The sequence below is a fragment of the Pholis gunnellus genome, assembly GCF_910591455.1.
Source record: "Pholis gunnellus genome assembly, chromosome: 5".
In the NCBI taxonomy this organism is placed as follows: domain Eukaryota; kingdom Metazoa; phylum Chordata; class Actinopteri; order Perciformes; family Pholidae; genus Pholis; species Pholis gunnellus.
In genome coordinates this window covers 26,999,889-27,113,903 of record NC_136531.1, presented here as the reverse complement: position 1 = coordinate 27,113,903, position 114,015 = coordinate 26,999,889, and the positions used below count along the sequence as shown (strand labels likewise).

The following is a 114,015-nucleotide window of genomic DNA, read 5'->3' as shown; positions in this document are numbered from 1 at the left end:
CCCTCCATGTACAGCTTCTTATCACCCTCTATGTATCAATGTACATTTATAACAAATACCACACAGACACGGCTCGTTTCTTGGGCACAGACTCTATTGGTGCATCTCCGGTCTGTCTATGTTCATCCTGCATCGCTCTGTTCTTTAATGTAACGTTACTGTAGTGACAGAGCCTCTTGTTGTTAACAGACTGTTGTGCTAGCGGGCTAACTAGTGAGCTGTACCCAGCATGCAGTTCGGCGGTGAAATTTTATAAATGTACAATTATTAGTGTTACAAATTGTTTATGTGTCACAAACTGTTGTGTCGTGGTGTTTAGCCCTGTTAAGAGTGTTAGCTGTTGGTTGTTAATTGTTGTGTTATAAAGTTATAACCATGATTAGGGGTACCTCTCAATACACTTAAGACAACTAGCTCTGAGTGTAGTGCTACTAGTGGCAGACAATATGTTTTGCTGCCTGTTGAAGACAGCAGTTGATCGGCTATGCACCGGTATTACGGTGTGTGAAAAAATCATATCAAAAGGGAAATTAAAACCGGTATACTGCCCAGCACTATTATGTGTTACAATATGTTTACTTGTAGAAGGTTAAAACTAAAAGGAGAGTTACTGAATGTATTGTGCACTGTGAGAGAAACCAGAGAATTTATGACACCAAAAGGTAATACAAATTTTCTGAGAGTTTCTGAGCACAGCCTTCAAGAAGGGGGGAGGAATTGGTCAAGGAAGTGGCCGACTGAAGTCCGAAGGGTTCAGCCAATCATTGAGCTGATCGATGGGCTAAGAAATGTGTAATATGAGACATTTCAGAGACATTGGAGGGACAAAGGAACTGTGAATCCCTGGAGATAATCAGACCTCCTCCGGACCATGGGGAAGATACACCAGTCTGTCGTGTGGTGTGGATTGGGCCTCTAGTTCATGAAATATATATATTTGTTTTGTAATTCATAGTGTGATTCAGTTTGTAACTGTATTTGCTTTTGCGTTTGTTAATATTAAATTCCTTTTGATTTCAACTCAAACCAGCTGATTCGGCCTTATCTTGCTGACGGATCAGGAGGAAAGAGGGGGGCTTTTTCCTTTGCCTTTCGTTTGAGAAATTGTGAACATAACAGAAGACATGTTTTCATCTGCTTGCGTGGCGTGAGAAGGAGATGGGACTGCAGACGCAGATGGACGGTTCACATGGAGTGGTGTTGGATGATACTTCTTTCATGTACCACAAATTGCTTTGTTTTTGCAGTCTCTTGAATTATGTCCTTTCCTAAGACAGCCAAAGCAGAGGTCGTTGTCAAATACAAACCTTCTCTTTTCTTCAACAGGCTTACTGGCGAATGTCCGGCATTTGTGGATGGAATGGCTCTCTCCACAACACAGGCATATGATAGGGTTTGAAGATGAGGAGTTTTAAATCTGCTTGACTCATTTGAGCTGTTCTCCACAGCATTGTAGGTTCTCTTCACAGTCTTATCAGGTGCTTTCACACTTGTAATGAACGCATTAGCCTTTGGGTGCTTTGTATCTTGCTTTTCTTCAGTAATCTTCAAGGCTTGAAAGGAAGTTACAGGATTTCATGCAATTTCTGCTTCTTCAACTGCTTTGTGACGTGATGATTCCAGCGAGAGGTCACCCAGTCAGGGAGTTTTTGCAGCATTTTCCGATTCTCTTCACAATTATTTAACACCTGGAGCTCTTTGATGTGTGGCTTGGCATTGCTGCAGGCTGTCAAAAAATCACTGAATTGTCTCAGTTTAACTGACTCTCTTGAGCCAATCTTTGGCCAGTTGTTCAGTTTCTCTCTCAATGCACGCTGGATGACAAAAGGGTGGCCATAGCGGGCATTTAGTGTATCCCATGCCTGGTCGTAGGCCTCATCATCCTTTCGATAAAAGCTTTCATCCAATACAGATCGTGCCTCACCACTGATGTACTTCTGCAGATAGAAAAACCTGTCTGCTGGATTTGTGCATTGCTGTTCTATTAATGTCTTAAAACTCATGCTCCACTCTAAGAACTTAAGTGGGTCCCCTGAGAAGACTGAAGGCTCAGGTGCAGGAAGTCTGGTAAGAACCATTGTGTCATGTAGGGCTTGTACTAATGATAGTTCGTTGTTAGTCCTGTTTGTATGTTCACTGTTATTGCTCTTACATGTTTGTTCCCCTTTAATCTCTGTAAGAGGAACTGGAGGACAATTGGCCATCTCACTACACACTACGCTTCTCTCATCCAAGGCTTCACCCGAGTCAGCTTCTGAATATACCCTAAGCTTAGCAGCTATTACTTCAAGATCTCTCTGATTTTCCAGTCTTTTAAGTTCTTGCCTTTTCACAGCAATTGTCTCTGCAGCCAACTGTGCAGCACATTCTGCTCTTTTTACTGTGATGCTTTGCCGTTCCGATGAAGAGTTGGAGTGCGACCACGAACAGTGGATTTAGAGATTATTGTTCCAAATATTGATTGGGCATACTCTTTGTCAGGAACCACACAAAGTCTTGCATTTTCTGCTTTAGCATCAAACTCCTCTTGCCCCACTTCGCTCATGCGTACATTTATGAGCCCCATCAAATCTCTTGTTACTGCAGTGCAAGAATCCATCTTTCTTTTAATTTCTGTAGAAGGCACAGACTGAGATCTTATAAATTCGTATGTGTCTTTCACTTGTGTCTCCAGACCTTCAGCCGCATCCATCATGTACACTAAGTCTTGGTCGGAGCACTCATCCTTAAGTTGAGCATGTGTTGCTTTCACCTTTTCTTTCCAGCTTTTGATATAGCCTGAAGAATTTACTCTCTCCATGAGAAGCCTCTAGTTGCTTCAGCGCCAACATTTTGGAGGTTAACTTTCTCTTTCGTTTGGATTTCCTGGGTTCAACTAGCTCAGTGGTAGAGGTAGGCTCTATTATTGCTACTCTGTGTATTTCTATTTTTGCATAAATATCACCTATGAGTAACTCTAACCTCTCCCTTTCAACATCATCAGTTTGTGATTTTAATTGTTCGTTCAACTTAGTCAGTTCTATCTGCAAAGACTCAATTTGTTCAGTGAGTTGACCAGCCTGTGATTCTTCACTGTGCACAGACATTGTACATTTCAGATATAACACTGTAACACTAAGTAACTGCTAACATGCATATAACCTTTACAACCATGTAATTTTGAGCAACCTCAGTGCTTATGTTATGTACGTCTGAGTAATTTTCTCAAATTAACCACTTAATATACTCATTACAAAGTGCATTTGAACTCTCAGATCACAACATTAAACCATTCATAACAATGCCACTAGTAAAGCAAGAACAACAATTGGGCTATAATAGATGAACACACTGTCATAAGTAGACCAATAACTTAACCACAATTTCTTCTCTCTTTCAAAATGTCCATAAAGTTGTGGTGTAACACAGTCAACCCTGATGCAGTCTGCGAGAAAGAAAGCCGAGTCTCATGAAGACCGCGATGAGATGAAACAGTCACCGCACGCTGAAGCCGGTGGACAGGTTATTTGCAGAGCTGTAGGTTGCGCTGGCGAATGCTGCCCTCTGCTGATGAAGTCGTGGTACTCTCACCCCGCCGATATCAGGAGCCAACACTCCTGTCTTCTCCCGTTAATTGGCAAGCATCCCCTCCAACGTCCTCTCTGTCAGTTACACGCTGCCCCGGTGGTCGTGCTTCAACCTCTCGGGACACGCGCTGATCCTCACAGTGGTCTACGGCGATGTCATAGCGGTCTTGACGTGCAAATCGGTCGTCCGACATGGGTACAGGAGCGAAAGACTAACCGAACCAGTGGTTTTCCCCACCACTGATTCACGTGAATATGGTGTATATAAAGTGTTGCATCATAATTCTCGCGGTGCCTACAGACAACGTGGTCGAGGAAGGTCCTCAGCCTTCTTTGTTATGCTGTCACTCATGATTACACGCCCCTTTCAGTTGATGCCACGCCCCCCACGCCAGATCAGGGCCAAAAGTCTGAACTGAAAAAAAACGATCTGAAAGTGAAAAGAAATGTGAAACAGAAAAAATAAGATTTTAATCTGAAAATATAAAATCCGAAAGTGAAAAATATATGATCTCAAATATCAAAATATATATGAAAGTGAAAAATGAAAATAAATATTTAATTAAAAAAATTCCAGAACCAAATAAAAATTATATTCAACCCCAAACAACGTTTCATTCACTTATTTTTATTTTGAATACATTGCTGTATTTTTCAATGTTCAAGACCACAACTTTAACTTTCAGGTTCACATTTTTTTTTTTTAAAGCTCAAAACTATTGACCTAGATTTGACTCCATAGTAATGCACTTTAGTAGCTCACTGCCGACCTGCAATACACGGAAAATAACGGCAGGCGGCAGCAAAGAGGCTCAACAGTGTCGAGTCTACCGTAGAGACAGAAGAAGAACACTGTTTTGGCTGCAGACCGAATGAAGAGAAAATACACTGAGCAGAGAGAAACGTCTGGAGTGCGTTTCTTCGTCTATTGAACGAGGTGAGTTCAATAGACTGAGCTGAGCGTGAAGTTGTGCGCGCTGAAACACGTTTACGTATTATTAGAACGTTACAGCGTATGCTGTAATGATTAATCATAGACTGCATATAAGAGGCTATAATGAAGCATTGTTTCCTGCAGCGTTCAGTGTCGATTACTCAACGTTAGACTCTTCTGGTGTAAATCCGTAAAGCCGTCTGGAAGGTAACCGAGTTACGTTGTTGATAGGTGGATGTAAAGTTGTAATAACTGGTTAATGCTGTCGTAACTCTCCACATCCTTCCAACTAAGTCCCTGTAAGCTTCTGTGGAGGTAGAAAGGAGTGGCAGTAGAGGCTACCGGGTCACAATGCAGTAATTCACAATCTCATTGGAATAGCTTGTATTAGTGTGAAGTTCCGAAGTTAAGAGGAAACCCAGATAGCAATCGCCAAGAGTCGTTAACATTATGATGCATTTTCACACCGGCATATATTACAGAGAAGCATGTCAACATATATCATATTGTTAAGTTTAATTTGATGTGACATGACATTTATAATCATTTACTTATACGAGCAGTTGTAAAATATAATATAATTGAGATGATAATTGCCGTCAGAGTTGTTTTAGTTTGAAAGTTAAAACCGGATGTAAGCCTAGTAAAGGCTTTTCCCAGACATGTTCAACTTCACATAAGAGATTAATGTGAATGTTTTGAAGCAGACAGTGAATGCTAACATGTTATCACTTAATTACAGCTTGATAGTGAGTTATTATTAAAGGTACACTGTGTAAGATTTGGCAGCATCTAGTGTTGTTGTTGCAGATTGCAACCCACTGATCCTTACCACAATAACACCACTTTAGGAGCAATGGGAGTCAACTGGCAGCTGGCGGCCACAAGGTTTTACACTGTGCCGCTCAGGTTAGCACAGTCAGAGACAGTTCTGAAGGAGACACCCCACTAAGAGTCAGTTTCCTGTATCTGTGTCATGTTGGTTTTGCCACTGCCCCGCCCCTTTTCTGAGTGTGTTGAATCCAAATACGAGAAATGAACATGAACACAGATTATGACACATTCTCTCGCTCCATAGATATAAATATTGGACCAATTTTTCACACGCCAGACAGACATATCAGGAGAAATGTAACTCGGTTCGAGACCCTTCTCAGTCTCAGCAACACACTCTTGAGAGATCCGTCAACTAACGTTCACGATCACACTAGCTAACTCATTTTTGTAACGCTAAATATTTAAAACAGCATTTTAGTTATAGAGTATCTTTGGTGCAGTTTGAAAAGCATGTAGAGAGCTATGGTGGCATTCAGGTAACGCTCTAGAGCCAGGGCTGGATTTGTCCATTCTGTCTACTGAAGAAACATGGCTGTGTAGATATAAGGGACTCATTCGAAGCTAATGGAAACACAACGATTCTTAGTTTCAGATGATTATACACTATGAAAACATAGTAATGCATACTGTATTACCTTTCTGCTAATAGATCCACTGAAATACTACACACTGGAACTTCTGAGTAGAGACTTCTAAGTAAATGTAAGTGAAAGCGTGAGTCTGCTATAACCTGTAGTGGTCTCTAACAGAAAGTGTGCTTACATGCTGATGACTTACTCATGTTCTTATCTGTGTGATACAAACTTAACTCAAAGGGGTCCAGACTCAATTCAATTACTTTGGTGTTCACGCTGATTCATTCAAATCTAATATTAGTCCCCTTCTCATTTGAAGCAGGTCTGCCGTGTCAGTGGAGTTAGGTAGTGACGCTGGGCCCCAGTGGACGCCTTATGACGGTTGTAGCTACTTACTTCTGCTTTCATGTTAGAAAGGTATGACTCCTCCCTCTGCTTACAATCCACCGTATATCGTATCGTCTCATTACATCAAATAGAGACGTGACATTAAACAACATCAACATACTAACTACCCAGCAGTCATTATTGTATATACCTGTACATGACAAAACATAAACAAAAATAAGAAATTATTAATTTCATTCAATTAATTTATAAATATTAATTATAGTTTCGTATATCGTATATGTCACGACCTGGCTCTGACAGCCATGACCTAACTCAGGGAGACACAGACAGTTGACCAAAGGTAAAGAGTTTATTAGCCCTGACAAGGTATCTAATTGGCAATGGTGGTCGCGAACGAGCCGTCCTCGTTCCTCCACAGGGTGATAGGAAGGCGGCACTGGTTGGCAAGAAGGCGGAGCCTTATAGTGGGAGCGCACCGGGCCCACCACCTCTGGTACCTGCTGGCTTAAAGGAACACACACAAGTAACCCAGACAGGGAACCGTCAAAGTGTCGTGGACTATTTTACCCCAAAAAGGAAAATCCTGACGGAGATGGGTTTGCCTCTCCAAGGGAATACATCGCTCATGACACCATATTTAAATAGAGTGGGTTCTTCTCTAACGCCTGCCTGTATCTGAGGGGAAATGTGAATCACTCACAAGGGCCTGCCCTCCTCCCAACACATTGCTGTGTTTAGGACAACATTCACCAAACTATAAACAGCAAAGAAGAGTAAAGTGTATGCCTTTTTGTGTGTTCTAGATCAGTCACCATGACAACCAAGCGTGGACTGATAACGGATTCATTCAAGGTGGTGAAGAAAGCAAGGAATGGGGTGAAACGAAAGAAGAGGCCCACTCCTCCGCCGCCGCAGGAAGGTGAAGAGCAGCAGTGCGTACAGAGCTCATGCTCATGTTTGGGCGAGCTATGGTCTGTGTGGTAGCTAAGTGAAACAGACATAAACTACAGATCTCAATCCCCATCTAAACAAGACTAAACAATATTTTACACATTTTCATAACTCTTCATATTTTGATTTGTGTTACCTTAAGTTCCAGGTAGCTTTTAAAATGTCTCTCCTTACTGACACACACCTTCTGTATGTCCCCTGTAAAGATCACAATGTCACAGTATAATATAAATATATCAAATTATATAATGTCTCTAATGTAAGTCTATGGGGAAAAGTACTTTTGGGCTCCGTGGCATCACGTGACGGATTGTAATTATAATTCCACCGTTTGGCCTCTATGTAAATTAGCTCCAAATGCTGGCGCTCCTCCTCGGGGCTTGCTCTGTTGGAAACAAAGCTGTGTTTACTTAATCTGGTGTTCAATGAAAATGATGGGTCATTGGAGTTTTTGGAGTTTTTGTTAAATAAAAAAAAAATGTTAAACATTAAAAAGATAATGAAATATTTATTTTCAAATGTAATTTACATTTCAGTTGAATATTACCAATGTTAGAGCAGTGTTGTGATACAGTAGCATTGACTTGAATTCTCTCTGGATCTTTTCATTGGAGCAGAGCCTGAAACTGAAACGGGCCGAGAGGAGGAGCTGCAGAGACTCACACACTTTGATCTGAACTGGAGATTTGGGCCGTGCACAGGTTGGTGACATACCTACACACACACTCACTGGGGAATACCTGGCTTTGGAAGAAGGTAAAGTGGTTTGAATATTATATAGAACAATATAATATAATATTGTATTTATATATATATATATATATATATATATATATATATATATATATATATATATATACATTATTTTAACATATAGTGCAGCTGACTCACCAAAGTTTCATATGGAAAGGAGGAGGAGCAGTTTTACTGTAACAATGCTGCATTCTAAATAGAATAAAGACGTGAAGAGTAGATCTTCATGATTCACAAAATGATTTAAAAGAAGAAATGTATAATTGTTTGACATTTCTTGCAGCTCAGAGTTAAATGAGATATATCAGATATTTGTTTATTCAGTGAAGGACCAGGATCTGGTTTGCCTAGCTTAGTTTAAAGATGGGAAGCGATATATCAATATTTATATTAACAATCATTACGTGTAAAATGAATGGAGTGACGGACCCACAGAGCGGGACCACGAACTCTGCACTTCCCCTCAATCCCCTGTGAGCTCTTTGCTTAGGCTCTACTGTTTGGTTCAGTCTTACTGCTGCGCTTTAGACTGTACAGTGTTCACAGACTTCCATGTTTCACTACAGTCTCTCGTCCACTGTCATCTCAATGCACAAAGCTGTATAGATGCTGTCTTTGTGCATTGTTATCGGGAACAGTAAAGATGTAGTAGTGCAAACACAGCTTTTAACCACAAGAATCATCTCTATCTCTCTCCAGGTATCAGCAGGCTGCAGAGATGGAAGAGAGCAAAGCTTCATGGTCTGAGCCCACCTGAGGAGATCAGAGACCTGCTGCTGCAAACACACACTGACCCCGAGTACAACCTGAGGTAACACACACACACACATACATCCCCATTGGTGGTATCCCCAGAGTATTTGAGATACCACACAATGCTTACTTTGTATTAACGCCTATACTCACTATGTCATCCACCACCTCCAGCAATATGGGTAGTCTGTGTTATCTGTCCTCTAATGGCAGATATATACTCAAATACTATGTAGAAGGTGGTTTGAACAAAATAATCATAACTACAAATAATGAGTTTAACTCTGGTATTAAGTGTGATCAATAATAGTGGCAATCCCATGATCCTCCATTCCTGTGAGGTAGCTAAAGAACTTCATGGATGTCTAGTTCTTCTGGCCCATCCCTCCCCTCATGTCCAATCTGGATGAACCGTGTTGGGGAGAAACCTATTGTCAACAGGTATGGCTGCAAATAGTTTTTTTATTATACTGAGCCAATTGATAGCTGATGGTTGTATAGTGACTAATAATGACTCTAGAATGATGTGACTACAAGCATTATCCTTAAGCCAGACAATTCTGTTGGCAGTCAATGCTAAAGGAATGATTTCTACAGTATATAACTTACTTTCTCATAACTGTTAAACTTAGGGCTGCAACTAACGATTATTTTAATAATCGATTAATCTGTCGATTATTTGTTCGATTAATCGATGAATCGGATAAAAAAACAAAAAACATAAAAGCATTCATTTCTAACCCTTTATTCAAAAACAGAACTGACAGTGCAAATTCACAGTGCAAAACATCTTCAGAAAGTGCTCAAACAGGTTGCTTGAACATCCCTGAGCTGTTAAAGTAATAATAAAAAAGAAAAGAAAAATGGACTAATATCAGGAGTGGGGTTCAGCGGGTTACCCACGCCTCTCAGTGAAGGGTAGACACACGCTGAGCCACTCAGTGTGGCGCGCGTGCAGCCCCGGACATCTAAGGGCATCACAGACCTGTTATTGCTCAATCTCGTGCGGCTGAACGCCATTTGTCCCTCTAAGAAGCTGGATGCCGACCGCACGGGGCCGCGTAACTAGTTAGCATGCCGGAGTCTCGTTCGTTTTCGGAATTAACCAGACAAATCGCTCCACCAACTAAGAACGGCCATGCACCACCACCCACAGCATGGAGAAAGAGCATCAATCTGTCAATCCTCTCCGTGTCCGGGCCGGGTGAGGTTTCCCCCGGCCGTCCCTCTTAATCATGGCCCCAGTTCAGAGAAAAACCCACAAAATAGAACCGGAGTCCTATTCCATTATTCCTAGCTGCGGTATTCAGGCGACCGGGCCTGCTGTGAACACTCAAACATCTCCGCGACTTATTGAGTGGTGTAATAATCGCGCGACACAACGAATCGATAATGAAATTCGTTTCGATAAAAAAAAAAACATTTAATAATCGATTTTTATCGATTTTATCGATTCGTTGTTGCAGCCCTAGTTAAACTATTAAGTCACGTAGAGAGAAGTTTGTCTTACCACAGATGAAAAGATTTAGCTGTCATTCAAATTACTTACCAAATTGTGAAAGGTAGAATTTGATCCTGTTCAAAACATTCTTTAGGTTTGTTATAGTGCACAAAGATTACAGATGAATCCAAAGTTTCAGATTGATGTAGTCATGGCTGTGATGGGACAGATACGCTAATGTAGTTCCCAACCTTTTCCTGAAGCACCCCTTTCTATCATTGAGCGAACAGACCAAGTGACATGTTTTATTAATATTTCATATTATATTTAATGCATAACAATAGCAGTTGTACAGAACAACGGACGCATTGTACAATATTACAATAAATAGTAAACACAGGGATTATTTCCTGTGAATGTTGCAGCTTTTATTTTTAGCAACTTTTAATACAATTATGTGTCTGTATTATTTATTTTGTAATGCTTAACAATCATACAGACCTAATAAGTCATTGTTCTATTAGCCCTTTTTTTAATCAAAGGAGGGGCTGAGCCAGAGCTTCATGTGGTGGACTGTTTATCACACAAACACAGGAATGATGATGCTGCTTCTTCTCCATCAGCAGATACTCACCTTTCCTACTACACAGCTGAATTCATTCCTTGGTTTCTATATACCTCGATAGAAACATGGTCTCAGTGCTCTTTTCTTTTTTTCCCCCTTACATCCTGGTTGCTCTCTAAAATATGTGCAATCTTTACTGAAACAACATGGAATTGATGCTGTGTGACTGGGAGGATTATACTCTCTGCCCTGGTGTATTTTCAGGATGCTGGGTCCTGACACGGTGGGGGGTCTCCAGGCTAGTACCCCTTCTAAATACCTAAAAACATAACCTGTTAGGTTTTTCCATCATGGAAGTCTGGTGAGCGGTATTCCAGCTTTAGTTCCCCGTCCCATCCACAGCCGCTTGTCCTCGCCATCAGGTGGCCCTTTCTGACAGGGAACTGAAGCTGTTATATCGCACTCTTCAAAGACACCAGACTCCATTGACAAAACAGTCATTTTACCTCTCAGAACAGAGCAGTATACATACAACTCCACTTTAAAAAATCCAAACTAACCCTTTCAGTTATTCTCAAACTTAGCACAGCTGACGCTGACTCAGCTAGTGCTGACGTTCACACTGTTCATAACCTTATTGAATAGCTTACTGTGGTAACCTTCGTCACTGCTTTTTGCTATCAGCTGAGTGTGCGTTTCCTTTTGAAAAGAGATGGACCTGCCCGTTAATTCAGATTTTTTATCTTCATGCCATGTAATAAATCATAATGTGTTATTACCATGAAATGTATAACAATTATAGTGTAAAATATGTATTATCAATATGGCAGCATATCAATGATGTCATTCATAAGCTAAGACATGAATATACATAAGCTGCCACACATGTTGTATCTCACTTACTAGTGGTGCAACGGATCATAAAACTCACAGTACGGATCGGATCAGAGTCACAGATCGGATCAGCACAAAAGAAAAAAGGGAGCAAATAGAACTTTTAGATCCCTGATCATGTTTTATTTTTGCCGCTGATACTAATTTTAGATCATTAAAGATAATTGTTTGATTATAGCAGCTGGACTACAAGGCTCCAAACTAAAAATAATTTCAACCACTCTGAAGTCAGTAAACATCAAAATAAATGTTATTCTTTTACTTTACTTATAGTGTTTTTTCCCCTCATAAAAACACACAATTCCAATTAGGAAATAAAAGATTGTATTTTTATGTATTAAAATAAATCTTGTCATTATTATTTTTAATGATGTATTATAATGAGCTTAGAGTTAGTGTTAGGAGGCTTAACAGGTCATAATTCATCTCTAATATCTATTTTATATTCATGTGAAACATCTCCTTCAAACTACTGGATTTATTCTAGTGAATCACCAAAACTACATTTTACAGATTACATGTGAACACATCATGATAACGTTATAACTTACTTTTGCCCAATCCTGATTTTCACTGAACAGAGCCTGAAGGCATCATAATGTAAGTGAACAGAACCGTAGCTCTCCTCCTGTCAATGAACTCGTTTTGGTTGTTTACAATGTAACATTATCAGAGATCGGTGACTAGAAAAGCATCACGGATCAACCGTTACACCACTATCTCTTACCGTCACTATGAAATGGAGAATGTATGCTATGAAATATATCCAACTCTCTCTGCCACCGGGGGGGAATCTTCTTATCAAGTGAAACCAGCTATATCTGTAAGGCCGAGTATTAAACCTCTGTACCCACAATGTGTCCATAAACCAAGACTATCAAACACTGTCAATACGCAAGGCCTGCTTGGATTCTTCTTCTTTAATTATTCTGTGATCCTACAGATTTACAGTAAATCATAATTATGATTCATTTTAGTCTCCATTTCATTTAGGCAAAGTTCGTGTACTGCTAAGAAAATAGGAATGCCATTCATCTCTACCTCTTAGAGACACAGATTCATATGAATAAAGTCGGCCTTCCTTTGTTGGTAATGATTGTGTTCTTTCTCTTTCAGTCTGTGGAGTGAATATCCTTTGTGAAGAAGAAAGAGAAAAGAATGCAAATTCCAACAAAAGTCAAGTTAATTATGTATCACCCCAAATCACAAATGTGTCTCTCAGAGGATTTACTTTGTATGGTACTAGGTTGTCTTCTCCATGAAAGTTGTTATTCACATTTTTGATTAAAAAAGAATTCTACTAAAAATACTGGCTTCTTCTATCTTGTGATGTATAATGGAGTGAGGGATTACCTCGCTGTGAAATGGTGAAAGAGACTTGAATGACAAAGTGTTACACACTCAGATCATTTCCTACCCTCTGGGATCTCCCATGGGATCTACACACTGACATATTGCCTCAGTCTTTTTATAACTGTCCTAGCTTAACACCGTCTCTCTCAACTCCAGGGGATACATGAGGTAGAGAATGAGTGAGCGCATGTGTTCTACAATGCTACCAAGAGATGGACACATTGGAAGAGTTCAGCATTCATGAAAAGTTATTCTATGTTAGTGGTTAAAATGATGAAATATGGTTATTGGAACATGAAATGATAATACACATACATGGCCCCGACTTCTTGTAATATAAAGGACTCTCTTCATGGAGCTAGTGTTTATCCATTGAGAATGCAGTTGAAAAACAGAGAATGTACTCTTCAAGTTTAACGGGAGACCTCATGAAACCTTTTTTTTGTATAATGGGTTTTCTGAAAATGTACAAAAATCTACGATTAAATATTCAAATGAGGTTATTATCTTATCAAATATGTGCTATGAATGATATATTAACAAACCCCTCTGTAAAAGCCTTCAGAGTACAGATAGGAATACAACTGGAAGGTTTGGTGGGTCTAAAAGAGTCTAAAAAGACTCATTTTGAGGAAAGGTTCTTTAAAGATATGTTTTGTAAAATTACATACATTTAGAAGAAACTACAGGGGAATAGGATAAACAATTACCTAATTAGATATCACCATGTAACTTCACCAGTTATTTACTTACATTAAGGCAATTTTTCTGAGATGTTATGTTTAAATATGCAAATGAGACATTATCTAATGGTAACTTTTGGTGAATTTAGGAGAAATCTACAGAAGCAAATAAACTAAGTAATAAAATAAACACCTGGATGTGTACTTTGGAGGTTTTCTTGCTTCTTGTTATGAAAGAAAAACAGACTAAAATCTCAAAATTGACCAGTGTATGAAAAACGTGTCAGACGCTGTGTTTTATAAATGTCATCTTTGAAACACTCATTTTGGAGGTTGGGCAGTGTTCTGCAGTGCCGCCAAACACGCAAAGCTGATTGGTTCGCATGTCGATCATTTGAGCGACCGCAGACGCACCGCCCGCTGATTGATCGAGAGCTGGGTGACTGGGATCAGAGGCGGGCGCTTCTGCTGTAAAGGATTATAGTGGGCGGGATTTAGGAGGATTCTACACGTTGGTGCGTTAATGTTTTGCGTCAGTCTGATTCCCGGGCCTCTCATTGGTTTGTGCTTCACTCCGTTGGTTTTTTGCACTGGCAAATGCCGTTAATCACGGTCATTACGGAGCAGCAGCGTCAAGGTAGACAGAGTTACCCGCGATAGTATGAGAAGTCAGACGATTTTTATTTAAAATAAAAGTAAAACATCTGTTGGTATTGGAACAAATACAGCTGTCAGTTCTCCTTTGGTCGATAATACCCTGAACCAAGCATTGTCCTGAAATTCGATGACACATTATATCACGGCATGTAGTATTTCTTAAGCAGAAATGTTTACTTTGAAGGTTAAGCCCGGAAGTTGTATTTTGTGACGGGGTAGCTTGATTTGTATTGGCTGCTGTTGCCTGTAGGCTGAGTATTAGTGACCCACAGACACTCCTGCAGCCAGGATAAGGAGTAATAATACGACGCTGTCTGTATAAAATAGTCTTGAACCACATTTGGAGAATAATTTGCCTTAAATAAGCCTTAATGTTTTTTAACAGACAATATTTTACCACTCGGGAATTAAATAACGTTATTGTTACAATAGAGATGTGAGCAGCTGTCACGGCATAACTAAGCTAGCCTGTTGTAAAAGCAATTTTTTTAGATATTTGTTGCTGCTTTATTCGTTGCTGTGGGGAATTCAATCCAAAACGCATGGTGCTGCGATATACCGTGTTTTACTAAAAGTGTAGTGACAGTGGACGGACGTTACACTCTGGTAAGCAACCTGTTCATCTCCTGAGGATTAACGTTAGAACATAGCGCTAGCTGCCTAGCTAGCTCAACTACAGGACGTCCATGTAAATTAGCTCACTAGCTAGCTACTAGCTTGTGGTGCGAAGGCTTTAGCCTGTAATGCTTATTTCACCTGTCATTTGACTTAAGGTTTACGCGTATAACCAGTTAATTGTGCAGCCATTTCATATTGCTGGCAAGCCTCACCAGCAGTGTCTTTGCACATTTTACCGTTATGTCATCCATATTACCCAGAATTCAGGCGAGGCTCCTCGTAATAACAGCTAGTAAGTGTGTAACGTTAACCCTTCCTATTTTATGCCTTACGTTAAGCAAATGACCGGAAGTGTCCTCATCATTCTTGTGTCGTTGCAATTGTTAGCATGATGTCTGGCACCTGTGCACAATGCAGGGGCGGCCGCTCAACGTTGTTCTTTGCAGATGCAGATATTGGCATAAGTGATTTTCGGAAGATCCTCTGGAGTTAATAATCTTATTGTCCACGTCGTACAACCTGATTTAGGCCCCTGACGAATGTTAACGAGTCTTGTGATACATTTGGCATAGACGATCTACCATGAAGCACGTACCGGTAACGTTAAATAATGTAAAAAGTTTTTTAATGACTCCAAGCCGCTCGCTTACACACGGTCACAGTGGTGGATGGAGATCATCAAAATAACGTGCACATGATTTATTACCGTTTGATAATCTCTAAATGTGTGAAAACTAGCCCACTGGGTGCATTAGATGTCAACCAAAGTTTACACATTTACTAACTACAACAGGCCTCTGGTCTTGGTCCAACTGGTACTTCTGATGTGTCAATGGGCAAGACAGTGTGATATTGTAAAAAAGAAGAAGAAATGGAGTCTGGAGTGACATAGGTCCGAGACCCAGTAGCCTTTCAGAGAAGTACATTCTAAAAAAACACATACATATTGTGTAATTGGATGCAACCCAGGGAGATGATGTTTTTTCAGAGCCAGCTCAGACCCTGTGGATAATGGTCCACGTCTCTCGGGCCGTTTGTCTCTGGTTGCTTGGCTATACAGTACGTGCGACTCCCCAGCCAGGTCATGCTGTAACAGTGAGTCGTTGCTACACATTGAAGAAGCAGGATACCTTTCATGAGTAACGGAAATACTGCCCTCTTATCAGTCACTTTGCTCTATATCTCGTATGAAAAATGGGACTAATGAGAACATTAGTCTGACATAATCACTGAATTAAAAAAAAATATTTTATATAATGATACTAATGAACTTAATTTATATAGCACTTTAATTACCAAGGTTACAACAGAAACAGCAGATAAAAACCAGAAACAGCAATACAATAACATCAGAATACAATAACATCAGAATAAAATACAAACAACAGAGGGATCATCAACAACAACAACAACAATACCAAAGCATAGAACACAGCTGAAAGCCATATAAAACCCAGCAACATATTCATAAATGCTTTCTGATAAAAGGTTTTAAAATGGGATTTGGAAGATGCTGCTGAAGTGGCGTGTCTGATTTGGTATCTTATCATGAAAATTGTAAAATGTTGAATACAGCAACAGATATTAGCTGTTTACATTTTCAACCTTAAATATAAGTGTCAGCCTTATTAAACCCATATTACCTTTCTGGATGATTCTAGACACAAACTGCTTTTCTAACAGTTTCAAACGGCCCCTGTAAGTTATTAAAATAAGGCTTTGACGGGTATTGAAGAAGCTTATTGCTGATATCGATATTGTCTTGTGTTCTGTCTCCTCCTGCCTCCATAGTGATGGATAATGCTCATACTAAGACGGTGGAGGAGGTTTTGGGCTTCTTCAGTGTCAATGAGTCTACAGGTCTGAGCTGTGAGCAGCTGAAGAAGACCAGGGAGAGATGGGGACCCAACGGTACTTTTCTTCGTCTTCTTCTCTCACTGAACACTTATTCAAAAGAAATGGACTATTGAATAAAGTATCTATCTATCTATCTATCTATCTATCTATCTATCTATCTACCATAGTCTCATGAGAGTTAAAGTGTGCAGTGGATTTCATCCATCTTTTGTTTATGTTGATGATGAAGTTACTACACTTTTTACTACTACTGCCACTAACACAATGATAACCATTATCATAATAAAACATATTCATACAACATTAGACTACATTCAGGTTAAAGGCTTCTCATTTGCTACCATTGTATTGATGACGTGTTCAGTTAATGTGTACATGGAAACACATTTACTGGACAGTGCTGTCATTCTGCAGTACATCCATTATATCTGGGGATTTAAACTACATTTAGTGAAAGTATCTCTGTCTCAACCGCTTGGCACAGAAACCAATCTTTTACCATTTATTTCTGTTCTGTTTGTTACATCTTAATGTTAAACAGATTTATGCCTTACATTCACATTTGCATCGTAATCTTGAAGTGGGCCCTCAAGCCTGTTTTAACTTTACTAATTTACAAATTTCTACAAAATAGCCTATATTTTAAATGAGCACCTAGACAATACACTGCATTACTGGTTAAAATATATTAGATTCATTTTAAACACATTTTAGAGCAGCAGATACAGAAATACTTTTTAAATATGTGTGTACACCAGTAAACTACTGTAATATCAAATGTTAAACACTTTAGTGTTGTGTAGTTATTTTCTAAAGCACACAAGGTTGTCTTGCAGTGTAATTAAAAACTACACATTCACTTTTTTGAACTCCCTCTATCTTTCTGTACATGATCCACTATTCAAAGTATTTCGCTGCCCCTGCATCATGTATTGTTTTCAGTAAAAGATGTCCTGTATATCTGCATCATGTTCAAGTATCAGCAAGCACATTATCAATCAAGTCCTGCTGCTGCTGCAAAAAATCATATGCTGCAAGTGCTTGAGGAAAGAAAAAGAACTGCTCACTACTCCGCACTGTCATTTATGAATCAAAGAAGCAGTGTTGATGATGTCATCTTTTCCTTTTCTCCATCCTTTCTATCTACCTTTAATTTTTCTTTACTCACAGAATTGCCAGCTGAAGAAGGTGAGCTATCAGTCTATCAGTTGTATTACATCCTCTTCTGTCTTTGTGTTTCTTCCATGGTCATCAGTATCTCATCTGGAGTAAAGATTCTTTCTTTGCTCATTGTGCTCCTTGGTGTCCTCATGCAGGGAAGTCACTTTGGGCGCTGGTCCTGGAACAGTTTGAGGATCTGTTGGTCCGAATCCTGCTGCTGGCTGCGTGCATCTCCTTTGTAAGGAAACACATACACCCTCACATATACAAGCACTGGTAATAGTGTGTCCAAGTTTGTATGGACTGTGTAGTTGTGTAAACAGATCCATTAGTTTAACCCGGCTATATACGCACACACACAAGTTTTAATAATAACGCAAATTCACCTATCTGTCCGTCTTGTCTTTCTCGTAGACCCTGGCTTGGTTTGAAGAAGGGGAGGGGACAATCACAGCCTTTGTTGAGCCCTTCGTCATCCTCCTCATCCTCATCGCCAATGCTATTGTGGGAGTGTGGCAGGTAAACAATGTGGTGCAAGTTTTGTATATTGACAATATTGAAGACCTTTTAAAATGTTACGAAATGTATTTAGTCTGCTTCAGGAGATTTTTCGCACATCAAATATTTTCTCAAACTGTTGTCTTGTCATGAGTTCTTTCACACAGAACGCAAATATTACATGGAGAAAAAAAAACAACGTTATTTGTTTTTGGAACAGGTCGATTTCTTTCTGAGCTTTCTCACTGTGAATAAAGGCATCAACCAATCACATTGTGAGGAACAGACATATTCTAAACTTATTTAGTGTCAAATTCCCTCAGAGCATTTGGCTCAAAGGAAAGTCAATACAATATCTTGCAGTAGTTTAGGCTATTCAACAGTTTAACAGACTGACAGACGCTGCTCTGAGTCAAAAGGATCCTGGTAGTTGGTCCTCTACCTGCACAAATTTATTAAACCTGTTTTTGAAAAAGTGCTGCAACTCTCTCAAATTTGCATAGTTGCTGGTATAAATAGTTACCATAATAATAATAATAATAATAATAATAATAATAATAATAATAATAATAATAATAATAAAATAGTTTTGAGGTGAGTATTTTGTGTTTCCATATTGTTTAGTTGTCATGCCTACAACAGACCGGCACTAGGTCCTCCCTTCATGACCGTTCTAATGTTTTGTTTCAACCTCTCCTTGCCTATTATTTTGTCCACCCCGTTTATATCAATGATAGAAGGCTGAATAAAAGAAACAGCTCTCAGAATTCCTTTCAGAGACACTGGCTACATGTGGGACCACAGCGTAGTTCCTCCTGTTGGTTTGTTTCTTACTTGGTCTGGCGTTTCCTGTTGACCTAGTTTGGGTTTTAACAGAGTGAGAGCAACCACAGGTTTTTAAAGCCTGTTGGATGGCCATTGAAATGCTCTCATGGATGGTGAGAATCAAACAGAAATAACTGGTCTGTGTACTTGTGTTTTCTCTACTGTTCATGAACCATTCCCCACTTTTGAACCACTGCTGAAAAATGTCCATGTCTCAAACAGAGAACTGTCTCTTGTGCAATAATAACTGTTGCTACCCGTCACTCCTTCCATGAGGACAACCATGCATTTGTTCCATTAATTCAAAGAAACTCATAGAAGCTTTCCATGTTGCCATGTCCCACAGGAGCGTAATGCAGAGAATGCCATTGAGGCTCTGAAGGAGTACGAGCCAGAGATGGGCAAGGTGTACCGACAGGACAGGAAGAGCGTCCAGAGAATCAGAGCCCGAGAAATCGTTCCTGGAGACATCGTGGAGGTCGCTGGTAAGTAGACAAATAACACCACAAGAAGTGGCATTCTCTTCACTTCTTACCTTAAATGTACTTGAAGTGTGCACTGTGCAGCTGTATTATCCAGAAAATTAGAAGGATTGGATCGGGGCTCGATATCAGCACATGCTCAGTATGAAAGGATTGGATCGGGTCGGGGGAAAAGAAACTTCTTCAAAAGAGAGAAGGTGGTCTGAAGGGAAAAATCAGGAATATGAACGGGAGCTATCAGTAATGGAAACATGTTTTTACACACACTTGATGTGCTGTCTAACAGTGTGTCTGTAGTGCTGCAATGAGCTTGGAAAGACAATGCATTTACACTGCGTTGTAGTTTATACGTGGTTGAAATAACACGGTGGATTCTTTGTTTAGTCATTTCTGCAAACATCTTAATCTCTGCCCTCTCCTCTGGCTGTTGTCGTCATGGAAACTCAGTGAGAGGCACACAAAGCCGTCATGGAAAATATTTGATTGGAGTTCATCTCAAAGCAGCAATCTGAGAAGGTTTTGTAGTATTGTTTCATTAAAGCTGAAATAAATCCGTTTTTAACAGTATGCTAATGACATTTGATTCAGTGTAGAGATCCACTGATTGCAATCTTCTTTCTTTCCAAGAACTATAATTGACAGCATACACAACTATTTTTTGTACATTTTCTTTCATTGAAAATCAATTGTATGATCCTAATGATCATAAAACATCGACTATTGATTATTTAGTTCCAAGAAAGCCTTGCTTTTGAAGGTTGTTCCTGCACGGCTTGTTGTGGATGTGCAGTTGTTACATATTGCGATCTCTATATCTTCTTCACTCAAGCTGAAGAACTTCCACACTCACTACATGATGTGTGTGTGTGTGGCTGTGATGTAAAACCATCATGCTATACTACTACAATGTGTAAATTTGACCAGCAAAAAAAAAAAGAAAAAAATATTCAGATATACGAGACTCATCGGCGATAACCACTCATGCTGCTGATCGATTGGTGCATCTCTAGTTCAGTGCTCTGGCTTTTTTGGGAGATTGTGAAGGTTGTAAAGCCACTGGTGTGTTTTGTATTTAAATCAGCACGTTGAGGTTGGTTGTATCGACAGATTACCTCAGTCCAGCTGGGTTGAATGAACACAGTCAGCTGTAGTAACAGAATGATTTTATCTTGACCCAGTCAGAAAAGTGTTGAATCCTCCAGATACCCATTGCTATTTCAGGCTGCTCAGAGAGAGGAAGCAGGGTTACAAGTGAGTGATCCAGTGTACTGTCTGCAGTAAAAGTATTCAGCTTCCAGAGCATGGGAACTCAGTGACACTAATCAGAGCTGGAAGCTCTGTTTAATGTGACTCACAGTTCTATTCTTTTTCCAATGTTTTTGGCCAAACATAATGTAGTGAACAATATAACTTACTGTGTAGAGACGCACATTTTTGGAATGAAGCTGCTAGTAGTTTGTGTTAGTAATTTGGGCTGATTTTACAATGTATTCTTGACAACTTAAAGGTTTCTCTACAGAACAGCACATCTAAACAGTATAACCTTTGTGTTTGTACCAGCTGTGATGTTTTATTTCTGAGTCACTTACCTGTTGAGGTAGTCTGTTTCCAGACCTCTGAGTCGCTGACCACATCTCTGATTTCCACAGCAAATCGGTCAGATTTTTTGCAAATTTAATTATTGAAAACTAACTACAAATGTTCGTCGACCTTGTTTTCCACGAGCACTTGTTTTCTCTCACTCTCACAAAGTGTTCTGATGGTGGATTAATGCAAATTTTGCATGTTGGGCACTGCACTGACCCAGGCATCACTAATGAGCAGTCAGGAGGACTGTATTCCTAATAATTCAACCTGTGTTCTTCATCAGATAATTTAGTTTGCACTAACTGAGATGTCCAACGATGACAAAAAAAATGGACACAGGACTAAGACTAAATTAAAAAGTAGCAGACAAATTAAGAGGGAATACATTTTCAATAAAATGTATGTCGACAAACTATAAAAATTACTACAATCTGACTAAACCATTAAGCTGTTTTGTTTAGAGAGTAAGGCACACTAAATCTAAAATAGCTGCCAACATATTAAGTGGCGTTGTACTTATTGATGGCATTTTAACATTTCACAATTAAAACAATTTTAGAGAAGCAGACAGAAGGGTCCAGGATGTCAAACTTATTCAGCAGCAACAGGTTAAAAGAACAAAGATAGAAATTGTGTAAAAGTGAACCACCACATCACCTGGCTTTGAGACAAAAGTGTTCCTGTAAAGCCGGATAGGTCTTTATTCACAAAAAAAAAGTAGCATAGAAGTGCTAACGTTAGTAAATAATGTGCTAAGCTACTATGCTATTGTTATCTCCACTGGTATTTACGTAGAAACATCAAGTTTTAGAAACATATCTTCCAACCAATAGTATCACTATTACACAATGTTTAACCATGACTAGCTCCAAATCCAAACATCTGCACTCAAAACAAGGCAGACCCTCACTACTGTTACTCTATCACACAGAAACCCGTTGGCAAACTCAGATTTGGCCAGCCGCGATTCTGAATGCTGACTGCTCTGCAGGGCCTGTATGCCCAATCCCTTTGTTCAGAGCACATGGCAAGAGCACATCCACATGGTCACAACTATTGATGCTGACAGAGCTAACAGTGTTTACCTGAGAGGGAACCGCAGGGTGGCTACGCCTCCACCATGATGCTGTCGGTCAGGACGGTGTTATCAGACGTAACCCTGTATGACCCGGAAGCAAAGAGAAGCTGATAACGCACACAGAGGGAGGTAGACATAATTCCTCTACATCAGGGGTCACCAACCTTTTTGAAACTGAGAGGTACTTCAAGGGCACCGAGCGGTACGAAGGGCTACTTGTTTGATACAAACTTCCTGAATAACAAAGTTGCACAGATCACCTTTTAATAATACATTAGTCATTTAGCAGACGCTTTTATCCAACGCGACTTACAATAACTGTATTCAACAGAACTACTAGTCACCAGAAGTCATAAGCACATCTCCTTTTTTAAACAATCATCTAAGACAGGGGTGGCCAACGAGCCAGAGCCCCACACACACACACACACACACACACACGCACACGCACACGCACACGGTTTGGATGGACTACCCTTTCCTGAGGTCCCACAGCTTTGGCAGTTAGGTTAAATCACTTCAAAAAATCTGAAAAAAATTCAGCTCACTTTAGATTTCAGATACAACCTACACAACTTCATACACAGCAACCTAATTCTATTGTGGTGTAGGCAGACATTTCTATTTTGACAAAAGTGTGACTTATAAGGACCAAAAAAACACTGTTGGGTCTTTAAAGGGACAATGATCCCGCCCTCCTCATTAACATAAATACACTAACCTGACAGGACACAGCATTACTGGAACAGTCAATTTAATATCAAAATTAATCTTAATAGATGACCAAATTGGAGGCATGCAAGCTGGCCCCTCCAGAGAGAGACAGTATCAGGGTTCCCACGCTTGCCTTGAAAAAAAATTCCATGCTACCTCCTGATTTTCCAGGTACCATATTAAGTGATGATCTATAGGCATATCAATGGATGAAATAATGCAACAAGCTGTAGATGAACAACAATTTATTGAACTGGAACTTTGAGACACATGAGCACTGGGATTGATATATGTTCTCTCTTCCACTCCTCTCCTATCTCATCCTGTCCTCTTCTCTCCACACCTCCCCTCTCGTGTCCGCTCCTGTCTTCTCTTCCTATTCTTCTCAACTCCTCTCCACTCTTCTCCCTTTTCCTCTGTCATCCTCTACTCTCTTATCCTCCTCTTTCATCTTCTCCCCTCTTCTCTTCCTCCTCCCTCTTTCCTTCTGTGCCCTCCTGGCTTCTCCCCTCCTCTTCCTCCTCCTCTCTACAGTCTGAAGATCTGAAACAGAATGTTATTTTGAGTTAAAATTGGTCATCTCCATAAGCTAAAATGGTGTTATATTTGTCTTTAGGAGGGTGACCAATAAATATTACAATCTTTCATACATCCATAAAGGCTATTGCACATACCTCATTGCTTTAACTTATTGACAGACTCTTGCAGCTCTTTCAGGGCTTTGTCTAGAGCTGCCACCTCTTCCTTTTTATCAGCAACCCCTTTCTGATAGGCATTTGATTTTGACAGCAGTGTAAAATCGTGCTTCTTCTCTGCCATGACTGCCATTTCATGTGCTTCTTTCTCCATTGTTTCAGCGCTTGTCATTACTTTTTGCCGCTTTGTTTTCACTTTCTGGATTTCCTGGCAGAGATCCTTTCTTTTGTTCTCTTTGGTGGTTTGCTCTCTCAACTTCTTCTGGTCTTCCAGATACATCTCATATCTTGTCCTTGCTCCTCTGCAGTGTTGCTTGAGGTCTTTTGGAAGAGCTTCATCTGTGTGCCCAGCCATTGCATCGTGGACCAAGCGCATTGCTATTAGCGTCTTCTCCTGTAGGTTTTCAACAAGCATATCCTTGTTAACTGAGTACCCCCTTTCTACTGCAGCTTGTCCATGAGACAGCGTGAAGAGACATTTCATGATGTTCCACAGTTCTGCATACTCTTCTTTGCCACTGAGATATCTTCCGAAGAATTCATCAAGTCTGCAGCTGTAAACAAATTCTTGGAACTCTGCTTTGTGGTTTGTGTTGACATCGAGTGAGAATGCTTTATACTGAGAAAGGACTTTGTCACACTCTGTGACAGGGCACCATCCAGCATTGAGGAGAACCTTAAGGAGTTTCTCAAACATTGCTGTTGCACCTTCGGTTTCTGTCACAATCATCACAGGGTCAAGGGACCTCATATGCCGCACAGCTGGATACATGAGAGGACTTCTCCCCATCATTTTCTTGCAGGTCATTGCAAGTAAGGAGACACATTCTTTTTTGAACTCCACGATTTTCACTGGATTTTCCTGGAGCTTCTCAGATGCCTTCTGCAAAGCCTGCTTGGTTGAAAATCCTATGTCCAGGTGTTTGAGTGGGACATGGATTTGCTTCTCTTGGGGGTCCAGTTTAGTGAGCTGGAGAGGTGTCTTGATCTTTGCCAGCTCTTCTCTCTTGATAAAGCATGACAGCAGGCCTGTCAGGGTGCTTTCGAGCTCCTTTGCCAAGAATGCCACCATTGGGGCATCTGTCTGAAATACCTCCAAAAAAGGCTTCAGCAGTCTTGCAACAAAAGCGAAAAACTCAAGTTTAGCCAGGAAAAGAGGGTCTTCGGTTGCCTTCTTGACTGTCAAGTAGGACGCAGATGTTGGCACTTTACTCTTCGGAAGTTTCTTGTGGCTGTGGCTGTACGCCGTCACAGCTGGCCACACTTCGATTGCCCGCTCAGCAACTTGCAAGTCTTCAACCCATCGAGTGGCACAGAACTTCAGAGGAAATCTTGCCGTTTTAGTCAGCTCACTGAAATCCTCTCACCTTGCTGGCGAGTCATGGAACACCTGCCAAAGTGCTCTCAGCGCATCTCCGATTTTCCAACCTGTTTCCCTCTCTCCGGTCTGGAAACTTCCATGCACAACATGCAGACCACAACTTCCCAGGTTGATGAGCTTTGGTGCATCTGGGTCCTCTTTGCTCTTGTCCTCTTGGAATATTCTTAAGAACTTCCAATTCACTGTAGGGCCGTCCATCGATCTTTGCAGGAGCTTCTTGGGGTCCAGAGGTGACAGGGATCTGTTGATACCCTCCAAGAGCTTCTCTGCCTGAGTGTGTCCTAGGAACTCTGAAGTGAAGTAACGCACAGCTACTTTCCCTTCGCATTCACTCCAGTAGCGCAGAATGATATCCATCTGTTCTGTTTGTGTCACTTTGTTAAGGCATTCGTCAAAAGACACTACATGACACTTTGCTTTTCTTACGTCTTCGATCAGCTGCTCTTTAAAATGAAGATACAAGCCAAAACATATAAGGTCAGCCGATTTTGTTGCGCCACATGTAAATTGTTTGACAATTTCGCTGTCTGGGAACATCTGAGCAAATGTGTTTGAAATGTCAGAGTTGGAGTTGAACGAGAAGTGTGACCTGACCATCTTCATGACCCAGCGAATCTCTGCTTCAAATACAGCTTAGCTTGAAAAAAATGTTTTCCCCTGAGCTCCAGAGCCTTTTTCCGTAGGCTGTTCACTGCTGGTACTGGGCGCCTGACTGTCACTTTCGTTATCCTGGCTTGTTGGGCCGCTTCTTCCCTCTCCTGTTTTTGTAGTCAAGAAATCTGTCATTCTTCTTTCATTATTTAGCTGTCCAGCTACCTTGGTGTGGGTTTGTCCTTTTGAATGGCTCTTGAGGGAAGCGACCCCCATATTGCTGATGTCAAATGACGTGCGGCAAAACTTGCAATAAGCCTTGTGAACATCTCCTGGTACCTCTCCAATCCAGTCCTTGTATTGGGAGTCATCTTTCCAATAGGATTTGAATCTGCAGCGTGTCATTGTCACTCACTCCTAATGCGTCACACATTTGAGATTATGATTCTTACGTAGAAGGGGTAGTATGCCTACTCTTACTCTGTAAAAGCTTTTGTAAATCAAACTAATGAACCTAAAAGGGAAAACATAAGGCTGATTCCCCTGTGGTTCCTCAGTACAGCAACCTCACTAGTAAGCTTAGCTTAACAGTATAGAATCAGTCTGATCATGATCAATGATTTTTCAAAAATGTCTCACCCCAAATGTTCCTATTTAGTAGTATTATTTTTTTAAAGAAAAAAACGAAAAATCACAAAATAGCTAAAAGTAGATATAAGAATGAATGTTACAAAATTGATCAAGACTAGACTGGTCATGTCAAATAGTATAGAAGTAATGTCACAGCCTAATGTGAAAATGTATTGGTAGTTAGCTAGCAATGAAAGCTAGCCAACACTAGCTAGTTAGTTAGCAAGCTGAATGTTGGCTAGCAAGATTGCACTGCATGTGCTTGCTAACCATCATTAATGAATCCAAATTCAAAACAAACTCCCCTAAATGTGGTGAATAACACGGTTTTAGGAAAAGTCAATGAGTGAAATACATATGGGGATCAAACATAGTTCTAGTATTTTAAAAGCAAGGTAAAAATTACCTCAACAATTCTAGTGTAAGCTGCTAGCTAGCAAGTTGCAGCACAGTTGCATACAGTTAAAACACAGCTACTTATATTTGAGGATAAACTTGAATAAGAAGTTTCACTGTAGATGTCAAGGCTCCCGTGTTGGCTGGGAAATGCATGTATTTGACCCTTCTATTGAGATCGCGAGTAACGTTTCTTGGTTATTATTCCCGAAGTCCACCAATCCAAAACTATACTTTTAAAGTCCATATCACCAGGTTGCCTGCATCAAATTCCAACATCCAATATACCAGATAGGATGCCTATCTGGTATGCTCTACAACATTGGATCATCCATTTCTATCTACAGTAAAAGCTGTTCACATGTAAAGGGTTTTTATAAACTCATCTTAATTCTGTGCTCAATAGTTTCATTTTATTACTATTTTACACATCATCCAATAAAATTTTCCAGGACAACCGTTTCAATTTCCATGTAAGTGTTCACTTTTGCTCAGTTTCCATGACTTTTCCAAACCTGGAAAATGAAAAAATAAATTCCATGGTTTCCAGGTACCGTGGGAACCCTGAGTATGCGTATAGATGGATCTATCCATCCATCTACACAGAATCAGCGAGTGCCTGAACAACCTGGCGTCAATCTCTGGCTTCATTTAAGATGAAAAAGAGAACGAACACGAACACACACACACACACACACACACACACACACACACACACACACACACACACACACACACACACACACACACACACACACACACACACCTTAGTGAGACTTCTGGCATTCCTTGCCTTGAACAATCCTCTTCAAATCTGGCTTGTATTCCGTTGTTGCCACTCGAAGCAATTCTTTCACATGGGTGTCAGTCAGAACAGATCGATGCTTTGATTTCACGTGTTTCAGGGTAGAAAACAGACTCTCAGATGTATGTTGACCCAAACATTGACAGTATCTTAAGCGCAGCCCGTTTGACATTGGGGTATTTTTTTCATTGGCACACTTTTCCAGAACTCAATGGTCCCGTCCCTTAAAGCAGGTTTGAGTTGGTCCTCCTCACAAAGATCGATCATCTCCAACTCAGCCGCATCCTCATCTGTGACTAGCGGGGCTTTCAAACAGTCCGTCTCAGCGTTAAATGGGTCGACGAGGAACGTAATCTGTGGCCGCACATGCGCGTTTGACGAAAATACCGTATTTAACTCAAGCGAAACGAACATTAAAAAAACACAAATACAAACTTCGATATGAACGTAAGAGCCGCATGAAACCGGGCAAAGAGCCGCATGCGTCTCGGGAGCCGCGGGTTGGCCACCCCTGATCTAAGAGCATAAACCAGAGCAAAAGTACAGTGCAGAAACAAACTAATACGAATACAATAAGTGCAACAAACTAATATGAATACAATAAGTGCTAAGTGGAAGGCTCGGGGGTAGTACATCTTGAAGAGGTGAGTTCTTAGCCTACAACGAAAGATGGGCAGCGACTCTGCTGTTCTGACGTCAGTGGGGAGTTCATTCCACCATTGTGGGGCCAGGACAGAAAACAGCCGTGACCGGGTCGATCGGCCGCAGGGACCTCTGAGCGACGAGGCAACCAATCGCCCAGAGGCAGCAGAGCAAAGTGGTCGGGCGGGGGTGTAGGGCTTGACCATGGCATGGAGATAGGAAGGAGCTGTTCCTTTCACTGCCCTGTAGGCTAGCACCAGAGTCTTAAACTGGATGCGAGCTCTTACAGGTAGCCAGTGTAGAGAACGGAGAAGGGAAGTTGTGTGGGAGAACTTGGGGCGATTGAACACCAGACGAGCTGTTCTGGACAAGCTCCAGAGGTCTGATGGCCGATGCTGGGGCTCAGGCAAGCAGTGAGTAGCAGTAGTCCAGGCGGGAGATGACAAGACCCTGGATGAGCACCTGCACCGTCTCATCAGTGAGGAAGGGGCGAATCCTCCTGATGTTGTAGAGCAGGAATCTGCAGGAGCGTGTAACCGATGAAATATTTGCTGAGAACGACAGTTGGTCGTCCATGGTCACACCCAGATTCCTCGCAGTCCGCATTGGCGTCACCACGGTATCATCAATGGTGATGGACAGGTCTCGGTGCAGGCAACCCTCCCCGGGAGGAACAGTAGCTTGGTTTTGTCCAGGTTGAGCTTGAGGTGGTGTGTCGCCATCCACTTTGAGATGTCAGCCAAGCACGCAGCAATGCGTGCCTCCACTTGAGTGTCACCGGGGGGAAATGACAAAACCAGCTGGGTGTCATCGGCATTACAATGGTAGGAGAAGTCATGCGAGCAAATAACAGAACCCAGAGATGTTGTGTAGAGCGAGAAGAAAAGGGGACCCAGATTTGAACCTTGTGGAACCCCCGTAGCCAGCATGCGTGGTTCTGACACGGTCCCCATATAATAATAATAATAATAATAATAAATGTGAAGAGATCACATGTCAATGTTAATTATTCCTCACAATAATTATTAACAATGATTGTGTATTTTGTTCAAAATCACACGTTATATTTTTGTACAAATTAACACGTCTCACATTTCTTAGGAAATTAACTGATACCTTCACATCATGTCTCATTTGTACTAACCACTACCTTTGTAACATTTTTGAACAAACTCTGTCCCATGTTTATACAAATTATCAGTTATGTAAGATAAAAAAAAAATCAACTCTTTCAAATGAATCCTATTACATTAGTACTAATCACCACATTTTGGGAAGTCTGGTTCACCTTTGCATTGCACAATGAAGCCTGCATGCCGGCGGCCCGTCATGACAGGAACCCCGTCTGTTGTCACTGACACCAGCTTTTCTAAATGGTACCTTTTTCTCGACGAAGAAACTAGTAAAAAGTCTCGTCTATAGCCATGTTCAAACCTCCTAGACTGTGCCTTTTCGGTCGGACTGCGTTGCCTCGCCTACCGCCACCCACGAGTTGTTCCCCCGTGGCCTGACAGGCCTGACGACTGGGTGAGCTTGCGGCGCGTGAGCCGACTGGGTGAGCAGGACGCGCCAACGGGAAGCGCCCACCATTTGGAACCTGAAAACCTAGTGTGGTGCGGCGGCCTCAACCTTTTAAAATCTACATTAATGCAAGCGTTTTTGATTAAAAAAAGAACAGCAACTAAACATTTTTTCCGGAGCTCCATGGTGACTAGTGCTATTTTTAGAACATGCCTTGCGGGCGACTCACGTGGTCCCTGCGGGCGACCAGGTGCACCGTGTTGGCTACCTCTATATCTTTACATAGCAGACAGATATTTGCTGCTATATTATTGCTCTGGATGTTAAATACCACTCCATTAAATGCGAAATCTGTGTCAAAATAACAATTTAAATTAAATGTAGTTGTGCCACAGAGATGTCGCGGCCCTCACGTCATATTCCACAGACTGAAAAAAACCCAGTTTTGCTTGGTACAGATACCTGCAACAATCACACCATAATCATTTGTACATTTTTTTTAATGAAAATGAGAAGAATGATGTCAAAAAATGATCAGAAGTGGATGTATTTTAGGTGACATCACCCATTGGTTTGTGGACTGCCGTTTTGAAGCCTCGTGTTCAGCATTTTGGCCGCTACCATCTTGGTTTTTGTAACCAGAAGTAACGAGAGGGTGGAACTCAGTACAACATTTTTAGATGACCAAAGAATAACAGTTTCATGAAGGGAAAACACTGAAGGAGTTAAAGTTATAAGATGAAAACACAAACAACTCCGATTCTGGACAACGCCGTGGTAGAGACCTGTCAGTCACAAGGTAGCCCCGCCCTAAATGGACCATAATTTACTAAATGAACATCATACTGTGTTGAAGAAGACTTGAAACTAGAGATTGAAACCATAAACTCATGTTTACTGAGGTAATAAATCAAGAGAGAAGTAGAGTCATTTTCTCTTAGACTTCTATACAACCAGACTTCTTTTTGCAACCGGAGGATGCAGGTCAGGGCTCACCATTAATGCTTGCCTGCTTACCCTGGACCAGTAAACTCTGTGGCGATTGGGCAAGTGAAAAATAAATATTTCTGTTCTGGTGAAAATGTTTCAGTGCTCTCTCTCTCTCCAACATCTACAAACGTTTCCTTGTAGTTCTTTGATAGATCTCGTAATAAGTTTCTTTCACTAGTCAATGTAGAAAGAAAGCAAAAGGCTCAGGTGTCTTTCTTCATTTCTCTCTGGCTTCCTCTGACTCACTCACATATGTAAACACTTGTAAACAGTTTATGAAAGGCTGGGCTCTTCCAAGAGAAAGAATGCTAACCTTTGATGTGTAGCAATCTGTCCTAATTTATGCGTGATGGAGACAGGTTTCTTCATATCATGAACACATGATGTCCACTTGAAATCTCTTTGGAAACAAGTGAAACATTTGTATTTCACTTCTGTTACACATAGGCCAGGTTTTGGCTCGTATCCTAGTGAAGATCTTATTAAGGAAAGACTATTTTCTGTCACCGGTTGTATATGGACCCAAATGCAACACACAAGATTGGCTTTTTCTTTCAAACTTCCAGAAACGGTAGGCAGAGTTAATCAGTGTCAGGATCAGAAGGCTGATGGGTTTACCGGGAGTCAGGCAAGGCAGGTAGAACAGGGACAGGCAGGGTTGGTAACAGGAGATCAGTCCGGGAGAGAGTGCTGGAGAGTCTGGCATGGAAAACCGAAGCACCAACTGGCAGTGTGTGTCTGGGAGGCAGGAGTCTAAATAGTGGCTTGATTAATGATCAGAGGCAGGTGAGTGAACAGGTGAAGGGAGTTTAGACTGTGGGAGCTGTGGGAGCTGAACTGTGACAATTTTCATGCTGTCACATGTCCATGTGCTCATGAATTAACAGAACATTTCTGTACCTGTAATGTGAATATATTTTAAGATGTTCCACCAAATCCAAAGCAAAAATGCCATGCTGTTTGTTAGAGAAGCTGCAGCACGTTGAGGAGCAAGTTCACAACCTGCAGCTTTGACGGGAAGGGGAGAAGTGAAGTGCTTTGCTTGTTTAAGCCACAGTGTCTGACATTTTGAGTGGTTTTAATGCTTGTCATCCAGAGAGAGTGCTATTTAACCATAGCTGATGGGTCTCATGATCTTCAGATTAGTATCTTGCTTGTTCTTTTATGGTGTGTAAGTAAGAGAGGGAGAGGGAAGGCAGCTCTAAGCTTCATTATCTACATCGTATAAAAGTATTAGATGATGTCTAACTGTAGAGTTTGTCATGCTACCATTTACATTTCTAGAGGCTCACCTCTTGCCAACTACTTGTGGCTTATTTAAGTGAGGGTAGCAAAGTTCATAGACAGGATTGAATACAAAGACCACATTTTTCCTTATGTGAACTAATTACAAAGTGAAATTAAGATTGTTTTTCTGTTTCTGTTCCCAACACCCTGCAGTTGGTGATAAGGTCCCAGCTGACATCAGGCTGACGTCCATCTGTTCCACCACTCTGAGGGTGGACCAGTCCATTCTGACGGGGGAGTCTGTGTCGGTGCTCAAACACACAGACCCTGTACCGGATCCCCGAGCCGTCAACCAGGACAAGAAGAACATGCTCTTCTCTGTGAGTCTCAACAGCCATATCTGTCTTTTCCTAATTCACATACAATCAACATAAAACCAGGAGAAAGACAGACATGGGACTACCAATTGTTTAAGTATTTATACTTGAAGGATAGAATTATTCTATATATTTTTTTATATATATATATATATATATTTTTTTTTTTCAATGAGCCACATTGTTGCTCTTGATGACATTTTCTTTCATTACCATGACAACACATACTGTAGGTTATTTGGACTCATATACACCGACCTGCTGCCACAAAAACTCACTAGAAGACCAAATTAATTAATCCACCGCTGAAAATAGTTCCAAACAAATGCACTATTTCATTGGTCTTTTAATAGGATTTGTTATCCTTAAAGTACAAATGTACCTGACCTCTCTACTTAAATAATTATCTCAGTGTTCATTAGAATATATTAATTGTTTACTTACTGAGGCAGCGGTCACTGAACACCTAAAAAATGAGCTCTGCAGCTCTGAGAAAAACGAGTTGCAGTGATGTAGAGCTTTAATCGGCTCAGAATCGGGATGCAAATTTAAAGCAATTTCTTGAACCGATAGTCGACTGCCTTAAAAATCAGTTATCTGTTAATAATTAATAACTTCTTCCAACCAGTAATGCCTTCAGAGCAGGACAGTGGCGCTTATTCAGTTCATCATTGTGTTGATTTTGTTGGAAGCATGTGTAATTAGAGTCCTGCTGTCTGCAGCTGCTTCTGTTCAAGATGCTAGTTTAGCATTAGCATGAGCCTCAGATAAATGGACTGCACAGTCACCAAACAACAACTTAATGCTTCAGAGTTCATCAACAGGACTGCCTGAGTGAGCAGAGCGAGGCACACTGCGACTCCCTTCTTCCTTGGAGGGCAGGAGGTGCGTTTGTTTTATGGTTTGTGCGGCCCTTTCGGGCGGTCATCAAACATCGCTGTAACTCAATCTCATTCAAAAATAAGAGGCTCCACCGAGTGGCGCAACTGCCACATTTTCTGACAGCTACACCACATGTCCCTCGTCTACGGAGTGCGGGAAAGGATATGGAAGAGTGGAACAAATTAAAAGTTAAAAAACAAACAAAAACGATGTCTGGTAAAAAGAAAAAGTACCTCTGTATCAGTTGGGCACCATGGAAACCACCACAACAATGGAGGGTACACACCCGTGGGAGAGGTTCAAAGAATGTTACTTTGAGATTTGTCTCAAATATAAAGACAAGTGCTACTAAAACCTTGCTGCAGATGTGCTGCAACAACAGATGAATTTATTTCAATTCAGTACTGTGGTTAAAGTAGAATAAAGGGAGTGATTCTTACAGCATCTGCTTTATAGGCTACTGTATGAAAAGGAAATCCCTACAGCAGCTGACGGCTGAAGGTCAGAGCACGGTCGTTCACTGTGTTCACCTTCATTAAATCGTATAACACCAGTATAACCATACAGACCTCCACACACATCGGACAGATGTTTATAGATTTCTCTGTATTCTGCTTTTGTACTAAGGAGAAGCCCGGTTATCAGAACGCATCAGAGCCTCTTTTTAAATTTGATTTCTTGGCAAAGGGAGTGTCTCATGTTATATCCTTGAAACCAGTGGTGGGCCGTGCATTTTATACCTGGGCCTTCACTGCTGTCCTGCAGCTGAAACACAGCTATGGTTATTATTTGTTTTGTGTAAAAATGAAGCCAACACCTCTAGATACACTAACTGCAGAGAATACGCCGAGACTGCGTCTCCTCTCTGCTCTGACTGCAGCTGGGACTGCTGCTGCACGAGGCTGCTGTGAGAATAACCGCCTGTGAGTGCTTTGGGGCGGCTCACGGCAGCACCCGCTGCTCGATCACGACAGTAACTGCAGAACGTACGTGCTTTCACGTCAGAGTCTAAACACCAGAAAAGTCTCCAACAACACCAGAAAAAGTCACTGGATTTGTCGCTAGTAGCTTTTGACAAGTCGCCATGAGGGTTTGGAAAGTCACCAGATTTAGCGAGAAAGTCGCCAAGTTGGCAAAACTGGCACCGGCTAAATATGTCCCCAGAGCAACATTGGACGTAACAATGATTCCTATCACATATTAAACCAAACAAAAATCCATATTCATAAAAACAAGTTGTACAAATAATAATATATAAACAACCATATTAAAGCTATTGCAGATGTAAAAACAAAAGCAGTTGACTGGGGCCTCTCTTCTTACCTAGAGACACAGAGGTGAAATCTGATTGGATAAAAGCTCTACTTAAAACAAGCTGCACTGAAGCAGAGCAACTGAGGAAGACAGTAGTTGTGCAATGAGAAAATAAGATAATGGGAAAAATATTTTTATAAATTATAATACATGTAGTGTAATTAAGAAAAATTATAAAATAGCTATAACTTTGTGATTCTGTTTAGGCCAGCAGAGAAGGCTTTGCAGGCCCTGACGGCCCACCACTGCTTGAAACACATAGCTGTGCAAACTGTTAAATTATGTGACGATGTACGAGGTGGTACATCAGAATTAGCATTATTATTTTAGGCGCTGGTTGGTTTACATGGTGCACAACTCACCCAGAAGTACATTAATCTTTTTTTTTTCATACAAAGGTTCATCCATATTTTATTTTTTTACCCTTAATAGGCTTAGTACTCGATAGGCTTAGTAACCGTAATCGATTAATAATGATGTCCCTTCCTGTTTTTTTATACTCAGAGCTCTTCTAAAACACTTCAGACCTGTTGGAATGAACTAGAAAAGTCACCAAAATGCTAATAATGTGTCCAGTATAGTCACCGCCTTGCTGATTAATTTTTGTCTTAAAATGTTGGAATAAACAACATAAATATATCAAAATATCAAATTGAAGTGTGTGTGTGTGTGTGTGTGTGTGTGTGTGTGTGTGTGTGTGTGTGTGTGTGTGTGTGTGTGTGTGTGTGTGTGTGTGTGTGTGTGTGTGTGTGTGTGTGTGTGTGTGTGTGTGTGTGTGTGTGTGTGTGTCTGAGTCACCAGGTGGTCTGTGGTCAAAGAACAGCAGCCAGTGATGTTTTATTTAGCAGCATCACTCTGACAGGCTGCAGATCTGCAGCTTGTCTTTGTTGCTGTGCTTCACTGAGTGCTGCTTCACACTGATGTGGAGGAAATCTGCTGTCATGGGAGGGAAAGAAATCAGCACACTTCACATCACATTTCCCTTTGTCTGCTTTGGCAGCATATAGAATAGACACATACAGATGACACTCACACTGCTGAACTACAGAAACGGTGTGTTACTATGTCTCAGTTTGTTATGATGGAAACGAGTTTCCCAGTAAAGTTCACAACTTTGTCCAGGGTACCAACATTGCAGCGGGCCGTGCCATCGGGGTTGCCGTGGCAACAGGGGTGCAGACAGAGATTGGGAAAATCCGAGATGAGATGGCCGCCACTGACCCTGAAAGGACCCCCCTACAACAGAAACTAGACCAGTTTGGAGAACAGCTTTCTAAGGCAAGGACCTGTGTGTGTTTTTATGGTGACTTTGGACTCAAACTTTATCATCTGTGTTACAACCTTACTTGTCTTGTTTTAACCTGCAGGTCATCAGTGTGATCTGTGTGGCAGTGTGGGCCATTAATGTGGGACACTTCAATGACCCGGTCCATGGAGGCAGCTGGCTGAGAGGAGCTGTTTACTATTTCAAGATCGCTGTTGCACTGGCTGTAGCTGCCATACCAGAAGGTCGAACATCTTATCTATCTATCCATGCAGAAAAGTCACTTCTTGAACATGTGTAATTCTTTTGTTACTACAAAAACTACAAGTGTCATTTTTAAAGACACTGAGGGGCAATTTCACAAAAGGATTGTGCAGCTTTTGCAGCTACTAAACCTGTGCAACTACGAGAAAAAGAAAGCGTGTAATTCTCAAAGCACCCACTAAGGTTGAAATGCACCCCTAACTGCACAGCTAATCAAACAGCATCAATATCTTTTATGAATGGAGAAGCTTTCTCATCACCATCGTCCACCTGTTGTGTTTCCTCTCAGGCCTCCCAGCAGTCATCACAACCTGCCTGGCTCTGGGCACCAGGAGGATGGCCAGGAAGAACGCCATCGTCCGCAGCCTGCCATCAGTGGAGACGCTGGGTTGCACATCTGTTATCTGCTCTGACAAGACAGGAACCCTTACAACCAACCAGATGTCAGTCTGCAGGGTAAGATGGAAGAAGGAATGTAACATCACACTGATATAGACACCGTGTGTCAAAATGACTTTGTGGGCCAGTCAGCCTCATTTAGCTCTCATACGAATGATAAGATACAGTGTTACTGATTACATCATACTGATAAGGGTGGGGGATAATCCAAAAGCAGGCAACTTGGAAATCCATTAAAAGTAGTTTGCTATTCCAAAAGAACATCTAATGGCTTGTCATACTAACATTGATTAACAAAGGAAAGCTCACTTACATCCTGTTTAACAAATAGATATACTGTAAAGGATTTTATAAAAGCCAGTATTATAGTTATGGCAGCGTTCAGCAGTCAAATAAATGCGGGTAGCTAATACAGGCCGGGTAAAAATAAACATTAAGGAGTATTGTATAACTGAAAGCCTACTAGAAAGTTTCACATTAAAAGCCTACAAACAACAGCTGGATTACTTTTAACATAAAACATTTACAGGAAGTGTTGAGTTTCATCGACAGCATCTTAACATCAAATGAAAAATCAGCCAATTAAAAGCAACAGGAAATAATTAGTCAAGTTAGTGTTAAAAAGAGAAGCTATGACAGACTCTGCTGTTACACCGATGAAGATGTCATCAACTCCCTTCAATATTTTCTACTCGGCCTTTATTTGCTGGCCACAGATGTCAATTGAAAGCAGGCTTCTATTTGAGAAATTTTCACTATTTAAAAAAACTTCCTTTGCATCAGTGGTGAAAAGTAGCATTGGTGTTAAACAATAAGATACACAGGGTTTGTGTGGGTCTTAACAAATCTTGAACTTAATTGGCCTAAAAAGGTGTAAGGGCCAGAGCGTAGGAGGGCAGCGTAAGAGGACAGAGCGTAGGAGGACAGCGCGTAAGAGGACAAAGCGTAGGAGGACAGAGCGTAGGAGGACAGCGTAAGAGGACAGAGCGTAGGAGGACAGAGCGTAAGAGGACAAAGCGTAAAAGGACAAAGCGTAGGAGGACAGAGCGTAAGAGGACAGAGCGTAGGAGGACAGAGCGTAAGAGGACAAAGCGTAAGAGGACAAAGCGTAGGAGGATAGAGCGTAGGAGGACAGAGCGTAGGAGGACAGTGTAGGAGGACAGAGCGTAGGAGGACAGAGCGCACCAGAAAAGATACTGAACCCTGCCTCTTTTTTCTGAGCTCTCCAAATTTTTTGTGTGGCCACTCCGAGTGCTTCAAGGTGAAAATCTCTGAACTTTTCAGAAAATTGATGGTGACATTACTGTAGTAAATGGAGCAACAGCGTGTTTTTCTGTCCTAAACTCTATATTTCCGACACACACTGTCCTAACAAATACTGACTCACTGTCTCCACGGTGATCATGCTACGCTACCAGCTTCAGATTTAGGGTTCACATTCAGATTTAGACCTAGATTCATTTCTGCTCCCCTTTGCTGCGATGGGGACCAGACCTGGATGGAGAATACTAGTGTAGGGCCTGTATGAAGCGAATGATGATGAAAATTCGGTCCATTAGGAATCAAAGCGCACATGAAATATGAAAACCATCGAGCCACAATGAAATGTTGCCAACAGACGCAGGCCATCTCTCAATAATGTTCTGCTGGTACATTAACTCCAAGCGACCTCTGGACAGCGATTGGTCTACGTCAACACTGAAAGCAGTCTAACCCAATCTAACACAAATGGGTATTACATTTCATGTGGTCATAACAAGTCTAAGATTGAACTTGTTGAAACCCTGGTACATACATTTTAGAATGTCCTGTTTGATCACAGTAAGCCTTCCTGGATGAAGTGTCGGTTTTGATTTAAAAACCTAAGGCTCATGAGGTGGAATGGCCTGTTGGAATGTGGACCTAACCTCACATGTGATCTTCTAATATGTTTGAACTAATCAACTACCGCATTGTCCGTGTGTGTGTGTTTAGATGTTTGTCGTAGACAGTGTGTCAGGGGAGCGCTGCAGCCTGAGCGAGTTCACAGTGACTGGATCTACTTACGCCCCTGAAGGGGAAGTGTGAGTGTCTTTAACCTTTAACACTTAACCCTTAACCCTGACAGTTTATGGATTATGAGAGCCCACAATTTATCTCTCCTTCCTTTTTCTTAAAATGTGTATACATTGCCTCGACATCCCTATGTCCTCTGTGGCATTTCCTTCTGTCTTTGCAGTTATAAGGACGGCTCAGTGGTGAAGCCCAGTCGGTATGAAGGCCTGGTGGAGATGGCCTCCATCTGTGCACTGTGCAATGACTCATCACTGGACTACAATGAGGTAAGACATGACTGCTCGATAGATTACCGTATATGGTGCCGGAACATTCCTAACTGAATGTGTGTTACCACAAATACCGTCAGCAGCATACTTTAACCTCTGTCCCTTCCGTGTGTGTGTGTTTGTGTGTTCCAGGCCAAGGGTGTGTATGAGAAGGTCGGGGAGGCAACAGAGACCGCTCTCTGCTGTCTGGTGGAGAAAATGAACGTGTTCGACACTGACCTGATAGGAATTAGCCCCGCTGAGAGAGCTACAGCGTGCTGCTCCGTAAGAGAGAGAGAGAGTGTGTGTGTGTGTGTGTGTGTGTGTGTGTGTGTGTGTGTGTGTGTGTGTGTGTGTGTGTGTGTGTGTGTGTGTGTGTGTGTGTGTGTGTGTGTGTGTCTTCTGTAAAGTTAAAGAAAGTGCTGGTGCTAATGACTCATTGATCCTTTCCTCTGACCTCTGCATCCTTTATGCTGCAACCTTTTCCATCGTCTTCTCTCTTACGTCCTGCTACCTAAGGGACCGAGTGATTGTACTGAGTGGTTTCACATTCTGTCTGAGTGTTTCAAAGTGACTACAGCAACTACTTTTTATTTCTGTATGTTCTGGCAAAAAAGCTCACTGAATTGTGCTATTTGTTTCTACTGCTTGTTTTCAGGTGATTAAGCAGCTGTTGAGGAAGGAGTTGACGTTGGAGTTTTCCAGAGACAGGAAGTCTATGTCTGTCTTCTGTTCATCTAATAAACTCGCCAGGTCTTCCTCTGGATCCAAGATGTTTGTCAAGGTGTGTTCCACGCCACTGGTTATCCAGTGCCTGCATTCAATTTCCACTCACATTTTAGTAATTTTTATATAGTTTTATTTGACCACAACTCAAACATTTTAGTCCTGTGTCAGATGTCCTCCTTCATTAGATTATATTGAATATTTCAGTCAATCTAGTCCAGCCTATACAATCATTTGTGTCAGCGTGGGTTCTCTCCGGGTTCTCGGCTTCCTCCCACAGCCCAAAGACATGCAGGTTAAGTGAAATTGCCAGTAGGTGTGAGCGTGTCTGGCTCGTCTTGTCTCAGTCATGAAAGAAAAAGTTGTCAACGAACATATTTAGTCATAGTTTAAGTTAACCCTATTAACACCTGTTCCACATTGACTAACATTCGGCTCGCCTGGAGCTTTAAGCAGCAGCCTCGTCATTATAAGCCACAGTGTGTCTCTAAAAAGAGAGGTCTTTATGTGCCAACATTGATTGTGCGTGCGACTTTCAACACGGTCTGTTTATGTTATGTTATCATCTGATACATCATCGATTATGTAATGGCCGAAGTATTTAGCCTCTTTACGGGCATTGCCAGACAGGAAGAACTACTAATATTCTGTCTTCTGACAATAATGTTATTATTTACATTATATTAGATGTTAAAATCTATACCAGGGGTATTCAATTAAAATTCCAAAAGGTCCAGATTGAGAAAATCTCCTTGTGCAAAGGTCCGGAACATTACAATAATATCTAACTTGCGCTATTTAATGCCATATATATATTCAGCCTAGTATTTAATTGGTCAGTGTATTTCCTGGACTGCTGACCGAGTGCCATAAAGGCTAGAAAAGCTGTGCAGGTTAAAATGAAGCGCTCCGCCAAAATGTATAATTGTCAATTATCCATCAGTTATACGTCCGGGTCCGGATAGGGCAGCGTCTGGGTCTGCCTATTAGTGACCCCTGATCTATACCATATTATGAACGTATCCCTATTACCTGCATACATGCATACAACAGGTGGTTAATGAGAGAGTTACCAGCCATGCACCCTGTTCCACATCCATAGCTGCATGATAGATAATCCATGTAAATGTAAAAAAGAAAAAGATATGAAATGTAAACTCCATTGTTCACATGGAGCGGAGCAGAGTTTCCCCATTGAACTGGCATCGTCTGGTGAGCATACCAGAAAACCCCATAGGAACCCCTCTTTGATATGATTTGATAAATCATTTTTCATGATTAATACAATCAAAAGTCTCAGAGACATCAATAAAACATGAAAAATGTGTGGATTATTCCTATTGTGTTTATCTAAATACTCCTTTAGGGCAAAGAGATGCACCGTGTTTACTTTAACACCAAGCTGGTGTTCAGGATGTATTGTTCCACCTCTTTAGAGCAGTAAAGAGACATGTCTTCTTCCTCCCCGTCTCTCTCAGGGTGCTCCAGAGAGCGTGTTGGAGCGTTGTAATTATATCCGGGTCAGCGGTTCTTCTCGCGTGCCTTTGAGCCCGGCGGTTCGAGAGCAGATCCTGTCCAATGTGAGGGAATGGGGATCGGGCCGAGACATGCTGCGTTGCCTCGCCATGGCAACCAGGGACACGCCCCCCCACATCGACAGCCTCAACCTGGAGAACTCAGCTGTCTTTGGTGACTATGAGGTGATGATGATGAGGATGATGAAATGTCTTAAGAAACTAAACACTGTATCCGTATCACTTTTAAAAGAATGAAGTTAAGAAACAGAATCATTATTTGTCTGCTGAATGGGAGCAAGCGACTGTCAGTGGCTCTAACTAAATGAGTGAACTGTTGTCCCCCACGCCTTCCCTCCATGTCTCCTCTGCCTAGTCCGACCTGACCTTTGTGGGCTGTGTGGGTATGTTGGACCCCCCCAGGAAAGAAGTGCTTAGCGCCGTCCGGATGTGTCGGCAGGCTGGCATAAGAGTCATCATGATCACAGGTATCACCACACATCTAGATGTACACGTTATGTGTGCAAAAACACAGCTTTTTACCTTTTGTGATGTCATTTCTTGGAGTATCTTCAAGTGCTTTGTATCCCTAAATAGATAAAAGTATTAAAATTGTGTCATGAATTTAAAAAATCAAATTTTTGAGCAATGTACATTTTTTATTTTTCAAAAAGTAACATCACTATGATTGTATATCAATCACATTGAAGCAAAAGTCACAAGCCTTACATTTCTGCTGCAAAAAGAATGATTGATCGTTATCAGCTGATATTAGTTCTAAATAGTTTGGTTGGTGGTCTCTACAGAAGCCAATAAGAACAGCCATTCAGATGACACATGGATTGAAATGTTTTCCATATCATTTGTCTGCTTTCTCACCGCTCTTTAGTTGGCTCTGAGAGTGACACAGCATGACACACAAACACACACACACACACACACACACACACACACACACACACACACACACACACACACACACACAGAGTGTCCTGTTTGAAAGGCTCAACTGGTTAACAAGCTTCCTTCTGGCGGCAATAATTTACCTATAGACTGACATGTGTAAAAATGTTCTCGGTATTAATGGTTAACTGTTGCTATCACTAGCCATGATACACAATAAACACCCTCACCATACAGATCAATCATGTTACGCACATTATAGACAAAAGATCAAGTCAGCCGCACTAACCGGGGCAGAGCACACACATTTAAAATGACTGATGACAGGACATTGTAGATTTGATGTGTTTCTTTTATCATTCATTGCAGCTTTAGAAATGCTGATGGTTATGTATCTGTTTTAGAGACACTCAACACTTTGTTACTTCTGGGCTTTCAGGGGAGCATTTACAGTTTTAAGAATGATCTATTACCTCTCATCCAACTTCCTGTTTTCATTGGATATACACCAAACTATATTTACAAGACTGAAATGTGATGTCTTTAAACTTTTGTAAACTTTGTCATAAATCACACCTCATGAGCGTCAATCAAACACTTTGTAACTTTCGGTTTTTCTCTCCAGGTGACAACAAAGGGACAGCCCTGTCTATCTGTCGGAGGGTGGGCATCATCACGGAGCAGGAAGAGGAGCAGGAGGGCGTTATCGGAGGCCTGACGGGGCGGGAGTTTGACGAGCTGCCGCCTCACCTGCAGCGTCAGGCCTGCAGGACGGCAAGATGCTTCGCCCGGGTGGAACCGGCACACAAGAGTCGTATTGTGGAGTACCTGCAGAGCCTCAATGACATCACTGCCATGGTGAGAGCACCTTCTCGTACCTGAAGTAGAATCACAGACTCGTTGATAACCAGTATAACTTCATCCCCCCCCCCCTCTCTCTCATGACTCAGACAGGTGACGGGGTGAACGACGCGCCTGCATTGAAGAAGGCGGAGATCGGCATCGCTATGGGCAGCGGCACAGCGGTGGCAAAGTCAGCCTCTGAGATGATCCTGGCTGATGACAACTTCTCCACCATCGTGGCAGCAGTGGAGGAGGGCAGGGCCATTTACAACAACATGAAACAGTTCATCAGATACCTGATCTCATCCAACATAGGAGAGGTGGTCTGGTTAGTATAAGTGGATGCAGAAAACGTGGTGTACTAACATTCAGTTTATGGATCATCTGGGCCTCTCACTGTTACCTTCTCTTCTTTCTGTCCTTCCCTCCTCCTCAGTATTTTCCTGACAGCTGCACTGGGCATGCCTGAAGCACTGATCCCAGTCCAGCTGCTATGGGTCAACCTCGTCACCGACGGTTTCCCAGCAACGGCTCTGGGCTTCAACCCTCCAGATCTGGACATCATGTCCCGCCCCCCACGCTCCCCCAAAGAGCCTCTGATCTCCACCTGGTTGTTCTGCCGCTACCTCATTGTCGGATGTGAGTCGTGAGCCTGGAACAGAATGGCCTCATCAATCACCACCACATAAACAAAAATCCATCTGCAGATATCATCATCACAGCATCTTACCTACAGGTTACAAACTAAACACCCTTCTGTGCAGGTTATGTGGGCGCTGCGACTGTCGGAGCTGCTGCCTGGTGGTTCATGGCAGCCCACGACGGACCGAAGCTTTCCTTCTATCAACTGGTAAACACACGCAGTAACTCCCCATCACTTCTTTCAGACGTAGTGTAGTTGAATGGGTCCACTGTGGTGATAACACGAAATGGGTGAGCAGTTGAAACCTTCTTGTGATTATGAACATGTTATTACATGGTAATCAAAAATAGTATTAAAAAACTTCATACCATCACATTACACGGTCAAAAAGAGTGAAGCTCCATGATCTCCAACTATCAACTGTAGGTAGAAGATATAAACAATTAAAAACAGCTTATATTTGTTATTGATAATATTGACAACTGCTTATTTAGAATAGGTTAATGGAAAAAACGACAGACCTAATGGAGCTGTATGAGGATGAGTTTCAGCTGCTCTGTGTATAATATTTTCAATTCCTGTGTAGCTTCAATACCTGAGTAGTCAGGCACGAGGAGAATATTAGTAAAGTAAAATGATTTAAAAAAACAGAATAAATTCCTATGAGTATAAAGTCTGCCCTCAGCTCTATGGTGCGTGTTAGTGTCTTTCAGTTCTTTGTTTGGCTGTCACCAATTCCAGCAGGCAGCTCTGATAACTGCCTACTCAGCACCACACACAGTTACAGACCAGCTGGTGAACATAGAGCAGCATTTAGCAGCTAAAGAGACCGAGAGATTTCTCTCAGAAGTTGGCGGAGACCATAACGGAGCTAAAAGGAGAATAAATACTGGACTGACATTCATCCGGAGGCCAGATGTGTGAATACATCATTGCTTTTCTAACATCTTCACCAAATCAACTTAACACGGTAATACTATGTCAAGAGGCCAACAAATTCGGGCTTAAAGAAGTATTTTATTCTTCGTTTACCGTGGAGGCATGAGAGAAAAGCTACGTTTTCTTCAAGAATTCAATGTAAAAGGGGTGAATCATTGATGTACAAAATTTTTTGGGGTTTGAATTATTCCTCTAAAGGCTACACAACAGTTGGGGGAGGCCTATGCTGAAATGTGGTTTGAAGAGAGTGTGACCAAGATAAGTGCTGAGCATTAAAGAAGTATCGCTCCGATGGAGAATCACCTCAAACATACTTTTGTAATTTCTTGTTACTATGCTGATTGTGATAGATCTGATCACATTGGCCATGTATCGGTCAGACTCTGTTTAGGAGATGTGCACCTGCAGGATAATCACTGAACAAAAAGGATGCCAGGTAAGTAGGAAGAATGTCATTTCCACGTTTGTTTCCTCTACAGTCCCACTACCTTCAGTGCAGGGACGGCCACGTTGAGTTTGCTGGTGTGCAGTGTTCAGTCTTTGAGTCTCCTTATCCAATGACTATGGCCCTGTCTGTCCTGGTTACCATAGAGATGTGCAACGCCTTGAACAGGTAAGAATAAACCCACATACTAAAGCTCATGTCCTGTAATGTAATGAAACAACCCTGTGTCATTGTGATATATTCCCCCTGTATGCTCTGGTTTGGTGTTTGAAGGCCGTAGATCCAGGATACAGATGAAGTTGTTTGTAATCTGAAAAGTCACAGAGCAAAATGAATGTCTTTCTTCTGTTCCTGTGCTGTCCAGTCTGTCAGAGAACCAGTCCCTGCTGAAAATGCCTCCCTGGTCAAACCCCTGGCTGGTGGGAGCCATCTGTCTGTCCATGGCTCTACACTTCCTCATTCTATATGTCGACCCACTGCCGGTAAGTGTGCATGCACGAGTCATACATCTGTTCGCTGACACTTCTTATCGACCCAGGGCTGAAATATCCTCCATTCTCTCCGTCTGCAGGTGGTTTTCCAGATACGCCCTCTGTCGTGGCCTCAATGGGTGGTGGTGTTGAAGATGTCACTTCCTGTCATCTTGATGGACGAGGCTCTGAAGTTCCTGGCCCGCAACTACATTGAGCCAGGAAGCCAAATCCAGGTCAGAAGACATGCCTGACAGTGCTTCAGTTAAAGGGGAACTTCGGTGGTATTTAACCTGGACCCTATTTTTCCATGTTTTTGTCTCTAACTGACTGATGACGACAAGAGTTTGTGTTACTGGTCCAGTATCGAGCGAGAGAGTTGTAACTTTGAGGGGTGACAATGTAACGCTACGTTTACTAAAAGTGCTTGTTGTTGCCGCTGACAGGCTCAGATCCCTAAGCTACGCTTTCTGTACTCAAACATATCAAACTCTGACAACACTGGCTCTCGTCTCTCCAGCTCTCACTGACATCTTCCGGCAACAAGTTACCTCTCACGAGCTTTCACAACGAGACTTCCCGTCTCCTCCTCTGTATGCTCTTTTCTATAATGTTGACACTTCTAATAACAAGCTGAGTCTGTCAGTGGCAAAGACAAGAACGTGTAGTAGACGTAATGTTACATTGACAGTATGTCAGTGCCGTTGCTATGTAAGTGACTGCAGCACTGTTGCTCAATACTGGAATAGTTTCAAGAACTGTTGTCGTCATCAGTCACTGAGACACAAAAACATAATAATTGTCCACGTGAACAATACCAAAGTTACCATTTAATGTGCAGCCGTGGTATTAGTATCTCAAAGTGGTCTGTGCCTAACCCTTCCCTTTGTTCCAATCCATCTCTCAAAAGACTCTGGAAGAGGAAGAGGAGCTGCGGAGGATGGGGGCTAGCACGGGATTGGCCGGGGCCATGATGAGGAGGCTGCGCCAGTCACTGAAGGGAGTGTCCTGGTCGTTCGTTCTGATCTTTGCTCCGCTAGTGATCTGGATCTTCAGCCTGGACTCTGACATCACCAACATCTTCTGGGAGTGATGGAGGAACGAGAGGATGGGTGGACTGTGGGGGGGGAGAAGAAAGAGACCATCTAAAGAAGGACTGTTGGAATAGGATGCAGAGGATTGGGTGTGTACGGGTGAGGTGAGGTGAGGGGAGAAAGAAACGAGCAGAGATGATAAATACTCTGCTGGGATACAACAGTGTAAGAGATAAAGAGTGAAATATTAAGCCAACAGACAATCAGATAACACCAAGAAGGAAAGACCACCTCCTCCTCAATGCTAAAAGGTGCTATGTGTAGCATTTCATCTGAATCCCATAGCTCACTTAGACTGTACTGCAATGAGTTAGGAAGGCCTAGGCCCTGTTTGTCTGTCCAACACCTGGGCCAAGAGGGAAATATGTCTCCGACATGAGATCGCTTCAGCTGTACTTTAATGCTAACCTTTGGATTCTAAAATACTACGGTTTACATGATAAACATTAGCATGTTAGCATGCTATAACCCATTTTTGTGTTAGGGACACTCAATGTAATCATTAATGGTTCCCAGCAGCACTGGCTTGTCACAGGTTGCATCTATTTCTATGGTTGCACCAGCTATTTATAAAACCTTTGTCAATTTTCACTAGCTAGCTTCCAACTAGTCCCTTCACTAAATCAGAATACACCAATAAAAGTTTTAAATGTCTATAGCCCCTTTCCCACTGGACACAAGACCAACATCTGGCTTTTGTCCTCAGTAGGAAAGGTTACAATCGGCCTTCAGTCCCAGGACAAAGGTCTCTGCAGTACTCAAAGATATTTATCGGCTCCAGCTCCAATCGGCAGTGATGGAAACATGACACCCGAGTGGACACGCTCGCTAATATACACTCCTTTCCGTCTTTGTCTTCTCAGCCACAAATTCTGCCAATTCTGTCCAAGCAGCACTCTAATATTGTTCCAAATGAATAACAAATCATGTTTGAAGAGAGACTGAATAAGTAACAGATATACAAAGAAACATTGTCACTGGTCTCTGTGCTGCTTTATAATTTGTGTTCATGACATTGAACTTGACTCACCAGAAAAAACAGAAAAGCAGCTTGACCACTGGCAGTGGGAAGGAGTCATCTATCTTTAGCTTGTTTTCCTGCGTTTAAGAAAACTGCAAATATATGCCCTCATTGTGGTGGACTAAAGTTTGTTATGGCCAAACCGGCCGAACCAATATTTGACTATTTCTGCCTGTTCTGTATGTTAATTCTTAATATTAGACTTACATTTGCGTTATAATATTTGAAGTGGACACTAAAGCCATGCACTGTTTAAATATATTGAATTCATTTAAATCAAATTGAAGAGCAGCAGATACAGAAACAACTTTTAGTAATATGTGTGCACACCAGTAAGCTACTGTCGTGTTAAGCGTGTCGAAGTGTAGTTTAGAAATGATTTTGATAGAAAATACATTTCCTATGACACATGTGGTTTTCTGGTGTCGACACACGGGCTTTAGGACGTATTAACTCCTTTTGGACCCGTGACTCCCAATATGTTTCTGTTTGAGGCCAGACACAGTAACAACTTCCATGTAGTGATGCACAGATGAGGCTAACATTGAAGTTTGGTGGAGCTGGTGCAACAACACACAACTTCAAGTTAAACAGCGATCAGATAGTCAGAAGAATCATGTAGCACAGATAGGTTTCCAGTTCTACTGTAGATGTTTAATGAGTCATTCTAACAGCATGTTGATGCTGTATCGCTGGTTGAATGCTACATGTTGCACCTTTTAGATGTCTGCTTGAAAAATGAGTGCATTCGATAGAAGAAGGAGAGCCGTGCTGATTGGTCTCAAATCAAACACACACACACACACACTCTCCAGCTTTACGGCCACACTGTAATTCACCAGTAATAATTTGTTGTTAGTAACAGGCGATCAGGCCAGATGACTAGAGGTACAATAGAATCCCCCAACCGGCCACTGCAACAGTCTTTATGCTGCGATGCAAAGATATCCAGCCACATTATTGTTGGACCTTCCTTGTAGATACTGTACATGAGACTAAAAGAAGCATTTACCTGAGAGGGAAGACTGTTAGCAGACCATTACAGGATGCATGTCAGCGCACGTCTCACATTTATAACACCAGTCCAAACTGTGACTGTTGCATTCTGCAGGAACACATCATTTCCTGCAGAATGTGGGCGTAAGAGGAGACACTACAGGTGAATAGGGTAAAACATTTAACGAATAAATACCACCATGAATCTTCCCCAGTTGATTACTCACATTAAGACAGACTTTTTACAGAAGTGCTAATTTACACACATAAATGTGAACACTGGATAAAGCCAGGTTCACAACGCTTGTTTCGTTTTGTTTTTACAGAGGGAATATTATATATCTTTTGTATCAATCATACATCTGAAGATACTGTCAATAGCCATAAATAAAACCTAATTTCACCATGTTTTTAGTTATAGAATTTTTAAAATATTAAAATGAGTCTCTGAATGAGATGTGAAGAAACCCCTCTGTGTTAACCTTCAGAGTATAGAGAGGAATGAAGGTGTACAGTTTGGTGTCTGTAAGAGCTGCTGAAGAGTCTGAGAACAAACTCATTTAGAGAAAACCTCCTTTAAACAGATGTTTAGCTCAATTACACACATGTTGAAGACACTACAGGTGGATTAACTAATAGATAGCACCATGAAACTTCAGCTGACTAATTACATTTAGACAATAATGTTTTGTATTACAAGTTCCCATTGGTGAGTTTAGGAACATTTAGACGCAACAATTTAGAGAAGACAGAAAAGAAGACATGGAAGAAAACTAGACCAGATTCTCTAAATTGAGTGCGCATGAAAACAATGTTGTTGCCTGTAGAGTCTCGCCTTAAAGTGTGTGTCCATGTACAGCTGGGTGTCTACAGGTTGTAAAAGGGTTTATGTCCACAAGTTCCTCATAGCATCATTCTGATAAACCTACAGTTCAGTTACTTTGTCTTTCTGTTGATTGTTACTGACACTGAAAAGCTGAGAAAGTCTTAAATGTAACTTGACATCCTGAGCTGACTTAAAGCCTTCGCACTCGTTGATTCTGTTATCTATATTCACGTTTACACTGCTCCATGTATGTAAACGTATTAATATGGTTCCTTGTTATACTCTGTTAGCTGCGTTGATGCTCCTGTGGACTACAGAGTGGAAATGATTCCACACGCAGTCATTCTGTAACGTCACAGAGAGTCTCACAGCAGCCCTGACACTGAGTCGTGCTCCATTTAAATGTGCTTATTGTGCGAATCAGCCATTTCCTCCAGTGATGCCATTGTGACATCTCACTCTGTTTGCCATTGAAGGGATTTTGTATTATTTGTGAACAATGGGTTTTTGATTCATGTTATTACAATAGCTTTTGTTGTATATCACATTTAGTGTTAGGGCCACTGTTAGAAAAATCGGAGATTTGAAGACTAAAGTCATTATTTTACAAGAAAAGAATTGTTTCGCATGATGTCATACTTTCATGAGAGACATGCGAGTAAAGTCACAATACTGTACTACTGCTAGCCTTCCTACAGCTGTAGAGCTCTGCCACAGATGTTTGTCAGACTGAGCTTAGGACAAAGAATTGTGACTTTATTCTTGTAATGTTGCGACCCTTTCTAAATTAAATGAAATTACTTCACTCGTAATATTGTGGCATATTCTTGTAAATTTGCAATTTTATTCTGGTAATTTTTTTACTTTTACTAGTAAAGTTGCCACTTTATTCTTGTAAAAAAACATTTCAGAATTATGGCTTTACTCATAATGTAATAACTTTTTCTCATAAAATTGTGACTTTTTTTGTAATTTAATTAGTTAGACCTCAGGCAGTTTTGTGTTTTCTTTTATTTTAAATAGTTCTTTTCACTACTTGCTAAGTATTCAAACCAATAGAGGATGTTCTTGCTTCTTTGTTGCCCAAAATTCTGCCTCTGTTTGTTTTGTTTGCTTATGCTGAATTGCTCATATGATCATTTGGGTTTTGGCACAGTTATGGCAGAAGAAAAGCATGTAGATGGACTTAATTAGCGAATATTTACTTTCTTTTTTCATTATTTATTCATATTTTATTTTTCTGCAAGGGTGTATTATACCATGACAAGTCCCCAATGTACTAACTTTGTTTACACCATTTGTTCTGTGTTATTATTATAATTATAATTATTATTATTGTTGAAGGGTGGGTTGATATGGTTCCAGACTGTCACAGTAAATGAATAGTTGACTGACTCAGCTGTTTAGAAAAAGGTTGAATCGATGAACTTCATAATTCAAGAGATTCCACACTCTGTCCCCTCGCCTCCAACAAACATTCCCACTGGAGCTAAACAAGGGAGCACCATTTAGTAGATTCTATTTGTAACGTTTTTTCTTATTCATTCCACTTCTGAAGGGTTTGTTGTCATGGAAATGATGTTGAAGGATGAAAACAAGAATAAATTAAATGGGTCAGAATTTGTGAAGTGTGTGGCGCTTGTTTGACACAATACAAAAACTCCATTGCCGTTTTCATTCACTTTGACATCTTAGATGTAATGTTCCTGACACGTTTGTAGTCGATGTCCTGTATACTGAGATCAGAACTTTGACCATTCTGTCATTCCAGGGATTGAAAACATCAGCAGTAGCCAGAGAATTACCAGCTTGGATGTCAATGATTGCAGGATATGTGAATGCTTGTTGCTGCAGTGATGTGATGACTCCAGCTGTTTGGGTCATGTGTCCTGGTGGAAGCAGGCCAGATCAGTGAATCTCAGAGGATGGGATGTCATTACAGCGAAGTGAAAGGCTCCATATTCGGCCTATTCTACTGTCCTTACATTTGCTTCCCCTGGGGTTTATTTTGAGAAAATACAATATCTCCTACCATTGTTATGCTGACGACACCCAGCTGTACCTCCTGCTGAAACCTGGGGTTCCAAGCAGTGTCAACACTCTATACAATCGCATGGAGGATATTAAATCCTGGATGGCAAAAAGCTTCCTTCAGCTCGACCAGAATAAACCCGAGGTCCTATCTTCAGCCAGCTGACTACTCTGCAACCACACATAATGCCCTCTGACATCTAACGGAAGTCCCACCCCAAAACTCTCTGTGTAGTCTTTGGTTCTGGTTTGAAATTTGATAAACAAATCAACCAAGCTGTCCACTATCCACCATTTTAGATCTCCTGCAAAATTATAATCATTCCTACCTGTTAAAGATTTACAAGTGAATTAGTTTTTCCCTCCCGCCTCGATTGCTGCCGTTCTCTCTGTATAGAGTTAGTCAGTGAGCCCTCCTCCTCTGGTTCCTGGTCGGCTGCCTCACCACGACCAGAAAGACCCACCACACCTCCCTGTACTGGCCTCTCTTCACCTGCTACCAGTGAAGTACAGAAATTATTCTAATATTCTTTTATTTGTTTTTAAAGCTTGGACTGATATATACAGTATATATATATTGATATACAGTATATTCAGTGTGCAACCACTGCTTAGAGACATACTGCAGCTGACCACATGATGGGGTTAGGGAGCAGGCGGACAGTGTATCACTGTCACTGGTGTCAGCTGAGAAACTTTCAGGAACCAAAGAGTTTTAATGGTTTAATGACGTGTACATCCTTCACTTCAGTGTTAACAATCACTGGAGATATCAACTCACAGCAAACTATGGATCTGTCCAGACTGTAAGACACATTAGGTGTAGACAAATTTAGCAAAGTGTGTGTGTATGTGTGTGTGTGTGTGTGTGTGTGTGTGTGTGTGTGTGTGTGTGTGTTAAGGTCAGTGGGCGGGCGAGTCTTGAGCTCCATTTATAGACATACTGTACTTAGAGAGAGAGAGTTAATGTGAGTGCACATGTGCCAGTCAATACAACTACCACTCAGTGGGAGAGATAGCACACTTTAAATACAAGAGAAAGAAAGAAAGATTAAACTCCACAACACAATCAAACTCTCCCGTCAGGAAACAGAAGGAGCAGCGAAGATAACGTGTTGAATCTTCACCGTATATTGAGATCATCTACTGTGGAGGAGCTCACCTCATAAAGTAAGTGACTTTCAACATGTTGCGTAGTTTGGATTGTAGACAAAGGGACGGGCGTCCCCTCATAACATAACTGCTCTGTTCTGCTGCTGTATGGCAATGTGCTCTGAAGGCACTTCTGAGGTAGCAGCATGTTGTCACAACTGCATTAGGATCCGTCAGTTCCCTCTTCTGTCAACCACCACCCGCTGGTCTTCATTGTTTTGACTCGGCTGAGTCTAATTGTCCAACATGAAAGGGAGCTCATAGCTTTTGTATAATTCAACTTTACATATTTGTTGATGTATGAGGGTCACTTTGACTTGGAAACGGTCATTTATGAACCCAACTGAGAAAAGGTATTACTGTAACATGTAATGTAGACAGATGTAGGCAGGACGTCTTTAACCTCACTGTGCTCATTAGAAGAGTCCATTCCACCTTGTTAGGGGACATTTCTAATATCTCTTTGGTCTGTGATAATAAGCATAAACAATATTTTTAGGAAGTACTTTTTGAAGTAATATTGATGGACATTTACACAGACTCTTAGACATTTACAGCCAACATGTCCGTGAGGGCCCCTCATACTGTATATGTTACATAATGGACAGGGATTTTAAAAAATCCCCTTTACAGTTTGTAAACAATGATGACGTACATAAGTGTGCACACGCAGCTCGGCAACGGATGTGTGGAGAGCTTGTCAAGCTATGCAAGGACATTAACCGCAAAGATGGTGAATGCAACCTAAACAAAGTGACTCTCCAGATCTGTGGCATTAGTGAGTGTGTAGAATACATTAGCACGTGGCCCAAGATGGAAACACCAACAGAACATGAGGGGCCCTCTTAAAAGCCTTCAATCATTTTTAAATGAATAATTATCTGTGTTGATTATCCTCAACAACCATAAGTAGTAAGTTATACTGAAAGTCACCAGTTAACACGGTCACTGGTTAAACTGCAACACCTTGCATCTTTATAGTGTGAGGGTCAATGATCTGCCTTTGGACATTGTGTGAATTTCCATCAGGTCCGACACATGTTCCTTGTTTTATTCACTTAAATTATAAAGGCTCATGATTTGGCCTATGTAACTTAAGCTGAATAGCAGCCATTGTTCACCCAAGTGACAAGTACAGGATAATGCTAAATGCTACAGTAAGTAGAACACTGACTCACTAGCATGAGCTACTGGTCTGTATTTATGAATTCAACTTTCATTTGTAGGAGGAAGAATATTTTGTGTGTTATTGGCTTTTTCAAAAGTTACACCGGCTCACTTTAGACAGGAAGAATAGGCAACATAGGCTACAAGTGTAACATTAGTTAGCACATGGATAATATAGGCGGCTATATATTATATATATTTATATATTTCTCTTTTTCTTTTCACACATTAGCTGATGACTCAATGATCACAATGATTTAACAAAGAAAGCAGAAACCTGTCTGGGATGATCTGCTGCTGCTGCAAACATATCCAGCCTATCAGACTGCTGGAAATTATATTAACTGCCAACTACACAGAAATCACAAAGTGAAGACCAAAGCTGTAACAGTTAGGGTTACCATGGTGACCATTAGCCAGTAGCTCCCATAAACTTTGATCCATCTATGACAGAAATACACTCATCAACATGGGAAAAGGAAGCAGACCTCGAGACGATCAACGCCCACAATATCTTCCAACCATCCACCCAGACCAAACGCCAGTGAAAGCTGATTGAGCGCCCTGGGAAGACAACTAAGAGAGCTGGGGTATGAGTTAAGCTAATGCAGCTAAGACCTAAGGCTCTGCCACTACCCAGCCTGCTCAAGTCTACAGTGGGGCTGAGGTGGAGCAGGTGAAGCGTTCGAGGTTCCTGGGACTCAAGATCACAGAGAGCTGGACATGTTCATCCAGCCACATCTCCACCCTGGTAACGAAAGGATGTATTTCTTTAAGAAACTTAAGAAGACAAAACTCATGTACCAAGTTCAGATTAACTTTTGCAAAGGAGCAAAAGAAAGCATCCTGACTGAAACATTATAAACTGGCATGGTATGTGAACGGCCAGGACAGGAGGGCTCTACAGCGGGTGATTAAAACCACCTCGAAGATAATTGGTACCCATCTACTGAGCATCAGTGACATCAGTAGTGAGGGCTGATGATCCCGTCAGTCAGAAGATCCCCGGCTCCTCCAGTCCATGTTGATGTGTCCTTGGACATGAATGGGTGTGTGACATGTAGCGTTAAAGCGCTTTGAGTTGTCGGAAGACTAGAAAGGTGCTATACAAGTACATTTACCATCAGTGATATTGGTGACAAGAGGTGCCTGCAAAAAGCTCAAATGATATTAAAAGACAATATCCACCCTGCTGCCGTCAGATACAGAAGTATCTGGGAAGAAAAGACAACACGCAAATCACAACAGCGTTTTCCCTACAATTCCTGATATATGTGTGTGTGTGTGCCAGGTATGTAATAAACATACTTATTTTACATGACAAACATAGTTATTTAGTTACCACAACCTTTTCCTAAACCTAACCAGGTAGTTTTGTTACCTAAACATGACCAAGTTAACCTAAAAACTAAGTAAACTTACGTTTGGAAAACACTCGGTACAAGTGGAAACTGACACGTCATGAAAAGGCACTAAAGGTGAACCTGGAGCATCGTAGTTTGTAGCATAGAGCCACTGACCAACTGTCAGTATTTGATGAGTTGGGAGTGAGAGTGTGTGTGTGTGATTTGGAGAGAGAGAGAGACATAGAGAGAGAGAGAGAGAGAGAGAGAGAGAGAGAGAGAGAGAGAGAGAGAGAGAGAGAGAGAGAGAGAGCAAGCGAGAGAGCGAGCGAGAGAGAGAGAGGGCTGCTATTTCCGTGGTCTACTGGACTTCCGGTGTGCAAACATGTGCCTTATTCAGGTTGAGTCACTGCTTTCTTCACACCCACACACACACTCACCAGAGTCAGTCTATCAAATATGTGCACACTCATAGCTGGGAAGAACACCGGGTCCACTGATTTGTAGTTCAACAGGAATATTTGTGTGTGTTTGATTAAGTGTGTGCACATGGATTACATCAGTGCAGGACACTTGATAGGTCCAGCTCATAGACTGTATCCAGCTACAGTAGAAGGTGAAGTGGGGTCAAACTCCTCCCTGTTTGGTTTCATCTTCCCCCTCCCCATGCTTCCTTTCAGGTTTCATGACAGCTCACAGCTGACACCATGTGCAGCTCCACAGAGTTTTACTGATGCAACAGTGATAGTGTTTAATGGTGACAGAATAAAGGGTAGGCCTACTCTGTAGGGTTCTCCTGAAAGTTTCCATTCAGTGTTCCTCAGCAAAACCAACCGTGTGGATCCTTATGGCCTAAAAGTAGCTCACAACATCAACATTCCTAACTGATGAAATCTTCCAGGTTTACAGCAGCAGAAAGATGTGCTATAAATGTTAACTAACTTTGATATACTAACTTGAAGGAACTATGATTTATTACAACTTGGGTTTCCATTTTGTAGCCCTAGCCATCAGTTCTAGTGCTTATGATAATATTGTACCCACCAGAAGGGCTACACACGGTATTGCTACAAATTAGTCTGACAGGACAACAAGCAACAGTCGTCCGCCAGGTGTGTCTCCCTCTTCCCCCCAAACAAAGAAGAATTGAATCTCACTCAGTTGTCCGCCCCTAACTTCAGTGGATCATTGCAATGTGCACTAAATATTAGGCTAATGGGTCCAGTAGTATGAGAGATGAGCGGTGGACAGTTAGATACGCACACCACCCGCTTGCCCGTGCCCATTTTAGGAGAACACAAGATAGAGAGAAAACAAGTGGCCAGAAAAGCCACAGAAAAGGTTCAATTGAAGAGAACTGCACCTCTGATATAAGGTTACTGTTTAGTTTTAGTGCCTTGCTTAGGGACACTTTGCTAGGACAGAACCTGTGAGCTGAGGTGAAATGCAGAATGTTATGTGACACTGATGCAGAAGATTATTTGTGTCCGATGTGGAAATAGGTGATGGGTGGCGCATGGGCAGAGCATGCAGGAGGCAGGACATGACGTAGATTACTCCGCGGTCACATAGCCAGTGCACAATTTGGTCACAAACAACAGAGTCCCTTGAAGTTAGACTTTTCGTTTCCGTCTTCATGTAAGTGACCCTTCTTCTTTACCCTGGATGTTTGTGTTGTTCTGGTTTAGTGCCAGCTGTATGACACAAACATCATAACCACAACCACTCTCTGAATTCTCTGGACAATGAGCAACTCTATTCACACATGGGCTCAACTGAACATTACTCAGACTTTGTACAAGGCAGCCGGCAGGGTAAAGTCTGTTTGATGTCAACTGATTCGGACATTTGCCTTCTGTTTGCTCCTCCGGGTAATGTCTACATAAGTAGGTAGTAATACAGGGTGGTGCAAAGTGAGGATTTGTTGTACTTGCTGGTTCCCAGGAGAACTTGTTTTCCGGCTATTTGGTGGTCTAATGTTTTCCTGTGTGTCTACAGCTGTCATGGCTCCCAGCTTGGCCCAAGCATACAGGAGGAGGTGGTGGATGGCTATCACAGCCATTATAGAGAACCTGCTCTTCTCTGCTGTTCTGCTGGGCTGGGGCTCACTGCTCATCATGCTGAAGAATGAAGGCTTCTATTCCCACCTTTGTATTGGTAAGACCACCCTCCAATCAGCTCCTCTGGTTGTCTGTAGTGCAGTAATCGTCCACAGTCAGATATACAGTATCAGACACATACCTCTCTCTTGAATAGTTTCAAAGCTGCAGTTTTACCAACATACAGATGTTTACGTTACAGTGCATTTTGACAGCTTTTCTGGTGAATAAATGTGCCACAGAGAGGATGCTGAATGCTGTGGTGCCTATGACTTGGTGAAGAAACACTCTGACCATGTTATGAGTGGTGTTTCTGGTTCTTTGAGGAGACCATGGGTGTGGTGGATTTATTCAAGTCTTTATTCAAGGACTGATTTCAATGACAGACCTGTCAACAACTTAACAATCACAAGGTACGCCCCCTAAAGCAAACCCTGCTTTATGGTCTATTTGACTCTAAATGGGAACATAATTTACAAATAAACGTCACGCCGGTTCCACAGAAGATGAGCTTGATAACTCAAGGCTCTGGCTCCCATTCTACTTTTTTAAACTCTAGGAACCACAAGTAACCCTGCATTTAGGGAGCGCAGCTCTCTAGTAGGGGATAAGCTCCTTAAGATATGATGGTGCCTGACCAATTAGAGCTTTGTAGATGAAGAGAAGAATTTTCAAATTAAATTTGTGATTTTACAGGGAGCCAGTGCAGAGAAGCTATTACAAAACGCTCTCTTTTCTTAGTTTTTGTTAGTACACGAGCTGCAGCATTCTGAATCAACTGGAGAGATTTAAGAGAGTTATTAGTGCAGCCTGGTAATAAGGAATTACTGTAATCTAGTCTAGAGGTAACAAATGCATAATATTTCTGCATCGCTTTGAGACAGGATGTGCCTGACTTTTGCAAAGTTACGTAGGTGAAAACATGCAGTCCTTGAAATGTGTTTTATGTGGGAGTTAAAGGACATAACGAAGTTATCCGAAGATAACTGAGATTCTTTACAGTTGTGCTGGATGCCAGGGAAAGGCCATCTACAATAACTATATCGTGAGATAATTGATTTCGGAGGTGTTCTCAGCCTAGTAGAATAACATTAAGAAGTTGCTGTTCATCCAGGTTTTATGTCCTTAAGACATGCTTGAAGTTTAGTGAGCTGGTTGGTTTGATCTGGTTTGATCGATAGATATAATTGAGTATCATCTGCATAACAATGAAGGTTTATGGAGTGTTTTCTGATTAAATGGCCTAAAGGAAGCATATATAAGGTGAATAGAATTGGTTCAACCACAGAACCTTGTGGAACTCCGCTACTAACTTTAGTGTGCATGGAGGTTTCATCATTTACATATACAAACTGAGATCAGTCAGAAGACGTGAAACTAGAGATTGAGACCATAAATGTTTCCAATGTTTACTGAGGTAATACATCAAGTGAGTAGTAGAGTCATTTTCTCATAGACTTCTATACAACCAGAGGAGTCGCCCCCTGATGGCTATTAAAGAGAATGCAGGTTTATTGCACCTCCGCATTGGCTTCATTTTTCAGACCCTGAGGTTGCCGCTTTGCCCCTGACTTCTAACACTGACTAAGTTATCAGGGCCTTTATCAGTGGTGTTTTGTGTTTATTTTGTTTCATCCATTGTCATGTCTAGTCTTGTGTTTGGTCCTCTACTTTCAACAGTTTATTCTCTCCTGACTTTCTCTCAACGACCCTATCCAGAAAATGAGACTGTCGACGCCAACGTGACTTCTATGGAGAATGGTGACTGGCGGAGTTGTGTGGAGCAGGAAGAGGTACTGAACCTCGGCTTCACCATTGGCTCGTTCCTCTTGAGTGCAGCCACTTTACCCCTGGGAATATTGATGGACAGATATGGACCTCGCCCACTGAGGCTCATTGGCAGGTGAGACAGACAGTCCGTTTATTGTCTGCTTTTCATCTAAAGATGAGAGTTTAATGTGTAAAATGAAAATGACATTGAAACCACACCCCGTGTGTGCTCTGACATCCTGTGTACATTTCAGTTCATGTTTCGCAGCCTCCTGTGCAATGATAGCTGCCGCTGCATATGACCCCGAAGGTAAGACAGTTCAACATGTCAAACCTCGAATCGTCATACACTTGCTTCCATTCAATCCTGCTACTGCAACAACACAATATTCCCACAGAGATACAGTACTTAAAGGAAAGAGTTGTAGTTTTGCAATCATCCGTTATGGTAAGACTTTACTCTGCAGCTTCGCTGTGAGGTCTGGAGACACTGCAGCATCTTTACAACAGACTCAAACAAGACAAGCAAAGTAAGCAGTCACATAAAGACAGACTATAAACAGTTTAAGTAACTTGGAAAAGAAAGAACAATTAATACCCAAACTGTGTGTTGCAAACAAAAAATACATTTTGTCACCTGCATAGTTTATCTATGCAATCAGTGATTATAAAGGACATGTTAAGTGGACTGACTTTCAGTTGGGGATGGTTAAAGGTACAACCATTGACACCCACATTGTAAATAATGCTGAATGTACCAGTAAAGTTTTTAACCTTCATTTCCATGTGTCCCCTTAGTGCTGTCTGGCCTCATCTTCCTCGCTGTGTCCTTCAATGGCTTCGGAGGAATTTGCCTGACCTTCACTTCACTCACAGTATGATTCCCACTCACACACAGGCGCCTGCACCCTCAATTTGAAAATCTAGCTGAGAAGTATCAAAATGTATTCAAAACGGAACTTAAGAAATGGTTCCTCACATGGAAAAATACTTCTATTATAAAATTCCTGTTTGTAGCCATGGCACCAGGCTAGGTAAAGTAGATGCCCCTATGCCTAGCTACTTCCTCCATATCCTCCTGAGGACTCCTGAGGTGTTCCCAGACCATCTGGGATTTATAATCCCTCCTCTCAGTTGGACATGCCTGGGAAGCATCCAGGAGACAGCCAGATCAGATGCTAAACCACCTTCTTGATGAAGGAGCAGCAGTCGTACCAAAGCACTTTTTGTAAAACGTAAAGGTCCCATATTGTAGAAAGTAAGATTTCCGTGCTTTAAAAAACAAAAAACAGGTCTAAGTGCTATATAAATAGGTATCAAAACGAGCAGTGACGTTATGAAGACAGCGACAGCGCAGACCAATCAGAGCAGAGAGAGGGACTTAAAGAGACAGGGGCTAAAACAGAGCGTTTCAGACTCAAGGCGAATACAGCTATGTACAGACAGACAGTATAAGAAAAATCATGTGTTTATTTTTTATATTAAAGCATGTAAACATGTTCCAGTAAATACCCAAAACACATGTTTGAACCTGAAAATAATACAATACCATAATACCTCTATATCTTTAATGCTGAGTTACGAGATAATAATTCCTACTGAAAATCAATTTACCATGACTAAAACTGACTCCAAACACAATGCATGAAGATGTCAACACGTTGTAAATGACTATACCATGTTTTGTAGCCTAACATACAAGAAGGTGTCTTGATAAATGCCAGAGAAAATGTTACAAATGCTGTGTATGTGTGTTGGCATTCCTCTCCTTTTTCATTGATATTGACAACAATTAATCAAATCAAAAGTTGATATATGGTACAAAGTTATGTTTGGCAATATAGCATACAACTAGTTTAACTACAATACGTTGTGTTGAAGCAGCTGTTTCTATGGTTTCTATTTTATGTTTTAAAAGCTCAGATGCTAAGTTATCAGTATGATAATGCCGATCATTAAGTTATTAACATTATTTGCATTCTTCACAATAATAGCCCATGCCCACTGGACTGAGTGGACCACAATGCACTGAATCTTAACGATGAAATATTGTAACACACGTTTTGAACGGCTGCTCAAAACTAATTCTGTTATGATATCATATTACTATAATACATGATAAAAAATCAAATAGCAACACATAGACACTAAAGACACTGATCACTTCATAAATTGAAAGCAGCACTAATCAATCATTTTAATCAAATGGTAAATAGACTGTACTTGTATATCTCTAGTCTTCTGACCACTCAAAGCTCTTTAACACTACATGTCATCATTCATTCACACACTGATGAGAGGGGCTACCATGCACGGTGCCAGCTGCCCACCAGGACTATCTAATGTTCATACAACATTCACACACTGTAGGCACAGCTACTGGAGCAGTTTGGGGTTAAGGGTCTTGCCCAAGGACACATTGACATGGACTAGTGAGCCGGGGATGGAACCGCCGCTCCTCTGATTGAAGGACGACCCTGCTCTACCACTGAGCCACAGTCGCCCCAAGTCACATCAAATGAATTGTGCATAATGGGAACGTTTTCTCTTGTAGTGACAAACCCACAGACAATCCTCACCTTGCTCTGCAGTTCCCCTCAGCTCTACAAAGCAGCTTAGCATTTTTCAGCTCACTGTTTTGGTTTTACGACCTGCAGCTGTTCCATCTCATGAAGTTAATTCCCACTGATTTCAGTTCATCCACTTTACACTACCCGCCCATCATCAAACAGCAACAATGTTATAGACTAGCCGGTGATCAAAGCGGAGCATTCAGCATCTAAAGTGACATTTTTCTTAGTAGTTGGTTGAGACAAAACAGAGCTAAAAGCCTTTATTTCATCAGGTGGACACCAATACAACTCCAATTGAATGCTGATGTTGCTCCGTGTCCGCTGGCTGTGTAAATAGACAACAGTTTGATAACATGCTCAACTTTATAAGGTAAATGTCGTGTTTACAGCCAAATAAATAGAAGTCAATGAATGGAGCATTAGCAACGTACACTGCTTCTTTGAGTTTTCCTATTTTGAATTGATGATGACTGCCAATCATTTTCAGTACTCTTTGACATTTTATAATTGTGCTGATGAAATTAAAGATAATTAGCATCTCAATGTCAAACTAAATGAGGCCTTCTCATCAGCCTGTGTACATCATCAGTGCAGCAGAAGCCAACCAGTGTGGCAGTCATGAAGTAGAAAAGGGGACAGGGACAACAATGGTCTCTGCTGTCTGGACTTGCACCTTGGACATCACATCACGGTACATTGCATAGACTAATGCTAGGTCACCAGGATGCCCCATATACGCACTTTCCAAAGCTCTCTCTCTGTCAACATCAAAACCTCTGCAGTGACGTCACAGACTGGGATGTGGCCAGAGAGTTGGATTTACTCTTTTGAGTCCCGAACAAATATCAACAAGCATAAAGTTCAATAGTCATGTTCCAAACAACGTGTGTGTGGTTGGACTGCTTATAGGCTTATAAACACATGTTCATCTGTGTGTGTGTGTGTGTGTGTTGTGTGTGTGTGTGTGTGTGTGTGTGTGTGTGTGTGTGTGTGTGTTGTGTGTGTGTGTTGTGTGCAGGGACGTGCGGTCAGAGGAGGCAGAGCCTCACCTGCCATCATGAAAAGTAAAAAATAAATAATGATAAAATAAAATAAATGATATTTATCTACTGATCTGTACTATAAATGTCATTTCTGTATGATTTCAATCATTTTAAGCATCTTTCTAGTCAAAATCGCAGAATTTGCTCATGTCCTGTTCTAACAGAGGAGACACGTGAGGTGAGGCATGCGACGAGCTGTGCCGCACCTCAGATTGCGCAATCCCTCAGAGACAGGTTGAGCGCGTGCCTTTTGCTTTCTCATTGTTTGTCACCACCGTAATATTTGTAGACACTTGTATTATATGTCCTTTCTTTCCATAGAATAAGTCATGTATTTCATGTATGTGTAGAACATATTTAGTCTTGCTGATCTGATAGAAACCGCAGTGAAGAAGGACAGAGGGGAGGCAAACAGTACCTCTGCCTCACTGAAGGGGGCGTGCGAGAGCCCACGGGTCGGGTTCATGCTTGTAGTTCCGTTACTCTTCTTCTACATTTCTCTTCTTCTTCTTATATTTTGCTTTGACCGCAAACATTGAAGATTAAATATCTAAGCTTTAACAATTCTCAAAAAACAGGGAAATATGACCAAATCAACAGCAATTCAACGTTGGACAGGTAAAGTAACATTGTATGTGTTTGTGGTTCTCTCTATAAATCCGTGGTTGTTACAGATTATCGAGGGATCTCGCGATTTTCGCGGGTGGTGCCCGCGAGCGCTCCACTTCTGAAACGCTCCCGGTGGGGCAGGTCGCAGATCGCGGAGCAGACGCTCCTGGTGGAATCAAATATATACCTTACCTATGTGTGTGTAAAGAATGCTGATATAAAATATGAAAAACAACCAGTAGTCAATGTGCAAGCTGCCAATTAAATGGTGATTTAAGATACTCTATATTGGCTTCATATATTTGTAAATCTGACTCTGAAAGAGTGTGCCTCACCAGCCACGAACTTCACCGCACGTTACTGTGTGTGTGTGTGTGTGTGTGTGTGTGTGTGTGTGTGTGCGCGTGTGCGTGCACATTTTGCCAAGCAGCACATGCTGTACCAGTTGTTCTAAATTCTGATGTGGCCTCTCAGCCAATCCAAAGCATGGGCGGACAACACACCCTCCGACAGCCCACTCCCTTTGTCAAGTCTCTCTCTCACCTAGACCATGTCCTGGACTTGACATGGTCATTCTGGCCTCACTGCTGTCATTTCTGGTCTGGTGTGTGTTTGTGTCTGCCGTGTATTATCTTGATGATAAGCTCTTACATAACTACTTGAGGTAAACAGTGTACATTCCCAGCTAACCTAACTAGCTGCAAGCACATGCCCTGTGAACTTTGCAAGGCAGTTTGTACTATAATAAACTGACTGGCCAGAGCCAGCAGTGCTGTTTTAAAGTGGCAAATGTCCTTTTAACTTCTCATTATGAAGTAAATGTTGATTGTAAAATGTAATGCCTATAGAATAATGAGGGGGACAAACAGACTGTGACCTGGGTGGGTTGGGTCCTTGCTGATAGCCTTCTTGTCTAGACGGCTAGCATACACCGTGTCCAGAGTCGGGAGCTCGGTTCCTACGATCCTCTGCGCTGTTTTAACTTCCAGGGCCAGGTCTCTCCGGCTCTCTGCCGTGCAGCAGGTGTACCACACGGTGGCGCAGTGGCAGATAATTGACTCTATGGTGCTCCTGTAGAAGTTGACTAGGAGCTGAGAGGGGAGTTTGGCTTTTTTGGAGTTTCCTCAAGAAGAAGAGCCTCTGTTGGGCTTTCTTCACCAGAGGTGTTAAGGGCCCATGTCAGATCCTTTGTGATGTGGATTTTAGGAATTTGATGTCACTTACACTCTCCACCTCCTCACCGTTTATGTGGAGGGGGAGGTGTGGTCTTCCTGGTTTTCCTGAAATCCACGATGATTCTCTTTGGTTTTTATAGTGTTAAGGACCAGGTTATTGTCAGTACACCACTCAACCAGATGTTGTACCTCCTCTCTGTAGTGCGCCTCCTCGTTGTTTGATATCAGTCCTACTATAGTGGTGTCATTAGCGAACTTCACAATAGTGGATGGGTGTGCAGTCATGGGTGTAAAGAGTGAAAAGGGCCAGACTGAGCACACAGCCCTGTAGTGCTCCTGTGTTCAGGATGAGGGTGGAGGATGTGCGGTTGCCCATTCTGACGGTTATTGGTCTGTTTGTATGAAGTCCATAATCCATGAGCAGAGTGTAGTGGATAATCCAAGGTTATTGAATTTGTTTACCAGTTTATGGGGGACTATTGTGTTAAAAGTGGAGCTGAAATCAACAAATAGCATCCTGGCGTAGGCTAGCTAACACTCTCAGCTAGAAAATGAACAAGGAGCTACAAGTGAGCAAGGACCAATTTATGTTAGCTAGCAGTAGCATTGTTGGTAATGCTAGCTAACATTAAAACTTGCAGTGAAAAACAACTTTGATTCATGATGGTGTTTAGCAAGTATACTGTGTCCACACTGTGCACCACCTTGTGTAGCTTGTTTGCATCCGTAATGCTGGTTCAAAATAAACACAATATAGCTCAAGGATTCAAGGATAATCTATTGTCATTATGCAAATCAGGTTTGCACATTGCCATTTGCTACAAAATGACAAAACAAAACAAAAACAATGGTGCTTTCCTGTAGTTTGAATTTGCATCTGGGCAGATAACATGGCCGGCAACTAAACATAAAAAATTCACCATCAGGGAAACGTTCATCAACTTTAAGTATGTTTGAGCACCAGGCATCATTGATGTTCACACAGAGTATGCCTCGTCCCACTGGAGTTCTGCTCTCTGTCCTGCGCTCCACCTGTCAATTGATGCTTGATGTGGGATGCCACGATGGAGCCTGGTCTCTGTTGGCACAATAGTCACCGACCTCCTGTTGCTGAGTTTGCCTGAATTTTCATTCAACTGGACATTAGCCAGGAGCAGACTGGGTGGAGGAATAGCCTTAGGTCCTAGCTGGGTTAGCTTAGCTTCCATCCCAGCGCTCCTTCCTGGGGGAGTTGACTCCACTTACCAGCAGGTCTTGGTGTGTGCGGTGATCGTCTCAAGGTCCAACGCCAGGAATTAGGTAAATTCCTGAGCGTCCTTCTCCGATATTGATGAGTGTGTTCTGTCCAGTGGTGGGCCGTCAGGGCTGCTGGTCTAGACAGAATCACAAAGTTATAGCTATTTTATAATGTAATTATTTTTCATAAATACACTACATGTATTCTAAAATGTTTTTCCCATTAGCTTATTATCTCATTGCAGAGCAACAGTCTTCCTCAGTTGCGCTTCCAGCACAGCTTGTTTTAAGTAGAGCTTTTATCCAATCAGATTTCACCCCAGTGCTGTCTCTAACTCAACAAATCTGCCCAGGCCTTCAGAATTGCAAGTGAAAACTTTTGCAATTTAAGTAAATGAGGACTTTTATTTTTGATTGTCATAGTCTTCAACTAATCAGATCTTTAGTTTGACATGTTGGGCATATTCTTTGACGTGCCAGAGCTGCTAGCTGGCCTACAAGTAGGTGAGCATCAGTGACGTGCGGTGAGGTTAGTGGCTAGTGAGGCACTGACTCTTTCAGAGTCAGATTTACAAATATATGAACCCAATAGAGTAGCTTAAATCACCATTCAATTGGCAGCTTGCACATTGACTACTGGTTGTTCTTCATATTTCATATCAGTATTCTTAGGTACACACACATAGGTAAGGTACATATTTGATTCCACCGGGAGCGCGTGCGCCACAAGCGTTTCAGAAGCGGACCGCTCGCGGGAGCCACCTGCAAATAATGCGAAATCCTGCGATAATCTGTGTAGCAACCACGGATGTATTGAGAGAACAACAAACACATAAAAGGTTACTTTACCAGTGCGACATTGAATTGCTGTTGATTTGGTCATATTTCCCTTTTGAGAAATGTTTAAGCTTAGATATAGAATCTTACATTTTTGCGGTCAAAGCTAAATATAAGAAGAAGAAGAGAAGTGTAGAAGAAGAGCAACGGAACTACAGGCAGAAACCCGACCCGTGGACTCTCGCACGCCCCCTTCAGTGAGGCAGAGGTACTGTTTGCCTCCCTTCTGTGCTTCTTCACTGCGGTTTCTGTCAGATCAGCAAGACTAAATAAGTTCTACACATACATGAAATACATGACTTATTCTATAGAAAGAAAGGACATATAATACAAGTGTCTGCAAATATTACAGTGGTGACAAACAATGAGAAAGCAAAAGGCACGCGCTCAACCTAGTTTGTTAGGGATTACGCAATCTGAGGTGAGGCACAGCTCGACGCTGCCTCACCTCACGTGTCTCCTCTGTTAGAACAGGACATGAGCAAATTCTGCGATTTTGATTATAAAAATGCTTAAAATTATTGAAATCATACAGAAATTACATTTATAGCACAGATCAGTAGAGAAATATTAATTTTTATTTTATTTTATCATTATTTGTTTTTTACTTTTCATGATGACAGGTGAGGCTCTGCCTGCCTGGGCTAGCGTGACTGTTGTGAAACTTGCTAGCGAGCGGACATTTTCAGCCCTCAAACGCATGAAAACATATTTAAGAAATACAACTGTGGAGGCTCGACTGTCTTCACTGGTGTCCATGAATCGAGAAGGACGTCTGGCTGGAACTGAACCGCAGCGATGTACTGAACAACCGCGTGATTAAACTCTTTATTAACAAAAATAAAGGAGGATGGACTTTGTCTTTAAGTGAACAGCAGCTTTGGTAAATGAACTGCTTTTGTTTTTTTACATCTGCAGTAGCGTTACTGTGTTCATTTTCTATTGTGTCGTTTTTAATGATATGGTTGGTATTGTTCCCTCTGATGAGAATAATATTTGAATGGTGCCCTTCAGTGTGTGGTGGAATGCGTGTTTTAGCGCCACTAGTGTTGCTGGAATGTGCAGAGGCCAGTTGAATCGTGTTATTTGGGTTTTATGTTATTCTATCTGCTTTGTTGTCATATAAATATATATGTGACTGGTTCTTGTGAGTTTGTTCTTGTCATTGTGTTAATTACATTGTTTTTGACTATATGCATTGTCCGGTAATGATGTAGCATCCCATCATGCTGGCATCTTAATGAGGTTATTAGGAGGTGGTTCAACTGTAGGATGCATTTAATGTTCGCCTTTTACTTAAGCCGTAACATTTATTCTGAACCTTAACAAAATATTCACATCTTAACCATAGTTTGCAATAACCATGATCTTTTCCTAACCGTACCATACTGTAGCTGCAATGGGCAGACAGAGAGAGAGAGTTTGAAACACCTTGACATGAACATAATTCAGTTTTTTGTAGAATTGTGCAATATCACCAATCTAGTCTGGGGTTTGGGCTGGACACTGCCATCGCTATGCACCGGCCACTGTGCAGTAAAACATGTATATGGCCCTTCAGTGTGATCCACCTCTGGAGTTGACAATGTATATTGGGGAATTGATCACCTGTGGAGATAACTTCATGTTGCTACGTTTTTTGCCTCATATTTGTTTGATCTCTTAACTACGTGTGCACTACAGCAGTGCAAAATAATGAAAGAGAGAAGAGGGAACTGAAGGCCAGAACAGATGGTAAAGTGAATGGAAAGACAGCGGGAGAACCATGGAAAAGAGGGAGGGCAGATAAGAATAGAAGAAACAGAGGTGGAAGCAAAGCAACAACATGGAACATCACTGAGCAGAGTTATGACATTAGTTGAGCTTGAGGACTGTAGACTGATGGAGAGACAAACAGCTAATATTTGGTCATCAACATCAATAAACAACATAAACTGTTTTACTGCTACTACTTTTGTTACCACCACTACAACTGTTCCCAAAGTTCTCAAAACTGGATTACCAACCACACAAAGCAGGCAATTGCTATGTGCCCAACAGCCCCGGTGACTTTGTGTCCAAGTGATTCATTGCAAAGTTCTTTGGGGCATTTGCACCACTAAAGTTAAACATTAACTAATGTGGGTTGTGCCTTGTTCTACATTGTTGTAGCCCTGTCTATTAGAGAGTCAAGCCACGTTTTAACATTCGTTATTTTAGTTTATTGTGCTCGCATACTTCCTCAATAAAGTTGAAGAGCACTGGACTTGATGGAAACCCCTTGAGGGCTACAGGGTCCATGCTGTTACTAGCACTACTACTAACGAATATCCTGGAAAAGCACTAATCAATTCCACAATGACTATGTAATTAATCATTACGGACTGGATAGATCCGATATGTTAATTGACATGAGCTAATGAAATAGGTACACAGAGCAACACATTAATAGGAAAGGAGGAGTTCATTTGTTGCCTTACGAGTAGAGAGGAATCACATAAATACATCTGCACCATCAGCTGAAAGCACATGGTCTTCAGATAATACAAATCATGGCTCAGTATTAGGTTTCTTGTCTCCTTGTTGAAGCAATATGCTTTTGAACAATCTGTTAGCAGGACCAGTACTGTCAATACATCACTTAGTCCAATGTTATACAGATGTATTAGAGCTATTTTTGTTCAGATTTTAAATAGAAATATGCTAGCATAGTGTGCCTATACACCAAACCACTTCATGAACAGTAGTTTTCATTTCATTTGGGAAAGCTTGTATGCAGAATAAGTTAGATTAGAGAGTTTGAGATAACACAGAGGTGAAAACACACAAGCAGAGTACACAACAAACTACTTGATTGTCAAAGAGCCAAGTCTGAACTTTTTTTGTTTGCTGCAGCCTAGAGAAGGGTATCAGTCGATAGTGTTGTCAGAGGTGGAACAGTCCTGTGTTTGGGCCCAGTGCCCCACATCGCAATGAAGCAGCTAGCAGGAATGAATATCAGAGTTAGGGACACTTCAGGGACACAAGTTTTTTTCAGTGTTTGTGTTTTTGACATGACCTCGGCTACGTACACCATAAAGTTGTGCAGGGATGACGTCATTTTGTAGGCTAACAGGAAGTTATCATTGCCCTGGTTCCCTCCAAAAAAAGCCAATTGGGCTTTCCAATCCATAAAATCTGATTTGAGCAATACGTTTAAACGGAACATGAAGGCCTGCAGTGTGAACAGCTGTGTGATTGGCAGCACTCCAGCTGTGTCTATAGTTAGAGTGAAAGTCTGTAGACACACACACACACACACACACGCCGAACTTACCATCTGCATGGCCAGAGAATGTTCACATGAGCACACACACAAGCCAGGTTTCCGTGACAAAAGGATGGATGACAATCACACAGGGCTAGTGTGTAGGGGGGGGGGTGGGGGGGGGGACACAAGTTCCTCGAACGCCTCACTAGCACCTGACGAGACCTCTGCCGTCTGACCGACTGCTGACATTACACCTTCATTTTCCACAGACGTCATGCACATGTTTCATTTGGTTGCATTAGTGCAGGGCTGAGTGAAGCTGATGCCAACAGGTTCGAATCAATATGTCACCATATTTATAGAGGCAGGTGTGTGTGTCTGTTTGTTATTAATAATTACAGGTAAATGTTGTTTTTATTGTGTAATATGTGTGAGAATACAGCTATAGTGCAGATCAATGTGTTTATAAGCAAGCTGCACAGCTTTCACAGGGAGCTTCTGTGCAAAAAGCTGTTATAGTAGTTTTCATATCAAATAGTGACTATATATATCATGAATTATACTACATTGGTTGTGTTTGTGTGTGTGTGTGTGTGTTTATGTTAATCAGCTCAATGTCCACCCTTCATGAAAAGCTTGTGTGAGAATGCGGTGGCACCGCCTAGTGGTGGAAAGTGCATCTGAATCACTGAGAACGTACATTAGTTTACTCATAACAGTGATGTAGTTAGTGATTTTTGTTCATTCATTTTAGTCTGTTTTACGTTGTATGTTGACTACAGAAATGCCTGAAAGAGATCAAAGGTCATACAGTAGCTGATTAATAGATGAAGCACACATTGAGCTCACATTTACTGCTGACTGGTAAGGATGGTTCATATCTTTGTCTGATATTATAGAAGTCTCCTTTGTCTTTCATCTCTCTCTCTGTCATCTAGCTGCCTAACATGTTTGGGAATGTACGATCCACCATCCTCTCCCTGATGATCGGCTCCTATGCTTCTTCAGCTGTCACCTTCCCTGGTGTCAAGGTACACACACACACACACACACACATATCCTTTTTATCCAACATAATCGTCACAAAAAAGACTTATTTAGGATTGTTGTCACGAACTTGCTTGTGCAGTTTTATCATAAAATATTTAGTCAGCAACATATTTGCCAATTGTGCCTATTACAATGTTCTATAGTGAAGAATATGATTTTTGAATACATGTGATTGCTGAAAGCTGTAGGAAAAGTACAAGAAGAGTTACGGGAACAGAAACAAAGACAGAAAGAAAAGAGAGAAGAAAGATGGAGAGAGAGAGAGAAGATGGAAGGAAGAATGAAAAAGATGAGAACTCAGGATGATGAATAGATTAGTGATGGATCACTAAAACACAGGCGGGCAAAGGATGTAGCGATAAGGCTCTGCAGAGGACTGTGGCTCCACACACACCTCCGTTGTCACTAAAAGTTGCAGATTGATTGATGATGGGATGTCATGATGTTTGTTTACTGGTTGAAATTGTTTGGTACTGGCTTACGTACGCACTCGGCTTATTTTGTTTTACAGGAAGAAAAGGTCATTGGATTGTGATGTAAAAATATGGAGAAATTGTTATTTTGTAAATTTGTTGAGCACATATTGTTGCTCTCCGTACACAATATGACCGGAGATGTGATCTATATACGTTCAACAAATCACATTTCATTTCATCTCGACTTCATCATATTTTCCTTCTCCCTCATTCCTCTTCTGCCTGTTTCTCTCTTTACCTGTCTTCCTCCCAAACCCTCCTCTTACCGCTCCAGTTGATTTATGACCTTGGCGTGTCGTTCCGTGTCATCATGTGGGTTTGGTCAGGTATGGCCTGCACAGTCTTCATAAACTGTTTCCTCAACTGGCCTGCTGAATCCTTCCCTGCACCTGAAGACATCAGATACACGTCAGTGCACATCCTGTAGTAACATTATTGTACCTGTGAAAACACACACAATCACAACCTTCACCGGAAAATCCAGTTACGAGTTTCACCGTGCCACTCCATAACCTCCGTTATTTTAGGTTCTTTATGGGAAGACACATTCAATTATGATTAAAACTAGATTTTGAAGCTGCATTATAACTATTATTTGTGTCCACTTGGGGGAAGCGTAGCAAACAGCTCAATATGTGAGCATGTGAAATCCATTCATATCCTATTATGCTGAGTGATCAGAGAAACGTGGCTGACGTGTTTCAAATGAATAGCTCTAGATATATATCTCAATTTCCCCCCAGGTACTACTTCGGCTTAGTTAATCTCCTTACTATATTATACAGTAATGAATTGGCTCCTTGCATAGTGACCAGTCTGGCAGATTGCAGAACAGAGACTGAAGACTTGAACAGATTCAGCTGGTCTGTCAGGCCAATGGGAAAACAGTCCAACACTAGAGCATGATAACTACTCAACTACTGGATAGATGGCCATGAAAATTGATATGACCATTCCCAGTCATCACAGGATCATTATTATCTACACCAGGAGATAATGAGATCCGTTGTGTGTGCGTGAGTGTGAGCTTTATCTGTCCACAGATAATCTTGCACACTGCTGCACCGAACTGCACATTATTTGGGGTGCTCATTTATGGCTGCGTGCTCAAGGACCTCTCTGGTGGTTGCAGAGACTCGCACGTTCTCAAAGCACCCTTTTTATTGCCTGTTTCATTCTGCCATTGACTGACTGCTGACTCCAAACTCACTAGTCTTAACTGGCCCCTGGCTGACTGCCTCACAGCCGGTTCACACATCTGTATAAATTAAAATGAGAGTGTATCTGTTGTTGTATGAGTTATGCGAGTGAAAGACATATCTGATAACCTTGTGATCTAGATGGGAGGTTAGCAAACTGTGGGTTGTATTAATGCAATCAAAGATTGCAGCAGTGGTCACTGCAGAGAAACCTGGTTCCTCATGAGTTAGGTAACCCCTTGCCTCCGACACCTTCAAGCAGATTTTCCACTTTCCACACATTTTCCATATAATAAGCAGACTGTATTTAAATGTACGGAACACTTAAATGCTGAGCCATCTACATGTTGGACACTCCACGACTTGAAAGCAGATGTCCAGTAAAAAATCCTGGATTTATCACTCAGCAGGTTCAAATGTTTTTGAGATGTAAATGACCTCTCATTGGATCACCATTAGGTAAGGGCTGGAGTTATTTTAGATTCTTTATCATACATTCAATCGCCTTCTCTTTTCTCAGCAGTAAAAAAGTGAAGCTGAGTGGAGTTGTGACGGAGGACAAGATGACTGGGGACAGGTACGTCACCCATGTGACTGTCATGGAAGACATGATGGGACCTAAGCAGCCAGAACCCGAGCAGACAGATGCTCAAAGCATAACCCAGGGTATGGAACATTATCATTGACTTTCAACTTTTGTTGTATTTATATTTATATATCCATCTTACCAGGATATGTTAATCCATACAGACAAAACAGCTTACAAGGCTCTGAATAAGGATTACACAAACAACATATAATGTGAGCCTTTCTTTATGCTAAGCTAAGCTAACTACCTTCACAGAAAGAACGTCATATAATGCTAAACATGTTTAAAGGCTTCAACCCGATCCCTTGGTCAGACCCCTTGGCGTCCCTTTCTAAAGCCCTGGGTAGCCCAACGGGTCAAACTAAGACGCTCCACTCCAGTCGCCGTAAACACAGGGTTCATGTTGTGAATTCAAACTAAAACATTTGCTTAGATTCAGGCAACGAAACCACTTAGTTGGGTTTAGGAAAAAAAGATTGTGGTTTGGATTAAAAAGACTACATTTGTAAAGTGAAAATTAAACTTTCCCCTATGAACACAAAGACAAAAAACACATTGTTGGTTTTACAGAAGACACAAACAGCAGTCTCCTGGGTGAAAGTCCTGTGTTTGTTTGACCCACCTACACTTCCCAGATTGGGTTACATTGTAGTTACTTTAAAGTCCGTTGTGTTTCATATAGATGCTAAAGGGAGCCTTGTGCGTCAGTATCAGACGCCGACAGACGTGGCAAAGCGTTGGTATTTGACGCCCTGAGTTTGAAAACGAGCTGGGAGCTTTCAGTTGGTTGGGAAACAGTCTCAATGTAAAACAATATAATACTGATGCCTCCATAAGTAAACGAGACCATCATAGAGAAGATCGGCTTTTTCTATAACTATTCTTAATGCTTGTCATCAGTAATCATGCAGGTTCACCAGTGACTCCTTCAGCTCAGACTCCAGTGGAGCCTCCAGCAGCAACCAGCCCACTGCGGACAGCCGCCTTTAACCTGCAGTCGGAGCCTTATATATATATATATTCAAGAAGCCTAGTAGTAGTAACAACGTCTCTGTGTAGTCAACAACTGTCAAATCAATATTGAGAAGGCCAGACGCACGATGCATTATGGAATACACATGTTCGATTGGCTGAGTAGCGTCACGTGAGATGAATTACAATGCATGTAATTGGTCGGTTTGTTTCCTGCTGAGTGAGTGCCGTAAAGACTAGAAAAGCTGCGCAGGTTGAAATAGAAACGCTCCGCCAAAATGTATAATTCTCAATTATCCATCAGTTATACGTCTGGGTCCGGATAGGACAGCGTCTGGGTATGGACCGGGTCTGGATACGGACTGTGGTCCGCCTATTAGTGACCCCTGTGCTAGTGGATTCAACTTTTGCCAACATGGATAGACAGTATACTTTGGAACTACTTTTGTTTCACAGTGAAACTGGTTCTTTTAATGTAGTGTCAAACTCCCTGAGGCTTCAACGTGCTCTATTAGTCTCATCCATTGCATGGGAGTGTTTCAAACTTGTTCCTTGCTCTGCTGGTAGTGAATTCAGTGAATTTGGATACTGATTCAATGAACATTAGGACACTGAACAGCATCAGTTATCTCCATTTCAATCAGGAGAGACTTCATTATAATTTAACAATAATTTATCATTTGAAATTTGAAATGTGCAACGTCTGTGGCGATTGGAATCCTGAAGTAGGATAACAGAGTGGTAGTGATGCTGAGGTCACATGAGGCAGAATCCCCCTGTAGTCCACTGGTGGTGGTGGTGATGAAGGGAGCTGCTACAACCCGATGATGAATGAGGAGCATGACTGTGATGCTGACTGGAGGGGACTGGGGTGGAGGAGGGTCGCATCCGATTGTGCTGAAATGACATCTGACAGCAGCAGAGAGCAGAACACTCCTAAAGTTTGAGAGCAACGATGTGATTGGCTTCAGAAAACTGTGCAGAATCTGGTTGGTTAACTTAAAGTGAACGCCCACAATCAGCTGATAGAGAGATTATGAATGAAAAGAAGAGTAAAGAGTCTTCCTGACTGAACATCCGCTTAGCTTCATTAACCTCTGAAGTTGAGCATGTTAATAATGTAACGCTAAATCCAGGGTCAGTGCCATGAGAATTGAAAGAGAAACAGTGTATTCTGGGAATTTTCCATGGAACTGAACAGTGAATAGTTATAATTTAACTGGACACTGAGTGACTCCATGAGTGGTCCTCTATACACATTATCTCTCTCTCTTCTTCTTCAGGCTCGGTGCCACTCTGTCATTCTATGTGCTCTCCCATCTTTCTGTGGAGTATCATCACCATGGCAATGACCCAGCTGAGGCTGATCTTCTTCATGGGTGCCATGAACAAGATGCTGGAGTTCCTGGTCACCCACGGCAACCCCAACCGTAAGAATGATAACCTACCTGAATATTTTTAAATAATTGGAATACTACTTTGTTATCATTGAACAAAACAATGACAAGAACATGGACATTGTCTGGTATCACTTGTCAACAATGAAGAACATTATAGGTGAAGAATCATAACACACTGACTTAATCATATCTTTATACCACATCACCTGACTTCCTTAGCGGCAGCCCTGCGTGCCCTGGCTCACTACTACATGGAGTATATACAAAATACAGTGATTTACAATTCATAGGTATGAGTATGAACAGTGATTGAGAAGAGCCTGAGTCAAACAAGCTGACCAGACGCTGTTGTTGTTTCAGCCTCAGAAGAGCTGCAGAAGGACATGGAGGAACAAGGTAAGAGTTAGAGGCTCAGTGGAGTTCCTACAATGTTTAGACTGATGTTTCTAGTTGTATTTTGTGTCTACTTGACGTCTTTAAATGTACAGAAATGTATTCACATCAGGCCTTTGAGGGAGCAGTTACAATATTGGAAAAAAGACATTATTATTGAAACACATTATTGAAAATACATTAGTATTAGAATTTACAATAAAGTATTTTAAGTTTACCAGTGTGGGATCCAATAAAAATATTACAACCTTATTGTTGTTATGATACTGTATTCATCAGGTGGATGATAACCAACATGTGACTGAGGTCATGCCCTCTGTGTACTTGGGCCTTGTGTTACACTGATCCCAGTATTTTTAGACCCAGTGCTTGTCCAGAAGAATCCAGTGTTTCACCATCTGAACGGTTGAATCATCATTTAGACCTTCGTATCGGGAAAAGAAACCTTAAAACATTTGTGTGTTATGACCTCAGAATTTCTAAAATAAGACAATAAGTAGCCTTCTGTGAGTCGCGGCTTCAATCTGTCTTCTCTCCACGTGTTCTTCTGGACTTCACTCTATCTCGGCGTGTCCTCCTCAGTGGGTTTCTACTCATCTATCTTCGGTACGCTGCAGCTGCTGTGTCTACTGACTTGTCCTTTGATTGGCTACATCATGGACTGGAGGTTGAAGGAGTGTGAAGAGGAAAAAGCCAACACACAAACAGAGAAGAGGTATGAAGAGGGTCCAGTGAGTTCTCTTTAGGTTTAGACATCGTGTTGCTATATTTATACATTGCTGTACAGCAGTCGGCAACACAGAGGATGTTTTTAATACATTAGTCTTAGAAGGTTTCTCTCAAATGTTGTATGTACATTGAAATAGCTTTGGGTTGCTGCCCATACTGGCCCTGAAGTGATCCTCTCCTTGGCCACACTGTAAAAGACCAAAGAAACAGTTTCATACTCTGCATCCACCCCTCCGCCTCTTTTGACGTTTGTCCCGTTCAGCCAATCAGATCCCCCAAAGAGAGACAGAAAGATCCAGAAACTGACCAATGCCATGAGAGCTTTCATCGTCACCAACCTCCTATTGGTCACCTTCGGAATAATTTCCATGTTTGACAACCTGCCTTTACAGGTTAGAAAAATACTGTTCAGGAATACAACCTGTTTGACATATTATACTAATACAGAAGCAATGCCTATGACTTTACAGACACACAGATAAACAAATACAAAGTGTCACTTTTGATGATCATGTATTAATCTGCTCTTTGTGTTTCCTCTATTAGGTGGTGTCGTTTGTTCTGCATACCATCGTGAGAGGATTTATCCACTCCTGCTGTGGAGGACTCTATGCTGCTGTGTGAGTACCACCACTGGAATCTTTATATTCAAAATGAAATGTGAAGAAACCCACAAAGAATTGCCACCTGGCTCTGCAATCCCCCTCAGCCATAAACACAGGTGTGGTGAAACAAAACCTACTCTGGACAGATGCAAACACAATGTTTGGTTCCCGTTAAACTGCCTAAGTCTGTATGTGCTGTCAGTTTGAGCAGCTATTTTTGCCAAATTTTACCGCGTTGTCCTGCTGCTTACATATTTCCTCTCAGAAAGATGCCAGAGATGCTGAAGGCATAGGCATAACACACACTTGAGGCAAAAAAACATCCTTTCTGACAAGTTAGCAATTAGCCATTTTTTCTGGAGAACCACTTAAATAAATCTGGTTATTTTTACCAGCGGTTTGGTTTCTAACAATATTCCGTGGTTAGTGCACACCAAGGTGTTTATTCTTACATTCTTCTTCAGAAGGCAGACTTTTAAATGTGTACTGTAAAGGATAATCCACATTGTTCATGGTGACCACAGTCAGTATCTTTTAAAAAAACGAACTTCAGCCAACTATAAGCAACTGACGACAGTATGGGTAAAAAGCCAGTAGGGCCAGGGGGCAACAGACAATCAGTCCCTCTTGGCATCACATTTTCATTGCTTAGGTTTTGGGTATGCATACTGTTTCTTTCCCACACTCGGATCATTTCACATTGTGAGTGTGGGATGTCCTAACATAGTGGCCTCCAGTAAATGCTTTCCAGCATTCACACCAACTATAAATGTATCGGAGCGAAACGTACAGTATTTCCCTCTCCCTGAGGTGTAGAGGAGTAGAAGTATGCAATAGCAAATAAATGGAAGTATGTTTGCTTGAATACAGTACTTGAGTAAATGTACTTAGTTACGTTCCACCACTCAGAATTGGTACTTGATCCTCCTATATTGCTAGGGTTAGACTGTTTTAACTGTAATGAAAAGACATTTCTCTTTGTTTTTAATCTGATGATTGTGATCATTTCTATCTCCCACCTTGCTTTAGGTACCCAGCCAACCACTTTGGAACACTGACAGGCATGCAGTCAATGATCAGTGCTGCTTTCGCCTTGCTTCAACAACCACTGTTCATTCTGATGGTGGGACACCTGAGTGGAGATCCTTACTGGGTAGGGAGCACACACACGCACACACAGACACACACACACACACACACACACACCATCAGGATGTGAATACATACAACAGGTTTTGTAACATGCACTGACATGTCTCTCCTTACAACAGATCAATTTGGTCCTTCTCATCTTCTCGCTGGCTGGCTTCCTGTTGCCAGGCTATCTGTTCTATCACCGTAGAAACCTGATCAGGGCAAAGGCTGAGCGGGATAGGTTGGCTGCCAGCCAATCAATCAAAGAGAATGCTCCTCTAACCCAATCAGATAGTGGGACTGCTAAAAGCCAAGCCAAAGGGCATGCGGCTAATGGATACTCACCAAATGGGCATACTGTTTAAGATGACTGACAGGAGTGAAACGATCGATTGATATGACAACGTTCAGTAGTTTAATATTGTGAGGATGTGACCTCTCTCTGGGCTGAAAACTATGACATCTAGCAAAATCAAAACAAGACAAAAAACATATTGAGCAAAGTCTTCTTTTATCTTTCTTTAAAACAAACAAAACACCAGATTATATCCAGCAGTGACACATTTTCATAAAGTTTACGATGGAACAGGAAGTTACATGTGTAACCCTACCGTCAGGCTTCTCATTTAGAAAATGCTCTTTGACTTTTCACTAGATGCCATCATATCATTTAAAAAGGATATGTAAAGGTGGCGCAGTGGTTAGCACTCAGTGGACATGTGATGGACTGGGGATTTGCATGCTGAGTAAGTTTCCAGTCCTCTAACCCTTGACCCAAGCATTAAGTGACAAAAGAACATGAAAATACAAGGACCATATCCTGCTTCTGCACATTTTATCCTGTTCACTTTTAATCACGCACAGTAGCTCTATTACGAGTGTTTCCAGTCATTTTTCAAAGTGTAACTTAACTTTTTTGATTATTAAATGTGCTTAAAACTTGCTTGCGTTAAAGGGGAACAACACCCAATTTTCATAATTTATACAAGTTATTTTCTAAGACGGTCTATAAATATTAGCAAATATGAGCAACTCTCTCCCAAAAGCTAGAATGCTAAAACTCAAATGTGTATAAAGAGTGAAACTGCTCCATGAATTGTGACAGTGAACTGAGAGACGTTTTAGATGACACTGAGAGCAATTCTTTATTTAGGTGGTGTTCCCCTTTAATAAACATTATTAATATAGAATTCAATAAAGCAGGCGTTCACATACTGTATGTTACAGTTATGCGCACTATCTGTCATCTTGACATAGCAAGATCATTTGGACATATTTTTAATGTCTACTTAAAGAATAGCTTCACAACTGATTCAAGTCTGTCTTCAAACAATAGTCCGGTGAACGTGTGTACACTGACTTAGCTTTAGCTTGCTGTAATCAATCTTCATGTTCATACTGGCTGTTGAAAGATCTCTTCCTAATACCTTTTCTATGGAAGTTATGAGGGACAAAATCCACATTCCTTGCTCTGAAGAAAACCGTTTATTTAGTAACAATGAGGCTTCAGCAGTCTGAGACAAATCAAGTGGATATTTGTACACTTGATTTATTATAAAATTCCCGCTGTGTTGTCCTGAGCTGTTTCCTGTTGAGCTGCAGTGGAGGGAGAGTAACAAACAGAGGGAGTCACTTACTAAACAGATTGTAAGAGGGCTGTGGACATACATTAAAGGTGCATCAGTAAGAGATCTCTTCATGACCAGTATGAACAGGAGGAATGGTTACAGTACTCAGTGTATGGGCACCTCACTATTAGCAGAATTGTGAACCTGCCCTTCAAGGTTAATTAGCTGTAAATGACAAAACGTCATTTGTAATCCTGAAAGAAACGAGACAATTATGGTCACTACAAAAAATGTTTATCTCAAGATAACGAGATGTTTAAAATGTGACGATGTAAGAAATACATAAATGGAAAGTTGAATTCATAAATATTGAAACACACTTTTGCTAAATTCTACACACTCAGGGGTTTTGTTTCTACCACGTTACTTGATCCAGTAAGAACAGTAGCTTTGCTCGCTCAATGTTCACAAAGCCACTTTGCTGACTGGATGACTCTTCTCTAAGTGACAATGATCCTGTAATTGGCGCTTCTTAAGTCCCACCCCTTTTCGCTTTGTGCTCTGGTAACAGTTGAGTGAGCTTTGAATCCGGCAGAACCTCCGTCAACTTTCCAATTATATTTCACGATGCTACAACTGTTCATTGGTGCCACATTCTTCACGGACACATTACATTGTACACAGTTACTACGAGGACATTTCATTTGGTGTTGAATTTGGTGAAGGACAAAAGCCGTAGTGTGTCCGAGCGGCCCTTTCGAAAACCTCTCTGTTCAACCTGCATGATTCTGTCTGGTTTGGTTTCTTTGTTTGTACTATACTCTGTGCCGCCCCAAAGTCATTTTTTGTTGTTATTTATTTGGATATACACGACGTCTTGCATCCCAACGGTAGAAGTCCCCCGTGTAAAATGTGTCATCCTGATAATAGATTTCATTGCATACTGTAGGTCTTGCTGTCGACTTCTATATTGCCTGGCGCCCAGAAATCGATTACACACTGCGGCACCCGGTCATACTGAACTAGCATCAAAGAACTGATATTGATGAGAAATGAAATCTAATTGTTTCATTGCAACATCAGCGCGCAGCAGCAAAGCTACGCCTCCACCATTTTGGACTGAAGGCGACTACCGTATATCGAAGAACAGTTAGACGTCCACCTACAGAGTATTCTTTGTCATATATTTAATGTATCTACTTAAACGGTCTGTGGTGAAAAGTATAAATATTAGAAATATGCATACTATTATAACTATTTATTTATTTATCTTTGCCCCGCCTCCCAGAGAAGCATAAAGGAAAAATCAAGCACTCTTGGGATTTTGAGAACAAGCTCAACCTTTTCATGTCAAGGACCTCCAACATACATGTACAACAGACCACAGACCGTGGCTGCACAGAACAGGTTGTGGCCTTGCTTTGGCCTGTGTGTTAATAAGTTACCCAAAACTAATACTGCGTTAAATTCAGTTCATGTTGTGCTACTCGGCTACTAGTTACATGGCTGACGTTCATACATCCACCACGGTACAGGCTTTACAATTCAGCCAATATATCCATTATTACAGCCACATACAGCTAGCAAGGAGCCGGCAGGCCCGGATAAGTCATATGAGCGTGCACGGAGGCCATTTAAGTGTCAGATGTACCTTAAAAAAAATGATCCCGGGATTTACAGACATATTTGTATACATTGATGACCGCAGACTCAATGGCGTGTTCAGACCAAAATGGCGGCGCCCTACCACAGTGTCATCTAGCGGCGGTTGTCAGAAAAGCTCTGCTGCTCCTGGACTCTTCGCCGTTTAAGCCTTTCTGACCTCGCAACAGTAACTAAGGGGGGTGAGACATAGGATCTCACATAGCATTTATATATGGCAATATATTCAACATTTGAAGAGGTAGTTTCTACTCTTAAAGTATGTGTGCTGAATGTAGCACACATAACATGCAGGTAGTATTGCAATTAATAACCCAGTGGGTAAGGAATAGTTGGAAAAGTTGAATAGTAGACTGATACCACTGTCATGTCTGTGTGTTCATTTGTAGTTTGCTGATCAACTTAGCTTAGCATAAAGAAGCAGACTGAAAGAATCGGGTTCTTTTAGTGAACAGTGATTCAAAAATGGAGAACGGTCTTGACGAATTGAAGTGAATGTAAAAAAACAACACAGTAAAATGAAAGTCTAATTTATCCAGACATGTGCTCACTACCTCACAAACACAAATATCAGCCCATGTTTATGAGGAACCATGGAGGCATGTGAGAAAAATTGTCATTTTGGGGGTCATGTATTTCTTTAATGAGTTGAGTCATTTCATTTTTTTTAAAGTTTTAAACCTCAGTATAAAATGACAGAGACTCAGAAAGCTAAAGGATTTTGGTCCCCCCTCCTCTCAACACCCACCTTCTCCTTGCCTGTGCAGGCACAGTTAAGGAGTTCATATAAGAAGAGTTAAGTGTGATAGAGAGAATAAATATACTGTTGCTTTAAAGAAGCACTTGAATGTTACAAAGCCAGCAAACCGTGAAGAAAGAGGATTTGAAACTGTTTTGCTGTGAATTCCTTCAGGCTGAGAGCACAACATGGCTTCCAGTCAAATCTGTGAATAGAAAGCTTGTACAGTGTTGATACAAGAAATGTGACAATTGTTTAATGATGAGCTTTAATGAGTGATTACATAACGATATGTAAAATAGTTAAAGTTTCTATGTGTGACATACTGCCCATGCTTTGCAGCGCCTTGTTGAAAAATGACATGCTGCTCATCTGAAAGCGGTCTGTAGCAGACTAGACAGAATATACAGCAGGTGCACCTTCAAATAGAATGCAATACAATACAGAAACATTGGCCTCTCAAATTATTCTGCAGGGAATTGACATTGTAGGCTTCAGAGAGGTAGTATTTGTTGTATTGCATCACAATGTACAGGTGCTGCTTGTACTGAGTGTTATTATTTCATTGTTTATCAGCGGTGACCAAGTTGATTCTGGTCACAGCAGAATCATTACCTATTTTAATGATAAAGAGGGAGCTTTATTATTTAAAAAAATCATCATATAATCAAAATCAAACGATGAAGTAAGAGATGTTTATCATCTTTAGACCAAGGCAGAATATAATTAAAAATAATTGTCCAGCGTAAATAACTTTTAAGTATTTTGTTCCATTTTTGGGGATTTCTGACTTGATATGCAATGTTGCTTTGTTTTGTTGTGGGGAAATGTAAAGAATTAAAAATCATTGAAAAGGTCATTCAATTGTCTTTCTGTTCTGAGCTTCCCAGAAACACGACTGCCATGGTGTAGTTTTACACATGCAAGTCACATCTACTCAGAAATACACTCTGGTTCACAGGAAGGAACACCAGGAGCAGACTTCACCTTTAGTCAAGGTAGGCAATGGGCCTGCTAGGTATCCATTATGAAGATTAGATATGACAAATATTGAATTATGTTACTGTTCTTAGTCACTGTATACCCCAAAATAACTTACAAAAGGCCCCATAATACTTGGAAAACATGCAACTCAGCTATATGCTACTTGTGTGTACACTGTAGTACTACATTTACCTGACAGATACATTTTAGTGATTATATTCAGATTTGAGTCTCAAAATATTATTTATTAAACTATCCAGCATCATATTATAACTGAAATTAAACAGACATGAAACACTTGTAAGTACATTGTGTAGATAAAGCCTCTCTTTCACTGACTACATGTTGTACTGCCAATACCAGCATTCCCAGACAGAGAAAGGGTGAAATTGTAAAGCTGTGATACCTAATTACTTAAAATGTTTTGCAGAACAGATTTAGAGTACACCCCAGATGATGTGAACACTGACAGAATACACAAGGGCCTTTATTGTGGCATCCCATCCAGGTCCAGCAGACCAGCAGAGACTTAGCATCCGGCAGCAGCGTGTTTGGTTATCAGCAAATATGAAAAATGTATTATTGACATCAATAAATTATTAATGTCAATAAGATTATTAACAAATATAATAAATAACTGGGCACCACCCTGAGATCAGGGACCAATAACCAAACTATAAACTAAGTCTCATAATTAGTATTCACTCAACATTAGTGACCTCTTTCATGCTCTTTCTTGTCAACCATAGATGGTTGCTAGGCGCTCGGTTCGGCCATCGAGGTCTTCATGGTCCTCCGAAGGATGCGGCTCCTGAATCGGGACACAGCTAATGTGTTTGTGTTTGTGTGTGTGGCCTCTGACCTCAGAATGAACAAGAGCTCCAGTTCTTTCTGTGGTTTTCCTCCGGCCTCTCTCCCTTCATCTCACCCTCCAAAGGTCTTTATGAAGCCGGTTCAAGACAAATCCTTTTCATTTGTTCACAAGATGTCATCATGCACAGCTACAGATCACCATCTGGATTCAAAAATGTTTACACATTCAAACATTAAAATTCATTTGTTCAGAACGTTGTTTACATATTCCAACATTTGAATGTATACATTCAAAATGTTTGCACCCAGTCAGATATGGAGACACACAGCTACACTACATTTGACCCATTTTTGATTCCATACTTGAATTGGCTAAACACTGAAGCACTACCAAATATCTCATCCTGCTATACATCAGCCTGATGAACACTACCGTGAGTGAGGATTAGAAGAGCTCTTTCTGGTCCACGTAGTTCAGCATCACAGTGAGTGAATGTATGGAAACTCCTGTGAGAAGAAAAATATGTCGTAAAAATGTAGACTAAAAGCTAACTTTAATGTATCAGCCATTCCTACACAGCTTTGTCTTTGCCTGTTATCTGAAAGGTAATATTTACGAGTGTATCTCTGGTTTCTGCTGTTCCACTGAGGTCTTGTCAATAGGACAGGATGCAGTGGTGTAGGTTGCAGGAAGACGCTGTAGGTGGAGCTGCAGCTGTCTGGAAGAATCTTTAAGCTGGAACACTTGCAACGAGCTCAGCTGCTGAGTCAGTCTAGGCTGCAAAACTGAGAGGGAATAACACCTTAAACGTTCTCGCTTAATGCGCGTGGTGTTTTATTCGCCAGGCTGTTAATGCTGCATCATGTTTCACATACTGTAGATGTCCATCCTGTCGGTCACCTAGCAGAGCATTTGATTTTCTCTCCTTAGATAAGATTATGTCTTTTTATTGTCATATACACATACACAAAATATGACCTCTGCATTTAACCCATCCCTAGTTTATAGGGACCAGTGGGCTGCTGAGAAGCACCAGGGAGCAGTTAAGGGTTCCGTGTCTTGCACAGGGACACTTTGACACACAACACGTCCCAGCCAAGGATCGAACCTTCAACATTGCGGTTACTGGACGACCCTCTTAACCCAGTGTGCCACAGCCGACCCTAAGAACTTCTTTGACTAAAAGGATGTCATCTATTTGGCTAATTTGATTGAAAATGGATGAAGGTGAATACATAGCTAACTACATTGCTCCACACAGCTATCTCCCAGCTATCTCCCAGCGGCTGTGCTAAGGGTTTCATTATCTCAGGTTCTATCCCTGACCAACGGGCTGCCCTGACACTAACAGTCAATTAAATGTCCGACCCCAACCATCTCCACTTTAGGGTCAATCTCACCCTAAATCGAATCCCCCTCAATAGTGGGTGACTTTCTGCTCCGTGCGCACAAGAGGACACCGGTGGCTCTGTTGTGGTGAAGCCAGCAGCGTGGCACAGATTACAGTCCAGTAAGCCCGGCCCAATGTATCGAGAAACACTGGAGTTACAGGATGAAATCCTTCAGGCAGCGACCAGTGTAAACTCTACTGCCTTCATGCACAGATAACAGGCATCGCTCTCACTGCAGGACGTTGTGCCATTTCTTTCCATATAGTCTATTATTTAGTTGGTTTTGGAATTGCTGGACTATTATTTTTCTATGGTCAGTTGCGTTGAGCAGATCTTCTAAACCATATAGAGACTGTGTCTGCCCCACAGCCTCTTAAATGTATTAAATCAAAAGTAAACAGTCGAGGAGTTAAACAAAATAACCTAATCCAAGTTAATACCAACGCAACAGTGCAACAAAATAGGATAATTAAATGTGGACTCTTAAATATCAGATCTCTGTCATCTAAAGCTGTATTAGTAAATTAGTTAATATCAGATAATCATATTGATTTATTTTGTCTGACTGAAACCGTCTGTATTTAACGCAATACCAGTGCTTCAATATAACAGAGGACTCCTGTGATAACTTCAGTCCGACCCAGGTTGATCATCTTCTCGATTGTGCTACAGGCTCACTGAGAATGACACTAGACTCTATCACTCCTCTAAAAAAGAAGTTAGTAAAACAAAGGAGGTTCGCTCCATGGTATAACCCTAAAATCTGCAAATTAAAGCAAACATCGCGAAAACTTGAAAGAACATGGCGTTCCACTAACTTGGAAGAATCTCGGTTAGTCTGGCAAGACAGTCTTCAGACATATAAGAAGGCCCTCTGTAATGCCAGAGCAGCTTATTACTCATCATTAATAGAGACAAATAAGAACAAGCCCAGGTTTCTCTTCAGCACTGTAGCCAGGCTGACAGAGTATTCCTGTAGACCTCAGTAGTAATGACTTCATGAACTTCTTTAATGATACGATTATAACTATTAGAGAACATTAATAATCTCCTGCACTCAACCAGCACCATCATATATTAAAGAGCTTATAGTACCATATTATCCTAGAGAGCTGCGCTTCCTAAACTCAGGGTTACTTGCATTTCCTAGAGTCTTAAAAAGTAGGATGGGAGCCAGAGCCTTCAGTTATCAAGCTCCTGTTTTGTGGAACCAGCTTCCCGTTTCAGTCCGGGGGGCAGACACACTCACCACATTTAAGAGAAGGCTTAAGACTTTCCTTTTTGATAGTGCTTCTAGTTAGGGCTGGCTCAGGTTTGCCTTGGACCAGCCCCTAGATAAGCTGCTATAGGCCTAGACTGCCGGGGGACTTCCTAGGATGCACTGAGCTCCTCTCTCCTCTTCTTCATCTCCTTCTGTATGAATTCATGTATTAATGCTCAGTACTGACTTTGCTTCTTCCCCGGAGTCTTTGTGGTATCTCCCCTTGCAGGTTTCCATGGATCCTGGTTATACCTGGACCCTGGTCTCTCCTCCTGCTGTGGTTCTGTCATATGCATTGAATGTGTTGTAACTCTGTTATGTGGTTCATTCTGTACACTTGACATCTGTCACACTTCTGTCCGTCCTGGGAGAGGATCCTCCTCTGTTGCTCTCCCTGAGGTCTCTTCCTCTTTTCTCCCCTCTAATTAAAGGGTTTTTTGGGGGAGTTCTTCCTGTTCCGATGTGAGGGTTCCGGGACAGAGGATGCCGTATGTGTACATATTGTAAAGCCCTCTGAGGCAAATTTGTAATTTGTGATTTTGGGCTATACAAAAATAAATTGAATTGAATAAACTTTTAGTTGAAGTGAAGGCAGACATTCATGTCAGGATACATTAATAGAGAACCAGATGTATTTTATACTAATAATTGTACCATATGTGTCATACTTGAACACACAGAATGATGCGTCCACAAGCACAGAAACTGTTTTTATGTCGAGATGAAAATATGAGATATCTCCATGTGTTTCACTCTGACCACCAGTGGGTGAATCTTCATAATGTTGAATAAAGTGTCTTCAAACAAGCCAAGAAAGTGTCAAGATAAAAAAGTAATGATGTATAGTTTAAGGTCAGTCATCTAGTGCAGGGAGTACAGACGGAAACTAGCCTTCTGGCTGACTGTCACATTGACAGCAAGGCTTCTGATGTGCACTGTTCCGGTTATCAATAAAGTTCAGAATGAAGCTCATTCCTGCTCAGCTCAGCGTTTTAAGGTCATACATCTGTAGACATTGTCTGTTCTTGTCAGATAGCACTTTTGTGGCCTGGCCGCTAACCAACACTACACAGACAACACTATGTAATCTGCAACCAATACATCATCTACAAGAAGACTTGTAATGAGCCCATAATAATCTGCAACAGGAGGACTGCTGCTGGCCTACTGGTTAAGACACACACTGTATAACAGTAATGCCCCTGGTTTGACTTTGACCTTTGTTGCATGTCAAACCCCTCCCTCCATCCCCGTGTTTCCATGATCTAATGAAGGCAGAAAGCCTTCAGTATTAGGTTATACCACAGTATAAGTTGCTACTCTTAAAACCCTGTCCAGTAGGAAGGTCCAGGAGCCAGGTCATTTCTGGTTGTCCTAACGCTCAAATTTTTCATAAACTCTCTGGAAAATGTCCAGAATGCACTGAAAGAAAAGGAGCAAGGCCTGATCTCAGGATCCACTTTAATGTCTCAGTCTGATTGAGCCTGTCGCACCAACCCGTTCTCACTCCCAACTCATCAGACAGAGTGGATGCTTGCAGTGCCCCTCTGTGTCTGATACCAACAAGCTTGTTTTTTTTATTTCCTTTCCGTCACCATATCTGTGCACACAGTTTGGTGTGCCTGTCTGTCATCATAGCTATAAAATGAAAGGATCAAATGTTTTACTGGAAGCTATGCACTGTTCTTAATAACAGGTCAATCATTTACCTTCTATTTGCCTCTTTATCTCCTCTTCCTTCAGCAGTCGGCCCTGCTTTTCCTGACAGTCCACACCCTTTAACTAACTATCATAAATCTGAATCTGAACCAGGAAACATTATATTGTACCTTTTTCTTTTATCTCACTATATATCTCTCTGATAACTCCACTTAACTGTTAAAAATGTAACTTGATGAAATACATTCCTCTTTTCCAAAAACTCCTGCACCAAACTTCCCTCAAAAACCTTGCAATTTTAAGTATGAGACATTTGCCCAAGCTCAAGCTGAGCACGGCTCTCTGAGAAAAGGCGACCCTCACACTCGTTAAAGACACCTGTTACACGCTCACAGAGCGAGTACGACTGTTCTTCATCCTCCTCGTCCTCACTAGAAGTCTTCTGATGCCTGTACATGCATTCTAGTTATTTTTCTCTTCTTTCAAAGTGTTCGCTTGTTGTTTTGTTTTTGTCTTAGAAGAGTACATTTATTTTTTGTTTAAATAGGGAACGTCTCTGAAAAACCTGCAGGCTTCCTTCCTCTCCCTTACTGAAATCACTGCACTTCCTATTGTATGTTTTTTGTATCCAAATAATTGTGCAAATAAACTAAACTAAGCTTTAAGATTTCGGAGCAAGTATAATTTTAAATATACACTTCTTTTTATTACTTCTTTTTTATCTTTCTTTTTATTACTGCTATTTATCTGTAAGTCGTGTGTGTGTGTGTGTGTGTGTGTGTGTGTGTGTGTGTGATTGTTAACGTGCTGTTTCAGGGGCTGCAAAGCAAATTATGTTGTACAATGTGCAATGATAAATGCATTCTATTCTACTTTAAATTGTTTAAAGGCTGGAAACTTTTTTTCTAAGCCGGCTTCTTACTATCAATGCTGTGTGCTGATGAGAGCTGGGCAGGGCTCCCCGTAGACACATTGAATGGATTAGAGAATTCATATCCATGTCCTCTGGAAACTGGTAAAGTGGGTACACATCAACCAAATATGTTCCATAAATCCGTGACGACTGTAATGCTACAGGTATTACCCAGGTATTACTCAGGTATTACTCAGGTATTACCCAGGTATTACCCAGGTATTACTCAGGTATTACCCAGGGATTACTCAGGTATTACTCAGGTATTACCCAGGTATTACCCAGGTATTACCCAAGGATTACTCAGGTATTACACAGGTATTACCCAAGGATTACTCAGGTATTACCCAAGGATTACTCAGGTATTACCCAGGTATTACCCAGGTATTACCCAAGGATTACTCAGGTATTACCCAGGTATTACCCAAGGATTACTCAGGTATTACCCAAGGATTACTCAGGTATTACCCAGGTATTACTCAGGTATTACTCAGGTATTACTCAGGTATTACCCAGGTATTACTCAGGTATTACTCAGGTATCACTCAGGTATTACCCAGGTATTACCCAGGTATTACCCAGGTATTACTCAGGTATTACTCAGGTATTACTCAGGTATTACCCAGGTATTACTCAGGTATTACTCAGGTATTACTCAGGTATTACCCAGGTATTACTCAGGTATTACCCAGGTATTACCCAGTCTTCCCTCCATTGCCTTCAATTGGTCCAACATGCTGAAACTAGGATCATCCCTGGTTCAAGAGAACATCATATAACTCAGATTTTGGCGTCCCTGCATTGGCTCCCAGTTCCCTTATGATTGAGAATATTGTTGTTGACCTTCAAGACTTTAAATAACCGGGCCCCTGGTAACATGAAAGACCTGCTTACCCCCTAAGAGCCTGTGTGCCCTCTTATATCAGCTGGTAGCGTTAGCAGAACCCAACTGGTGACGAAGGGCTAAAGGGCTTTTGCAGTCCGGGTACCCAAACTCTCAAACCATTTACCTGCTGAGAAAAAGCTGTGCTAAATCTATCACAAACTTTAAATCTCTTCTCAAACATTTTTCTTTTAAAATACTTTTATTCTTTATTTTATTGCAATAAATCTATATTGTATTTTATCATTATTGTTTTATTGTATTTTTTTTTCTTGCTGTGAAGGACCTTGTAACGTCTTTAAGATAGTGTTACACAAATTAAGTTTAATAATATTATTATGACAGAAAGCTAGGAACCAGTTTGTTCCTTATCACTGCAGGAACAGTAACATTCCCAGCAGTGTAGATTATGGCTCTGCCTTTATCACATGCAATTCTTAATCTTTGTATTCATAAATGTCTGTAAACTCTTGAGAAATAGACAATAAAACTTTGTGTTATTTCCTTGTAGGCGTCTTGTGTCCTTGATTTAGGCACGAATATAAAGGTAATAATAATCCACTGGAGATTTACAGGAACGCTAAACAAACTTTATCCCACTGTGATTCTTCCCATGTGGACACAGCCACATGTGTAGTAGCTGTTTATGGGAAGGAGGGGCGTGGCCTATAATGATGACCTTCATTTAAGACCTCAACATTATGAGGAAATAGTTTAAATTCTGCAAAGCTAATTTCAGTAACCGATCAATCACCCTATGTGACTGTTTCCATGCGTGAAGCTACTGTACACATCATTCAAAAGTGAACATTTATGAAAATGGAACGGGTCGTCTTATTGTGCTCGGTCATGTTCTCGGTTGTTCCATCGTGGTGGGGCTAACACAATTCTTGGTGTTGCTGTGTCCCAACCAAGCCATACCCCACAACAGAGGCTGCAGCTCTAAAATACATAGTTATACATTACACTGACCAGCAGAATGTACAATTGTTAAAAAAACAAAACACCACCACAATCAGCTGCAGGGTTAACATGTACGTGCATCAGTAAGAATAATGTAGTAATAGTAATAGTAATGTAACACTGACAGAAGCATTTTTTCCTGCATGGTGACTACCTCTACTTTTATACTTAAATACATTTTGCTCTACATACTTTTGTACTCTTACTTAATGTGTCATTCCTGGCTACCTGCACCAAACGTAACGGTCAGCATTTCACCTTTGCCACTGGGTCCATACAATCCACATTTACAGCCATCGGCTAGATGAAAAAAAGCCAACTAGCTTCATTTAATGTACGTTTACAGCTGGCTTAGCTCAGCTTTGGCATTACCATAGCAAGAACACAGCTACATCAAAACCATTTATTGATGTAATTTGGAATGTTTGTCGGTAAGTGTGTTATTTGTTTGTGTTATATTAGTTGCACTAAATTGGCATTTGCACTAGCTGAACTCAAGTTACTACGGCCGCTAACTGACGGTCCTTATGATGTAGTCTCTTTTAAAATACAAATGCATAGCACACAGCTGACACACACAGCAGTGGAATTAAAGGGAGCGGGTCGCGGAGAAGAAATACAATAAAACACAATTCAATACAATAGCTCTCATTTTGAATCCCCTCCCCACTGTAGCGTCCCCTCTGCCTGCACTTCATTCTGTCATAACACAATAACTGAGCTCTGACGTCTTACTGTAGCTTAAAATCCAGTCCAGTTTGACTTTTTTTTTAGCATTGACCTGATCAGAAAGAAACAATAAACTGTAAACTGTTTACTTATTATCAGGAAGAAAGATTAGAGTTCAGCTTCATATCTTTATGTGCAATCATCTTCCTGTAGACGGGGCTGAGTCATAGACAAACATCGACACACTCTGGCACGTTCTGACAAACCACGGCCCACGTGAACCTCACTCAGTGTGGTTCGAGAGTGTGTATATAAAGAGCAGGGAAACCTCCTCATCGTCACTGCATCACTCAGCTGATACCTGAATATCTTCGCCTCACATTAACCTGACAGGTAGGACACCTGCTGTGTTTCTCTTCATTCAGTGGAGCTCGTGGTTCTGCTCTCCTCTGTGTATTCATTGTCGTTTTTTTCTTCTCCACACAGAACATTCCGTTGTTCATCACCATGAAGACTCTCCTGGTCCTCTCCCTTCTCCTCTGTGCTTCATTTGCAGGTGACATTCAACACAAACACAGACCATTTAGACAGAACACACACACATCATCCGTGAGTCAATCAGCAAGCCTCTGTCACAGTGATCTCTGTTGTAAAGCTGTGTGTAGTAGTGAACAGCGAGGGTCACTACTGTTACTGACAGTGTTGTGTTTTTGTCTGCAGCTCCGGCAGAAGACAAAGAGAAGGCTCCAGGTCAGTATTGAAGGTCTTTGCTTTAATACTCAGAGAGTCAGACAGGAAGACCTTCGTCTATCTAACACCACCACTGATGTGATTCATCCACAGAAGCAGCAGTGGAGGACCTGAAGGAACAGATAGTAGCTGTACCTGGTTAGTGTCCTCTTTAAATCTCATGTTTTATTCACCCTGCACTATGACAGCTACTAACCATGTGAGAACATTAGCTTAACAAATGATCAAAATAGCTCGACAGCACAGCCCTGACAACTCTCGGCCTCCGGATTAGAGCTGGTGTTGCTCACTCGTGCTTGCTAAGATTTAAGACCAACATTCGTTACCTTTTCCTTTAGGTTCTGTTAAGTCGTATGGAGTGACCTTTGCACACTAAAAGGAAAAAGTAACCATCACAGTTTAAAATGAGATGACAAACTGTGGCATATGTGAAACTTGGAAGTGTAGCTGTATCACTCTAGTCAGAACTTATATGTATTTTTTGGTCACGCTTGTGTCATGAGTGGAGCGACCTGATGACATTCTGTCAGCCTCAGCTGTACTTTGTGTTAGTGCTACTTAGCTAATGTTAGCATGATCCTGTAACAGGCTACACTGAACTGGTCAACAGGGTAAGCATACCTGCTGAACAGCAGCATGTTGGCAATGTCATTCTGAGCATGATAGCATGCTGATGTTAGCATTTAAGTACACGGCCATCCTAGCGGCTCACAGAGCTTCATTTCTGGTCCCCTTGTTCCTTGTTACAACCTTTCCAACACTCCGGTCCTCAGATCGTTCAGATTATCAATCCTCAGCTCCAACTGCAAAACAAACGCCGATCGTGCCTCTGCTGTTTTAGCCCCAACATCTGGGATCATCTTCCCCAATCGATCAGATCTGCTGAGACAGTTTTAAGCAGCTTCTAAAAACCCATCTTTATAGGCAAGTCTTTCCATGGATCTCATCCCTGTTGTATTTGTGTCTCTCCCTGTTCTGTGCTTTATGTTGTCATGTCTTTTTGGTCTGTCTTTCATCGTCTGGTGGTTTGTGAACTTAACCATAGAACATGGGTTTATACTCTTTTAACAGTTTGTGTGGCAAGCACTTTGCAACCACGTGTTATACAAAGTGCTATATAAATACATCTTTACTTACTTACTAATGATTTACACCCGACATCCTTGACTTCTTATAGTTGCTTACTGTAAAGTAAAATACTGTCAACTGAAATGAGGTCTGATGAAGCTGTTGGTGTTTCAGAGATGGAGGAGAAGATGATGAAAGATGGGGAAGTATCTGTGCCAGAAGATTCTGTCCCTGTTCCCAGAAACGGTAATGAGAAAGGCCACATGTCATTCTCAACAATATACTGTACTCTGTGGCTGCTTACAGTACACAAAGCGAGGAAATACATATTTGAAATATCACAGGTATACTTTATCCATTTGATGTACTATAGAAAAGTTCATTAGACATTTTAAACAATTGTTATGGGCATAATGAGAATACTCAACACACATATTGACACATTTTGATCCTGCAGTATATACATAAATACAGTATATATAGATATTACTAATCATTGTGTTGACTGTTTCTCTGTTTGTGCAGCACCTGTGTTTGAGGAGGCAGCAGCACCTGAATGTAAGTGCCACATCATTGTTTTAATATTTCCTTTATGTTGATTCATGAGTGAGGTTCTCATGGCAACAACAATGAGAGAGAAAATAGAATAAAAGTCAAACTCCTCTCTCCAAATATCACAAATGTCATGTAGAAGGTATAAACATGACGTGCTTTGATGACTGCAGCAGTATTTTTGCAGGTCCTAGGCTGTTAACCGGTCGTCTAGTTTTGACTCCTCTGCTAACTATTCTCCAGATAGTATATATCAGATACATACAGACAGATGTTGGTGTCATTAGAGCAGCTGTTTCTGCTGTAGGAGGCTGTATAAATGGAGATTAGAAAGGACCTATTATCAGTGTGTTTCAGTAAAACTGCTCTGTTAAAGGCAACATTCTCTCTCTTCCGTCTGTCTGTAGCTCGTTTTATCTTCTGTCCAAGCGGCTGGTTCAGCTATGAGTCTCGCTGCTTTACATTCATCAACACTCCCATGACCTGGTTCAGCGCTGAGGTACTGCCACTGTTACACTTCTGTGTTGTTATTGTGAGCAGCTCAATAAGTTATCTGGTAGACTTGTTAATTTAGTTCATCTTAATGTTCCACTGGAAGGTGATCAGTCTGTCACCGTTCAAACAATTCCATTCGGAGGAAGAACATGAAGAAATGTATTTACTCAACTATTTACGTGCTTCCTCTGTCCAACAGGAGCACTGCAACGGCCTGGGCGCCCACCTGGCCTCGGTCACCAACCCCAGACAGTACAGCTTCCTCCAGCAGATGACGCAGATAACCGGTCAGAGCATTGCATGGCTGGGAGGCTTCAACCTGCAGGTCTGAATTTATAAAGAAATACCTGGCAGTCAGTTCAGTTCAAGTCCAGGACCTGGTCCAAAGGAGGTCTAGAATCACACAAGAGCAAATGAAGAGACGAGGACAACACTTCCTTACTCTCATGCTCGTTGTCTTCTAGGGCCGGTGGATGTGGATTGACCGTGAGGGTTTCTATTACACCAACTGGTACTCCCAGTCCTCCTCCAGCAGCTTGCCCTGCGTCCACTTACGCACCTCCTGTAAGTCCACTTTGCTTTGGCTGGCTACCTTTACTAGTTCAACGTTTCAATACTTTCACTTGGATTTCTGTCTTGATCTCAGAAATCTGTATATATATTGATTATGTTCTTGATCTGGGTCACTGACCTGTACTTCAGGGGCCTGGAGTACAAGCCAACCACACACATTTGTCACTCTTCTTTTGGTCTGACTGCTGATTTACCCAATTTGTGGATCAAAGCATATCAGTGATATTACCGTGAACATAATGGTGTGTTATTTGTTATTTACAAACATGTTACTTATTTTTTCTCTTTTTTAAATGAAATTTCAGATGGTTGGGGTAACACCAATTGTGGCTCTTCTTACCGCTTCATCTGCTCCAAGAACCCTTTCAGCTGTTAACATACGTCCTAAACATCTGAGGCCTTGGAACAGATCAGCTCATGAGTTCTGTTGAGTGTCTTACTGGATTGATTTCTATTGTGTGTTCTTCAAAGCCTTAAATGGGAAAGTGTTAAGTAGCTTTGGTGTAAAAGTGTTTCTGTTTTAGATTGTGACAGTTGGTTCTTTTCCATAATAAAGATTTGTGAGAATGGAACAATGTGTGATCTTGGTTGAGAAGTGGCTGTTGAAGTATAGTAGTAGTTCCTCTCAGAGTAACTTGAGTCAACAGTCCTGCTTCAATGCACTTCAAATAGTGTTATATATCTCAGAACTAATGCTTTGATCCATGGTTTTGGTACGATGAATCAAAGAAATCATAAACCTTTCTTTCATATGCTACTAAGAGGAACTGGCTCTGGAAAAGAAATGATAAAGGTTAGAAGTGGAGGAAAGAGTTGGAAGTGTTTCAACCTGTTCTTCAACAGGCGGCAACCTGCACTTCTGATGAGTGAAGCCAATGCAGAAGTGTCTTAAAACTTGCATTCTCTCTACTGACCAGCAGGGGGCGACTCCTCTGGTTTCAAAAAGAAGTCTGGTTGTATAGAAGTCTATGAGAAAATGACTCTACTTCTCTCTTGATTTGTTACCTCAGTAAACATTGTAAACATGAATTTCTCTAGTTTCAAGTCTTCTTCAATACAGCATGATGTTCATTTAGTAAATGATGGTAATTTAGAGTCAAATAAAGCAGGGTATGCTTTAGGGCGGGGCTACCTTGTGATTGACAGGTCTCTCTACCAGAGACGTATACAGCGTCTCTACGTCACTCCTTCGCATTCCAAATATGGTCACTTCCGTTCATTGGTTGCAAAAAGCCAAGATGGCGACGGCCAAATCGCAGATCTCGAGTCTTCAAAACGTCAGTCCACAAACCAATGGGTGATGTCACGATGACTACATCCACTTCTTATATACAGCCAGTGGTCGACACCTGTGTGTATCCCCCCGGTGACACTCTTTTGTCTCAGATCCCTAGTTTGAATAAAAACTTTATGAGAAGGTAATGATTGATCCAGGTATTAGCAAACCCAATGTGGGATTAATAAAGAACATTTCTCTCTCTCCCACACACATCTACATAATGCGGATTGGTCCGAGCTTACAGGACACGCATTACTTGAAGCCTGACGAGATGGATTTTCGTGTGTTATGTGATCCCGCAATTCTTGTTTTATCTTGTAAAACTCTCGAGAATCAAGCATCAGTACAAGTTAACGTTTTCCCTCTCTGATGTGGAACATTTAATGTGTTGTTACTATGGTGACATATCACTACAGTAGTGTAAACTGTGTGCATTCTTTCCCCATGGGAATCTATATGCATTCAGTTGATAACAGAAAATCTGAGTAAGAACACTGTATGCAGCGTGTTGTTCTTCCTCTCACTGAACTACTGAATATGTTGGTAGTGTTCTCTGGACACAAATCGCAGGGAGCATACAATAATAGTTCACTATATTATTAATCAGTAGTATGCAGATTGCCTGCATATGACGTGCGGTATAATTCTTATAGGATTCCCTCGTGTATAAGAGCAGTAGATTGTACCCACATACCATCACTGAGACTGATTTAGTTCATTTAAAGTCTGTTTACAGCATTAAGTGGGTAGTCTGGTGGAGCTGTTGGTCTGTTTGCTTCAGCTCACTTTAACACACAAAGAGTGATACTACATACCACTTTGGATTAGGTTTTGATGCTTGGTTTTGATTTTGATTTCATGTATTCACTAACGTGAAAATATTGATTCTAGATGTTAGTACATGAACACAACATTTGTGTGTGTGTGAGTGTGTGCTTATCCAACCAGGCTCACTGTGCCAGTCTGGGAGGCTCCTCGATTTGATGACAGTTTCCTCCAGGATCTCACCAGGAAGTCAGGAGGCTCTGTCTCCAGGGTGGGAGGATTCTACTTCCCGGTTATCAGACCATCACATAAATCCATGTCAACACAGCAGCCTTATAACAGACAATTCACCATCCTGGTTAGGCTACAGAACATACAAATATGAAAGTTGTGGATGGAAATGTCCAATAAAGGTGTCCAGGGCTGGAGGTGGACCAGAGGTCCTTCAACTACAGCGACTGGAGATCACAGAATACTGTCAGTCACTACCACTGCATCCACTCTAATGCCAGGGGGAAGATGGGACATCTGTCACTTCAACTCTTTAGTTACCAGCGAGCTAATTATACCTCTGGAACTGAGATAAATGTCTGTTTATCTTGACCAATGCACATTTTTCTGTTCAATACAAGGATTTAATTTTTAAAAGCTTTATACACCCGGAAACTATCAGGCTTATGTATATTCAACATAACATTTAAGGAGCTGTATTAAACTTTCAGAGCATTAACATATCAAACAACGATCATCTCTGTAATGATCTAGAGGAGGAATGTCTACCTGAGCAGAGCATGAAGTCGCACCAATTCTCTGTGTGTTGATGTCAGAGCTTCTCCTCCGTTTGTTCACATAGCCGGCTGGTCTCACATGCTTTTAATGTGCATGTGAGCGTGCTCCACTGGTTAGCTCACGGCCGCTGCTCTGCTCTGCTCTCATACGGCCGTTACAGCTGATAACGCCGTCCCAACCGACAGCGTCGACGTGGAAGCGTAGCACCACTCATCCGGTTTGCCCTCAGGTAAACACAGTTAGCTCTGTTAGCACTTTCGCCGTAGTTTGCGCTGTTAGCGCAGTAAGCACTGTTAGCTGTGAGCCGTCGGCTCGCCGTCAACATGTTGAGAGCCATTTAGAGGCAATCAAAATGCTTGCAGCATGATTCAATTAAAATATTTTCTGAATACAGCTCTGTGCACTGATCTTAATCACAGGACATTTTGTTGATCTGATTTTAGCAGAATGGGACCCTCCTATCACAGGAGTTTAATGTTTCGTTGATTATTTAATGCTGTAAATATGACACTAAAAGCTTCTTCCTTCTTCTAGCTACAAGTTCAGATTCGTAAAAAGGGCCACGGGTTCAGTGATGATCATTTTTTACTTTGGAATACATGTTTTACAGAAAAATGTGTATTATAAATGTGACACTGTAATTGTTTAACATTCCGTGTCTCTCTCTTTGTTTCTAAGTGCAACATTAATTTGGTCAATATCAGAACATCTCCAACAACGTCCTTTTTCTATGTTATTATAATTCTTCTGTTTATCCATTCCTGTTTACTCAACCTGATAGCAAATGTTACCTGCTTGCTGTTGTAACATAAGCCAAGGAGGTTTCCTACATTTGTAAATGTTCATTGTTGTACATAAAACTAAAGAACCCTACAGAACCCTAGCATAGTTGAGTCTCACCTGAATGTACATACTCTTTTTCTACTTCTCGACGGAGAGGGAGAGGTCTATGAGCAACAATATAGTTTTGATGCAAAATAATAAAATAATGCTAAAAAATATCCATTGCCAAGGCAAAGAAATGCAATGTAAAAAAGCAAACTAATAATCATTCATGGCCTTTTCACTAAGGCATCTCATGGGCTCTGATTGGTTGGTTTGCTGTGTTCTTGATAAAAAGGCGCACAAACTCCTGAGCAGGACTCAATAAGTGAATAACGGGGAATATTTAATAGATGATGATACAGTTAATGAACCTTGTCATTGCTCCGTTTATAGATATCTTTATAGCTGTTACAGACCACTTCATACTATGATACTAAAGCTGAGGTCATGAAGGGATGGGAAGAGTACAGAGCACATTTCACATCACTGAAGTTCATCACTGAAGTTCAAACTCTGCCTATTTTTTCATCTTCCCAAAGCTGACCAATCACTGAAGAGAAGTAGGCGTAAATGTCTGATTAGAGATTACAAGTTAAAGTTACTAGATGGTTGAACACAGACTCCTAATCCAACAGCAGAAAGGTGTGGAGGACTCTGCTGTGAAGAAGCACACTGATGTATTTACCTCGTTACTTTCATACATTTAATACATTGCATTTCAAAATGACTTCCTGTATAGAGTAAAGTAATGCATTACTTTTGTATTACTTTCACTAAAATAAAGGCAGAAGTCCGACTAGTAATGTTATATTTCTTCATTACTGCTAAAAGTAATATACACTGTAACCAAAACAAGTAAAGAGCTTCAAGTATACAACCACCACCTCTACTGCCTCTACTACTACTACTGTTACCACTGATAATAATATAAACACATTTTAAATAAGGTCAACATCTCACCATATTGTAAGAGTGAAATTGTGTGATGTAAACAATGTAAATAATTACGTAAATACAGGTTCACATTGAATATCTATGTTAAGTTGATGATCAGATATGAGCACTAGCTGGCGCTGTAATAGGGGGCTTGATGTGATGGGATGAGGTGATGGGAGAAGAAGAGTGTGGTTTGACTTTGTCTGCTTCAGTGTGGAATCTTCACTAAAGTTATGAGGAAAACCCAGAACGTGTTGGACTGATTCATTCCGTATCATACGCCAACAACGCTTACAATATTTTTGTTTAGTTTTATTGTTGAGGAACAGATACAGTTTATTGCGCTCTTTAGGCACATCAAATATAGCAATGAATACAAACAATCACAACCTCCAAAACTACATGTCATACATACATATGAAGTCTTATGAAGAACAAGCAGCAGCATTAGGTATCATGTGTTGAAGTCAGTCGCTGCCCACACTGGAGACTAGCAGTTTGGTTTCACCTGACAGACGAATGGGAAGGGCATGCTGCAGCCATGATTGGACCAGCCCTTGGACTCTACAAAACATCAACATCAGCAGCATCAGCTTTGGCAACAAAATGACATGAATCCAGTGTGATGGTAGAACTAGGCCTGATGCTCCTGTCTCTGTGCCCTACTGTATGTTCAAAGGTTTTCTCTTCTTACCTTGAGAGTTGAGCTGCAGGCACTGGTAACTGTCAGTGGAGCTCGCTGGTTCCCAGTTGTGATAGTTAAACACTGAGCCATCTTCCCATCTCCAGTCGCCCTGGAGGAAATCACCGTTACAGTGTGTTCAGTGTCTCTACATGTACACGTTTAGTTTGAAGTACGTTTGTGAAGGATTTGATCATTTCAGACAAAAAATAAAAGGCTGCATGGATTTCCACTTTTCAGCGAACAAAACGTAATGCCAACTATCATTAAGTTCTACAAAATGAATCTTAATCTAAAACCCTCTTGGATGGACCGAAAATGCGCTGAAAACTTAAATTTAGTTTTATGCACAAACCATGTTAATCTACTTTTATTTCTATTTAAAGATTAAACAGTAAAAAAGCTTTAAATGCGTTGCAGTCTGGAAACCAATGAGAGGAAACAAAATATTTTCTTTAATAAAAGCTTTTAATGTGTGAACAAACCTCAAAGTAGTATCCTCCAATCCAGGCTAAAGTGTGCCCCCCGGTCTGGACCACTCGCTGGAGGAAATGATATTCCCAGATGTTGTGGACCGAGGCCAGACTGCCATCGTAGCCAGCACAGTAGCTCTGCAGGACCAGATGACATTTGTTAAACTAGTTCTAAGAAAGAGCTCCAAACTTTGTATTCTCCTTCTTTAAGAATGTTATTACCTCTGCGTTTCTCCAGGTGTCAACGTGGTTGGCTAAGTAGTAACAGTTACCACGGAAACCAAGCCAACCGTCAAGGCAGAAATCAAAACGAGCTGGAACAAAGAGAGAGATACATTTTTTTTATCAAATACAGAAACGTGTCTTTTTTTACTCATTGTTTGAGTTTTTTAGGGAATGAATTCAGTGTCTCAGGACAGAAATGATTCTTTCCCATCTCTCTCCAGCAGCCTTATGTGTTACTGTGAATGTGTGTCGTGTGATTTTCTTGCCTTTAGGTACAGCAGCAGCATCTGCATCCAACCCTGTAAAACACAACGACAAAGTCTGTGAGGTTAACTGATTCATGGATTCTTTGTGTGAGATTCACAGTCATTATTTTGTCATGATGTTTACTGTGCAGCTTGTAAGAATCCTTAAATATGGATAAGTTGCAGCATAAGTTGAAACATAATAAAGAGCAGCATATTGCTTCATTGCTACATATTTATTTTTTAAAGGCAACAATGAATTATGTTCAGATGTACAGCAGAACTGTTCCCTTTGCTGATTCGCCCAGTGTCACGTTTCCTTCAGCTCAAACCAATAATATGGTCCAATATGGAGAAGATGCTTCATACAGCAATAACACAAACAAATACATGGTGGTCCGTGTTGTGACTGATCAACCTGGAAAGTTAAACAAATGACCTGCTTTCAGTGCGGGATTGTTGTCCTGTTGTACTGCAGCAGCCTCAGCTGGAACAACTAAGGGAGGAGAACGGAAAGATACTCAATGTCTAGTTTTATTTATTTTTTACAGTTACAGTTATGTACAAAACAAGTACCACTGAGTTAAGGGACAAAGATTCTTTATTCCTGTCCTAACTACAGTCTTAACCCACCCTTTCATTTGTACCAAATGGTGTGAGCAACACAACTGTCATGAGACAATAACTGTGACCAAATCTCCATTCAGTATCTAAAAAAGAGCTTGAATATAATAAACCATGTAGTAGCCAGCTGTCGAGTATTCAGCAGGGATGCAAAGATATTGCACAAATGGCAGTCTGCAAACTATTATGACTATTAGACAGAAGAACATGTTCATGGTTATCTTGGACCAACATGAAACTAAAATGAATTTACAGTCAACTAAAAACTGACAAAAACTTAAAAGAATGTTGCTGACTAAGTATGACTAAAACTAACATGGACTTTTGATCTTATACTAAGTGATTAAAAGTGTTAGTTTTATTCATATTTACTCAAATATGAGTCGTAGTAATAGATTATTCTAAATTAACAATCGTCCCAAACCCTCATTCCATCCCTCGTCCCACATTTTCAATGTATCATCTACATTTACATCATCTACATCTACATCTACATTGATCAGTATTGAGTCTCACCTGTTGCGGCCCTGATGGACGGAGCAACACAGAGGATAGCAGCGAGGATCAGTAGAATCTTCATGACGAAAGCTAATGAACGTCTGGAGGGCCAGCAGTCAGCTGAATGTAACGTGTTCTTCAGGTACCAGACAGGTCAGTGATGGCAGGAGGATCTGTGGTCTTTATATACGCACTGGATTACATTGAGGTGTTTCCTTCTTGTAACAGAGGGGACAATAAAACTTTGGACCTTGTCCTCTGCACAAGTATTGAGTTGTGTCGCAGGAAGACGGAACTGTTTTCCCATCACATCCCACAAAGATGATATCAGTTACACCTATGGGCCAACAAAGTGGTGACATTTCCCAGAGTATACATATCCACTGTTTTACCATGCTGCCCTTAATAAAAAAAAGTCTCCAATCTTCTGAAAATGCAATGGATTTGCAGGAATAATTGACTATAACTATAAAAGAACACAGAGGTGTCCATTCAGTAGTGTTACACATAAACATGAAGAATCTGATTTCATTAGCTGTCAGCTTTTACAGAATTCTGTCAGTGACTGACCTTTATGATAAAGTGATCTCCATTTTCTAACTAAAACACACATTTTTGCCAGTTGTAATGTTATTTGGAGTTAATGAGTGAAGAGTGAAGTCCAGCCAGCTCTAAGAGTGTAATTTGGTGAGAGAAAAAAAACTATTACTAACAAGGAAGGACGATATAATAAAATAAAATAAGTCTGACTATTAAAGGCAGTTACGTGATGGGTGTGATGAGGCTGACTCAGTCAAGGAAACAGATATGAGATGAACTAAATAACTGAGACTTCCTTCTGAAAAATAAAACACAATTCCCAGGGCCGTAAATATAGACCATGCAGGAAGTAAGTAAGGGTTTATGGAGGGAGAACACCCATCAAGTATGTAATGTAATGGGCGGAGAATAGACACATCAAAAAAAGTTTTACATGACATGTTTTTAACCATTAAATGTACACTTTACTAAAATAATACCCTATGAAAGCTACGGTTGAAGTAGTATTATTAGGAAACTCATCAACTCGTTCACAGAGAACTATTGCTTTGTTTCATTGTGTTGAAATCACCACAAACTAGTGAAATAATGAGACGGGGGAGATATGCGGAAAACAAAGGTAATCTAGTAAACTAAGGTTAACACGGTTCCATGCTACAAGTACAGAAAACAACAAGCTCAGCAGCAGGTGGAAATTAATATAATGGACAACACTTCATTCATAAATTGTTTGAGCAACCTTGCTTTATTTTATGCCGGAAAATGACTAGAAAAGTTCAAAATCCGCTTCAAAACACTTAAGTGGACAATTGTGATAGCCAAAGGAAGGCACAGTGTTCATTCACATTGCAGTTCTGCATTTATATGCCACAATGGACAAGCAGTTGGGTCCACTAGAAATGGACCACTATTTTCTGTGCACGCTGGGGAACAATAGACTGAAAAATGATATAAAATATGGTAAAAATGTATATAAAACAAATAAAACTGGGAAACACCGGAAAACACAGTGAATGAAATTCCAGATCAACAGCGAAGTTCAGCGGTGGACTTACGGTAGCGGTTCGGCTCGGGGGAAAGGAGAATCCTCCTGATTGGAAGTCTGGCAACAGATGGAAAAGCTCTACGCCGATTGTTCGGTAAAAGAGGGGGAATTTGGGAGAAGGGCCACAGCGATTGGCTGTAAATTCTGGAGAAAGATGGAAATGCCAAGCTGTAGAAAAATTTGAGCAGATTTGTAGATGGGGCTCAGTTGTAACACCGAAAAAGGAACTCCTTCGAGCCGGATTTGAACCAGCGACCTAAGGATCTCTGTGATAGCACCTACAGTCCTCCGCTCTACCAACTGAGCTATCGAAGGGCACATGCTACTCAAATGAAACAACTCTATTAGATAACAGTATATGTACGTGTTGTTCTCATTTAAGTGATTTTCGCTTTATACATCTCGTTCTATGACTACTAATAATCAGAACAAACACAACAAGTAAGTTTCATTCTTTCTTTATTTTGTTCTTGTATTAATCATCCGTACAGCAATTATTTTGCACTATGTACACTTTGCTGTTGATGATGCTCTCTCTCCATCGCAGCACCTAGGATCAACCCCTCGTAAACAAGGAGACAATGACACAGAAGGCTCTCCCGCACAGACGTCAAGAGGAGCTGTTGCCTTCAGCAGGGACGAGAACTGGTGATGGGGAAGTGAAATAATGAGGTACTAGTCCATAGCTGTTTGCTACATTGCTCTCATGGCTTCAGACACTGCACACCAGATCAAAACATTGAAATTAATCAGTATGCTCTGCCAAAGACACTTGATGTTGAAGTTAATAATGTAACACTTTAACTCCGTAATAACCAAATCATTCTCAATTCAACTGAATACTATCTTGTGCATTGCTTAGAAAGGTTTTTCTGATGAACTTGTAATAACAAATTAAAATCAGCAATCAAGTGACTTACTGATCACACATCAGTGTTTCTCCAAGTCTTTGTGCAGTGTTTGGACCAACAGAGCAAGAAAACGGCAACCATTTGTGATTTTATTACTTTACAATGTTTAAAATAATCATTTTCATCCTGCCACCTGCACTGGAACCATTCTGCTGCTAAAAGAGGGACATGGAGTAAGACGGAGACCGACACGTCCATCGACACATCTGCTACGAAACCTTCCAGGGCCACAAATGTTGAGGGCTCTGCTGGGCAGATGAAGGCTGGGTGCAGAACAGCAGCAGGACATATGATAAGTAGAGAATACAAGTATTCTTCACCTCACAGACCAGCAAGTGCATACAGGTTTGACTTGCTTTTAAAATTCATGACATTTTCACACATATATAAGTCTACTGTCAAACTCCTTTTCAAAGAAAAGACGACACAAATCAGCTCAACTTTCTGTACAAAAAGACACTATTTAACAATTCTGTCTTTGTAAACCAATTTAAACAAATGAAAAGGGGCATAATTAATACAACATACAAAATAAAAAAATCAGTTTACTCTATGATAGTGTCAAGAGAAATGCTATTTCAAACAAAGATGTAACTACATTTCATATAAAAAAACAAATATAATAATAATAAAGAAGGGAGTACCATCATCAGAGCTAACGGATGACGTGATTCACCATGGAGTACCGAAATAATACCCTTAACTGGGAGCATGTTGGTAGTATACACAGTACACAGATTCTCTGTGTCTCACACACACACACACACACACACTCACACAGGTCTTGTAACATTGTGATAAGGGGTCATTTACAGACCCAACTCAAAGACTGGGCAGTGCGTCATCAGGAGCGGGAGAGGTAAGAAGAGTTGAGTTGTTCTGTTGTTGAGATACTAATGATGCTCATAGATTAAAGGTCTCATACTGTGTTTCCTTTACAATCTGGTGCAACTGGAAAAAAATGTTCCTCATATTTTGTCCTAAAAAAACCTTGAAGAATATTTATTGAATTCAGGGAATCGTAACATGCTCTCAGAAGGAACTCTCGTCAGTGATTGGCCGACACAGCAGCTCATCTGATTCCACAGGGTTCCCAGTCTTCTGTGAAGGTCATTTTCCACAACTCACTAATATGAGGAATATGGACGTGTGATTTAAAAGACGTGCAGTCTGTGGATATCACTTATCTATTAATCCTCTCTGAACTGAATAATAAAAACTAGCCCAGCTAGCAGCAGCAGTGACTAATAGTTTCATGTAACTAACATTATGAGGTGTAATGTCATCCAACCTGCATGTGCTACCATGTGACAGGACTTGAGTTGTGTTCACAGCATTTCCACAATGTCGCCAAAACATGGTCCATAAACCAGCATTGAACGGTAATGTGATCCTGAATGTATCTGTCTTCAGGTGGGATGTTTCCGTTTTGGGGAGCTCTGACAGACCAGGAGTCCATTGGAAAGACGCACAATGTTGGAAGGATTTAAAAGGATGTTCCAAGACATTTGACTTTCTCTCTCATCTCTCATGTTTCCAGGAGAGTTGGGCAAGTGTTTTTCAGAACGAGTGGGAATCCTGTTTAAATGTGCTGGATCCACAACTACAGCCTCCTGGTTCAGATGCTACAAACTGGCCTTATTGGACGGATTTCAGCCAATCAGGAACAAGTCCAGCTGTGACGATATGTTTTGATCTAAAACTATTTTTGGGGACATTTCAAGTAAAACTGTGTAAAAAGTCCTCATCTCTGATGACACGAAGGGGGGGAATGTTAATAGATGACTCTTAATTGTGTTTTTCTATTGGGAGCTGGATGTCTTTTTCTACTCATTATAAACGACATACTGAGGCTTTACCCATCCAAGTGTCCTTGACAGGTTTACATGTATTTAAATATAATTGTGTTTATGACTAGAAGCTTTCGTACCAACTCTTGTCTTCTCCATCCTCTCCAACCCTCCAACCCTCTGCCCAATCTGAGGGGCTTCCTGGCACTGAGACCAGCCCCAGGTTCTTTTCTCTACACCTGGGCACTTCTAGGCAACCAGCAAAATGCTCGTCGTCATCAGGTTTTTATTTCTGTCTTCACCCGTTCTCACTGATGCCACAGCATTTACATCCACTGGACCATGTGAACCGTCAAAAGGGACAAAAATAAAGATATATAAGTAAATACTGGTACCTGTGTATCTACGGTTAACTTGTACCACGGTGGCTCAATACTAAGACTCCATATAGGCCCAAATGACCAGGCCTCAGTTTGGTCTTTTGTCATTTCACACACAATCATAAACATACGGTCGTATAAAAACCCATAAAGTCAAGAGTAGGAGGTAAAGTATGGAATGACGTTAAATGAAGACTATAGTAACAATGATAAAAAGTAACACAGGTAGTGCTCAAGGGTGTAGTTCATCCGTACCACCACAGGGGGGAGCAACAGCACCAAGCTTCCTCCTCAGACCAGCAGGTGGTTTGAACAAAGCAAGCACACAGTCCTTCTGTCCTTCCTTCCATCACTCATGGTTCCATTGTGTTTTTAATACACACCTGTAAAGTACCATACAAGTTAATTTGACTCTACTCTACATACTCTACATACGCCATCATCATCTCTTCCTGCAACGTTATTCCTGCACTCCCTCCTCCTGTCCCCTCCCCCACCGCTCCAACTTCTGTCTCTCTTCGTCTTTTCTCTCCCAGTTTTCATTGGACTGCTCTAACATTTGACATCCTTCTCCTGGTTCCTCTCTCTCAGTAAAGTGAACTTGTTTTTGTCCTGAATATTAGTACCAATTCATCCTCACATTTAGTACCTCTCTGTCTAGTAGCTAAACCATGAGTGCCATATATATATATATATATGTGTATATGTATATACATATATATATATATACATATACATACTCCTCCTCGTTCTGTGCTGCTGCTTCCTCAAACTCACTCCCACGTCTGCTGATGTGCTTGCTTTAAAAAGGTTTGGACAGACTTGCATTGATAGGTGAACCCAGCAGAGACTTCATATCTTGAAAAGTGGTTTTGTCTGCAAAACAAAATCAATGTTTTCTGTAAGCCGAAACGTCCCCCCTGTTGAGTGCTGGCAGAGAGAGTGTGTTTCAGTCCGGGAGCTCCTCTTCTCGTCCTCCTGTTTCTGTTATTGTTATGGTCTCTTCCCCTACTCCTCCTTCTCCCTTCGGCTCTTCGCTGCTCCTCCTTGTCCTTTCACTTCTCCATCAGTCCGTCCTCCTCTGTGATGCCCTGAGCTCGGAGCTCTTCCAGGACGTTGTCCAGGTGTCCGGGGTCGGGGAACCCGTGGCCCGTCAGGTTGGAGCCAAACTCTGTCTTATGGTGGACCTTGAAGAGAGGGAAAAAATGTTTTCTTTTGTCTCGGTGACAACAAACCTGCTGTGCATTGATCACAAACTACAGTCCATCAGGCTAACGTTATCGTGTATGTACCTCGTTCCAGATGACGGTGTCAGACTCTCCGGTAGTGCTGGAAGTCCCGACTGAGAAGATCAACCTGCGGTCCCACGCTACCAGGAGCAGTCTCAGTACCTGGCGACAGGTAGGGTAAGGTCATACCATTAAAATGTATCTGTACTAACAATGGACCTACTCCGGCTGATGGCTGATTGTGTTTACCTTGCGTCCTCTCTCGCTGTCCGGGAGGTAGCAGTGTCGGGGGAAGCCTCTGGCAGTGAAGGGCTTCCCTGGGTTCGGATGCTCCGGTCCCTACCAGGAGAGGGTTGATATTAGTAGGCACTCATGCTAATCAACCTCACTGACCATGGAATACCTCATAAGCCAACACTAGCGACTACAATACCACACACAACATATTTCAGAAATAGACGAAATTCCCTCTAAGCTGTTTTCATGGCTAATGAAGATGAATATTCCACTAAAGCTGTGTTTCCACTGCATGGCATAGCTCTGCTCCACTCACTTATTGGTCCCAGCTCCTTCTGAATGTTCCTTTGTCACTGCCGATAGTGGCTGCAGTGTTTTAGTATTAGCTCATCCACTTGGAACCTCAACAGAGGCATTAGTTAAAGTATCCACAACCTTTGCAAATGGAGATGCAAAAATAACCGTTCTCATGTGCTACAAACTGAAGGCTGCTTAAAGGGACAGAAATACATTTTACATGGGGGTGAAGTGTCCCTTTAATATTCATGTTTACATGCAGCCGTGCATACTCCAATGAATGTAGACCGCCTCCATGACGTACGTCCTACGGCTACGCCCTTTAAATAACTTCAAGTTGTCCTCCTTTTCCTGCTGCAGTCATGTTGCTCCTCATCACCGCTCTGCAAGTCTTGCAAAACTCAAGCTATTCATTTGACTATTACTACTATGCTTGGGAACATACTCCAATGACAAAAAGAGGCAAGAGGCTGTGTCACCAGCTGCAGTGAGACTCGCATTCTAAATGCTCTGCACACTTGTCCAAAGAACGCTCCTAAAACCTGAATAAGATCAACACATCCCTCATGTCTTACAAAGTGCTGCATTCAGAATAAGGCTGAACTGAGAACATCCAAACGGAGTGAGCTGTTTACGTGAACCATGTCATATTGACAATATATTCTAATTAAACGAGTACCTGAAGGCCTGGCGGTATGTTGTAGATGATGCGTATGCTCTTGCAGTCAGGGTGCCCCGGTAGAGAGTGAGGGATGACGTGGTACTCCATCTTCCCCGCCGGTTGGTTGCCTGTCTTCACACCGTAGATGGTTTTACAGGTGGGACACTGAAGACTGCGTAGGGGGGAGACAATTGATGAGCTCATTTCTCAACTGAGAGACAATGAATAGTCATGGTCTCCGTCTCTGACCCACCTGCCGTCCTTGTTGCCATTGTTATACATGGCCACCAGACACTGGAAATGGTACTGGTGTCCACACTGTGCTAGTCGCCCAACTGACTCCGCCCGAGACACAGGCCCCACCCCTGGACCCTTGTATCCAGACGGACCCCCCAACGGCTCCATACAGATGGTACAGTCCTGGGAAAGAAGAGATGGTTTCATGTGAAGCCAACATTATGCCTCATATGAGTTAGCCCTACGATAACAAATAGATATAAATACTGTTCACACCTCCTCTGGTGGACTTTTTACTTTCTGCAGGTACTTCTTTACCACGTCCTCTGGAGTTTTACCTGCAGACAGGAAGGAGAGGGAACAGAGGGAAAGTCCAGGTTGTTAACTCCACTGATTAATGGTGATGTACAGGATATAAAAAAGTGACATTTCAGAGGCAGAAACCATAAAACAAAAGCATTTGTGGAGGTATAAATATGTTGTTTTGGTCTCTACATGAGTGCTTACCCTTGCGAGCCTGTTTCTTGGTGGTCTTCCTGCAGCAGTGGCCAAAGCCGGGCACGGGTTTGACGTCGCTCTTGCTGACAGGCGGAGGGTGCAGCACGAGTTTTGGAGGTCTAGTCAGACACACGGGCAGAGCGGCAGCACTCATCAGGATACCTGTGATCCCTGAAAAATATGTCTGGTTAGAAGAGAAAAAAAGATCTTGCTCTCTGCTTTCGTCTGAAATACCCCAAAGAACCTGGTGAAAATGTAATGCAGCCCACGGCTAGTGAGTGAGAGTGGTTTACCGGCCAGTGCAGGGTGAACAGGACTGGATCCATTCAGGTTCTTCACAGGGACGGTGGGCACACTGCAAGAGAAGACACAGACTTTTCTGTACAGGGCATTTCCTACAGCGACGCATCACACATAAGAATCTGCACTTACTTTGAAAAACTGATGACTGTCATTCTTACACTCCAGTCACAATTGTGTAAAAAGAAAACAAGCCAATGAAATCAGCTCACAGGTGAGTCTGAATGAGTCCTCTCCTCTCTGTTCCTCAGCGTGCTGCTAAAGAGCACATGAATGACTGCTCCCCACAGTCGCTGTGTGTTTATGAGAGCTAATCCACGAAGAGATGGACGTCATGGAGCTGATTGCTAGGGATTACCTGCCTCGTCACAAAGCCCATCATCATCATCATCATCATCTCTCAGTGACAAACTCACGTATTACACACGGACATGTAATCTGTAAATCTATTTAGAAATGTGAGCTTTACATTTTGGGGGTCCTACAGGTTATATATACTGTATATGGTGGGAGCTTTTCACTGCAGGTCTGAGGTCGGTTGATAATAAACTACTCAGCTGACAGCTGCGTGTTAGTCCATTATAGACCACACTTCTTGACCTGGAGGCTCCTCAGGCTGGAAGCAGGGTGAAAGGAACCACTACTGCGCCTGCTCCATGGGCCCATGGACGGAGAAGATCGCTGGAAGACACGGGTCATCTTATACTCAGCAGTCAAACCACTTCAACTTCATGCGCCACTGAGCAACTTTCATAAAGAAGAAATGCCTCCCATACGGCCTCAAATGCTGGACCAGGGTCTGATATGACGTCATCATATCATTTATCAGCTCATTTAGGCTACACAACAACAACAACAACAACAACAACAACAACAACAACAACAACAACAACAACAACAACAACAACAACAACACATGTCACTCGCTACCTGGGCCCTATTCATCGTACGTGGTTCAACTAAGTCGATCAAATGTGCTATTATCCAGCTTAAATTAACCCGATGATTGACATCAGGCTATCTCGGTTCCTCGAAGGCTGATCCGCGCTCAAACAGTCTCGTTATTCGAACCAGACGTCAGTAACCAGGATAATTACGCGTGTCCGTCCTACTTCAAAAGGGGGAAGTGTCGATCACCGAAACCATGATTTTCTAACAGTACAACGGCAAATAAACTCAAAGAAAGAGCCTCTTTTTACTCCGCTGACGAGCAGGAGATGATCATGAACGCATATGAGGAATTCAAGATCATAATCATGGCGAAATCTAACGCTGCGAGGGCGAGACGAGAAGCATGGTGACATATCGCAGACAAGTTAAATGCGCAAGTGTTGGGAAAACGTAAGAGCCTCATCACCCCAATCAATCAGATGATATTTCTTTAAATGTGCTGCTGGCAGTAGGCTTAATGGAACGCATCATCCAATGAGATCTATAGCGAAAATAATTATATCAACTCTTTCAGAATAAGTAGATAAAAACAAGTAATTAATAGATACTTATGAGGATATATGTACTGTATGCGCTTATGTATCCTATACTATATATGTGTGTATATACATGTATGTGTAGATTACCATATAGAATAGGAGTTTGAATATGTGTGTGAATCTGTGTATAGGCGGATCAGTATGTATGTATTATTCATAATAAGCAGTAAAAATAAATTGTGTGTAATTCTCTCTATTCTTATCATGAGTCCACCTTCATCATGTTCTACAACAATGATATCTATGGTGTACTAATAATACTGTCATATTATGAGTGCTTTCAACCATCATGTAGTTCAACCAGCCATCAAGAGGACACGGGAGCAAGTAAACACTAAGCACACGAACATTATTCAGAATGGTGATCAATACAACATGTGCCATGGTAATGTAATGAACACATCCATAAGTGTCTTAAGTGGCAAATAAACGTTATGAACAGCACGGCATGCAGCGGCTTTCTCTATGTTCTCCACATCACCGACACTGTACAAACATGAACCACTCGCTACACAGCGCGAGGCTGTGATACAGTCTGTGAGACAGTCAATGCTCGGCTGCAGCGTGTGGTGTTCAATGTACGGCTCGAGAAGGTCTTTAAATAAATGATTCCTTGTCGGCAGAATCGATAGCGCTCGTACAGGAAGTCATCATGATGTGATAACGGATCTTGGCGATCTCGAAGAACTCTCTCCCTATAAAACGCTAATCTGACTAATATCGCTTCCTCATCGATGGATCTCTGAGGAAGGGAGCTGACATGTTTTCCCCGGGGGAGTGGCAGCTTATCCAGCGGATCTAGCTTAAGCCTGCTCTGGAGCAGGTTCAGGTTTATGGATGTGTTGCTATGGTGATTTTTCCAAACTTGCTTCGAGGAACCGAAAAGCCTCACTTATGTAATCTCATCCTGGAAATTATCCGGCTAACTCAGTTAGCCACGTACGAGGAATAGGGCCCTGATCCGTACATCCTGCCCGATCAGTACTGCACACCTAGAGTTAAAACGCTCTCAGGCACTTTGTTTTCCCTCTTAATGCTAAATTGTGAAAAACAAATCTGTATTGAAATCAGCTGGAGGAGAACTAGTAACTTATAGTAAAATCAAATCTTTTATTGCCTAATTATGTGAATGTGTGTTTTCATGGCAGAGGGACAGAGTGTGGTGATGATCTGTTGTTTCCTGTTTAGCTTTAACAGGCTCTATGTCAGTGCACTAAGCTGCTTTCACTTAACCCCACTCAGTGACACATGACGACAGGCCTGTGAATGACTCACTGTGTGTGTGTGTGTGTGTGTGTGTGTGTGGATGAGAGTATGAAAGAATCATTGCACAAGCTTCAGGGAGGAACAGAAAAAAAACACAAAGTACGAGTGGAAAGATGAGTGCCGTGATGATACGGCAAAAAAAAAAATCCCACCCACCAAGCTAGGTACACGAAACAGGCTCCATGTTTCAGAGCCTTGCAGTGAGGACAGTCGTCCCTCCTCTCACACAAAGAAGGCCCAGCGAGCACTAAGTCCACGGCCCTGGCAAGCAGCAAGGCCTGGTGCACAAGCAACCTTCACCAGGGGCCCTTCGAGCCGACCGGGACCAGCCAAGTATACATCAACGTGTTGAGAAGTGTAAAATTGTGCGGGACACATGAGACATGTCTGCTCCTGACCTCTCTCCACTGCTGTGGTTTGATTTCCCCTCTGCCGTTAAAGAGACTGGCAATGCAATGTGACTGTCAGGCCATCTCACAGATATGCAGGAGAACAGCACAACAAAGTGACCTCCATATTTGAACCCTAATGAGCAGTAGTAGCTCTAGTTTCACCAGACTGCTACCCCGCCAGCACTCAGCCAGGAGCCAGCTATCCAACAACCAAGTAGAGAGAACGCCTGGCTGGATGTGGCTACCATCACATGGTAATCACATCAAATTTCCATCTACGTTGACCAGATTAGTCTGAGCCTTGCTCTGAATACCAGCGATCTGCTGCCGTGTGCAGTCAGAGCAGTTTAAGATCTTACATTTATTTATGACAACATGCGACTTACAGACTCCTTTGTTGTAAACAGGCTGT

At 41.5% G+C, this 114,015-nt stretch overlaps 6 protein-coding genes across 10 annotated transcripts in view; 4 read left to right on the top strand and 2 right to left on the bottom strand.

Annotated features, from left to right (window-relative positions):
- The first annotated feature begins 4,406 nt into the window (after nt 1–4,406).
- On the top strand, nt 4,407–12,915 carry pold4 (DNA polymerase delta 4, accessory subunit). 3 transcript variants are annotated; one of them, XM_079160416.1, is made up of 6 exons: nt 4,429–4,503; nt 5,987–6,039; nt 7,067–7,182; nt 7,832–7,915; nt 8,667–8,778; nt 12,737–12,915. In XM_079160416.1, exons 3-6 carry the CDS (start codon nt 7,077–7,079, stop codon nt 12,759–12,761), a joined length of 327 nt encoding a protein of 108 aa, XP_079016542.1. In that variant the 5' UTR covers nt 4,429–4,503; nt 5,987–6,039; nt 7,067–7,076; the 3' UTR covers nt 12,762–12,915. The 3 variants fall into 3 exon arrangements, with proteins under 3 accessions (XP_079016541.1, XP_079016542.1, XP_079016540.1); XM_079160415.1 differs by lacking the exon at nt 5,987–6,039 and having other exon boundaries at nt 4,407–4,503; XM_079160414.1 differs by lacking the exons at nt 4,429–4,503; nt 5,987–6,039 and adding an exon at nt 6,232–6,329.
- Nucleotides 12,916–14,781: 1,866 nt separating this feature from the next.
- LOC306696601 (sarcoplasmic/endoplasmic reticulum calcium ATPase 2) lies at nt 14,782–46,390 on the top strand (the record flags this gene model as incomplete). The annotated part of the gene is made up of 24 exons (XM_079160256.1): nt 14,782–14,919; nt 16,723–16,842; nt 17,959–17,976; nt 18,105–18,187; nt 18,364–18,468; nt 19,619–19,757; nt 32,225–32,391; nt 35,707–35,862; nt 35,952–36,093; nt 36,402–36,568; nt 38,486–38,574; nt 38,730–38,832; nt 38,968–39,099; nt 39,473–39,598; nt 41,019–41,240; nt 41,431–41,542; nt 42,583–42,815; nt 42,908–43,128; nt 43,237–43,439; nt 43,565–43,650; nt 44,862–44,995; nt 45,192–45,309; nt 45,399–45,533; nt 46,208–46,390. Exons 2-24 carry the CDS (start codon nt 16,725–16,727, stop codon nt 46,388–46,390), a joined length of 3,192 nt encoding a protein of 1,063 aa, XP_079016382.1. The 5' UTR covers nt 14,782–14,919; nt 16,723–16,724.
- A 5,918-nt stretch (nt 46,391–52,308) lies between these two features.
- On the top strand, nt 52,309–82,865 carry slc43a1b (solute carrier family 43 member 1b). Its single transcript, XM_079160176.1, has 15 exons — nt 52,309–52,435; nt 56,926–57,084; nt 58,746–58,929; nt 59,051–59,106; nt 59,595–59,671; nt 70,437–70,529; nt 71,299–71,432; nt 72,747–72,889; nt 75,068–75,214; nt 75,545–75,580; nt 76,160–76,292; nt 76,569–76,698; nt 76,853–76,926; nt 77,941–78,064; nt 78,183–82,865. Exons 2-15 carry the CDS (start codon nt 56,931–56,933, stop codon nt 78,408–78,410), a joined length of 1,713 nt encoding a protein of 570 aa, XP_079016302.1. The 5' UTR covers nt 52,309–52,435; nt 56,926–56,930; the 3' UTR covers nt 78,411–82,865.
- An 8,990-nt stretch (nt 82,866–91,855) lies between these two features.
- LOC306696183 (ladderlectin-like) lies at nt 91,856–95,556 on the top strand. Its single transcript, XM_079159733.1, has 10 exons — nt 91,856–91,944; nt 92,038–92,107; nt 92,272–92,301; nt 92,395–92,439; nt 93,544–93,615; nt 93,895–93,927; nt 94,329–94,420; nt 94,616–94,741; nt 94,881–94,980; nt 95,295–95,556. The coding sequence occupies exons 2-10, from the start codon at nt 92,059–92,061 to the stop codon at nt 95,363–95,365; spliced, it is 618 nt and encodes a 205-aa protein (XP_079015859.1). The 5' UTR covers nt 91,856–91,944; nt 92,038–92,058; the 3' UTR covers nt 95,366–95,556.
- A 4,323-nt stretch (nt 95,557–99,879) lies between these two features.
- On the bottom strand, nt 99,880–102,546 carry LOC306695710 (ladderlectin-like). Its single transcript, XM_079159018.1, has 7 exons — nt 102,349–102,546; nt 101,648–101,704; nt 101,230–101,262; nt 100,961–101,052; nt 100,751–100,876; nt 100,278–100,377; nt 99,880–100,147 (listed from the first exon to the last, which is right to left on the bottom strand). The coding sequence occupies exons 1-7, from the start codon at nt 102,410–102,412 to the stop codon at nt 100,074–100,076; spliced, it is 546 nt and encodes a 181-aa protein (XP_079015144.1). The 5' UTR covers nt 102,413–102,546; the 3' UTR covers nt 99,880–100,073.
- A 1,828-nt stretch (nt 102,547–104,374) lies between these two features.
- LOC306695975 (E3 ubiquitin-protein ligase DTX4-like) overlaps nt 104,375–114,015 on the bottom strand; it is a 36,018-nt gene continuing 26,377 nt past the window's right edge. For all 3 annotated transcript variants that reach the window (XM_079159436.1, XM_079159434.1, XM_079159435.1), the window contains exons 5-12: nt 110,449–110,510; nt 110,165–110,326; nt 109,934–109,995; nt 109,674–109,840; nt 109,439–109,592; nt 108,475–108,564; nt 108,289–108,387; nt 104,375–108,183 (exon numbers count right to left, since the gene is read on the bottom strand). In XM_079159436.1, coding sequence (XP_079015562.1) covers nt 108,052–108,183; nt 108,289–108,387; nt 108,475–108,564; nt 109,439–109,592; nt 109,674–109,840; nt 109,934–109,995; nt 110,165–110,326; nt 110,449–110,510 — 928 coding nt within the window. In that variant the 3' untranslated portion in view covers nt 104,375–108,051. The remainder of the gene's footprint in view (nt 108,184–108,288; nt 108,388–108,474; nt 108,565–109,438; nt 109,593–109,673; nt 109,841–109,933; nt 109,996–110,164; nt 110,327–110,448; nt 110,511–114,015) is intronic.

What these genes read in the sequence shown, in the direction of transcription:
- slc43a1b (XM_079160176.1), top strand. Translation starts at nt 56,931, where the DNA reads ATGGCTCCCAGCTTGGCCCAAGCATACAGGAGGAGGTGGTGGATGGCT. An exon ending in TGACCTTCACTTCACTCACA is followed by an intron (nt 59,672 to 70,436) that starts GTATGATTCCCA and finishes TCTGTCATCTAG; the next exon opens with CTGCCTAACATGTTTGGGAA. An exon ending in CACCCACGGCAACCCCAACC is followed by an intron (nt 75,215 to 75,544) that starts GTAAGAATGATA and finishes TTGTTGTTTCAG; the next exon opens with CCTCAGAAGAGCTGCAGAAG.
- LOC306696183 (XM_079159733.1), top strand. Translation starts at nt 92,059, where the DNA reads ATGAAGACTCTCCTGGTCCTCTCCCTTCTCCTCTGTGCTTCATTTGCA. An exon ending in CCTCTGTGCTTCATTTGCAG is followed by an intron (nt 92,108 to 92,271) that starts GTGACATTCAAC and finishes TTTTGTCTGCAG; the next exon opens with CTCCGGCAGAAGACAAAGAG. An exon ending in CGTCCACTTACGCACCTCCT is followed by an intron (nt 94,981 to 95,294) that starts GTAAGTCCACTT and finishes ATGAAATTTCAG; the next exon opens with ATGGTTGGGGTAACACCAAT.
- LOC306695710 (XM_079159018.1), bottom strand. Translation starts at nt 102,412, where the DNA reads ATGAAGATTCTACTGATCCTCGCTGCTATCCTCTGTGTTGCTCCGTCC. An exon ending in TGCTGCTGCTGTACCTAAAG is followed by an intron (nt 101,053 to 101,229) that starts GCAAGAAAATCA and finishes TCTTTGTTCCAG; the next exon opens with CTCGTTTTGATTTCTGCCTT. An exon ending in CCTGCAGCTCAACTCTCAAG is followed by an intron (nt 100,148 to 100,277) that starts GTAAGAAGAGAA and finishes GATGTTTTGTAG; the next exon opens with AGTCCAAGGGCTGGTCCAAT.
- pold4 (XM_079160414.1), top strand. An exon ending in TCCTCCGCCGCCGCAGGAAG is followed by an intron (nt 7,183 to 7,831) that starts GTGAAGAGCAGC and finishes TCATTGGAGCAG; the next exon opens with AGCCTGAAACTGAAACGGGC. An exon ending in GAGATTTGGGCCGTGCACAG is followed by an intron (nt 7,916 to 8,666) that starts GTTGGTGACATA and finishes ATCTCTCTCCAG; the next exon opens with GTATCAGCAGGCTGCAGAGA.